The sequence below is a fragment of the Maylandia zebra genome, linkage group LG12, assembly GCF_041146795.1.
Source record: "Maylandia zebra isolate NMK-2024a linkage group LG12, Mzebra_GT3a, whole genome shotgun sequence".
Lineage (NCBI taxonomy): Eukaryota > Metazoa > Chordata > Actinopteri > Cichliformes > Cichlidae > Maylandia > Maylandia zebra.
In genome coordinates this window covers 32751107-32887334 of record NC_135178.1, presented here as the reverse complement: position 1 = coordinate 32887334, position 136228 = coordinate 32751107, and the positions used below count along the sequence as shown (strand labels likewise).

Sequence of the window (136228 nt, the reverse complement as noted above, 5' to 3'; positions counted from 1 at the left end):
TTTTGTGCTTCCCCTCCATTTCCTTACTTCCACTGCCTGTGGCGGGTCAATATCACAGATGCTGGAACCTGAGGGGAAGACAAAGATGGAAGAATGCAATCTCCTCACTAAGCCTCGACCCCCTCTGGAGCTTTGGACTTTATATTTCATCCAGTACTGTCAGCTTGCGCCTGTAGCTCCTGATCACCACCACCCTTCATTGCAGGCTCACTGTAGTACAGAAGCAATGTCTCTTCAGGTGGGTCGCTTAAGACCAGCATTGATTTGACAGGTGTTACTCATTGGTCAGCAAGTGGAGGTCAGCACTGTAACAAGCCAGGAGCTGATGGCCATGTCACTGAGTTCTATGATTTAGGCTTTGGACTGAAGCTCACTCTTCAGTAACAAAATGAGAGTTCATGTTTAATCCACATTTTTTTTAAGAGTGAAGACAGCGGCTGTCATAATTCTAATGTTCTCTGTGCTTTTGTTGCCCATTGCTCACTGTGAATGAGCCATTATGCTGTCAAATGTAAACACCATCTAAAATAAATTATGAATGATTAATTCATGAATATGGTAGTTCCATAACTTGTGATATAAATATCCAATGCATATGAAACATATTAAGGAAACAAGATTTTTTGGTGTGCTGTTTTGGCTTTTTAGCTTCAGCATGAAAACACTTGACAACTAATAACTGTTATACATAGCAAACGAGAACATGTATGGAAAAACTAAGTCAGGTAAGAAATAATTCATTCGGCAATAAAAAGAAAGAAATAAACCAAAGGGAAATATATCAAAATGTAAAAGTAAATCATAACCAGAGCAGCAGATGATGATGCAAGGTGCTGGGGAGGAGATGATGCAACTGACATGGATGATGTGACGAAGAAAGAATTTACACACAGCAGGGGGAGCAGGGTAATGAGGACCAGGTGAACATCATCAGGGCAGAGCATATGAGAACAAAGACACAAAGTTAAAGGATTGGAAATGCACAGGCAAAAGCAATTACTAACATAAAACAGGAGGTGGTTATAATGAAGACAAAGACAAGAAAACACACTGGTGAAAGTTTCATTTTATTTGGGCAATTTGTGGTTTTCAGACAGGGGAGTGAGAGAGTCAGTGTGTTTTTAGATAGACATCTTGTTTCAGGGAAACTTTCAAATCCAGTTTTCTTTCCATGTATTCTCAAAGTTTATCTGTGGGTGGTAATAACCTTTGACCCCTGCATAACTTACTTATGCTAGGGAACCGAATCTGCCACGGTAATTCAGAGTCAGTGCTCCCAGTAGCCAATTCAGAAAGCACAGCTGGGGGCAGCGCACACAGACATAATCAGTATATCTGAGGTGTGTTTGTTCAGCCGAGAACACCAGTATCATATTTCTGATAAGAATGAGGTTTAGTGTGGAAGTCCCAGTTTAATTTTGAAATGCTCATATTTGCAAAAACAAAAATGTCCTATGATAAAGTACATTCTTAACATAATATAGATATTATTACATATTGTATATAATAACTACAGTAATTAAAATTCAACCTTATTTTTTCAGAATCGGTACAAAGCAGGAAATAAAGACAAACACTGTGATGCATTAAGTCAAGCAGGAAAACAAGCAGAATTTCAGATTAGCTGAAATGGAATATAAATTATTTACATGAACAACATGACTAATATTACAGGAGAACTATTATACTTTTCCTTTTTTATGACATAAAAAGTTATGCCCGAAATAATCCCTCTCAGCCAAAAGCTCAGGCTTCAGACTGCAGTAAAGGCTCAGTTTCAGGCAATCTTTTCTTAAAGGCAGAGGAACCACTGTTGGTTCAGACTGTGGATACACTGTGTTGATGTACCACGGTTTACTAATCTGGATTATTTTGTGCTTTGAGTCATGCAATGCAGCTCTAGTAGAGTCCAAGAATAAAAATGTAGAGTTGGAAAATGAGGTCCTCTTTAAAATAAGAATTTTTTTTTTATTTAAATTTTCCCTTAATTCCCCATTTAAAGGGACTAAAGTTCATAAAAGCACAGCCTACGTCATGCTACAGAAATGATTTGTAAATGTAAAAGTTATCAGAATGAATGACTCAGATTGACTCAGACTGACAAATTACATTTTTTCAACTCAATTTTATCTATACAGCACCAAAACAAAACAGCAGTTACCTCAAAGTGCTTTATATTGTAAGGTAGACCCTACAATAATACATACAGAGAAAATATTCCATGTGAAAGACCAAGACAAAGTGGTGTACACGTGAGAAGTGGAACGAAAATCATACATGATTCCAGACATTTTTTACAAATAAATAACTGAATAGTGGGGCATGTGTAATTATTCAGCCCCCTTAGTCAATACTTTGTAGAACCACCTTTTGCTGCAATTACAGCTGCCAGTCTTTTAGGGTATGTCTCTACCAGCTTTGCACATCTAGAGACTGAAATCTTTGCCCATTCTTCTTTCAGTCAGATTAGATGGACAGCGTTTGTGAACAGCAGTTTTCAGATCTTGCCACAGATTCTCGATTGGATTTAGATCTGGACGTTGACTGGGCCATTCTAACACATGGATATGTTTTGTTTCAAACCATTCCATTGTTGCCCTGGCTTTATGTTTAGGGTCGTTGTCCTGCTGGAAGATGAACCTCCGCCCCAGTCTCAAGTCTTTTGCAGGCTCCAAGAGGTTTTCTTCCAAGATTGCCCTGTATTTGGCTCCATCCATCTTCCCATCAACTCTGACCAGCTTCCCTGTCCCTGCTGAAGAGAAGCACCCCCGGAGCATGATGCTGCCACCACCATATTTGACAGTGGGGATGGTGTGTTCAGAGTGATGTGCAGTGTTAGTTTTCCGCCACACATAGCGTTTTGCATTTTGGCCAAAAAGTTCCATTTTGGTCTCATCTGACCAGAGCACCTTCTTCCACATGTTTGCTGTGTCCCCCACATGGCTTGTGGCAAACTGCAAACGGGACTTCTTATGGTTTTCTGTTAACAGGCTTTCTTCTTGCCACTCTTCCATAAAGGCCAACTTTGTGCAGTGCACGACTAATAGTTGTCCTATGGACAGATTCCCCCACCTGAGCTGTAGATCTCTGCAGCTCGTCCAGAGTCACCATGGGCCTCTTGGCTGCATTTCTGATCAGCGCTCTCCTTGTTCGGCCTGTGAGTTTAGGTGGACGGCCTTGTCTTGGTAGGTTTACAGTTGTGCCATACTCCTTCCATTTCTGAATGATGGCTTGAACAGTCTGTGGGATGTTCAAGGCTTGGGAAATCTTTTTGTAGCCTAAGCCTGCTTTAAATTTCTCAATAACTTTATCCCTGACCTGTCTGGTGTGTTCTTTGGACTTCATGGTGTTGTTGCTCCCAGTATTCTCTTAGACAACCTCTGAGGCCGTCACAGAGCAGCTGTATTTGTACTGACATTAGATTACACACAGGTGCACTCTATTTAGTCATTAGCACTCATCAGGCAATGTCTATGGGCAACTGACTGCACTCAGACCAAAGGGGGCTGAATAATTACGCACACCCCACTTTTCAGTTATTTATTTGTAAAAAATGTTTGGAATCATGTATGATTTTCGTTCCACTTCTCACGTGTGCACCACTTTGTATTGGTCTTTCACGTGGAATTCCAATACAATTGATTCATGTTTGTGGCTGTAATGTGACAACATGTGGAAAAGTTCAAGGGGGCGAATACTTTTGCAAGCCACTGTAAATACCTCGTCGATCAATCATGTATAGTGCCTCCTCCAATGGTCAAAAATAGCCAGTGCAAAACCAATTGCACCCTTGCAGCATGCTCCAGTCAAGTCTTCTACTGAGGGCAAAATAAGTGTCTGAAAACATCAGCACAAGAGGCACAGCTCTTTAGCACAAGAGCAGCTGTAGTGGGAACAAATTCAAAACATGCCATTTCTCAAACGCTTACATTGGCGTCTGCATTCAAGTGGCGCCGTCCGTCACCCTGGCATTTTCACGCTCCGAGCCTTTATGACCACATCCATTCCCATGATCTCTCCTAACACATCAAACACAATATGAATTCTGTCTCTTTTTCTGCCTCTTTCCCTCCATGCGCCAAATGTTGCTGCCCCCGGTCACTCCAAGCTCATTTCATTATCGACAAGGCCATTTGTCTGCCAGGCAGATAGTCTGCTAGATTTGGATCTGTCAGATGTCAGGTAACAGCCTTCGAACAGGATCGCTGTTTTTTTTTTCCACAGGTCTCTCACCAGAAAGCAAAGCTGTGTTTTGGCAGTAGCAATAAGGCAGTGTCAGAAGAAATGCTTGTTGAAGCTGTAGAGTAAGGCTCTTTCTCGGTGGGTGAGTGAACACACACAAACACAAAAAACAGAGCTAGAAAAGAAATGATTTAAAATTTATAATCAGGAAATAAATTATGAATATTGGCTTATTTACTGCAGTTTCTGAAAAGGAATTCAGCAGATTCATTAAGTGCAGTCCTTGTTTACATGTCTTTATAAGCAGATGTGTGGACTTGAATTTTGACTCACCTAAGGCTACGTCCAAACTACAGTGGGGCAAAAAAGTATTTAGTCAGCCACCGATTGTGCAAGTTCCCCCACTTAAAATGATGACAGAGGTCAGTAATTTGCACCAGAGGTACACTTCAACTGTGAGAGACAGAATGTGAAAAAAAAATCCATGAATTCACATGGTAGGATTTGTAAAGAATGTATTCGTAAATTAGGGTGGAAAATAAGTATTTGGTCACCTCAAACAAGGAAAATCTCTGGCTCTCACAGACCTGTAACGTCTTCTGTAAGAAGCTTTTCTGTCCCCCACTCGTTACCTGTATGAATGGCACCTGTTTGAACTCATCATCTGTATAAAAGACACCTGTCCACAGCCTCAAACAGTCAGACTCCAAACTCCGCCATGGCCAAGACCAAAGAGCTTTGGAAGGACACCAGGAAAAGTATTGTAGACCTGCACCAGACTGGGAAGAGTGAATCTACAATAGGCAAGCAGCTTGGTGTGAAGAAATCAACTGTGGGAGCAATCATCAGAAAATGGAAGACATACAAGACCACTGATAATCTCCCTCCATCTGGGGCTCCACGCAAGATCTCATCCCGTGGGGTCAAAATGATCACGAGAACGGTGAGCAAAGATCCCAGAACCACACGGGGGGACCTGGTGAATGACCTGCAGAGAGCTGGGACCAAAGTAACAAAGGTCACTATCAGTAACACACTACAACGGCAGGGAATCAAATCCCGCAGTGCCAGACGTGTTCCGCTGCTGAAGCCAGTGCATGTCCAGGCCCGTCTGAAGTTTGCCAGAGAGCACATGGATGATACAGCAGAGGATTGGGAGAATGTCATGTGGTCAGATGAAACCATAGTAGAACTTTTTGGTATAAACTCAACTCGTCGTGTTTGGAGGAAGACGAATACTGAGTTGCATCCCAAGAACACCATACCTACTGTGAAGCATGGGGGTGGAAACATCATGCTATGGGGCTGTTTTTCTGCCAAGGGGACAGGACGACTGATCCGTGTTAAGGACAGAATGAATGGAGCCATGTATCGTGAGATTTTGAGCCAAAACCTCCTTCCATCAGTGAGAACTTTGAAGATGAAACGCGGCTGGGTCTTCCAACATGACAATGATCCACAACACACCGCCCGGGCAACAAAGGAGTGGCTCCGTAAGAAGCATTTGAAAGTCCTGGAGTGGCCTAGCCAGTCTCCAGACCTCAACCCCATAGAAAATCTGTGGCGGGAGTTGAAAGTCCGTGTTGCTCGGCGACAGCCCCAAAACATCACTGCTCTCGAGAAGATCTGCATGGAGGAATGGGCCAAAATACCAGCTACTGTGTGTGCAAACCTGGTAAAGACCTATAGTAAACATTTGACCTCTGTTATTGCCAACAAAGGTTATGTTACAAAGTATTGTGTTGTATTTTTGTTATTGACCAAATACTTATTTTCCACCCTGATTTACGAATAAATTCTTTACAAATCCTACCATGTGGATTCATGGATTTTTTTTTCACATTCTGTCTCTCACAGTTGAAGTGTACCTCTGGTGCAAATTACTGACCTCTGTCATCATTTTAGGTGGGGGAACTTGCACAATCGGTGGCTGACTAAATACTTTTTTGCCCCACTGTACGTCTGAAAACGATCCGTGTCCACACAATCGTTTTCAGTCGTTTTCACAGAGTTGTGCATCCACATTGAAACGACCGAAAACACTTACGTTTCAGTACTGCGCATGCGTTAAACGCAAGAAGATTCGACCTGCCTCATTTCTGTCTGCCGCTTATTTACTTTCCGGCTCTTTGAAACGTTGCGTCAGAATGTCGAGGAAAAGCACAGAGTTTTTTAAATGGACTAACATTGAGGTGGAGTTATTGCTGCGAGTAACACAAAAGTACAAAGTTGCAAAATTCAATTCAATTTTATTTATATAGCGCCAAATCACAACAGCAGTCGCCTCAAGGCGCTTTATATTGTACAGTAGATCGTACAATAATCGATACAGAGAAAAACCCAACAATCATATGAGCAAGCACTTTGGTGACAGTGGGAAGGAAAAACTCCCTTTTAACAGGAGCTACAGTGTGCTCTAATCCCGCTAATAGAATACTATGGTCAACAGTATCGAGCGCTGCACTGAGGTCTAGCAGGACAAGCACAGAGATGAGTCCACTGTCAGAGGCCATAAGAAGATCATTTGTAACCTTCACTAAAGCTGTTTCTGTGCTGTGATGAACTCTGAAGCCTGACTGAAACTCTTCAAATAAGCCATTCCTCTGCAGATGATCTGTTAGCTGTTTGACAACTACTCTTTCAAGGATTTTTGATATGAAAGGAAGGTTGGAGATTGGCCTATAATTAGCTAAGACTGCTGGGTCTAGAGATGGCTTTTTGAGTAAAGGTTTAACTACAGTCAGCTTGAAGGCCTGTGGTACATAGCCAATCATTAGAGATAGGTTGATCATACACTGAACAAAAATATAAACGCAACACTTTTGTTTTTGCTCCCATTCCCCATGGGATGGATGTAGAGACCTAAAATTCATTCCAGATACACAATATAACCATCCCTCCCAAACAGTGGTCACAAATCAGTCCAAATGTGTGGTAGTGGGCACATCTGCTATATTGAGATAATCCATCCCACCTCACAGGTGTGCCACATCAGGATGCTGAATGTTTCTTTTCCAAATATTTATTTATAAGTGACTTATGTATGTATGTATGTATATATATGTATATATTGTACTATTCTTAGTTAGCGTATTGTCTGTCTTGTCTTAATGTTGGTTTAAAATGGAGCACTGTAACAAAAAATAATTTCCCCCAGGGATCAATAAAGTATTCTGATTCTGATTCTGATTCTGATCTGACATCATGAGTAGTGCACAGGTGTACCTCAGACTGCCCACAACAAAAGGCCACCCTGGAATGTGCAGTTTTTTGCGCTATTGGGGGTCTGGGGACCCAGAACCGGTCAGTATCTGGTGTGACCACCTTTTGCCTCATGCAGTGCAACACATCGTCGCATGGAGTCTATCAGATTGTCAATTGTGGCCTGTGGAATGTTGGTCCACTCCACTTCAATGGCTGTGCGAGGTTGTTGGATAGTCGTGGGAACTGGTACATGCTGTCGTATACGCCGGTCAAGCACATCCCGAACATGCTCAATGGGTGACATGTCCGGTGAGTATGCTGGCCATGCAAGAACTGGGACATTCTCAGCTGCCATCTGCCCTGAACAATGTGAACAATGATTCATCCGTGAAGCGCACACCTCTCCAACGTGCCAGATGCCATCGAATGTGAGCATTTGCCCACACAAGTCTGTTACGGCGACGAGCTGGAGTCAGGTCAAGACCCCGATGAGGACGACGGGCATGCAGTTGAGCGTCCCTGAGACGGTTTCTGACAGTTTGTGCAGAAATTGTTTGGTTGTGCAAACCAATTGTTCCAGCAGTTGTCTGGGTGGCTGGTCTCAGACGATCTTGGAGGTGAACCTGCTGGATGTGGAGGTCCTGGGCTGGTGTGGTTACACGAGGTCTGCGGTTGTGAGGCCGGTTGGATGTGCTGACATATTCTCTGAAACGCCTGTGGAGACGGCTTATGGTTGAGAAATGAACATTCAATGCACGGGCGACAGATCTGGTTGACATTCCTGCTGTCAGCATGCCAATTGCACGCTCCCTCATTGCTTGTGGCATCTGTGGCATTTTGCTGTGAGACAAAACTGCACATTCCAGGGTGGCCTTTTGTTGTGGGCAGTCTGAGGTACACCTGTGCACTACTCATGATGTCAGATCAGCATCCTGATGTGGCACACCTGTGAGGTGGGATGGATTATCTCAATATAGCAGATGTGCCCACTACCACACATTTGGACTGATTTGTGACCACTGTTTGGGAGGGATGGTTATATTGTGTATCTGGAATGAATTTTAGGTCTCTACATCCATCCCATGGGGAATGGGAGCAAAAACAAAAGTGTTGCGTTTATATTTTTGTTCAGTGTATTTAAGATTGAAGCATTAATTAATGGCAGGACTTCTTTGAGCAGTTTTGTAGGAATGGGGTCTAAAAGACACGTTGATGGTTTGGAGGAAGTAATTATTCAAGTTAACTCAGAAAGATCAATTGGAGAAAAAGAGTCTAACTTAACATCAATGGTACTAAAAGTAGCTGTAGATAATATTACATCTGTGGGATGATTATTGGTAATTTTTTCTTTAATGATTAAAATTTTATTTGTGAAGAAGTTCATGAAGTCATTACTAGTTAACGTTAAAGGGATGGTTGGCTCAAAAGAGCTCTGACTTTTTGTCAGCCTGGCTACAGTGCTGAAGAGAAACCTGGGGTTGTTCTTATTTTCTTCAATCAGTGATGAGTATTAAGATGTTCTGGCTTTGCGGAGGGCTTTCTTATAAAGCAACAAACTATTTCTCCAGACTAAATGATGATCTAAATTTGTGACATGCCAAAAGCGAGTGAGAATTAAAGAATTTGAAGAAAATTCTTTCAAACGAAAACGCATTAGTGTGGATATTAGCCTTAATGTGAAGTGGGATTGATTACTGGTGTAAATACTTGTGACTTAGAGTTTGTGTCAAACAGAGAACTACATGAAATTTTAAAATAATAAATATAAAAAGAAATGCCTTTGAAAGAGATTGTTTATATGGCTTTCCAACCTCTTTGTGAACAGTCAGTTGTCTATTAATTATTCTTCTTATATGTAGACTTCTGACTTTGATATGCCACAAACAGCTCTGCTGTATTGTGCTTTGGAAATTATCTTAAGTGTTATTCTTTTTCCATACTGTCCTCCTGCAAGAATTACAAGAATACGTTCTTCTAATTCACTTGTAAACCACACTCAGTCCTCCAAGGTCTGTAGTTCTATAGGTCTGTAGGTCTTCACTACTGTTTCCACATTGTGAGTGAACCACCAACACATGTACAAGTCATTAACAGGGAGGTATAATGTGAGTTCTGCAAGACCATCCACTCAATTCATCCTAATTCCAACCTCACCTTCAGTGTCTTTGCCCTCAGAAATATCTGAGTGCTACTCAGCAGCTCTTGAAAAGTTGCCAGGGCACTGGCTGGACAAAATGTCCTCAGTAAGCAGAAATTTGGACTCATTTCCATGAACCTAGTAATGTTTTTATACATGGATTTGCTGGTGGGGTTAAGTAGAAACAGGAAGCTTACATTTATGCGAGAAGCCCGATCAGTCATTATAAATATCTTTAAAAAGCTTTTAAAGAAATATCTCTCAATTTGTGTAATTTAAACAGACGTCTGTGGAGCTTTATGCCAGAGGATGCTTCATGAGGCTGGTGGTCTAAAAAACACATTTTCTAAGTGGATTATATTTAAAGGGGACCTCTGCTTTTTCTTATAGTACATATTCCAGCAGTGGATGCTCACTATAAACGCGGCCAATATTTATAGTTTTACTCTTGCATCTTTATTATGTCAATGAGAAGCGGTATCCTTAATGATGTCATCTTAGGCACACAGCTCAGGTTGAGAACACAAGAGTCCAGCCAACTGCTGATCCGATCTTTGAAATGCAAGCAGCTACCAGTAAAGGAAGGGAGAAGGAAGCTTGAAAGGGCTCATTTCAAACAGAAAATGAACTCACCAGCTGCAAGAAGGCCGAGTACAAGTTCAAAAGCATTATTTTGAACTGTAAATTATGGCACAAAAGGTGACCTTTAAAACTGTCTATAAAACTCTTTGAAACTATTTTATATTAATATTTCCAATATTCTGTGCCGTGACTGCCGTCCAACATTCATGAACTGTTTATATGTCAGTATGATGGTATATTAAAAGTGCACATCCCATAATTCTTTCAGTGATTCTATACAGTATGATGAAAATTGATCCACAAGTATGAAAACTTCCAGCCTGTTATCCCATTATTGGGCCCAAAACTTGAGTGCACTTTTTTGTGTTTTGCCATTTAGTGATTGTCGGCCGCATTGCATTTGTCTTGACATAAATGCGATGCATACTGTACTTTTTTGTTCAAAATTTAGAACTTGTGAATTGCAGGTGGCACTACCATGAAATCCTCTCTAAGATCAAAAGCAGTGCAGAACGCTCACAGAGCAGAAGCCGCTAAGTGTTACTTTTGTGCACCCAACTTTTGTATGTGTCTCCTGTCAACCGACACCAGAATTTTTAACAAGGCACATTTGTCAGAGAAAACTTTTTCTGACACGTTTTTCACAAAGGTTAGCTTTGGTTCATGCGGCATCAAAAGAGTCCGCCTTATGAAAGAAATACAAAATGAAAGCATCAGGACTACCTGTCATTGTCAGGTGTTTTGCATTAAATATTCAACAATCTGCCTGTTTGTTTTTCTCCGTTTGATGTTTGCTGAAGTGTAGTAACACATCTGTTCAACAGGAATTGAATGAATGAACACTGACTGACAGAGGGTAGAATAAATGCAGTGATTCCTTAAAGCCCAATGCTTTTCAAACAGCCTCAACCTTTCCTTTACTGACAGACAGTATGTGGTGATTCTTATAAAAGAAACAGACAGCAGACAATATTGAAGTTACACCTAAGTACAGAAAGCCATTAAGAGTCTTAAACTGATCTTCTTAGCTCCAGCGAAATATGTATTTTTAGATAATTGTAACAAATTATTCATTTGTAAAAGTCAGAATTTAGTAAAAAGTTCCCATTGCTGTTTTCTTCACAACATTTTTTTTTTAAATTTCAACCTCCATTCAGTGGGGTTAAAGAGGGATGATCTGATATCCTCGTGTTGGTGTTGTTCCCAGACCATCATGAAAATGTTGTTCCAGGTTCAACATTGCAAGTGACCAATCACATTGTTGTGACGTTATTCTTTTGCGCACCAAGCCAATTTGTGCATTTATGAAATTCCAATGTTGCAAGGACAATATCAATTCTGCTTACTGTTTATTAAAGGGTTACGGTTAGGGTTAGGGTCAGGGTCCGTTGATCGGCGGACAGAAGCAGTTTCACGCAGCTTTAGTACAGTTTTTTGTTTTACGCCGGTTTTTCCCAAGTGGCAAAAGTATGACGTCACAACATTCTGATTGGTCACTTGCAATGTTGATCCTGGAACAACATTTAGTATGATGATCTGGGAACAACACCAACATGAGGATATCAGATCAACCGTTAAAGAGACAGCCTTTGTTGTTTGCCTTCATTCTTACTACATGCTCAGGTAAGAAACACAGTGGCACAAACTGTAAACAAACAACAGCAGGTAGTAGCATACTAAATCTTAAATACTGACATATTTAGCTTTTATAGTTCACCCTAGACACTGCATGTCGGTGACAGAGAACCCTTCCCATATGGTTTCAACTATCACGCCTGTATTTTAAACCTTCACAAAGAACATAATCATGTGACCCTGTCTTCAGTATCTTTGATAAGCGGCTAATTTCCTGGCAGCTCAGGTATGAGCAGAAAGGAACAACATGCAAAATAACCACCAAAATATTAAACCCTAAAAACTGGACAACTGCAAAATATGACAAAGTTTTAATTATTCAAACACGTCACTGACAATCAGAGATGCGCAGTAACGTGTTCAGAGAAATCCCCGGATCCTCCCACTGACATGACTGCTGCAGCACCGGGCAAACCTCCGCTGGCCCCACTCCTGCTAAACAGGTGAAAACAGACTTAAGAGCAATGGGACTTATAGGATAAAATGTTAAACAAATTTTTTCAAGTCAAAGACTGTTACATATAATTGATTGTTTTTCTTGATGCATAAAGTTAAAAGTTTAAAACTAATAAAACAAGTTTTAAAAAGAGACTTTTTCATTAGATTTAATTTTATATGATGGATTATGCAGCAAAAATAGAATTTGGCTGAAAGGTCTATTGCTGTATTACATATTCAGGGTGTGTATCATGTTTTTAAAAAGTAACTAAGTAATAGATTAACTAATTACTTTCACAATGGCTATTTAATAACTGGGCTGGCCTTATGAAAGTCCCATTATTTAATAGCCACACCTCATATACTGAAAGTGACAAGCTGAAGGGCAAAGCAATCTGAGCTGCTGTTTTCCAGCTGCTAGTGCTGAGACTATAGAGTGGATTTTTTATTGCTTCAGTCCAAAGCCAAAGATCATTCAGCTTGGAGATAACTATGTTATGTTGTGGTATGTAAATGTACCATACACTGTTGAATAGCAACCCTGAGTACCTTGACCACACAGGCTTCTTCAAAGGTAACAAGTTTAATAATCTTAAATGAAATGCATAGACTATATGCTGAACTGTAACCACCTCGGTGCTTGGCTGTCATTCCTGAACAACTGCCGGCAGAGATAAACTCCATCTTAGCTTTTAATAACATTTAAGGATGATGGCACTGGAATTTTTATTGCTATTTTTTTTTACATTATTGTTATTAATCATGTTATAACACATTATTTCTGTTTTCCAAAAACAAACCAATAAACAGACATATTTTTGAATGTACCAGTCTTCACTGAAATGTATATTTGTACTAAAATATACATCAATTAGACTCGGAATATGAGTGCATCATTAGGTATCCAATTATTCCAGAGGGACAACCTGCTAAATGCTATTTGGTAGCTAACAAGTCACTAACATTTTCTGTCTTATAGTTGATGCTGAGCAGATAGTGTAATCTCTCTAAGTTTAGCTTTTCACTGAAAACGATACTCAGTGATGCTGGAAAGATGGAAAATGTCCTCTCTCTCACTTTGCTATCAAAACCGGTTAATGTTGGCCAGAAACTTAGCACCACCTCTTTGGCCAAATGTGGTCACTGCTGCAAAAAACAAGGTGATGATGTAGTAAATATGTGAAGTCACAATGGCTATGTGCATCTTTTATACACAGTCTATAAATGAGACCTGCAAGAGTGTGCTAAAATCAGTTAAACTGTGGGCTTATAAAATATGGAAGATCTGGTGGTTGTAACTTAATGTGGGTGGTCTATATCATTACACAGAGGCACACAGGCATTTGCATCAGTGTTAATGGACAACATGAATTAGAGCAGCTTTACACCGGTGTAGGTGTGGGAAGGTGTAAAAGCTAGTTTTCCTTTAGAGTAAAATAACAATTTACAGTTTTATGCTTAACCAAGAAAAGACACTACAAGACAAAACAAAGGTTGTTACCTCACCTTCCTGAATTATTGTCTCTCTACTAAGAAGCATAGAGGTCACATCTCTGTGTTCTTTTTGTCGGCTGCTTCAGCTCTTCTTGATGTCTCTACCTTTTCTCTTTCTGCAGGATGTGGAATCTCTGGTCCTACTTAATTACAGATGCCAGTGCCTGCAAAGTAGAGGAACTCAGCCAAGAGTCATAAATACAGCGGGGCTCAGTCAGGGTGCTTTAATAATGATATATGTGGACAAACCACAAACATCAAGAATACACATTAATCTCCCGTCTTTTTCAGAGACGTAAAAATACCATCAAACCAAATGAGTTATGGTCAAAAGTCCTTGTATGCCATTAGAATAATTCTTCACAACATGCACACCTACACAAACACACTCAAAATCACACTGTAAATCATCCAAATCAGAGCGCTCCAAAACAGCAGGCAGGCACAAATGACAGCTAACTAGAGCATTATGAGGGAAACGTGTTATGTCTGGCCAGATTAATGACTTAATTATGGTTGTTTAGCTTCCAACCATAACCTTTCCTCAAATATTGTTTGCTTGTTTTTCCTCATACTGCACGCCTAATTACCTTTGTATTAATTCTACGGTGGAAAATTAAAAGACGTAGCATTGAAGCAACTGTTGAGGTGACTTTGCCAGAAGACCAACCGAGGTAGCATAGCGCCATGTTTCTTAATAATTTCACAAGAGTAGCTGGCTGTCTTGTGAGTGAAAGAGCCTTAGAAAAACAGGTCAGAGTGCAGGATGTGATGAAGCTTGTTATACTGAGCAAGAGTGGAGTCAAAGTAATATGTACTGTGTTGGCTGTGTTCGCCTTTGTTGCTGGAATCAACTGGATTTCAAAAGGACTATTACAGGGCTGCATGTGCTTTAAAATGAAATGAAAGCTCTGGTTTACTTCATATGGATGTTGTTGAACCACAGCAGTCAACAGAAGTTGAAATAAGACTGACTCTCAGATAGGCAGACATCAAAACAAAATGATAATATCCAGGAACATATAAGCAAGTCTAAAAAATACAATACCATTGATGCTTTCAGTGCAGCTGTGTCACGATGTATTGCATTTTGCACTAATTAGCAAACTGTATTACATTTAGCAAAGCAAATGAATAAATAAATTAAAACTATCTAACATTAGAAAAACTTCTGAATGTTATTCTCTCATTGCATCATATAAAGTGAGGCTCTTCAACATATGAAGATTCACTTCAACTTAGTTCAGTTCAGTTTGATTCATATGGCACTAAATCACAGCAACAGTTGCCTCATGGCACTTGTTGTTAGGTAAAGATCCCACAATAATACAGAGAGAAGGCCAACAGTCAGATTACCCTCTATCAACAAGCACTTGGCAACAGCGAGAAGAAAAACCCCCTCTTAACAGGAAGAATACTTGTGCAGAACCAGCCTCAAGCAATCTGCCGGGACCAGTTGGACGTGGTGTTGTTGGGGAATTTGGCTAATAAGCAAAATTGCTCAATTAAAGCATTGGGTCTCAAACTTTTTGAAGCATAACTTCACAAGCTGCAAAACATTCATGTGTTAACCCAGCACTATTTGTATTGTTCATTAATATGCATACATATATAATAACTAGACTTTGGACCACGAAGGCACCAAACTAGGGAATATCTTTATATAGAATGCCGTTCCATCCCTTCGGCAGAGTTCCAGACACTTGGAGAAACAATTTCCCATGTGCACTTAAGCTGTTTATAAATAAAGTGATGCATTACAAAGACACTTTATGTTAGTTTTTCCATTCATTTTTCTGTTGTCTGTTGCTATCGAGTCTATGAGTCTACTGCTCACACTGGTCTAAAAAATGCCAGAGCACGGTCAGTATATGCCCAGTGAACGGGAAAAAAATCTTATGTTGTTTATAAAAGCAAAGCATAACAATCTTTATAACATTCAAAGTAGTCCCCATCCTACTTCTGCAAAATGTTCAGGAATATAGATTTTTTTTTAATATTTAGAAACCAAACTTGTCCATAGAACCAGTTGCCAATAACTCAAATTAACAAGGCGTGAAAACCAGAGCTTCAGAGCTATGACCTTTTGACTTTTCATTATTCTGGTGAACTTTTCTTTCCAGGTGAACTATCGTTTTTTTCTTGTGAAACAGGTGAGAAGTGGCATAAACACCTACATACAGTGGGGCAAAAAAGTATTTAGTCAGCCACCGATTGTGCAAGTTCCCCCACTTAAAATGATGACAGAGGTCAGTAATTTGCACCAGAGGTACACTTCAACTGTGAGAGACAGAATGTGAAAAAAAAATCCATGAATCCACATGGTAGGATTTGTAAAGAATTTATTCGTAAATCAGGGTGGAAAATAAGTATTTGGTCAATAACAAAAATACAACTCAATACTTTGTAACATAACCTTTGTTGGCAATAACAGAGGTCAAATGTTTACTATAGGTCTTTACCAGGTTTGCACACACAGTAGCTGGTATTTTGGCCCATTCCTCCATGCAGATCTTCTCGAGAGCAGTGATGTTTTGGGGCTGTCGCCGAGCAACACGGACTTTCAACTCCCGCCACAGATTTTCTATGGGGTTGAGGTCTGGAGACTGGCTAGGCCACTCCAGGACTTTCAAATGCTTCTTACGGAGCCACTCCTTTGTTGCCCGGGCGGTGTGTTGTGGATCATTGTCATGTTGGAAGACCCAGCCTCGTTTCATCTTCAAAGTTCTCACTGATGGAAGGAGGTTTTGGCTCAAAATCTCACGATACATGGCCCCATTCATTCTGTCCTTAACACGGATCAGTCGTCCTGTCCCCTTGGCAGAAAAACAGCCCCATAGCATGATGTTTCCACCCCCATGCTTCACAGTAGGTATGGTGTTCTTGGGATGCAACTCAGTATTCTTCTTCCTCCAAACATGACGAGTTGAGTTTATACCAAAAAGTTCTACTTTGGTTTCATCTGACCACATGACATTCTCCCAATCCTCTGCTGTATCATCCATGTGCTCTCTGGCAAACTTCAGACGGGCCTGGACATGCACTGGCTTCAGCAGCGGAACACGTCTGGCACTGCGGGATTTGATTCCCTGCCGTTGTAGTGTGTTACTGATGGTGACCTTTGTTACTTTGGTCCCAGCTCTCTGCAGGTCATTCACCAGGTCCCCCCGTGTGGTTCTGGGATCTTTGCTCACCGTTCTCATGATCATTTTGACCCCACGGGATGAGATCTTGCGTGGAGCCCCAGATCGTGGGAGATTATCAGTGGTCTTGTATGTCTTCCATTTTCTGATGATTGCTCCCACAGTTGATTTTTTCACACCAAGCTGCTTGCCTATTGTAGATTCACTCTTCCCAGTCTGGTGCAGGTCTACAATACTTTTCCTGGTGTCCTTCCAAAGCTCTTTGGTCTTGGCCATGGCGGAGTTTGGAGTCTGACTGTTTGAGGCTGTGGACAGGTGTCTTTTATACAGATGATGAGTTCAAACAGGTGCCATTCATACAGGTAACGAGTGGGGGACAGAAAAGCTTCTTACAGAAGACGTTACAGGTCTGTGAGAGCCAGAGATTTTCCTTGTTTGAGGTGACCAAATACTTATTTTCCACCCTAATTTACGAATAAATTCTTTACAAATCCTACCATGTGAATTCATGGATTTTTTTTTCACATTCTGTCTCTCACAGTTGAAGTGTACCTCTGGTGCAAATTACTGACCTCTGTCATCATTTTAAGTGGGGGAACTTGCACAATCGGTGGCTGACTAAATACTTTTTTGCCCCACTGTATGTTCCAGCCCTCTGCTGTTCCACTTCTTATTTGTTATCTACTGAGCAGCTGGCTGGTAATATTTCACCCACAAGTGGAGCCAAGCACTTCAGCCTGGGAGGGGGCCACGGAGCACTTATGTTCCAGCATGCTAATTTGGCTCCGTTTGGTACACCAAGTGCACCAGTTTAGCTTCGAGGCATGTCTGCTCTATTTGCATACCACCACACCCCTGATATTACTTATTAATCTTCAGATGTGACATCTAAGTCCAAAATGCACCAGTCTTAATTAAAGTGTGTTTCTATCAGCATCGCTAATGACTCGTATCTTCAAATGTGCAAAAAGTTTTTCCCTAGAGTAGCTGCAGGCTGCTAAGAGTGTGGGAGGCGACTCAATGACCTTGCCTCAGACATGACTAATTTTGTTAGCTCTTTGTGCTTAAGTGACTCTTACTTTTGTTGAACTAATGTTTATTATTATTTATATTACTATTGGTTAATACTTTATAACTTTGAGGCAATTGGATGCCTTTATGCCTCTGTTTGATGCAAAACATACACAAATGCAACGATGCTGGATGTGCTTGAATCTACCACAAAAGCTGAACAACAATGTGCTGAAAGGAATGGGTGGTTAGCGAGGGGGGTGGCTGTGGGACAGAATAAAGCTGCAGAGTCAATGATGGCCTGCAGCATTTGGAGTGACAAGAAAATAAAAGGCATTGAAGCCAAGCAATGTATCATCAATACGCAAACACACAATGGAACTTGCGTTTGAAAGCTAAGAGGCTCTGAAGTGAAACCCCATTATGCCTTTTCTCATCAGCACCGTCTGGCTATCCTACCAGTCAATAACAAGCCAGTCTTCTTTGTGAAAGTGAATCATGACCACTAATCGGAAGCTGGCTTGAAAAGCTTACTAAAGATGAGAATTTTTGCAAGAAGTACTTGATAGGTGGATAAAAACTGACTGCAATGTAAAAACATAGACATTTGTGTTTAATGGTAGGGTAGTGGTGGTGGTAGTGGTTTTGGTAATGGTGGAGGGCGACAGTTTTTAGCCAATCAGATCATGAGTTGCATGGGTTGCAGCTTGTTGCCAGGCAACAAAAAAGAGATTTTCCAGTAGGTGAGGAATCTTTACAGTGATTAAACCAACTAAGATGTTATGGCTGTATTTTGAATTTACACATCACTTCTACTCTCAAACCACAAAGAATTCCCTAAGTGAATCCTTAATAAAATTAAAGGCGTCAACATGGTTAATTTTTGCAGGGTGTGATAGTAATTCCACTTTAACTGTATGACATAAACAAGCGCAAACACATTTCCTAAATCTTAAATCCCAATAATAAATGCAGCAGAAGAGTGCAACTTTGGCAGTGTTCTCCATCAACGACAGCGTGATGAGAAACAGAACTCGCAGTTGTGTTGACAAGACAGCGTGGGATGTTTCGCGTCAACATCACCAGAGAAAAATGGCAGACCGCGACAACACAAGCTGGTGCAGTCATAAATGACAGAGTAGCACTGCCAAGGGTAAGAGCCAAAACAATCTCATTAGGCTTTGTAGTGACTATTGAGACAAAACAGGAGGGAAAGATGAAACAAAACTGGACATTCACTGAGGCTTCGCAACAGATAATTTCATGGCACATTACTGTGAATCTGACAGAAGTGAGTAACTGCACATTCAGGGCATGGATGGGTTTGTGAAATGTCAGTAAATCGGTCTTAACATGCAACAAAAGTTAAAGGAAAACCATTTTAAGTGCACACAAAGTAAATCTGTGGTCAAGGAGCCAATCAATTGTCACATTTATGTCATAATTTCCACCTTGTCTTTTGAAATACGAACAAGCGATATTATTACAGCTGTGCCTGTTCTTTTGAGATTATATAAATAATGTGACAAATTCACGTCCTACAAATGAGGATTACTGCTACTTAAAATACACTGACATTATGTAATATTATTATTGCCTTTTCCTCACATTTGCTTCCTTTTTTCTGTCTTGTGCATTTTTTTTTATGTCTGACTGACAAAGCAAGCACACTGCATGCTTATAAAGTAGTGACTTGTCAATCCCGACGAAGGCCTGCCCTAAGGCGTGAAATGCTTTATCATCCTTTTTGACACTAATGGATTCCGTGGATTTAAAACTAGCAAGCGGTGCCATAAACTCATAAGAAAAATGTTTATTGAGTTTATATCTCAAGTGAATGGTAGAGTAATTTTTTCAATAGATTTCAATACAGTTTCACTTATTTAATGCAACCAGAGAAACGGCACCCCTCTGGCCTTTAGAAAGAATGAAGGTTTAAGGCACTTCAGTATAGGTTTCATTGTTCATCTTCCAGCCAAATCCATCTTTTATGTGGTTAAATGTAGAGCTGGACCCATAAGGTGGTTAGTATAGCTTTAGCATGAAGGAAACCTACAATAACTAAATTTTAGCTATATATTCTTTTAGTACTGTCAGCGTTAATCTTGTTAAAATGACGTTAACGCCATGACCGCTTTAACGCGGCAAATCTTCGTTAGCGAGTTAGCGCGGATCGCTCCGTGTATGGGACTGGACAGCGCTAACGCGTTAACGAGCTAAATGCGCTAACGCGTTGACGCCTTGCAGCCCCACGCACAGGGCGATCTGCGCTAACTTGCTAACGGAGATTTGCAGTGTTAATGCAGTTATGGCATTAACGTCATTTTAATGAGATTAAGGCTGACAGCACTAATATTTTTACATTTTATAGTTGCACAACTCACAGTATACAGCTTGAATAGCTTGGTCACTAGATCAAAAATAGGATGGCAACCTCCTTATGATTATGAAAAATTGGTGGTTCATGATTGCACTGACTTTTTCGCAGGGGTTGAGCATGCGACACCCTCAGTGCGATGCATCTTATTGTAATAAGGGGAACAACATCTGGGATCTCTGTCCAGAAGAGTGCAGTCCTAGGAACAGCTAGGATACTGCACAGCTCCTTTAAGCTCCCAGGCCTCTGATAGAGGATACAACCTTAAAGGATATATAATCCATTCTTTTGCATTGGACTGCAAGCAGAAATGTTATTGTCAGAAACATCAGCATGGTTAGACACCACTGGATGCAAGTAAGAAAATGTTTTGTGAGATGAGTGAACTAAATCTTTTAGTGTGTGTGCGATCTAGTGAAAGGTGATGATGTATATAGATGGTTATATTTTCCCATTATGATATGCAAAATACTTGAAAGACAGGCAGCAAGGTGTCGAAGGTTTCCATGCAGCTGTCTGAGCAGAAAATCAAATCCAGGCTGATTGAGTTTAGGAACTTCATGCAGGCTTGAAAAGCAGTGAGATGTATGAGTTTTCAGCCTGTGAACTGACAGAGAAAGAGCTGCCATTTGGCCTAAAAGCCATCACAGTCCCAAATCATTACTACTGTATTCACTTACAGGGATAAACAGCCACAATTCATCAGGGGGGTTAGTTTCTCCTGTGAAAATGGCAACCTTTCCCCATAACACCTGTATGAATAATTCAGCACTCTGAGCTCTATCAGAGGCTGTCAGAAATGTCAGCCGGTTGGAAGTACCCTTAGCTGCCCCGAGAGGATGTTGTCTCTACACCCTGTGGTGGGGTTAGGGGGTTGCACACTCACTAACCACACATACAGATGACCAAATGCCATAGCTTTTTCAGTGCCAGGATTCCACTGCCTGCAGGACACAGAAGTGCTGAAAGCTCAAGATACCTGCAGTGAGCAAACTGTTGTAGTTTTAAGGGTTTTTTGAGATATGATGCTGGTAGATGTGACCGTTTTTCCATAGGTGATACTGCATTCCTCAATTCCTTTGCTGAAAATAGGAGCTAGCAATTGTTATCTGCACTGCTGTCTTTGAGAAATAAACAAACTGGATTTTTTTCTGTCTTTGCTAAATACTTAAAGATGCTAATCTCACCTGACTTGGCCCAGATGCCTCCTCAGGGTAGCGATATCGACTTTGTTCCAGGCTGAGTACAACCAAATGACAAACTCTGAAAAAGAGGCTGTATAAAAAAGACACAAAAACAAAAGAAGTAACTATTATCAGTTTGCCTTCTGAGTCGAGAGCACTTCCTCAGTCATGAAAAACTCTGCAGCATCCTCATGTGACCTCTGTGGAGGCAAACTGGGCAGCAAGCTAGGAGCAAAAATTGAGATGACATTGCCTATTAAAATGACAATGGCAATTTGTCTTTACATAATTAACTTCAGTGAATAAAACTATAATGATTCTGCAAGATAAACCAATGTTTTCTACAGTATAAATTAAATAACAGGCTGTGAGAGGAGTATAAATGTGGCATATTCATTCAGCAGTCATACCTTACTTCCTCTTGTGGAATCTGGAGGGTTTCTGTTAATGGAATGACCGCCGGTCCTTGGTGGGTCATCTGTAGTCTCTTGTGAATACATCATACGTCATGGGCATATATGTACATATGCCCCTATTAATATGTGGTTAAAGATCCTTTGGCAAGTTACACCTTGACCCTGATATTTGACCACTCTTCTCAGCAGAATTGGTAAAGTGAATTTAAATTACTTGGTTTCCTGGCACGGACCCAATATTTAGCTCCTGAACACAATAACCAGTTTCCCTTCATCTGAGGGTGACGGATTCAGTCAACGTCCAGACAAAGAGGTGATACATCCAAATAACATACATGTATGTATAATTCTTTGAACTGATGATCCTGGAGTCACAAGCACTTGGAAATCAAATCTATAATTCTCATCCTTAGATCTTTCTCATCGTTCTGAGTATTAGTCAGTCCACTGAGTGCTGTCAAAAATCCTTTTTTAAAATCCAAAAGTAGTCAGTCATGATCACAAATAAGAAGTTAATGGTTCTTGGCATTATTGAATTGGCATTATTACTCAAATATTTAAACGAGTGTATATATGTATACTTTTGACCCATTACAGATCACATAAAATCTAAAATAAATTCAAAATTTGTTGTTAAAGATGTATGTTGATTAATCATACCACCCTGGAAAAAGAACAGCTCAAAGAAATTAATAATCACCCAAAACTACCATGACATGCATTCCCATGAGTGTATGTAAATTTCTGACCACTACTGTATCTTGGAATATGCTTGTAATATGTCTATATTTAACTTATAACTTGTATGTAATAAAATTTGGTTCAGATCATGTGACTGTGGAGCAATGCTGGTTCAGTATGTTTTGAGTTTTTAAATAAATCCACAACAGTGTCACCAGCAAAGGACCCCCACCATCACATCACCTCCTCCATGCTTCATTGATGATAACCATACATGTAGAGATCATCCATTCACCTTTTCTGCATCATACAAAGACACAGTGAGTGGAACCAAAGACATCAAATAGACCAAAGTACAGATTTCCACTGGTCTAATGCCCATTCCTTGTGTTGCTTACCCAAACAGATCTCTTCTGCTTGTTGCTTTTCCTTAGTAGTGGTTTCTTAGCAGCTATCCATCCATCCTCTTCCACTGTCTTAGAGTGAGAGGCATGGTACACTCTAGACAGGTCACCAGTCTGTCACAGAGCTAACACATAGACACAGACAACCATTCACACTCACATTCACACCTATGGGCAATTTATTGTTACCAATTCACCTATCCCCACAAACTGCATGTCCGTGCCACCGTGGTGCCGTTCTTAGCAGCTATTTGACTGTAAAGGCCTGATTCGCGCAGTCTCCTCTGACCAGTTGATGTAAAGATGTGTCTGCTACTAGAAGTCTGTGTGGCTCTAATCTGAGGTGATGTTAACTTGTGATTTTTGCACCTAGTGACTGGGATGAATTTATCTTCAGCAGCAGAGGTGACTCTTGGTCTTCCTTTCCTGGGGCGGTCCGCATGTGAGGCAGTTTTGTCGTACCACTTGATGGTTTTTGGGACTGCACTTGGGGACATGTTTAAAGTTTTAGCAATTTTCCGGACTGACTGACCTTCAGTTCTTAAAATAATGATAAACTGTCATTTCTCTTTACTTACCTGATTAGTTCTTGCCATATTATGAATTTTAACAGTTGTCAAATAGGACTGTCACTTGTGTACCAACCTGACTTCTGCACAACACAACTGATGGTCCCAACCCCATTAAGAAGGCAAGAAATTCCACAAATGAACCCTGACAAGACACACCTGTGAAAACCATTTCAGGTGACTATGACGGAAGGGCAAGGGTTTGCAGCTCTGTCAATAAAGCAAAGGGTGGCTAAAAACCCCTAAAATCTAAGCCATATTTAGAGTTATTTATCATTTTTTTCTTTGCTACATAATTCCATATATCTTGGTTCATATAATTGATGTCTTCAATATGTATCTACATTGTAGAAAACAAAGAAAAAAAATTATATGGTAACCACACACACACACACAAATATATAAATAATAGCTGGGCCGCACTGCAGTGCATGGACAATGCTGGACATTGGACATTTAGCCTCACTTGTGTGGCAGTCTTTTAGTGCAGTATCATTATATGGGCATCAAGGTTATGTTCAGCACCCTTTTAGCAGAATTCTTCCTGGAAACATTAATGTCAGCTGGAGTCCACTTTTTTCCAACAACTCAATGAGCTAATGTTTGCTTAATTATAGGGTTAGCTATCAAGAGCTGGGCACCAATTGTTAATTGTGAACCCTTCTATTGTCGGGGATACGTTGTTTCAAAAATAACCAAGAATTTGAAGAGTTAAATCTGATTTTCGAAGCTCTTTTGTGGCAAGAATGACACACAATAGAAATAATTACTAGGGAACTGGGGATAGATGTCTAGAAATTAACTTTAAATAACCACAAACACAAAGCGCCCCTTAATTTCAATAAAAAGTTCTGCATGTCTGTGAGAGTTTCTAAAATATTGTTAGGTTAAATGGAAGCCTTCAGTCAGTTTAATGTCCAACACAATGCTAATTCAACTTTAAAATTGCATTATTTACCCATGGGATGGTTTTCCTCCCCTCACAATGAGAGATGGCACAATGTTTTAATGGACGCATGATTCAAGCTTTCACCAAAAAGCAAGCCAAAGAACAAATCAGTCATCAGTCTACTTCATTTGCTCCTTCAAGGAGTCACTTTTACAGCTAAGATTGCTGCTTCAAATTATTTGTTGCTATATGGAGTGCATCCCTTGCACAAACCTTCTGTTTAACCACTTATGTTGCAGAGCAAAGCAAACCGACATCTTTTAAAAATGTTTTTAAAATGTTTCAGAAGTAAAGAATGAAAGAAACTTTTAAAACAACCTCTCAGATATTTTAGGTTTGAGTATTTAAGTCAGTGCAAATAAACATGAAATGCTGATTAAAGAAGACTATAGTACCCAGAGAGTGAATATTGATTTTTTTGTGATTAATAAAGAAAGAAATGCCAGTCCTTTACAATGCATTCCTGCTTAAATGTATGTGAAATATTGAGATGAACTGGACAAGAACCATGCTGAGCTCAAGACTTCAAACAGGACAAGAGAAGGTGCTAGAGGGTGTGGAAATGGCAAGTCCATCATATTTCACTTTGAGCCTTCACTACGAGCGGTCCTGTCTCTGTTCGGCCCCTGCCCAGCACCACCGTCTCTCTTCATCTTCCTCCTCACCCTCCTTCTCCTCATCATCCCCCTGTCCCCACGCGCTTCTGCTGATGGATGAGCTCATTTGCTGCAAATCTCTATCGAGTCAAACCGGGACACTGTTGTTGCCTCTCTGCTACATCAGTGGGCACCGAGGATTGAGATCTCAGCATATAAATACTGTATGTGCGCATAGGAACGCACACAGAAAACGCATGTTCCAGACAGTAAATATGTGTCTGAAGGTCTGTGAAGCGGTTCTTAGTCAGTGTATTTCTGGCAAGAGCCAAGACACACACACACACACACACACACACACACACACACACACACACACACACACACACACACACACACACACACACACACACCAATGCTGTTAGTATTGCATTTGTCTTAACAGCACCACTGAGAGCTGAATCAAAAGCATTGTAAATGCAATACTTTAGAGCCGGAAAGTGCAGAAGATGAGATTGCCTGTTTTTCTTCCTTGGTGATTTACACTGTATATGGCCGCCTTCTTGTTTGCTGTAGTAATAGAGACAATGGATTGGCAGCAGGCATGGTTGAACCAATTCAAAGAACAAATTTCTTTGAGCAGTAACATTTTTTCCATGTTCAAGCATTGCTCGATATTATTTCTGACTCCCTACTAGCTGCAATAACTTGTAAAACAGCTTTCCCAAAATATATTTCGATACATAAGTTACCCCATTGTAATGTGTCAGTTCTGATACAGACACGTATCATATTATTCACAGATTGCTGTTCACAGATTACTTCAGCTTTCTTTGTTTTTATCAGAGTTCATTATTTGGTTAAAGACCGCTTTAGGGAATCGCCACTCAGTTTTGTGATTATACTGGCTGTTTTGATCAAGACGTTTGAGAATATTTTATTAAATCAGCCCTCTGAATGAAATCACTCAACATTAATTAACCAGAATGTGGTTGGGAAATCAAAAGTAATTTTTCATCTAAGAACAATCAGGTGACTAACCTACCTTTTTATACCTTATAGCTTCCATATTGACAGTTCTTGAGTTTAACCTTGAATCTTAACATGCTGAATATAAAAGATTACGCTCTTCCCCTGAGTCCAATTATTTATTTCAGACATATACAAACAAAAAAAAAGGTTGGAAAACAGAGAAGACATGAACAGGAGCCACTTGAACCTCTGCCACTAATTAACAACCAGAGGAAGTGCAGAGGAGGAAGTAATCAGGAAAATTAGCTGCTGGTGTTTTGCTGAAACCTGCTTGGCTAGCAAGTGTTTCTGTACAGCTGCAAGCCCACATATTGGCTGATAATATATTTGTCCAAGAAAGAAAAAGAAAACCCTACACATGCACAAAAAAGGCAGATATACTATCACAAACAAAAAACCTCACAACTGAGAATATAATTTGATATTTTGCTGTTAAATGTTTTCTTTAAACTAACACAACGGAACCTCCATTAAATAACACCTACAAAAATATATATATATATATATAAAAATAATTCTAACAAGTCTTAAAAATTGTAGTCACCCTGCTTTGTTCTTTCCACATAACTGTTAAATTTCTTATCACTCCCACCCCAGCTAGTTTAACGAAGAGTACGAACACCCTATTGCACCATCAGTCTGTGTGTCCTTCTTTCAGCAGAGATGGAAATCTTTAATGATGTTTGAAACAAAGGAACCAATTTTTCAGGCAACTCCAGCAGCAGCAGGCAAGAATCCCAATTTAACCGCTCACAGCGTATCCTGCAGACAGAATCTGTGGGTGAGGCATCACACGAAGTGTCAGAAACATCTGTTCAATTTGCTTTGTGGTCCAGTGGACATTATGCCAAGATCTCAGGGCACACAGCTCTAAAAATGAAGCAGTGATGTGTCTGTCACACTTGATAAAAGCGGGAACAATGATAATCATTCTGAAAGTGGTGGGGAAAAGAAAAATGGAATGAAAAGGAGCTTTGTAAACTGGATACACACACATATGCCACTGAAACATTTAAAATAACAGCAAAAAGGAGCAATTTTGTCTTCTTCTGTCTTCTCACCGAGACAAACTGTTACCACTGCATGTCCTTCGAGGGTAAAAATTCAGGGGAGTTATGACTGGCTCATGACAAGACTGAGGAGTCCAGTCACTGCTGACAAAATAGAGTTCACAGGGATGTGAGAGGAACAGTCTTCAGGCGACACATGTAACATTTCAAACACAAGCCAGCCATAGCCTGCTTCTGCCTATTTGCCATCCTGCCTATAAAAGTTATAAATATAACTAATTAGTCTGCAGCCTTGTTCAGGCCAGCAAAAGGTAGCAGCCTCGTCTTCACACGCATCACCCCATGCCGATGCAGCCTTCTCATGGGATCACATGAGTGCTTAATAAGTGCTAAAATGGACAGGAGCACTATATAAACCCCCTCTGAGTTTTCTGTGTCTCATCACACTTTGCTTTTATCCTTCCCTTGTCCTTTAAGTAGATTTTAATTGCTGGAATTTCACTGATTTAGCCTCAGGAGTTCATAATTTACTGGCTAACTATCATCAGAAGAAATCTGCTGTGTCCTTTTTAAAATCTTCTTTCATTTCTCAAAATATGAGCGAACAGGTCAAAGCAGACACATCGTGTGGGGAGTACAGCAGGGGTGCCCCTTGGTACCCCTTGAGAAAGTGGTGGCATTTGAGCCAGCTTTTCAGTCAGGATGCTGGCCTGCCATCTTTCCTGGAGTCAGGGGATGCTCGCTGGATGGATGTGGACTGGTTGCAGAGGAGTTTGGCAGCCTGCTCCTGGCCAGGGTACATACCCGCTCCGCTGTTTGTGCCCTACATCTCTGGGTCGATGCATCATCCAAGCCAGACGATTAGTAAGTGGAGGGTCATCATGGATGTGGCTCACTTCACCCCCTCAGAGATTTCTCTCAGCATCAGAGATGGATTCCTGGAAGTCAGAGGTATAGAACATTGGCTTACATCTCTGTTAATTAAACAGCTTGAAGAGTTCACTTTATTAACATTGCTAATTACTTTTACACACAGGATAGTCTCGGGTCTTAATGAAGTATTAAAGATCTTATCTAGCTATCAAATATTATCTCAAAGAGTTATTTAAAAATACTTTTCTTATAGTTCACAGGGAAAAAAATCCTTAAAATGAAACACTGATGGAAAAAAGCTGAATGTAACAAAATTAGAAAGCTGCTTAAATAATGTGCTTGGGGAAATTAAAATCACTGCTCTGTGGCAGAAATTAATTTCCGTGTTGAGTGGTTTCTCTATGTTGCTTGATTCCTCTGTGTGTCCTCGCATTCTTCCCCATAAATGGTAATCCGTCCCCAGGGAAGCACGAGGAGAGGCCAGACGAGCATGGATTCATTGCCAGATGTTTTACAAGGAAGTACAGGTATGCAAAGTAAACACTGACAATAACCTGCAGATGATGAAATATGCAGTTTAAGCCATTTAAAACATTAGTCAGCAGCCAAGCATGCACCACTGATGGTATTTTTTCAACAGTACTCAATCTCTCAAATGTTTGCTGAACTGAACATTTAGATATTAGGTACATCTGTTTCAGTATTTACGCTTTGTATGTCATGCCACTGTAAACCTGTTTGTGTCATTATCAGGCTCCCAGTGGAGATGGATGCTACCAAAATCTCATCCACATTTTCTGTGGATGGTTTTCTGAACGTGGAAGCTCCAGTTCCCGAAACTTCTGTCCCTGCTACAATCCCCATTCCCATAAAGGTGCTGATAACTTTAAAGTTGGTTAAAGAAATACTCTATATTTTGATAACTTGCCAAGGGGTGGAAGAAAAGATCAGTACCACTGACATATTTGTCTGGCACATGTAATTCACAATGCTAGAGCGAGTGGGTGGCTTACTCAGATTAGGATGCAGACAGATGTGGAGAAATTCAACATTTCAGGAATTATCTGATGTACTATTTTTTTGTAGATGAGCCACAAAACATGACAACAGTACAATATTTACCACGCAGACATCAGAGAGGTATTGATCTTTTTGATTTGCTCCTAAGAAACGGTTCCTTTAAAATACAGATTTTTATAGACAGTTTCCTAACAATCTTTTCATATTATGTCCAGTTTAATAACTGTCTTGATTTTGCTGGTATTTAGTTTTAGTTTTAGTTTGTTTTTTTTAACATATTTATGCATAAATGCAGGTGATAGTAGAGGATAATGGAGAACCGGAGGTAAAAGATGAGAAAGAAGAAGAGAGCGGGAGAGCACCAGACCACCCAGAGTTTGCTTCCTCAGAGGATCACGGGGAAGGCTGTTCATTAGAAGTCCATAGAGATCAGGCCCAACCTGAAGGTGCCACAGTCGGGCTTCAGCAGCATGATGAGAGGATGAAAACAGAAGAGGAGACCCATGAAAAGCCAGCTGGAGATTCCCCCTCCTCAGTGCCTGAAGGTGACGAAAGCACAGACGGCCTTCAAGATTCTTCTACAAAGCCAGAAACAGTGGAAAGCCAAGAAGGCCCAGACACAGACACATCTAGCATAACTCAGCCTGGGGAACAGGTCCAGAGCCAGCAATTGGAAGCAGCAAATATACAGCAAGAGATCACTGAATAAAAACAATATAATGGTGATAAAGTAATGAAACAGCCAGCACTGCTTGCCTTGCTTAGTCTCACAGATGCATTGTAGTCATTAGATATAACAGCCTCGCTATGGGTGGAGCTCCAATAAAGCACTAGCATGTGAAAACAATAAATAATATGCTGTGTGTCATGTTATTAATGTCTTAATGGTTTTATGTTCTCACAATTATAAAATGCGTCGTTATGTGTGATTTTGAAACTGTTTATCAGCAACAAGGAATCACATTTGTAAGAATCATATTCACAATTACCTCTGAAACTATGTTATCAAGCTGTTTCAGCAAAGTGGTTTTGACACTAATCAGGTGCTATATGTTTGCACAGCTGTGCATTAGTCAATTCAACGTGAATTACTTGCTTAAGGGAAAAAAAAGAAAAACTGGTGTGACTCCAGTATTGCTGCTGCCATGGCAACAGCATAATTGAAGTCCATGATTATAATACCAATAAATGCAACACTTCATGTGAGCTTACACATCGCACACAGCGGTGACTTTGGAAAGCCGAAACAGTCCAAGCCTTTTGTTGTTTCCACCGCGTGACTCCAGATTGGAAACTTTTTCAATTCAAACCGATCATCCCTCTTGATTCCAATGCACAGGGAAGATTACATTATTTTGCATCACACAACGGGCAATGGAACGGCCCCAGTCTTTTTTTTTTTTTTTACACTCGCATTCAAAGGCTCTGGCAGGGCTGCCTCAATGAGTTCAGCCCATTCTGCAGCACACAGCGATGCCAGTCTCACCCAGCACTAAGCCCTCCGCTAATCTGCTGCCCAATTCCTTCTTTTATCCAACAATAACACCACAGGCTCTCTGGAGCCCTGGAACGGGTCCCTCGAGTGGCACAGTTCTCAATGTAAGACACAGATGTTAAGACACACTGGGCGATTGGCTGGACATGTTTATTGCATCAGTCAATACAAAGACATCAACAGAAAAGAAGGCAGTCTGTCCTCTCCAACAATCATGCAGCCATCATCCTTAATGCTCAAATAGAAAAGAAAATTTCAAACCATATTGCAAAATGCAGAACATTTCAGATTAAGATTTATAATGAATTGGCACTATTATATTTACAATACACTGTGAAATAATATTATATATTGTGTGCATTAATGCAGAAAATTAACCTTCTGGATACACAGAAATATAATATTACCTTTATTTCTTGTCAATTTCAATGACATCATGTTAAATAAAAAAACCTATAGAAACTGAAGGAAGGAAAGGCGAACGAAAGAACAAAAATATATGCTGGAAAGGCTGCTACACTTAAAACTTCACTTTTATATGATTTTCTTTGATTCTAAAGTTTTAAAAATTGAATTGAGCCCGACTGAAAGGAAATCAAAAAGCAGTCACATTTGGCCTTCTACAATTTTTATTAAAAACTCTGCCATGGGCAAATTGTTTACCTGAAAAGAAACAGCCAAATTATTTCATAATTACACCTGTTAATTACTTAAAAAAAGGGACTATTGGACTATTCTGGAAAATTCATAAGCATCTATTTGTTAATGGGAAAATGACACTTTTCATCATTGTCTGAGCTTGTAAAAATAGATTTTCCAACAGAAAAAACAAATGCCTGGTTTAACTTTAATCTGGACATCAAATACCTCCAGGTGTCAAACAACATGAGGCTAGAGGCAACACATTTCACATCAAACTGGTAACTGATTGTCCAGAATGATGTGTTTAGACCATAGGAGCCATCTGGGGCTTGGAGGCTTCCACCTCCTGCTTTTCACCACCTTGGGATCCCTCGTCGCTGAAAAGGTAATATGGAGGTGTCTGCCGAGCTTCGATGATGAGGACGCCCTCAGGAGACAAAGAGGCGAAGACTGTCAGGGGGTCCACGTCTGTGGGGATCCTGATGAGACAGAAGAGAAGAAAAAGTATAGTTTGATTGTTTTAATGTAATTGATTAGAAGAAGTTTACTTGGTCAGGATCATTTTTACGCTGTTGTGTGTTCAGTGTGTTTTTAAGTGTGCGTCGGAGAAAACTGAGAAGAGCAATGATGAGAAACAGCCTAGAGAAAGAGTTCACTTCCTACCTGGAGGTCATGCAAAACTCTAATGTGAGATTTCCTTGTGTAAGAACGAGTAGTGTTGAATGCTGGAGGTTTTTATTGATAACTAATCAAAACTCCTAAACAACCCTCAGTCGAATTATTTTGGCACTTTATATCTAGGTGAGACAAAAAAGGACTTGAAATGAGTCACCCTGTGCACCTTGGATAGCTTTTATTCTAACTCACAAAAAGAAACAGGAGAAATCTCCCTTCAAAAATAAGATATTCTTCAAAAATCCCCCATCTCTGTCACAGAGAGGAAAACAAACACACACACACTCGATCCAGGTGTAGCGTTCCCAGGAAACGAAGCTTCGATATCAGTTAATGAGACTGCCGTACTCGAGTCTGTCTGCAGAATTTTAACACCTGTAAATTTCTGACTGTGTATACTTTCCTAATCTGCAGCTCACATCCAGGTAACAGCTGATTTTGTGTCAAGCATTTTTTTTCTCCTGGCTGTTTGCTTTATTTTTTGACACCTCTCATACAGAAAATGTTAGATTTTCCAAAGTATAGTGGGATAATTGGTTTCCAAAACCTGCAGGAGGATAGAAAGTGTTGAGGGGAAAATAAGCCCGAGTTACTATGTGCAAGGATGTCATTGTTTAAAACTTCATATTCATATAGAATGATAGTATTCTCATCAGCTTAAAACAACATTCACACTTGGTAAGTAAGTTATTTAAATCCTATTGTAAAGAAAAAAGAAAATAGGCAGCTCATTTTTGACTGAAGGTACTCTGAAAACTGGGGGTTGGGGGAGATCTCTGTTCTTTGTCAGTGTGGCCAAATATGGTTATTGGAGGGTTTCTGTGCGGGCAGCCAAGTGTTTCAGGGAGTTAATATAAACACAAGACTGGTATGTTCAGAGGATGAGACTTGTGGCCCTCCCCTCCATTTAATTAGAGAGGACCCTCTACTGACTTACCACTCCACTGTGAAATACAAGTCAGAATACACTCAGGAACCTCACAGACGCACACAGGCTGAGAGGTCAAGTCACATCTATTAATATACGCAGCTCAGTGTGTCACTGAGCTTTAAAGTTACCTTTTAATAACAACTCTGAAGCTTGAGCTCACTAACCCATAAGTAGCAACACCAGAAAACCAAAAATGAGACCAGGCACAAAAACACAAAAATCCAGGGTTGCCAATAGAAAAACGGAACAGATGAATATAAGCAGACAATAACATGAATATCATAATACAGTATCCTGTGGTGGAATTATGCTAAATTCAATTTAGATTTAGAAGACAAACAATTGGTATAAAGAGATAAAAGTGCAAGGGGAAAGGGAACGTGGAGTCAGCTGGGACAGCAAACAGAGACTCAGAGTTTTAAAGACAAACAGAACTTATGTTGCATGCTGTGTGTGTACTGGATGATATCAACACTCATGTCAAACATTTTCATTCAGCATATTCTTAAAAAAAGTGGATCTTGGGCCTGTCAACTCCCTCTAATTCAGGTAATAATTCAAAAAGGATTTCAGAAAGGTTTGTGTAAGCCAGTATTAAGTGTGCAACCTTGAATAATTTTAATAATTTTAAATGTATCTTTGCCCCTTCTGACAAAGTCAAATAACTCAGTTGGTCCATTACGTGGGACTCCAGCAGAAACCTTATCTTTCCAGCTCGGGGAGTTTATTTAACTTTGGCAAGAGTACAGTTTATCTCAAGCATTGATTCTGTAAAGCTGCCAAAAAAACTAGGCAATATGCTTCCCCCCTGCAGAGATTCGGAGACACAGAGAAACGAGTGAGACCTGGCACAGTGAGCGTGGGTGTTCATGAGGTGTGTGTGTGTAGCACATATAACCCTTTCCTCCATCCCACACACTACACATTTCAGCTAAGTCAGCCTAGCAGTATTACCGGTATTTGTCTTTTGAGAATAGAAGCAAACAGAAAAAAAGAGATTACTGAATAACAAAACATTCACACTTTCACAGACAAACAGAGCAAGGTTGTTGTTTTGCAGCTGAGCTACATGACCTCAAAGTTATCTTTGTCCCCAGGGCTGATTTAACAACATTTTTAGTTAATAACTTACAAATTTCTCAGTTTGGAGAGCAGAAGAAGTCACCCTTGAGTTCTCAGTAAGCTTAAGCTAAGCCGTCTAGTCACTTATTTATCGAGAACATGTGCTATGCCCTATACTGTATTAACTTCTTGCATTTATTCACCGCAGTTGTCTCATGTAACATTTACTAGTTTTTTGTTTTGTTTCCAGTGTTTTGTGTCACAATTGAGGACCAAGAAGCAAAACTCCTGTAATCTTTGTATCTTTTCTTACTGTTACATCTGAATGCCGTTCTGTGCTCCTTCCTTCTTGTTTTTGTTTCACAAGCCCAAGCAACAAGCAACTGTTCCTCAGTGTCACCTGATAAGCATTAAAAAAAGCAAACCCTCCGACTATCTCAATTTCCCTCAGCCAGCAGACTCTGTGGGGGTTTTGTCTCCCCACACTGAAGTATCTGTTCCTACTAAATCCTTGTCTTAATAATTGTAAAACCTGGCTTAATTCATTTGTGTACATGTCGCTACATCCTGAGGGTTGAAACAATACGCATACCCTTCTTTTTTTCTTGCCATTGGACTCTAGCCCCTTGAATCAAAACTTGTGTAATGTGATTGAGACCAATCCTCTGTTTTTTGTCTGCATCTCAAACACTCCAACGCCATCAAAGTTAAAAGTGCATTTTTACAATTTCAAAAGAAGATGGAATTTTTTTTAAGCAAAAGAGTTCAAAGCACACTATGATGTAAATTTCTACCATACTTGACTTTCTGCCATTTTAATTTAATGGAAAATTCTTTTTTACAGGTCAAATTCTTTTCTCAAGCTTTGTCAAAACGGGCACATGTGGTCTTCAGAATAAGTCTCAGATGGAGTTAGATTTTTGGGGGGTATAGAAATTTGGGACAATAGAAATCAATGCCAAGTTTCTGCCAAACAGAAAGTGAGCCCATTGACATCTGGAATGTCTAGCCTTCCATGTATCCCGTCCATGTAGTCCAAACTGCATAAATTCATGGCAAAGTTTTAAGGTAGCCCCAAAATCTTTCTGTCAGCTGTATTATTATTATTTTGGGAGGAGCTAAACTGCTTCTTGGTGCAACTTCTTTGAAGTTATTATTATTATTATTATTATTATTACAAAAGACTTTAGGTATGAGATACCTTTTTCTCGTAACAAAGCAAGATTTAAAAAAAACAAACAAACGTTTTTTGCTCTGAATTTTTCATATTGGAGTGCAAACAGAAGCAGCAGGCAGATAAATATCTGCATTTTGTACCTTTATCTTACATTATACAGAAAGAAAGGTTTATTTACTACCTACTTTGCAGACAAGGATGTTAAATATAAAGAATAGTTACAATTGGCTTACCCGCTGTAAAATGCAGCATACAGGCTGCTGCAAATCATAATAATCCACACAAAACTTTAGTGCCACTAAACACAGCATATGTACGAGAAGAGCCAAAATAAGAAGGTTGTAGCACTTCAAGTGACATCAACAACCAATCAAATCTCGAGACAGAAGAATGTGTCTACCATGCTAACTCTCTCTCTTCCTCCTTTTCATTCTCATATAGCCCGTGTATTTGTGTATCGAGGACAGTTATTTATATTTGACCCATTGACACCACCAGTCACTCCTGTTCTCTGTATAGTCAGCCTGTCCCGTATATTCAGCTGAGGAGCCCAGGTGTGATCTGAAGGCATTCCAATTAAAAATATTGTGATATGAACAGTGAGGGGCTTGAGCACCTGCTTATTAATTAGCCAGTATGAAATTAGTAGAACTGGACTGACGTGCCAGTGAGATGGTGATTCGCACTGACGATTATCGCTTCCGTTTGAAGTCTTTCCACTGCCCAATTAAATGGGCAAAGGCTTAGAGGCAGGCAGCATGTGGAAACTATTGTGTTGCTCATTTGGGTTGGATTAGTTACCATATGAATAGTCTCTGTAAGAGACTCCTGCTTTGCACTGATGCTGCTTTGTCTATGTAAAACCTACTTTAGGATTCTAGTCATGTTTGGTGTTTTGACTGGAGAGTTCAACATAACATTTAAAACGAGGAATGCAGAATTCACCTTGACAGGTAAAACATTCAATTATACATGCAGGACGTTTTCATGTTGTTCAACAAGCGAATACTTCTGCATGTATCTACATACTCCTCCACTTATGAACTTCGTATAACATTGGTCGAGCATTTCTTCGGCTTATCTCCCTCCAATTAGTTCTCATTGATTAAAGGCATTTTTCTCCATGATTCTCAAACTACATGAAGATCTGTGCTGTAATGGACTATTTAATATGAAAACCATGCAAGCAAGCAAGCTAACTGTCATGTTCTCAACCATTTGTCCAATTTAGCTGTTATAGGCAGAGGCGGGGTACACTTAAGACATGTCGCCCATAACTTTACATACATACAGTGGTTCATTTTCAAATCTGTAATTAGAGAAAAGGTAGAAATAAAAGTGCAGAAGAGGGACAAAAGTACCAAAGAAGACAGAAAGTCGGGATAAAACTTTAGTACAAGCTAATATTTAATACTAAATTACCTTCTATCTTTTTTTTTCTCTATGAGCCAACTATGCGTTATCTTTCTGGCTGTAGTTTTGTGGTGTTTATAGAACAATGTTTCAATCCCAGTTAAACCTGGCACAGTCAAGTAATACTGAGGCGCTTTCCACAGATTTCTGAAGGAAAGGAGGCTTTATCTTTTTTCAGAAATCAGCATTAGGGAGCTTCAGGGTCAGAAATCTGATGGATAAGTAGCTTGTGGCTTTAAAGAGCACCAGTTCTGCTTTTCTTTATTTTTATGTTCTTCACACTGTTACAATCTGTTCTTATTAAATATATCCAAAGATGAAATCACAGGTAATCCCTAAGAAGAAAAAGCTCCAGCTCCTGCTGTAAAGTCCTGGCTCTATTTTATGCAACACAAAAGATATCTGTAATAAATATTTATCTGAGGAATGCAGCTCTGACTGTGAGCACAGAAGCCCCACTCACCTCCTGTTCAATCCTGCGGTAAATGAGGCGCAGCCAATCAGAAGAAAAATGGCTTAAAGGCAGGTTACTTTAAAGGGAAATGAACTTGTTTTAAACAGTAAACTGGGGGAGCGACACTTACACCCACTAAATGGTAAATATAAAATGTGGAGTTTCTGTTTAATTATTTCCTGTTTTATTTTGGAATCATTGATACTTGTCTCTTGCTGTCACTTTTGTTTTCTCTACGTAGTATCCCTCCTTGTGTTAGTGTCACCTGTGCTGTATTTGTTATTTCCTTTATATTTTGAAATTTCTGGTTGCCAGGTAGTTCCACTCCCATGCTTTCTTCTGTTTCACACCCTTTTTGTGCCACGCATGTGTTCAGCCAGTAAATAGTCTCATCAGTGTGCATAAATGCAGATGAAGTTGTCACATTGTTCCAGACAATAGGTCTTAATTTTTAGTGTCTTAGTCTTCCTGAGATTTTTCTTGTTTCTTTGTGCCCAGCCTTCTGTTTTTGGACTTTGACTTTTGACTGATCTACAATACTGTTTGTCTTGCTGCCTGCTCCATTTTGCATGATGCCTGTTTTTGGATTGAAGATTTGATTTTGACTTTGCATTATATCCTGGGCTTGGTTCTCCCTCGTGTGGAATTGGAAGTGAGCGTAACATTTCGTTTAAAACTATAAGATTTTTGTGCTTCCTTCTTGTGTTTGAGCTGTCAGTGGTTCATTCAAGGAGTGACTGTAATATGTAAATAAGTAAAAGCCAGAAAAAAATATTTTGTGTACGAGAGTTTTGTTCTATTATTTTGTCCACTGGTTACTGACCACCCTATCTTTGCAATTGATTTGTTGTGTAAGTTTCATTTCAAGCTTATTTACACAATGCCAATCCACAACAACAGCTATTTCTTACATTATAAAACAGAGAGCTTAATTTACACAGTAAATTGCAGAAAGGTACGAGTAAGTTTTTGCCAGTGCAAAAACATCACTATGCTAATAATTCTATTTGTCCAAAGTCATTAAAGAAAATTGTCCCATAATCATAACAGCTAACAACAAACAGCTTTGCTGTTAACATTGCACTGGGCTGTATTAGTAAGTATAATGTCTAAAATGCAATGCATTTCACTTTCACATATTCTATAGTCATTATTTGTTGTGAAATATTTCAAAATGCTTTTTATTTTCATTTAGATGATTCCAGTTTATAGCTCCTGAAAAGCAGAAATCCATATCTCAAATTATTAGAATTATTTCTAAGATAAAAATCTGGGGTTCAGGTCAGGAGAGTTCTCTGTATCATAACAATATTTACATTTTATGACATGCACTAGTATGTGGCCATATATAATGAAAACTGGAGCCTTTTTCCATCCATTATGAGCACCAGCACAGGAAAACAAAATGATAATGGTGCAGCTCAAGAATTATACTTACTGTATCTTCTTTGTGAAATTCTTTGTCACTATTCCACCTTCTTCCTGTTTCTCTTCGTGCTTTCCTGTTTGGGAAAAGGAGTGAACACAACTTCAGAAATGATGTAGTCTGACGTTGCGCAATGATTAGGCAAGGTCATGCATTATAAATGTCTCTGTCACCAGTTCAAATGGACACAGCTCATAAAGAGTCCACCCATCACCTTTGACTTCTTAGATCTTTAGTATGGTGTAAATAAAAAAAGGTGTTGATATAACTGAGCTCAAAGCTTGGCACACATCGTGCAGTTTTCCATTGCTCATTCCTTCCAGAATGTTTGCTTTGTGATTGCAATGAACTTGTTGACATGATTTCTCTTTCTTCCTCTTTAGCTGTTTCCTAAAATGATTCCCCAGCAGAGAGACTAATGTTAGAGAGAACATATAACCCTAAAAAGCACCTCTTCCATCTTCTTCTTCACTGTTTATGGCCAGTCTGTTTGTCAGCCTTAGCAAGCAGCTGCTCCTGGACTGCTAAATGTCAATGCCGCTGCCAGCAGCATGGCCTGCCCCACCCCTCGACCCCTTTGTATACCCGACAGGCTCGACTATGTCCTATTCTATACCCCCGCAGTGACGTTTCTAGCTGCTCAAAGTGCTGGACTCCAGAGATCGAGGCTAGAACATGTGATGCTCTGGAGAGAAGTGAGCTACGATCAGCAGTGATGTCATGGGATAATTATGAAAACTTCATCCTGACTTAAGAAGTACAATCGGTCCCCTGATTTAAGATTTATCAGAATCAGAATCAGAATACTTTATTGATCCCTGGGGGAAATTATTTTTTGTTACAGTGCTCCATTTTAAACCAACATTAAGACAAGACAGACAATACGCTAACTAAGAATAGTACAATATATACATATATATACATACATACATACATACATACATACATAAGTCACTTATAAATAAATATTTGGAAAAGAAACATGTGTAGCTGTAGCAGCAAACAGTGTGTTAAGTGGATGCGTTGTACAGGGAGATGGCCACAGGCAGGAATGATTTCCTGTGTCGTTCAGTGGTGCTTTTCGGTAATCTCAGTCTCTCACTGAACGAGCTCCTGTGACTGACCAACATGTCATGGAGTGGGTGGGAGGTGTTATCCAACATTGTCTTTATCTTGGACAGCATCTGCCTTAGTCAGGGGAGTAGTCCAACAAGGCCCTCATTTATGTGTTTCTTACGACAGAGATTATAGATTCCAGATGTGTAATACATCATGTTCTTGGAGGAGAGTGGTGTTTTTATGTAACAGATACAATTTTCTGTCAATACAAATATCAAGAGCTTGGGTGTAGTTTTCTTATTTGCAGATAGAGGATACAGCTTTTTGTGCTACTTATGAAGAAATTTTATGAAACATCTGATAGGATAAGATAATGACGTTATACTTTTCGAGCCATTACTCAGTGCCATAATTTAGTAACACTAGGAGAAATTAGGTAAACTTGACAGACACACAAAACGCAGTAATTTAGACTTTTCTATGAGCTGGTTGCAGGAATCGACTGTGCTGAGGTAATTTTATTGTGTCAAGGTCAATGCATATTGTATGTAGTTTAAGGTTGGCCAATCTAATCAAATGCAGATCAGACCACAGGTCACAGTACTAATTTAGAGCTCTATTTAACAATGTTTCTCACATTATTCATTTTAGTCTCGGTTCTTCAGTATGTTTAGTGTATTTCTTGTTTACTTACTATTAAGTATTATTGAGTATATACTCATATATTAATATTCCATTAGAGCAGATTTGATCAAAAAGACTTTTTCCGTGCCTTCCAAATCATGAAATATAAGCAAATGTCCTTTGCATGGGTGATTTAATTTACTGCTGTATAATCTGTAAAAGTTAGAGCTATGATTTCATAGCTCTTTGCAACATTAATTTTATTATACAGTAACTCACTCATTTAAATTGTAATGAGTCTTTTAGTTTGCAATATAAGAAGCACGGCCACTTTGACTGATAGGTGGATCCTAACAAAGGGAACTGTAGTTAGACGCTGCCTACAAGGCTCCAGCCAAGCCAATTCAAGCCTTTTGTAGCATTTTTTACATAAGTATCTGAAAAATGACAAGCCTTACTATGTGGCTACAGATGCTCTAAAAAGTCTGTTTTCCCATTTTAGTGTGTGACATTTTTTGTGTGTCACTACTTGCACTAATACAGCAAAGCATCCTGCTAACAAAAACAGGCAAATTAGCAGATAAAATAAAAAAAATTCTTATCTCAAATTGGGCAAAGCCTTTTAATAAGTTCTACATATTATGGATTAATTAATAATTATTAATATTAAGAATCTATTACCAACTTAGTCGTCCAATCTATCATATAAGTACGGTCACTTACTTATACGGCCACCAATAATAATCGTAAAATGCTAAAAATCTGGATTAAATTATGGGACTTCACAAGCCAATGTTCATCTCTTTTCTCTTGAACTTCTCTTGAGCAACCAACAACAAGGAGATATAAATAGAAACTAATTTTAGGCATTTGAACAAAACACATGTGCTGACATTTTCTTGCTGGGGACACGCGATCTCTCCCTTATGCGTTGCATTTCAGGTTTCAGTGAATCTGATGGACTGCAAAGTTGCTTGGAGTTACTTTACAGACCACCAGTGTGGGTCTCTAAGACCAGATATTCTAATTTAACTCAAATATAAAAAAACCCCCAAAGATCTGCGTTAAAATGCAGCTACACTGTACTTTTCCAGACAATATTTGTGTTCAGCTTGGCTTTCTTTTAATCTTTGCCTCCTCTTTCAGTAAACTTTGAACATGCTTACATGTTAAAAAGACTAGTTCATTCATGTACTGAACACCTCTAACTTGCTTGTATTACATTCACAGTCACACTTCTTGATCACGATGAGTCACCATGACAGACAGCCCCAACATGGCGCTGAGTGAATGACCCAACTGGCATACCAACAATGTGTTTAAAAAAAGCCTCGGAGCTGTGGGGCCGCTGTCCTCTGTGGCCTCCTCAGTCCTGGGTATCCCTGGAATTCAGCTGTCTCTTGAAACACTGAGTTAAGGAAGCAATTTGTAGAACTCACTCCAGTAATCAGTGACTGAGGAGGAACGTGACAACATCAGAGACACAACCTACCCGAGAACTGTGGGTAAAAGTGAGGCCCTATTTCCAGAACATTCTCTCTCTGCTGTTTAGTGACAGTGAGCAACTCTTCTTATTGTAAACAGAGACTGTTGTCATGGCCTTGCCTTAAATCTAAATTGAGCTCATGGATGGCTGTGGGAGTGATTCTCCAAGAATCCAAAACAGGTGTCTGAGCTTGAGGATCTGCCTGCCTTGAAGTCCCAGTCACCCAAATCTGTCCCACTCTTCCATATCGAGACTCATTAATTCTGAGGCCATATCATGCCACTGAGGCTTTTTCACTGTACTGTGTCAGTCATGGTGCTGAAGGGAAAGATCAGATATTTCATGACCAGATTACAAAAAGGAATTTCAGATATACTGTCTTTAAGTTTTCTTTAAACTGAATACTGATTTTCTCTTTGATTTGGTTGCATTGCTATGACTTTACATGATGCTTGGTCTTTACAAATAAAAACACTTTGCATAGTCTCATGAAACCCTGGAATGTTAAATTAGTAGATGAACAGGCATGCTTTTACTTCATTTTAAACATGCAAGAATGATTTGCTGTACTTCACCTGTAAGCATCTATACAACACAAGAAATGAAAGTTATAATGGAAAAAAAATAAAATAATTTCTCTTAAAGAAGACAGTATTACTTCAGGCTGCTAGTGGCAGGTGTACTTATGAAGATATGTGCTTTCACAAGTACATGGCACTCTATTTGTGATATTTATATTTAATAATAGGCTTTAAACATAACGTTTTGACCTGCTAATTCAGGTCTAAAGGAATTTAGAAGCATGTTATTAAATGTGTCATATAAATAGAACTGACTACCACAGTGATATACTGCATTTTGATATCAGCGTGTCATTGATGAGACATCAAATTTCCCCAGAAGGTTTTTTTTTTTTTTTTTTTTTTTTTTTTTTTTTTTTTAAATGATTCATTTAAAGCTGTTATCCTCATTGAACTTCTTCTTCCAGGAAAAGCGTCTAATTTTCATTTCTCCAATCATACTTCAACTCACCTGACACTTCTACAAATCCGTCTCTCGTTTTTACGTGCAACTCTTCTGGTTTGAAGCTGTGGACGTTCACGCAGACTTTCCAGGGTTCCCCACAAGTAGTGGTGGGTGAACTCCGGGAGGAGGGCTCGCCGTATCTGCTGGTATACAGCTGGGGGCCTCCCGTGGTCTGACGCGGGGGAAAACCCGTGCGTAAACTGCTGCTAAAGGGCGAGGAGCTGAGACGCGTGCTTAGCCGGCCCGGACGAGCCCACCCCGGCCAGTCCATCGACAGATCATCGGGGAAAGGTGGCATCCCAAATTCATCTTCCATAAACCGAGACGCTAACTGGTCTCTGAATGGAGACTGATCAATGAATGGCGATTCTCCAAATGGATCTCTGGGAAACCTCTGTCGGTTTCCCGTCGTGTAAAAGTCTCCCTCTGCCATATCCACTTGAGTTCAAATCCAGTAATGAAGTTCTGGTATTGGTGCAAAATGAAAAAAATAAAAATAAAAAGTGACTCTCTCTCTATGAGGAAAACTTTATATTGTTTGGGTTAGGCACATCACCATTACTCAATAAGACATTTGTTGATCCAAAAACAAACTTCGAAGTGGTCTCCGAGTTTCTTGAACTGATCTCATTTCTTCTGGCGCTTGATTTTATACCTCGTAGCAGATGAGTCTGCACTGAACAAGTGTCCGGAAAGTGCTGGGAGGATCTGGAGAAAGCGCGCTGTAAAAAATATCCATTAAAGTAGTAATACCAAATCTTAAAATCACAAGACAAAAACACTGTAACAAAACACAATGATTTTCTATTCGCAATATTTATGCTTTTTAGAATTTGTTTTAGCATTCACATACGCGTTCAGGCGTAAGTTAAGAAAAAATATGGCTTGTTGATGTGACGATTTTCTTTTACAGTGGGCGCGCAACAGCTGATCAAGGCCAAGCCTACTCTTTACCAAACTAAGTTGCAGAGGCCACATGTCACTCATGCAGTTTGAGCTCCCTGGTGACTCACAGACTTTTTAATAGAAAGTAACGCAGAGCTTCGCGTCAAACGCACTGATGTCACGGTACAGATAAAACAAAACAGCTAAGAGCTCGACTTGTGATTATGAAATCTGTTTACTGATCCGAGCGTATTGATTTTTTTTTTTCTTTTTGAACGTAAAACAAGACTGCAATCATCATCATTCAGAACACGATTTTATATAGCTTTTTCTGAACACAGTCAAAAGGAAATTTCATGGGGTCATAGAGGGGGCGATTCAATTTCAAGGTGACATTACAATGTAGAGTTCACACTGACGCAAGATAAAACGTGACAGTATGAAAAATATGCTTTTTCGGTATGCTCGTTCATGTGAAAAACGGGGAGAATATGCATAATTTTACAATAACATAGAATCACTATTGCTATATGAGCTTGTTATTGAAATTCTTAAAATAGCAAAATACATGATCAAAGGGACCTTAAGCACAAAGACAGCTAGAGTCTGTTGACTGATGCATATCGTCTTCTTTTTCCTCTTAAACTGGTTGATACATTTTATCTATAACATCCAAGGAGGCTCCAATCACATTCTCTAAACAAAATAGTCACACCCTTCGTATAATTTATACAATGCAGATGCATATTTACACCACATATACAAAATAATTTTGCACAAGAACTGATGTAAACTTTACATTGACAAAGGGGGGGGGGGGGGACATTGCCCTGGGTGCCCATCTAGAAAAATCTGTCAACTTGACTGCACAAATCTTCCCATGGCTCCTAGTCAACACTGCTTGTCACGAGTCATCATCAGTTTATAGTTTATGAATGAGTTCTGTGCCAAGTTCCTTCCTCTTCCTGCCTCATATTTCCCTCATTCCTCCAATTTAGATGACATTCAGGGAAATAAGCTGAGAGTATTGAGTGCATAGAGAGCAGTCTGTCAGGCCTGGAGCAGTTACGCAGACAGGATGATGGATTTGAAATGATTGAGAAATATAACTCTTAATCATAAGCCAAGGCAGCTTCAAACTTTTTTTTTGCAGATTGAAACTATGGAGTTGGATCACCCTCAAAATTAACTTTGAAGAAATCTTTTGATACCTTAGGAGATGCAAACGCGAAATGAGAACATTGCCACGCTCATGTCTGTGACATAGTGATCAGCTGCTGGTTAGCAGGAAATAGGTATGTGATTCTATCCAAAGGCAACACATTCAACCTACTACAAGCTTTAATACCCACTAATTAACAGTTTTCTTTGTTTTGCAGTAACCTTGGAGTGCATAGCTTTACTTCAGTCAGGCCACAGACTCAAGCTCAGACACAATCCCAGCAAATGCACTGATCTCTTTGCCAGCCCACATCAGCCTTATCTGACACCTTTCAACACATCCAATTAGCTTACAGAATGTTTAACTTGTTTTAGTCTGTGCACATTTGCTGCATACCTGCAAGCTACTTTGCAACCCACCCTAGCTCCTCCTCTCATGCTGTTTCTGACTAATCAGTGTCACCCCTAATGTGAACCCTGTTGTGTGCTTCTGGTCTCATCTTTTTCTGTTTTGACACAAAAAGACAGCGAGTTCCCAGAACAGAGTCGTGCCTAGAAATATAAATTACTGCAGATGGAAAGTTTTCTTTTGATCATTTGCTAGTTTTTAAAAATGTGAATTACTGTATAAAATGTAAGTTGGTAATTAGCAGGCTTCAACTATGGTGAAAAATTTGTTACCTTTGGTTAGTTTGGCTTTCCAGTGTTTTTAATAAGTTAGGCTCTATCTTCTAGCTGTGGTGTTATATTTAGGAAACAGACTTGAGCGTGGTATTGATCTTTAAACTCTTGACAAGAAAGCAGATGAGCATATTTTACAAGAATGTCATATTTGTGCTTTAAAAATACACAAAAGATAAAAAGCTTAGACAGTGAGGATAATATTCCACCATTTCATCCAGTCTGTGTTGAACAATATGTATGAGCCGGATTATAATTTACAACAAAATCAGTTACAGCAGTGTCATAAAAACTACAAAGTGACAGTGTTGCATAGAAAGACTGACTACTACTGGGAGTTACAATGAAACAATAAATATTAGACAAGTAATAAATATGTATAGTGCTGCACAACTCAAAACTAGACCTTCTGTTGAGTAACAACTCAAAAATATAATGGTTTATGGGTTTATTCCAGTGGTGCAGCAAGAACACAATTTTCCAAATAAATTGGGAATGTGTGCTGTTTGCAAATTTAGACTAATTTTCAGCAAAGTACAGCTTTTCTCTGTGCCTAATTAAAAAAAACGACCTAGCAAATAAAGTCAGAGACTATTCCCTACATGAACATAGCTACAAATGTGATCTGCTTTGGAGCACAAAAAAAGTTCATCATCTTATATTTAAAACATCCTTTTCTCAAAACAAATTCATCAGATGTTTTGTCAAAAGAATCTCCCCTTGTTTCGATCGCTCTCTGTTATACTACATGGACTGACATTTCAATTGTTTTCCACTTGATCAGAGGATGAATTAATTTGACATTTGAGCTGACAGCCAGTTTGCGTGCTGTCAGGAGGCGGAAACATGTTTGTCCTCCACCTTGTGAAGTGTTGAGATCAGAGCGACAAACCCTCTCTTTATTCCTGATAACAATCCCTGTGAAATCATTTGTAAGTGGATCAAACGGCTCAAATGTTACCTCTATGCTTCATCTATTAGTGCAAAAACTAGGACACAGGTATGCTAAATGCTTGATGTCATGTTAAACATTAGTTACATGTTAACCATATGCACTGTGCACTTGCATATGGCTAAAACATATATTGCAATTCAAAATCAAAATGGGAATGAGGTAATTTCAGTGCTTGTTGAACCCATTACTAAGCTGCATTATGTGCCATAAATTATGAAATAAATAACAGCCTGTTAAAGCATTTGCAAAAATAAATTAAAGTGAAATGTACAGACATCTGGAAAGAAATATATAGAACAGGGATGTTAGGTGACTAAATTCATTAATAATGTTTCTTATATGCAGCTTGCATTGTAAATATCTAGGAGATGAACAGTCTCAGGCCATTGTGAGTGCAGATGCAAAGGATGCAATACAAAAACAAAAGAGACAAAAAGACATTCAGTCTCCTAGCTGTCTGTGGGCAGAGTGAACAAGACTGCTTCAATGGTGGTTGGCCCACTGCTAGGACATTTCCACTCAAGTATCAAAGCTGAGCACTGAGACACACACAGTTGATTGCACTGACAGCCTCTGTCCTCGTTCTCAACGGGAACCACAACTGCAGATTTGGTCTCCTAATGTTGAGAAACCTAGTGCCTGGTTTTGTTCCGTTTGTTCAACGAACCGCGGCTCCGGCTGCGACTGCGGCTCCCAAAGACTGAGTTCCACGATGAACTGCGGCTGTAGCTCCGGTAGGAGGAGTAGCTGTGGCTCTGGCTCCTGCTCCTGCTGCGGCTGATGCTGTACAGAGGGCTGCGGCTGCGGCTGCGAGTGAAGAGGCTGCTCCAGGATGACACGCTGGTGCACCGACTGCTAGAGGATGGGCTTGGTCGGAAGTAAGGAATGGGTCGCTTCCTGGCACTAATGAGAGCCAAAAATATAAGTGATGTAACAAGGTAAACAAAACATTGTGTCTCTTTAATCTCCCAACTTCACTAACCCCCATCTGAGACATTCAGACTTCAACGGAAAGCCAGTATCATCATCAAGGACCCATTGCACCCTGGACACTCGCTTCCCCCCCATTCCCTTTGGTAAATGCTACAGCTCCATCAGGTCAAAGACAAACAGACTCAATAGGAGCGTCTACCCATGCTTCTACCCAACATGCCCTACCTCCACCCTGATTGAAAGTTAACTGTGCTGTCAACACTCATGGACACTTGCACTCTACTTATCTATATACAGTATTCATTACAGCATTTATTTATTAACAGTACTCATTACAGTATAATACAATCAACATTCCTACCTCTATTTATATAACTGTACAGTAGCAGCCAGCATTCCTACCCCTGTGCAATACCACCAATCACATCGCACCTTATACTGCACTGATCCTACTCCTTACACTGTAGATATATTCATATGTTTTGTTTCTGTATATAATGTGTGCATTACCTCTTAAGCTTATTTTTATCTTTATTTATCTCATTCTCCTATCCAAATAATGTGGAATGTAAAAACCTACAGCTGCAAATGAAGAGATGCCAAACTGTGTTTCATTGTTCTGGTAACAGTGACAATGAAGATCTAAATTATCTTATGTCATCTTAATAACCCAGAAGATAATTTGTAATTGTTGTGTATACAGTTTGATGTGTTGCCCCTAGTGGCCAAAAGCTAACATGCTTAAGGTCAGCAGAATGACTGAAACCCAAGATAACTGGGTCTTCATTATTTATTGTCCCACTATGTTCACATGGTACTCAAGCATGGACTAACCTAGACTTGATAAAGTGATGTAGAGACAAGACATAACCGAACCATAACTTTATTCATAATTTAAAAAACAAACAAACATTTATTTGTATTGGCAGCCCACCATGTGCCTCCACCTAGACTCAGTCACCCTGTAGGCACTGTATCCACATCATTTTCCAGTGCTGACCAAACCCTTATAATCCTTTGGTTATAGCATTTGTTATGTGTTCAGACCATAATAACAGTCTCTCGTTGATTTCTACATGGGCACACTTTTAAAAATTTTAATTAAAATCTTCAAAAATATGGAAATCTTATATGATCGTCACCAACTCATTCACTGCAGGGATAGGAGCATCCAAAACATTCATAGCCTTTAAAACAATGAAACGATAGCTAAACACTATTAACATTTAGTTATAATAATTACATTGTGCTATTTCTGTGGCTGTTTCTGAGTGTCTTTTTTCTCCAAGTAAAAGAAGTGTCATGTTAAAGTCATGGTCAACTTTCTCCTTTCTTTTAAATTTCAGATTTCCTTCTGTCACCATCTGTTTCTTTAGCCCCTGTGGTGGCTTCTGAGCCAACACTTGTCTCATCCTCAGGCTAAATGCCATTTCAAGGTACATAGCTCATCAACACGGGTGAAAGATTTCAGGTTGGGAACTTGTCCAACCGAGGGGGTGGAGGGTGGGACCAGCAGTACATTTTTGCTGCCTTTAGGCATAAAACTGTACATTGTACTATAAATAACCAGGCCAGTAGAGCTGTACCTTGTGATTCGCCGTGCTTCCAGATGGCTTGGTGAGTCTCTCCTCCTTTTCTTCATAGGAGAGTAGGATTTGCGTCTTCGCCTTTTCCCACTAACTTTATGTGTATGCTTCGCATCTGTCTCTCTGGAGCTAGCTGTTCTTTTTCTGTCTCGCAGTCTGGGAAGCAGACATAACATAGTGAAAATTTAATTAACAACAATGTCAATATATGTTTATTCCCATGCATTGCAAATGAGGACTCATTAGTATTTGAAACATGTAGTGAAGTTCACCTGTCGGGACTGTATCTCGAGTAGCTTCCTCTTCGCCTCAGATCAGCTGAATTACTCATTGAGCGTGAATATGAGCTACAGTGACAAAATGAGGAAACATTCTATTGAAGATTACTGACATTTCTGCAAAATAAAATAACAAGTGACGTACTATGGAAACATAAAACCTGCAAGATGAAAGCGAGGGGCTTCGAGAGTAGCGTCCAGAGTATCTGGAACTCCCTGAGGATCTGCTCCTGCTCCTGCTGCTAGATGACCGGGTTTTTGGTCGCCCTTGAGACAAGTCGCTCCTCCTCTCTGAGCAGCTTGATGTCTTTGGGGATCTCACAACCTCTAGCCGACACCCCAAGGTTATCTGCTCTCTTTAAAAGAAATACATTAAGATGTTTCACAACTTTGAGTGAAGAAACCAACTGTGTATCCAAGGTTGGGTTTAAATAAATGCTTCCCTTTATTCTCCACTCATCAGATTAAAGATTCAAAGGAGGAAACAGAGCATATAAACAGCAGCTAAACAAGCTTGAATTCATTCAGATGGATGATTTATTGAGAACAAAAAAAATTACCTCTTGCCATTTCCACTGAAAAGGGTTGCAGACAAACCGTCTTCCCCGTAAGGTTTGCACAAGGAAGCATAGCTGGTCACAGAGTTTCCTGAATCAGAGACATTGTCTCTCTCAGTGAACTTTAGCTTCCCTGGCGAGGCCACACGTTGACAGCTGTTGCTCTTGTTGTCAAGAGTGACACTCCCCTGAGAAACACCAGTTTTGCTCGATGGCGGCGAAGATGTGTCATTCCCAGAATCGTAATCATGTGGACCTACAGTCTGGCTCGTTAAATGCTGAGACCCATTTCCATGTAAAATCTCACTTGCAGGTTTTGACGACAAAGTCTGCAAAGAGACAAACAGGCTGCAGCTTAAAGCCAGGTGTGAACTGATACATGAAACCTGCTACCTGCTTTGATGCACTGTGAATACTCTAGTACAAAGGCACATATTCCCTTGAAAACACACAGTGAAGAGATTTCTTTCTTTTTTCTTGGGACAGAAAGCTTTGAAAGATAAAGACATGCAAATTTGAAGCATGCGATTAACCTCGAAAGAAAGTCTGAACCCAACTAAAGTCAAAGAAATCAACAAGAAAACAGTTTTTAAGGAAAGTCTAAACTAAAACAATTATATGAAAGGAACAACAAAAAGCAGAAAAGAAAGAGAAAAACTATGTGTGAAAAGATCTACTGGCTCTACCTCGAGTAAAGAGAAGAAGAGTAAATAATAGACCCCATTGAAAAGCCTCATTTAAAGAACACTGAACAAACATCACAAAAATGGGTATTATGTAGAAATGAAAAGGATTGCAGACAAAGAGGGATCCCATCAGTCTAACTAAGAAAGCCCTCAGAAAAGGACAGATGACTGTGCTCTTTCTCCTGTAAGAAGTAAATAATTAGCCTGCACCGACCTACAAGTAAATCCCTAAATCTGCTGATAACATCCACTTACCAATCAAGATTTCCTCCTTAAGTAGGTAAGGTGTAAAAAAAAAAGGGAAGAGCGGGCAACATAAGTGCATCATTAGAGTCGTAAATTGCAAGAAAAAGACAATAACCCTCTCTTCAAAACCCAGAGCTAGTTAGCCTTATATCGGCACTTTTTTTTGTTTCTTCAGTGTTGTTTTAAAGTTTTGGAGAGCGAAACTAGTTACCTTTTTGATTAACTGACCTCTCAATTTCAAATTTTAGTTTTTCCTTAATTGCAAAAAGTCCACAGATGGATAAAAGTAGTGACCTCTTAACAGTGACAGTTAACTAAGCTTTGATTCTGACTCCAAAACACGTGTAAGAGGTTAAGCCAGCCTCTTCTCCCAAAGGTTTCCCATTATCAAGTCTACAGTCAACACAGCAGACTGACCCTGAGGGAAATTTAAGCAAATCTTTGTCCATCTACAATCCTCTTTAACATTTGCAGTGGCACATAATCTGTGTATACTCAGGGGTAAAAGATTTCACTTACAGAAGTACATATTTAAACAAACACATTCTTCATGGCACCTCAAGATATTCTGACAAGGCTGACGTCAAGTAAACATTTAATCTCACATTCTGGCATAAAGTTCTTTTGTGCTTTTCTTTCAGGTTGGTGCCTCAAACACACTACACACTTTCAAAATATAAAACCAATTCACCACATGAACATATGGTGACATATTTTAAAATCAACCACACTCTTTTTTTTTATCCACTCATACCTACCTGTCCCTTTATGGATTGCTTTTTTGGGGGGGAAGAAATAATAAGCAAAGATCATTCTGCATTACCTTTTGGATTATGTGCCTTTATTCACAAGATCAAACTCCATAAATAAACCTTATGCAAACACTTTAAAGCAAGGCTACCCCCTCAGCGACCAACTGTAAAGTCCTTCTGAGAGACTGTGGGAAATTGAATGCCAGGCATAATTCGATATATGGATTAATTTATTGAATTTCAATTAAAACCCTGTGGTGTTTAATTAAAAACATCCATCTGTGCAATTAGCATAATTTAATGATTGCTGGAGAGAAATTAAATATATTTTATGCTCCAATAAAACAGAGACAATGGGGTTTTAGGACATAGCTGCATGTATGAGGCTGCTGGAAGAAACAAAAGAACAACAAAAAAACAAAAGAGGAAACTCAAATTTTAAAATTGAAAATCTGCCTTCTAAAAAATGCTTTAAGGATGTGTTTTTTGTTGGTTTGACACTAGAACCACTGAAATGATTTGCTCGAAATAAAAAAAATGTAGTTTTCTGCAGAGGGTTGATGGGAACAAAAGCTGTCATCTTAATTTAAACTCCCGAATAAATGTAACTAGTGAGAGGTCATAGACCAAATTGTAAACACACACCTGCAACTGAATCTTATTCAACCCTTAAAACATTTATGGTTTGCACACAATCCCTTTGTTGGATGTCAATGCAGGAAGCAGGTTGCCCCTAGCTAATGAGTAATATCCCCTCTTACACTGTCCCTAACCCTTAAGTGCTATGTGCTAACTCGAAAAAGCTGCACTCTCATGCATTTTTGATGCCATTAGACCAGAAACAATTGCACGCTGCTTTCAGATAATGGTTTAAGGCAATGTCAGTAACTTCTGTTCATTTGGAACAAAAAACACATCATTATTATCCTGTGCAGCACGTCAGTGTTACTCCTCTTGTTTGTCAGCGAAAAAGTAAAAACACACAGCTTTAAGGTAGGAGACTGGTTATTATTTTTTTACATCACTGAATTTAGCCTGTTATCAAAGTTCAGCCCATTCTCAATCCCAAAAAAACAACACTTTTATCAAAGCCCCTCAGAGATACACAAAAGGTGTCCTCTGGCACTATGCTAATAGTGAGAGATCTCTCACTCCCACCTTATATATGAATGCTTACAGACCTCTTAACAATACATTTAAATGCAGTAATTGGTATTTTTAAATGTGCCAGTAAGATTTAAAGCCAAACCATAGTGTTTTTCCCAGTCAGCTTCAAATCAGTGTTTACAACTAACCAGTGAGAGAAATAAACCTAATGAGCAAGTGAAAACGAGGAAAACAGACTCTATACCTAAACTTCCTGAACAGGACACAAACTGCAGTCCCCTGGCTAACCATCCTGTGACTTACTACTCGACTTTACTTTTAAAGAAGACTCATCTCTGGGCATCTAATTACCACAATTCACGCATCGAAAGACACCAATAGCATTTAACACAACGGCAGTATTTGACACACCGGGATGAGAAAGCTTTTCAAGTGTCTGCTTACTGATGCTGCAGGCCAGAGGGGAATAAGAATTTGCAGTTACAGTGTCAGTTTATTCCGATATTTACGGTAGTATATTGACTGTAGCATGATTTCTCAACAGAAGGAGAAATAAGCCTTAAAATACCCAAATCACACTGTTTATCCAACGTGTTTTGCCAACTGTAATGTAGCGGGGACTCTACCGCCCAGTAATCATATCAGTTTTTAAAGCAGAGAAACAAGAGCTGACAAAATCGCTGAAAAAGAAGAAACCACTAACCACTAACTAAGATTTAGGCCATGTAATGTTTTGTTCAATTTGGTAAATGTTGACGCCTTTGAGGATTGTGAAGAGGGTTTAGCTGAATAAAATATGCTGTGTTTCAACTGGATATAGATGTAAGATTTTGTTCTAAAAATACAGACGTGCTGTTTTTTAATGGCCTATGTAAAAATACTTTCAGAATTGAAAGTAAATTGCCAAACGCAGCCGTCTCACTGTAGGCATTTCAGGTTGCCTGAAAATAAGCCATTTGACATGGCAATAACTGAGAAATGAAACTGAACCAGTGGCAGCACTATGAGAGTCCTAAAGAGTACTTACGGTGCCAGCAGAGAGGATGGAGCGATATTTTGGAGCCATTTTACACACTGATTTGGTTGTAGGTCTCCACTTCATGTCTGTGTAGTTGAGCACTGCATTGGTTTCCTGTCCTACAGCTGCCAGGTCTCCAAATGCTTGATGAACCACAGATTTTTGCAGATGGTGTCTGTGAGAAAATGCTGCATTTAGTTTTCATCATGACAGAGATGATTGTGTTATATTAGAGCCAATTTTGCACTTCAGAGAATGGGATAAAAGGTAACGTCGGAAAAATATCAGACTTTATTTCAGCTACGTTTTGTGCCATTTAGTAATCATAGAGCATCTGTTACAAAATGAATTCTTGAATGTTTTTCCACGTGAAAGATTAAATGATTCATTGGATGAAAATGTTGGAAGAATGTATAATAAAGCCACATAATTCTCATTGTTTGAGTAACCTAAACGGTTTGGACAGATCAGTCAGTTTGAATTCTGGGCTTTGATTGGAGTTAAAACTTCTCAGGGATAAAGGTTCAGTCATCGAACTGTACACGCCTACATATATATATATATATATATATATATATATATATATATATATATATATATATATATATATATATATATATATATATATATATATATATATATATATATATATATATATATATATATATATATATATATATATACATATATATATATATACATATATATACATATATATATATATTTATATATGTATATATTTATATATTTATATATGTATATTCTCAGTGATAAATGACTGAAATGATTAATTTATATCAGAAAGTATCCAGATATGCTTCTAGCTTTTAGAAATCTTTATGCAGTCAGCCCAGTATGACCCATAAAAGACATCTTTCATAGTATCACACAACCAGAAATTTGCTATATGTCATTATAATTGAGTGTATTGATCTCTAGAGTGCATTTGCAGCCATTTTCTGTGCAGCTGTGATAAGGCCCGGTTGTGCCTGAGTCTGAGGAAGTCACCTCCACCTTATCAGTCATCTCTGCGATGTGACCAAGAATTCGGCAGACACCTCAGACTGATAAGATTAACCAAGGGAGCGGGCTGGGGGTGGGGTGGAAGTGGGGGCGCTGGGCCTACCTGTCCTCTGTTGAAGATTGGCAGGAAGAAGTCTCTGACTCTGACCTCCGATACCGCCGTCTCCGACGTGAGTGAGTCCGAGAACTGAAACAAAACAAAGAAAAAAAAAAAAAACACGTAGAGAAGAAGCTAATATTATGATTAGTTTTTTTCACAAAAAACTCCACTAAAGTAGCTTTACATAATCCCTGTCTTCTTGGGCTTGACTTTGGTTTAGCTGTTCAAAACATATCTTTTTGCGCTCTCTTCCCCCTCCCTTTAAGACAACCATTTTATCTGATCGGTGGGCCATTGCAAACACAAGGTCTCTACAGCCTGGTGTTAGGACTTCTGTGTTGATTGGCAGGAAGAACAGTCAGAGCTGTGTGATATATTAAGAATATTTTCTTTTTGTAACACCATTCAAAGAGCAGGAAAAGAGGAGTAAAGCGTTTTAATCATAGCGATTACCAAGACTGACTTAATTATTTGAAACTTTGGCAGTTTTTGCAATTGTATTATTATTAGTATTGTAACTAAATAAATAAATGCATTATTTATTCCATCAATTAAACATACATTGTACAGGATTTACAACAAATTTTACTAATGTCCCAGCTACACATGAGACCTATCAAGCCAAACATGCAAGCAAATAGCATAGCTGCACTTCTCCAAAGATCAGCAGTACAAGAAAACCATTATGCAAACCATTTAGTTTTGAGAGAAACTTGAATTTCTGTTATATGTGTGCCTCTACAGTAAGACCAAAAAAAAGGATTACGAATTTATTAAAACTTTTTTGGGCACCTTTCTTTTGTCTTCCAAAGTCTGGCTAACCTGGAGGGCCAGAGAGTTATCCAGAAATCACACTTTCCAAAGTTTATGTTCATAGTACAGGACAGTTTGCCATGACCTGCGTATGTCATTCTCAAACAGAAGCCTCCTCTGCTATTACATGAAGCAACGCAGAATTGCTAACTGGCAAACAAATCCACACTGACTCCCAACAACTTTACAAATTTACAGCCAAAATAAATATATTTAGAGCCTGGTCTACCCCCTCTTTATGATAAATATGAACGAATACATGTGATGAAGAATAAAAATCGAACTTTTAAATTGTTGTTCTTTGTTCTTTTGCCTTCCTTCAGCTGCTCCCATAAGGGTCGCTACAGTGGATCACCTACCTCACCCTGGCACCTTCCTCTGTCACACCAACCCTCTGCATGTCCTCCTTTACTACACCAATGAATGTTCTCTGTGTTCTTCCTCTTTTTCTCCTGCCTGGAAACTCCATCTTTAATGTCCTCTGTCCAATATATCCATGATCCCTTTGTGCAGTTCCAAACCATCTCAGCCCTTCTTATCTAACTTTGTCTGCAGTCCGCTCAACCCGAGCTGTCCATCTGATATACTGATTTCTACTTCTGGTCATCCTGGTCACTCAAGAAAATATGAACATCTTCAGTTCTGCCACCTCCAACTACACATCCTGTCTTTTTGTAAGTGGCACTCAGTAGTAATGATCTCACTACCATCCTGTAAACCTTCCCTTTCATCCTTTTGTGCCTTCTTTCACGAATCACTCCTGACTCTTGTCTCTGCTTTAAATGTGCATATAATGTACATCGCCACTTGGAGTGACAGGTTGATGTTATGTTCTGTTCTCTATTCATTTGCACTAAAATACATTAAAACATTATCTCTTTAGTTTTTCTAGTAAGTTCATTGTGGTGGCTATTTAGCTTCTTTTACAAAGCAGAGGACTGCCATATACACATTTAATTGACATGTGCTATTTGTCCAATTATCTGCAATTCAGCAGAGGCAAAAATGGCCTCACTAGTAGTCCTTTAGTTTGGATAAATGCAAGAAAACAAACTCAAACCACAATACTCCACATCTGCATGCTTTCACATTGTTTATGTTGGACAGCCAAACATTTCTAATTGGTAGCAGCTATAGTTTTTCTCCTTTCCCCACATTTTTAAACAAGAGTAGTGCTAATGCAAAAAAGTGTCTTGTAGCCTACTGGTGGCCAGAAGTTTAAAGATGAACAGACCAAAAATGGCCCCTGCATACGTTTTGTCTTGAGAAAGATGTTCACAAAACAGAATTAGATTCTCATTTAATATCACACTGAATTATGGATGCTCCTCTTTAATTGAAAGCTGGTGACTAGACAGTTCTGATTTTGCCATCCAAAAAAAACTGTCTTGGAAAAAGGTGAGGCTTTAAAATGGTAGTCAAGCCAGTCTGTTATGGTGCCTACATCTATATTTTATGTGCAGTCTGTGGCCTTTCTCCACCTTGAATTTTCAGCTATCAATGTAAGTGTTTACAGTGGAGTGACTACTTTTCAATTTAATATTCTGTTTACTGTTAAAACAACACTGAAGACATTAAGGCTGTCAAATTTTAGTCATATACTGTATCGCCAAATCACAACAACAGTTACCTCAAGGTAGTTCATATTGTAAGCTAAAGACTGTACAATAATACAGAGAACACCTCAACAATCAGATGATACCAGCAACCTCTGTGTGACAGTGGGAAGTTAAAACTCTGTTTTAACAGGAAGAAACCAAGAACCAAGGCTAGATGGATCCATGCTTTCATGTGGTTTATGCCAAATCCTGTCCCTATCATCTGAACATCAGCGCAGAAATCAAGACTCATCAGACCAGGCAACATATTTTCAGTCTTCTGTGTTCCACTTTTGGTGGGCTTATTCAAAATGTAGCCTCAGCTTTGTGTTATTAGCAGACAGGAGTCATTTGACACCAAGTGTGGTATCCTGTTGCTGCAGCTCGTCTGCTTGGAGGTTCGATGTCTTGTGTGTTCAGAGATGCTCTTCTGCATTCCTTGGTTGTAATACGTGGTTATTTGAGTTACTGTAGTGCTCATATCAGCTCATAGCAGTCTGGCCCTACTCCTGTGAACCCTGACAACAACAACAAGGTCGACAAGCTGGATCTGTAAACCCTAGAGATTGTGGTGTTGAAAATTTCAGCAGCCTGACCGGCACCAACTACCAAAGTCTAGGGATGGGTACCGGTATCCGGTGCCATGATGACATAACGGTAGTAACCAGACCGAAAAACAGCGCACATTTCGGTGTTTTATTTCGGTGCTTTTTTTTCCTGAGCTGTGATACACTTTGATTTCTAGCCAATCATTTTACGTTTCCGAGGATAGTAGGCGGGTCCAGGTACGTACGTTCTTTTAGAGCAGAGCTACAGATTAAAAATGCCCAAGGCGAAGCGGTCAAAAGTCTGGCTGTACTTCACAGCAAAATATGTAAACTCAGCAGCCTGCAACAAGTGCTTTAAGGTGATACTGTGATACTGCGCAAAGGAGGTAACACCTCGAATCCAATGAAACACCTGGCGACGCATAGCGTTTTTTTTTTTAAAGCCGAAAAATGCGCCGTATTTGATAGTTTGCTGCCAGACCTCACACCGAGCACATCTACTGCGGGTGGGTTGCCTGTTATCGGACCCAGAGTTAGCAACATCCCCCAAAAACACGAAGAGGAGAGTCCTGGCCCCTAGCCCTGCCAGTGTAGCAGAAATGATGAGGATGATGATGCAGCAGCAGCCGTTCTTCTCTGTGTGAGTAGCTTAATGTTGTTCGTGTGTAATTTACGTTGAGTAGGCTAACCACGTTATTACATTAATGTATGTAAGGTGAACTAGCAAACATCATCATAGCTACATGCGGCTGTCTTCTTGTTTGATGGCAGATGCTCCCTTCACCCTGGCCAAAAAGGCTAAAATGACCAAAGAAAAAGTGGAGAACAGCTAAACATGAGAGGTTTTTGGAAAAAGTTTGTGTTTTTTCCATTGTTTAAGCATTGCTTCCAGCCAAGAGTGATACCATATATGCCCCATAGCTGCAGAAAAAGCTAACATTGTTATCTTTTTACAAAAAAAAAAACAGCTGAACATGAGAGGTTTAAGGATCAATTTTATGTTCTCCATTCTTTAGGCACTGATTTGAGCACCGTTTAAGCACCGGCACCGTTTCAAAAGTACCGGTTTGGCACCGGTATCGGCTAAAACCTAAACGATACCCATCCCTACCAAAGTCTCTTAAGTCAGTGGCCCCCAACCCCCGGGCCGTTTATAGCTCCATGAGCCATTTGGTACCGGACTGTGAGAGTTGAGGCTCGAGTGTGAAATTTATGGTTTTCAGAGTTTTTATCAGTTTTTATCGTTACTTTCTTTAATCGTTTTTATCGTTAACTTGTTTTCTCTGGGTCTTTTCCTGTGTGTTATGAATAAATCTTCTTTTTTTTGGTACTGGTACTGGTTTTATTTTGTAGTATTTATCCACGGCAACTTTTTTTTTTTTTTTTTTCACAGCATATGTGATTTATTCTTAATAAATTACATTTTCCATTGAACCACATCATATAACAGTTTACATCCTGAGCTGATATCAACATATCAGTTAGAACGAAATTTGATGATTGAACATCAACTTTAAAAAAGCACCAGTCAGGAAGGGCACAGTGTGAGAATAACACAAGCATTATTGAATTTCATCCTTACTTTGATTTATTCTTTTTTTGTGCTTATTGCTCCAGCTGCACATGGAGTCCACACCTTTCTCACTGACGTGAGTGGTTTCGATAAAGGCACAGGGACACTTGCCTCTCTCAGTAAAACCTCAGAATTTTCACTCAGATTAAGGATTTGTTTTTCAAGTCACATTAAGAAAAGCATCCTTAAAGATTGTAACTACTTTTTCCAAGTGCTCTCAACAAGTAAAGGCTCAGTAGTAAGACAGCGTGCAGTAATAAGTAATATCTAAAGTTAAAACAGTTATATCTTTTGTTGACTTTGTTGATATATCCACGGCAACTTAAAGGCTGGTCCGTGAAAATATTGTCAGACATAAACCGGTCCGTGGCGCAAAAAAAGGTTGGGGACCGCTGCCTTAAGTCACCTTTCTCCCAAATTCTGAGGTCAGGATCAGAATCAGGAAGAAAGGTCAAATACAGGCATTAGTGAGGTGCTGCCATGTGATTGGCTTATTAAATATTTGTGTTAACGAGCAGTTGAATGGGAGTGCCTGATAAACAGGCCAGCTTTTATTTATTTAACGTCAAAATTGCATATGTCACATCATCTCCTTATGTTTCTTTATTGGCTACTCTGAGTGACAGGTCACATTAGCGAAGGGAAGAGTATAACAGAATGACAAAGTCATGAACGAGTGAAGTGATCTGAATAAAAGAAAAGAGAATAAAGAGTTGTAGTCAGCTGGAAAGCAATGGTTTCCGTTCAAGTCAGCAGCTACTGAACATGGCTCTGTGCTTACAAACAACAATCCAAAGTCAAATTATAAAATGTTGCAAGATCACAGCATGAAATTGGTTTCTCTTACCCTCTTTCACCCATTTTTCTCTCTTTGTGGCTCAAGTGTTCAATCAGTTTTTCTGTTTGCAAAGGTTCTTTCACGCTTAGCTCAAGAAATATAAAAGCGGTACGTTTCTGTATTCACCTATCTTGCCCTTACAGGATAGTATTTTGCAGTATCCTCTCTTTTTCCTCCTCGACAGTGGATATTCTGAAAATACTGGATGGACTACCATTGCTGGAAGAAGAGGAGGTTGTGAGGGGGAAAAAATAGTGTAGGACCTGGAGAGTACATTCTGATGCAACAGTCACACACTGACCTTTTCTTGTGCTTGCGTTCATCCTTCCTCTTATGTTTTAAACTTGAAGAGCTGTTAGGATGAAAGAGAATAATATCATGAGAGAGCGGTATTGATACTGACGAAGCCTGCACAGACAGCTTGCATACTTGCTGATACTAAAAGAGAATTGCGTTTCAGGTGGAAATCCAGTAATCTTGCTGAAAGCAGGCACCAACTGTTACACAGGAACTCATCCTGTTATGAACCGTCTTTCTTTTAGAAATGAGATGTGCACAGTGCAAGCAGACATGCAGAGGTTATAGAAGAAAAAAATCATATATGTACCTGTGTTTTGACTTCTTGGAGGTATACCTGAAAAGGGAAACAAGATGATTTAAGTCATAAATATAAAACTCGTGCAACTGTTTTTGTATATTGATTTAACATTTACTGTACTTACCTGTGCCGCTTGCTTTTCTTGGAGCTCTTCTTCTTCTTCTTTTTCTTCTTCCTCGGTGGTGACAGGCTGTAAGAAGGAGACCTAAATAAGGAAAAATTTTAAAATAAATATGAATTTAAAGCATTCCTCTGCACAAACCTTGGTTTATTTATTTCCACACCAACACACATCACACTGCAGTGTCATCTAATTTTGGAAACTGACCTTTTCCTCTTCCTCTTCCGCTCAGACTTCCTCTTCTTCTTCTTCCTCTTTGGCCGAGGGGAAGGTTCCTCATCAAAGGACAGACTGTGAGCAAATTCAGAGCAGAGGGGACACGTTTGTTATCTTTTTGGGATCCAATGAATGATACACAGTCTTACATTCAAGAATTTCACAGCGATTTTTGATCTACTGAATCGAAAATATTCTGACTTATATTCTTTCAAGATTACTCAATGCAGAAGCCTTTACACCTATAAAGAAATGTAAATGAATTTCTAATAGCTCAATATCCCTAAGAATTATGCTGTACAGTTTTAAAGCTTGGACCAGCTGTTTGTTTAACCCTCCGGGGTCCAGAGTATAATTGGCTGTTGTTGACTACTTTTGATTATACCTCTATATTTTACCTTGCCTTGTTTGGTATCATTCTTTTCAGCAATGGTACCACATGTCTGAATTTAAAGGTTTTTTTCTTCTCATTTTCACATACTCTATTAACACATTAAATCTAAAATCAGATGCGAATGCAAATATAAATTGTAAATTTAATATACATACATATATACATACATATATATATATATATATATATATATATATATATATATATATATATATATATATATATATATATATATATATATATATATATATATGTACACACATATGTTTTTGTTTTTGTTTTTTTAAATAAACATTTAAAACTATTTACATAATAATCAGGTGTCCATCAAATAGGATGCCACACAAATTATTTTTGCCACTCCAAAAAATAGTTTCTGTCCACTATAAGACAGAGGAGCACATCACAAGCCTGGTACCTCCAGGCCTGACAGCAGGAGGTGTATCACTCCTCCTGTTTGCCACCTGGAGTCAAACTCTACATTGCAATCTGCCTTTGGTGGTTTTTTAGCAACTGTGACATTCAGCCATTGCCCCGTTGTTTTGACAAACAAAACAAAACAGACGACTTAACTACACACTAAATAAACAAGACAAAACACTAAACGTCACAAATCTCTCAAAACTCACTTTCTTTTTCTCTCACTCTCACTGCTATCACTCCTAAAACTTCCCCCTCTTCCTAAATAACCAAATGTCACATGTTGCCATCTAATATTTGGATTGCTCAACATGGTACATTTGTCCACCAATAGGAAAGGAATGTTTTTTCATGTATTTTTAAGTGCTTGCAGGACTTGAAAAAATGCAGTTTTTACCCATTTTTTTCTTCCAGCAGACAGGAAAAAATATCATGGCCTATCAATACAATTTAAAAATTGGTATATAGTTGGAAGCACTTTTAACACAAGCTGAAATGGATTCTCAGGGAGACTACATCTTGCTGCTATGCCATCTTAAATTGATCATGTGATTTGGGTCCGTCGACCCCAGAGGTTTAATTATTGACTGGTTTACGCTTTACTCCTAAGCTTATGTGGTTAACTTAGTAGTTTCCTATTTTCACACCCAGTATTTACACCACAGTTGTTATTTGCAGCTGTATTTGTATCAAACTGATGAATCAAATTCCTGCAGCCACTGTTTTTTTGTTCTGCTTTTTTTTAACCACACCCTGAAGGAAAAACATAGCTTTACTGCCCAAAATGCTTCACTATGTTCAAAAGCTCTGTAGCCAAATATATAAAGTGTAACTGGTGCCAAGTATTGTTTACTGGAATATCAAAGCTTTTTTTTTTTTTTTTTTTTTTTGCTGAAAAGCAGCCTTCTACAGGCCAGAGGCAGAAGTTTGCCTTTTGCCAAAAAGCATTTTCAGGTTGGCAGAAACCTTTAGGAAGTTAGGAAAAGTCAAACAATAGAAGTGGTATAGGGTTGAGGTGGATGAATAAATGTTGCGGATGAAAGCACTGGACTGTCATCCAGAAGAGTGTGGTTTGTAAATGGTAAAAATAAATGGCCTGTATTTATATAGCTCTTTACTAGTCCCTAAGGACCCCAAAGCGCTTTACATATCCAGTCATCCACACATTCACACACACATTCACACACTGGTGATAGCAGCTTCATTGTAGCCACAGCCACCCTGGGGCGCACTGACAGAGGCGAGGCTGCCGGACACTGGCGCCACCGGGCCCTCTGACCACCACCAGTAGGCAACGGGTGAAGTGTCTTGCCCAAGGACACAACGACCGAGACTGTCCAAGCCGGGGCTCGAACCGGCAACCTTCCGATTACAAGGTGAACTTCCAACTCTTGAGCCACGATCGCCACGATTTGTCTTCCATTTGCTATCAATTCTACTAAGTTACTAAGTTATTCATTGTATTATTTGTATGGCTAAAATACACCTAGTGTAACATCTCCCAACTAATTAGGCATTTACTTTCATCAATTCATGGAAGATAGTTTGGCGGTGTAATACTATTTTTCAGGATACACACACACACACACATAAACACACACACACACACGAGTATGTGCAAAATCTGCACAATCTACAGTTCACAAATCCGTGGTGGAAAATTTGTCTAAGGTGTCAGGAACATGAAAAACACTGCTAATTAAAAAAGTTTGTTTTTGTGCCATAAATGCAAATTAAAATGTTACTGAGGATATAAATATATAGTATATAAAGATCCAGAAAACAGTCCAAGTTAAACTGCTCTGTGGTCTAGTGAATCAAAATCTTTTTTTAAAAAAAAATCATTGCACTAACATTGTGTGGGGTAAAGGGAAGCAGGACCAGCCTGGTTGTACTTCTTTGGTCCTTCACACAGACAGCTTTGCAAACCGCTGTCTAAAATTTGTAGCATTTACTGTGACAAGGGGGCAGTTTAGGCGAACCGCCACAGCCACTGTACTAGTACACACTGCCTGATAACTTGTACATCTGTGAAGGCACCATAAATGCTGCATAATATACAGATTTTGGAGCAACATGGGCTGCCTTCCTTTTTCCGAGAAGTCCTTGTCTTTCTGAACAGCAAAATACCAAAACAACATTCTGCATGTATTGCAACAGCATGACTCAACAGCGAAACAGTCCGGGTGCTGTAACTAATCTGCCTGCAGGAAGCAAAGAACATTTGGCACACTATGAAATGGAAAATATGTCAAAGGAGGCACTGGATGGTTGAGCAGCTGAAATCCTATATCAAGCATGGGAAAACATTTGGCTTTCAAATCTACAGTAATTGCTCTCCACAGTCCCCAAACATTTTTGCTGTTAAAAGACGACTTGGAGCAAAAAACAAAACAAAACATATATATATATATATATATATATATATATATATATATATATATATATATATATATATATATATATATATATATATATATATATATATATATATATATATATATATATATATATATATATCCAATGATCTACAAATGATTTGTAGATCATTGGATTGTGATTTTATTCACAGCGTCAAAGTCTTTTTTTTCTTCTTTTTTTTGGAAACTGATTGATATATTCTTTGGGAATTTGCTGTATTGCTTTCCTCCCTAAAAGTATTTACAGATAAATAACCATGACAGAATGGGTGGGGTAAAATAATCCACATGACTCATCACTGGCAGCACATAACTGCACATAAATGCATCCTGATTCTCTCTCACAACAATCATAAGCAAGATTATCTGTGATCCAAATGTCCCATACGAGATAATCTCGTGACAAAAGGATGAAAAATCCTTTCCAAACTGGTATAGACATAAAACAAATAACATGCCAGCGAACGTCACTATACTTTACTCAGAGGGAGGATCACAGATTTGATCTTGAACTTAAAATACAGACCTTCACTTTTTGAGCTGCAGGGCCTGCTGAGCAATTTTATGATTTCGATTGGGAGATGATAATTTATTTCTGAATTTAACAGGGATAAAGCATAATACTTTAATGTACCATAGCCGAAAGGTAAATTTCATCTCCAGTCCCTGCACAGAGGCATCTAGCGATATACATCTTGAAGAAGCAATGAGGTACACTCAGTTTTGGTTTCCAAATAATTTAAAGACAGATATTTTACCCTGGCCACCGCTCTGTAATGGTGCCAAAAATGCAGGTGACTGTGAGAATGTGTTGGAATCTCTCCATGTAGCTCATGGATCCTTTATTTCTGCACACATTGTTCTGCGTATAGCCACATTCTCATTATAGTGTGAGATATTCTTGTTATCCATCCTTTCTTCTCTTGAAGTGTGAATTCATCATTATACTGGAAAGAAAATGGTCGTATTCCATCTGCTGACCAGCTTGGTTGCTGTCCAGTGGTCCACTTCATTACTCTTTTAAAATGACTGATGTGGAAAAGAAGATGAAGGTCTTTTGAAGCACCACAGCCCCCCTGAATGGGCCTTTCAAGTGCAGAAGAGACTGAAATTCATAGCAAGGAAATACATGAGAGAGTGACTGACCATATCTGGGTGATACAGAACAACAAAAAAAAGTAGTTATCATAATGGGTATAAACTTGTGGATATTTTCTGGAAATTTACAGACTAAGTGGTGTAGTGGTTAACACATTTGCTTGGCAAGCAAATGTGACCTTTTGTTTGCCAAGTCAGAGACACAAATTCCCTTTGGGGATGCATTAGGAAAGGAACAGGAGCCAAATCAAACATGTGGAAATACTTGCTGTGGCAAGGGAGCAAGTAGCTTACGGACTAAAAGATTAATTGTAAAAGTTACTGAATATTTGTGAAAACCGAAGCTGCATTTGAAGCATATATATGTGTGTTTTTCTGCCTAACATTAGCCCTGCATGTTCAAATGCTCCAGTTGTTTCAATCTTTTGCCAAATAAAACAGCCATTAACAAAGGCTTTAATAGACACGCACAGTGCTATTTTTGAGTTAAGGCATTTAATGCATTGTTCACTTGTCCACAAACAACGGTGATGTAAAAAGACACTGATAATTGAGAATTAAACCTTGGAAAACATCTGGCATGTCTTAAGAGTGACATAAAGACATGGGGGATTTGAAATAAAGCTTAAGGATTATGCAAATTACCTTTACTGTACAAGAGCAACAATAAGTTGCACTTGATTCTCTAATGTAATAGAAGTACATAGCAGCTATGGAACAATATAAAAGAAGGAAAAAAACCCTAATTGTCGTGATCAAGGTTTCCAATTCTCTACAGTATAAATTTAATTGCATAAGTGTCAGTGCAAAGTGTGAGCCTCCCACTTTGAATGTGAATGTGCATATGTGTGTGTGTGTGTGTGTGAGTGTGTGTGCATATATATATATATATTCACACACATATTTCAAAGTGAATGAAACTTGTCATTAAAAAGAGAAACCTTTAAAAAAAAAATAAAAATAGAATAATGTTACTAATATTCAGGTGTTATTTTCATTGCTCAGCATTTGACTTAAGCTATCAAAATGCCTGCAGATGCAACTATGTACGATATATTTGGAATCATTTTTATGCTTACAGGAGGGTAATTGTTGCCATTTATGTGTCCAATTTAATGTACCTCCCTGTTACACAAACAGAGGTCATGCACATAGTTGAGTGTGATCAGGACTGATCCAGACAGTGACAAACTGCACTCCCCCTTGATATATACGACCACAGAGCTCTGGAGAGTATGTGCCTGTTTCATCGGATGCAGAAGAGTGTCCTGCTATAATAAATGGCCCTGCTTGGAGTAGTCGGCAGTTTGGGAGCATTAGGAACTGAAATGCATTAGGACTGATTAGACAGTCCAAGCCCAAGTACCCTCTCCTGGTAATGAGAATGCTTTGTCACTCATTAACACCTCTACCATTCTGGCCTTGTAGAAAGAGAGCACAAGACAAGCATTTGCATTTCTTCTTGCCAGCAGAAACACTTTCTTTTGATGAAGTTGAGAGAATGAAAAGGAGAATGAGAAAGCAGTCAATTGCCAGCTGCACTAGGAGTGGTGATTTTGTGAAACAATGGTGTATGAAAGGGAGCTTTTGGGGAACTTTTGATGAAAATATATTCAATTCAACTTTTTTTTTTTTTAAAGAATTGATGTTTTAATCTGAGCCATGATTATGCATGAAGACCATACATGTATGTGACTACATCCTAGATGTCATTACCTATATTATTATAAAGAACAAAACATGTCTCTCTCCCATGAAGCACTGAAGTACGTTTATTTCAGCTGTAACCAGACACACTTCTATGTTTCAAGTGAAGTTCAGACTGTTTTCATTCGATACCCAATTCACTGGAAATAAATCTAAATAGTTTACTTCTGCATTTTGCTCTTTTTGTTATTTGACAACAACTACTCTCAAAAACCTACTCATTACATCAACTTACTATTTCTAGATGGAATCCAGTGTCAGCGGCTTATGGCCTCATGTTATAATTAACTTTTTTTTCTCTGCCAAATTGCTGCAGGCCAATTAGCAAGATAACAATCCACAGAACAAATGTCCTTCTCAACAAAAGAGATTTTTCTCAGGCAATGCTTTGTAAGTGATGCAAAGTATTTGGAAATGGATCTAGCTCGTTAGCCATTTTAATAAAAGGCAATGAAAAAACACATGCATCTAACCTTGATGGCTTGTGGAGGATATATCATGTAATCACATAGCTTTTTTGTGTGTTTTTAAGGCTTTATGGTATGTTATGTTTCCTCTTTTTAGTTGACCTTGCGGTCAAAACAGCGTGCATGGGTTTCTCTTCCTTGTTTTTTGTCTTTTAATATAAATATAATTTGATAGAATTTACCAGCTTGACCTTTATGAAGTACAATCTCTACATACACAGCAATGCTGCAGGTTTTTGATTTATTAATTGTAATGGCTCTACAGTGAATTTCAAATTGAAGAAAGTATCAAGTATCAAGGCCTTTACTGCAGCCGCCCTCAGTTGCTGCTCATTTCAGGGTCTCCCTTCCTTCTGTTTTGTCTTCAGTAACTGAAAAGCAGCTCTGCTGGGTTGAGATCAGATGACTGTCTAGGTCACTGAAGAATATCCAATTCTTTGCCTTGGAAAACTCTTGGGTTGATTTTGCAGTATACTTTGGGTCATTTTCCATTTGCTATGTGAAGTGTCATCTGATCAGTTTTGTTACATTTGGCTGAATCTGAGCAGTAAGCAGAACTCTGTACTCTTCAGAGATCACCCTGCTACTTCAGTAGCCACATCTTCGAAAAACACCAGTGACCCAGCTCCACTGGCAGCCATACATGCCCTATGCCACAGTGTTGCCTCCACCATGTTTAACTGCTTGTTTGCTTCTGATCATGAACTATTACCTCTCTATACTTTTTTTCTTCTGATCATTGTTCTAAGAATTTCATCTATTCAAAGATATTTTTTCATAGCTGTCATGGTCTAGACTTTGATCATGATACAACTACCTCCTTGAGACTGTTCTCGACTCGGATAAACATTCTGAAGGGATTTTTCTTAACTTATAGAGGAATGAATTCTTTGACCAGTCACTTTAGTTGAAGTCTGTCATCTTTCATGTCTTTCTTTGGTGTTGCTGAGCTGGCCAGTGAATTTTCCTTTGCATCAGATTGTTGATTTTGCCACTCTTAAAGTTTTCCTTATCTCTCTTCTAGCATTATTTGGAATTTTCCAATAATGACATCCTTCATGTGCATCAACATCTCTCTGGACCTCATACTGAGAATTACAAAGACCAGATACCAAATGTAAACTCAAGACTTGGAATCAACTCTAGATGTTTTATATACTTGTCACATGATAAGAGGAGGAGGAATGAAGGAAGAGCCGTACACCCATATGAGGAAATATCCTGTGGAAGAACAGTGTCCCAGAGCTCACACAATGCCAAGGTGCACTGAACTTGCTTTGGTATCTTAGTATATTTCTGTTAATGATTCTGTGAATGAATCTTTAATTCCAATATTCCTAGTATTTGCAAAGGTGTCGTTCACAGTCCACGTCTATATACGTCTAATACAAATCATCTTGAGGAGAAGTTGGTTTTGGAAATACAAAACAATAGTCTTTGACCCCAGAGATCAGGGTTAGCCTCCAAGCATGATTTGTGCTTCGATTTAGAAAGTAAAATTGTTTGATTAAGGTTAGGTAAAAGATTTCGGTGTTGCCAAACATTGTGTGTTATGATAGAACCAAATCGGCAGTGATATATGCACTATGGATCTATGTATGTCTATGTATCTATGGCTCCACAAGATTTGCCAGGAGACATCAAATGTAAGCAAAAGAGTGGATATTATAGATAAACAAACCTAAGAATTTGTTGCTAAGTAAAATTAAGCAAAATAAATTCCTGCAGTTATGCATTTTAGAAAGCAGCAGCAATGCCATGTCATCTTGCATGCCACTGTATTATCAATCACATACATAGTCCAAATTAACAATGTGTGGACACATTGTTGCAGTCTTTACAAGGTAGATTTACTTCAAACCTTAAACAAGTACAGAGTCCTCACACTGGACACAAAATTCATTTATGTGAAATATAAGGGCGACATAACAAACAGCAAAAACACAGATAAGTAAGTATGAAAGAATAAAATCAAATCTAACACTGGGCAGCTTAAAGGACAGTAGAGTAGACATGCTATAAATACATCGTCTCCTTGATTACAAACAGAGCTCTGGTTTTCTTGGAGTTCGTTCCACATATGTGCTGCATAAAAACTGAGTGATGATTAATCCTGTTTATTTTTCAATACGGGAACAGGAACCAGGCTTGTGCCAAAACAGCTGAGAGGTCTGGCTTGTTCATTATGGCCTCTAACAAACGTGTTTTTAATCACCTTTAGCTGTAATCGTACAGTACTTTACTGGTGATACAATTTTTAAAATTCATTTCTTTATTTTTTTGATATAGCATGAGGTTTTGAGCGTTTGACTTAGTTTAGTATCTCATTAAAATTAATGGATGCTTTACTCAAAGTGGACTTCCTTTCATCGTCTCAGCTAGAACTTGTAGCAGTATTCTCTCTAACCTCCTGCAGCTTCTAGCATTGCTGTGCTTTTTGGTCTGAATGCAGCCGTGTTGTGCAAGATTTGACACTGAAAATGCATTCATTTTATTGCTCTAAACCTCATATAGTAAGACCTACAGTTTCACAATAAGATCCCTGCATGAAGTCAAGATCATCTCTGCTACTGTCTGATGAAATGGATACGCTGCAGAGCTGCTGTATAAGAAAGGGTAAAGTCATCATTTAAGAGGTTTACCAAACCAAATGATGAAAAGACTGTGGTTCAGCAATGGTAGAGCTTTAGTGTACGTTCTATGTGCACTATGTACACTCAGCACACTGAGAACTACTCTGATTTCTTAGTATTTAAATTTTAAAACGCTGTAACTTGGAGCTGCTGGTGAGAAGGGTGTCTCACAGAAAAGCCCCAGTTCCAAAGATAATAATGCTATAAATCTCTCTCACCGTGCTTTCTTCTATCAGATGTCTTTTCTTGCACGCATAAACCAGAAAAATGATTATCAGAAGCCTGCATGCCAGCGTGTTCTCTGCGCTTGCTGTTAAATTCAAAAACAAAGAGAAGCAGCCGCCGGGTAAAGTTCATCCAAAGAGAAGAGATTCATGTTTATGATCCGCTCTTACACTTCAGATGCTGCTTGAGTCATGTTTTACATATCACTGCCTGCTTCCCTGCTGTGTAACTGCAACGGCTTTGAAGGTGTCAGATTAATTAAAAAGGTTTCTTTCCAAAAAAAGAAAAAAAGAAAGAAAGAACCAACTCTGCCTGGATTGATTTCTCCAACTCTGAATAAAAAGCCTAAAAACTGTTCTTCTCTGCATGTGAAGAAGACTCTTGCATCTGAATGACACAGCGTGGAATTCCTTACACCATTTGTATTTCCTACCCCGATAAGAGTGTTTGCTTTTCCTGCACCGGAATATAGAGATTAGCTTGGGTTTCTTGTTGAGAATCAGGCCCTGAAGGTGTGTTGGTTTTGCTGTTAAAAAGGCTTTATCATCTACAGACGCAACCAAAACAAACTTTAATCACAAAACTCAACTGATCAACAATCGTACATGTTTAAAGCCCATTCTTTTCTCAACCTTCTCATCTCTTCACAAGCACTTGTTTTCTTTTAGTTCAGAAAACCCTCCTGATGATTTTGAAGGATTGCTACTTGGCATGTGTGAAAACACAAAGGCTAACTCACCTCCTGGCCCTGCGATGGCTGCGGTGTTTGCGTCTGTTTCCTTTGATGCAGCCATATCTGTCCCTTGTGTCCACAGCTTTCCTCTCATCAGGCTTGAGCTGCTGGCAGGTTGTAGTTTCTGAGCTGTGGGGGAAGAGAAAAAAGGACAAATAAGATTCAGTTTTTGCTCTCGAGCCTTCAGTGAGAACTTCAAGTGATTTTTGCAGTTGTCCACACAGCTAATGCTTCCATCGCACAATAGTGAGGGGGCATTTAACATGCTTGGTTAGCCTTATTCCCTTTGGTCGACTGGGTATGTGTTTTATTCCCCTCCATTTCTTTCCTCCAGCCACTCTCTAGGAAAATTGGAGGTCAGCCATTTACCATTCAAATCAATGTGTCAATTGAAATACAGTTATTTACATGCCTCAGCTGGCCTGCCATTTTGTGAAATGGTGCTTTCTGCCTTGTGCTGGAACAGTTCTTAAAGTTTTGTCCTTATCTATGACCTAGATATATTTAATAAGACGTAAATGCAAAATCAAACCAGACACTCAGATTTTCTGTTTTGTTTTGGGGTTTTTTTTTTCAAAAGTGAGGAAAATTATTTCTGGCTCCCAAATAATTTTTCCATAAGTCAGGTGTTCGGGTAATTCAACCACTTTTCATCTACAGTGAAATACGGCATAGAATGAATGATTAAATAAACTGAATGATTTGATGTGAGCACACAGTTCTAGCCCTGCTTATTATTCTCTGTTTTAGTCATGGGAGATTTGAGCGTAATTACACATTCTCCTCTTCGTCGAGTGGCTCCCGTCTGATTGTAATGAGAAGATAATCAGAGCCAGAGATTAGGACGTCAACGCCGCCTCCTCCTCTTCCCCCAGCGACGAGCAGGCAGGGCCCGTCGCTTTCTATCTTCCTCACCTTCATTCTCCTTAGCCTCTCAGCATTAGAGGGAGTGCCCCTGACAGGGAACTAATAATGTAAAATGGCAGACTGGGTGCTGCAACATGACCAAGTGTCTGAAAGGTGATAGGGGAGATAAAGACAACCACCGGAAGGATGATTAGTCTGATAAGGAAGGCTGATGGAAAGGAACCTTTAAATAACCTGGTGATTTGGCTAATTTTCTCCTTGCTGATGTAGAGCTGAATAAATGTCAGACCACACTGTTGCCTGGTATTAAGGATGCCTAATCAAATACACTGAATTTCACTGAAGAAAAAAATAGTAAAGTAAAGAATAACATGCCATCGCAATCTCAGCATTTCTTAATGGGGGCCTGTATTATATTCTGATATGGATGCTAAGACTCAAAACATCTACAATTCTACACAAAACTCAAACTCATACTCAAAGATGTATGATTTGTTGCTATAACACAGCAACTAATAGATTTTGTTGAGACATTGTTTTCTAAACTGATTTTTTTTTTTAGTTTTGGTATATTGATCAAACAAAAACAAGCACAAAAGATGCAGCGTTTTCTACATACCACAAGCCGACATTATAAACAGCATAAGCTGTTATTCACTCATGTAGCAAAGGGAAATGTCAGCGGTGAAACAACTTCAGTAACAGTTCATTAACTGATTTTCAGTATAAAATACAAACGCAGAGTAGAAATGATTTATGAGTCATGTGTTTTCCATACAATTTGTATCCACTTGCAAAATATCCCAACCAGAATCAAAACACATAATATCAACTGAATGATGGCCGTTCATCTTAATCTGGTGATTATAATGAAGAAAAGGGGAAAAAAAAAAACCCTATTATGAATCCTTATAAAATACAAAAGAGTCAAGTAGTGGATGCTAACTTTCCCAAAAGATCATTACAAAAATGTACAAAAACACCATTGGTCTCAAAAGGCCAGTCATTACAGACACACACATACACACACACACGCACTGAATCACTGTATCATAACTCCACTGTTTTTGTGAGCAATGTATCCTGATAGTGCTGTATTATATGTAACTATGTTGCTATCTGTAAGTATTTTAACAATATACACAATTCGCTTTAGATACAAGCACGAGCTGAAAACTGCTCTGCCCTGTTGAACTCTCCACTTTATGTCCCTGAACAAAGAGCAATTTTCTTTTACTGGCCCCATTTTGGCTTCTTTGTTATTTGCTGTCACTCTAAAAGCAGCAGTTGATGACTTTTAAATGAAATCAATTTTGCTATCACAAATGCACGTTCCCTTGATCTGGCCCTGCAATTTATGGCTAGAATTTTACAATAAGCACCTGGATTTATTGCAAGCTGCTTGTATCTGTCAAACCAAACCTTGTGCTTATTCTCTTTTCCATGTTCACATGAAGTCCTTTATTCTAATTTATAACCAGACATCAGTTGAAAGTATTTAAAGGGAGACTTCCAAGTACCAAAACTACAAAAAGCAAATCAAAAGAAATACTGTGCATCTTAAGTTAAGGTGCTTGGTGACAAAGTATTACATTAACTGGGGATCTGTTTACCATAAAAATAGGTGAAAGAATCACAGGAGAAGCTCAATTTTCACCCAGAAAACTTAAGTTTCAGACTTTTTTTGGGGGGCTGTTTCTTGTCGTTTAGGTCATTTTATGTACTAAAACAACCTGATAATGGCTTAGTCACCATAACTACTCAGCTAAGCATAAAGAATACCCTTTAACAATGTAAAACACAGAGTTGGTCCCTACAATTTGGGTAACTTTCTGTTTATTACACATTATAGCCTGGTACAGTGCCAACGAGCCATATCTGCAGGAGGGATCACAACAGACTTAGCGGGCTGATAAAATTCAAAGTGAGGGTAGCATCCCACTTTTTGACTTTTTGAACTCTTTCTTTTATTATGTGCGTCAAGTTGAACGTGTGTGCTGCAGAACATCTCCTTTGGCTGTGTTTCGGGAGGGAGCGAGAAGTGACCATGCTGTGATCAACTCTTGTTCCAGTCTTTGTCACAGAGGGAGAGTCTATCTCCTCTCAACATGAGGCTCCCTTGCTCCATCGTTCACCACTGATGCTGACACGGACAGATGGTACACAAAAACATGCTGCAAACAAGATGACAGTGCTTTTTTTTTAAGGCCCAGTGGCTGTGATTTCCCCCTGTGCACAATTCCAAATTTGAATGGGGGACTGTGTGTGGTCAACAGATGCAGAAGTAGCTATATCAACATATCAAGCAAGAGGTAATTGGCTGAAATAAATTATTATCAAATTTCTGTATTAATATTAAAATATCTAATGCCATGATGGTGCAGGGCAGGGAAAGACGGGCTCCTCCCTAAAGCAGGACCTGTATGGTTTTAACAGAGGACATCATTCCATCTGTTTAACTTTCAGTTAGAGATGGGTGGTCTGATATCATATCATATAATTATAATTCAAAATATAAGTATGCTGCTTTATTTTGGGATATCATCTGCTTTTTGATCCTCATCAACTCATAAAAAGGTCCCAGGCGAATGTGACAAAATATGTTCACAGAAGGCAGCATGGTGAATGAAAACACTGTGGTGAGAAGACCAACACTGTAAGATGAGTTCAACTAAATGTGTGAGGAGAATTGTTATTTGCGGCGTAGATTATAAGTTTCCCATAGAGTAAAATCTTTTGGCAAGTTTTCCTACTTCTACTTTCAGCTGTGTGCTGAGATAATCATAAAACATCACAGACAGCTAGAGTCACAGAAGGATCGTCATAGTTTGTGTACAGTTTCATTGTCCACACCCCATTTACGATGTAAAATTGAGATAAACTGCTACAATGTCTGCCAGGAGCTAGACAGTAATCTGCCAGCTGCTTTACACACCGCCAGCACACAGTTGGGGGTCTCAAACTCATAACATCGGCTGACACTGTACAGGTGTGCGAGAAGCATGCAGCCAACCATTAAACCCATGCACCTGCAAAACACCGCTGCACAGCTCTGATGTTTGCATTTCAAATGTGTCAAACGTCTCTCTGACGATTAATACAGATCGCATTCTCGGCTGACGCAATTAAATTCTGCTAGATGTTTTCGTGTTTTCATCCGAACTCTGCTATTTCAAATCAAGTTTTTACTCAACGCGTGTGATTAAAACTGCTGCTTGACAATTCAGCAAAGCTTCTGTGGCAGCTTCAGAGCGCTCAGAGCCGTGTCAGTTTAGAGCTTCTTTGGGGACACAACAAAACACACATCACTTGAATGCAACCTTTTCCTTCTAAACCTTATGTGTATAGATACCCCACTGTGACAGAATGAGATCTTACAAAATAGCGCTAAGAGACACCCAAGGGGAATTTGTGCATTTTCTATTCTGTGATCTCCTGAAAGCACAAACAGATAAATGCACTCCCTCGCTGCTGTGTTATGGTCTATCAGCATAAATGATTGTACCCTGACAGCCTCTGCTGCTAGCGTAATTAACCTTTAATTACACATATTTGCAAGTATATTGTACAAGTAGTATCCATGTGTACTTTTGAATTTACAAAAAAAGAGCAAACAAAGAAGGTGCGCTTCATTATGAGCTCTTGCTAACTGGGGAGATATTAACAGTTTTACAGGAATAGTTCAACTATTTGCTTTTACTCCTGCAAGCAGATAGTTAGCCTTTTTTAATATCCCCATATGACAAATTTCATAACTATATTTTGTCTTAAGCAGCAACAAGCAGCAACAAACCAGTACCAGTATGGAACCTTAATACAATCTAGGATCCAGCATTCAAAAATCCATATTGGCTGACTTTCCTCTCATTTTGGTTGCCATGCCATCCTCACAGGTGCACCGTCTTGCTGAGTGAGTGAGCCAAGAAGACTCATGTCTAATGGAGCAAGTGAATAACAAACTGCGCCAAGCAAGTTAAGGGATACGTGGAAAGATCAATACTGCTAATGCTAAAGCAACAACAGGAAAACAACATCTGGCGCTCGATGGTTGATATGTCACTTTGTGACACAAAGGAAGAGGATTTAAGGCTGAAGAAGATTACTGTTAAGCATTTCCCCCCATCAAGTTAATTGTTAACACCAAGTAAAGTGCTCATAAAAAATCTTTACTTCAGCAGCACATGTATTGGTATAAACAATCCCTCCCTATACAGTGAAGTAGCCCTTAGTCCAACAGCCCAAATACCCTGATTATTCAGAGTGGAGGGTTTCCCCTCTAACTCACTAGCTTATAGACATGTCAAGAAAAGTGTAAAAGATAACAAAGAATGAGGGAGGACTTGTGTGACCTTCACCCTGAGAAAAAGAATCAGAAAAAGACTGACAACAGTGCAGAAGTGATGCTTTTATTTTTTCTGTTTCCGTAAATGATTTAAGAGTTTCCAACTACTCATGTGAGATTCAGGGTAGCTAATAAACTTTTCATTATCCCTGTCACAGTGACTGGGAGCAATTGATTATCATTATTACAGGAGTGATGATAGTTGAGATAATTACTAGAGAAAGAGGTGATCTACTACCACAATTAAAATCCCAACACTGTGGTCCCAAGTCACTTTGCTTTAATTTATACTGAGAGTGTTTATCTATGTTTTAGACTCAAGTGGAGAGCAACTTTATCACCATCCAAAGGACAGAAGCGAGCAATTAAATCCCCACAAAGTGAATGAAACACATCTCTCACGTGGTTAAGTCTTAAGGCACACACGACCTGCTAAAACTGTTCAATGAAAAGTTAAAGTGGATACTTTTAGGTCAAGTGTTATAGATTAAATGTCAAGAGATTTTTGAGGCAATCATTCAGCTGAAGAAACACACAAACAGGCCTGCAATTAACTAGTTATAAACAATTAGCCACATGAGCCCCAACCACTTCATTAACACTGCAGAAAGTTGCTGGTTTGAGCACTAGAAGTTTCACAATCAGGAAATGGCATAAAATTATGAAGTACTGATTTAAATGAGCTTCTAAATATGAGCATATATTTTGCAAAGTGAAATAACCCCCATATGTTGCTGTGACAGTCCAGTTTCCATGGCCTCTATTGTGAAAGCATGCTCTCTAAAACATGTCAGCCCACGTTAAAATGTGGTTTCATTTCTTTCAGCTACCAAAATCACCTAATGTTTTCACTCCACAGGGGAGGCAATTTTTCTCCTAAATGTGCGCAGATGGGTAATAGATTTTTGGTGACATTTCTCCTACCAGCTAAATTGCAGCTTTGGATGCAAATCCTTTTGGGGGATTGAGATCAGCCCTAAATTGGCCGCCTCTTCTTCCATACTACGCATGAAGGGAAGGCAGAATGATAGAAGTGAATATCAAAGATGTAAGCCCCAGCTATGAGGTATCAGTGGCTCCAGGCAATTTTCCGTCTTTGCTAGTTTGCTCCAAGTCTAACATTAAATTTCAGCATAAAGCTTTGACAGCACCTTAGGCTGCTATCATGTAATGATGAGAGTAAGTTTTCTCTTTTCTTTTTAATTTTAAGGACCATGATTTATCTACAAATACACGTTTTTTATTATTGAAAAGCTTCCTACAGAGTGCATTAAAAAGTAATTCATTTAAGCAACTTGTAAACTGTTTTTATGCACTGGTATTTAGAATTATCATATTTTTTAGTCAAAAGCACCTGATGAGCATAAAAACTGCATCACAGAAGATGAAACCAGTGGCTTTTATAAAAGATAGATTTCCCTGTAAACCTCTAAAGTCAAAAGAGGTTAAATTAGTCAGTGTTTCACAATAAATTTAAGAATTCTCTTTCCCAAAGATACCTGGACTCCAACTGAACTCAGGCCATCACATTTAAATGCACTAAGTGATATTTTTCACTCACCAGGCTGAAGAGGCATGTTTTAAACCAAACCACAGTCTTTCCCCAAACCCAACCAAGTAGTTTTTGGTGCCTAAAACTAACCAGTGAGTGAAAAGAAAAGTCAAAAATTGTGTGCAAAAACAAAATTAATAGGCAAGTGAAGTCTTAAATAAAAGTCGACTAACTACCAGACCTGTGACTTAATCCAATATTTGTCAGTGTCCTGTATTACTGAGGCTTGTATGTCAAGACACTGATGCCAAAGTACATTGGGTGCATTTACAACACCAGCAGTGCTGGGTACAAGACATTACAAAGTAAGTTACAAAGTAATATGTTACTGTAATCAGATTGCATTTTTCAGTAACGCAGTAATGTTACATTTCACTATACTAAATTACTTCCAGGACAGAAACAATTGCTTTGTTCTGCTAACACAACTTTGGCTTTTTGCAACCCTCTGCACAGACAGCATGCTAACGCAATGCTTGCACACAACCATTAGGTGTTGTTGTGTTGATATGTGGGACAGTAGCATATAGGTTTATATTGTTACCTGGTAATTACATGATAATAAGTGTAAGGTCAATTTCATCATAATTCATTGTAATGAATTATTTTATTCCAACAAGTAATTAAGTAACATACTGCAGTACTTTTAAGAAATGTAATGCATAATACATAGAAGTTTCTTGAGCTATGAATGTAACACTGAACACCAGCAGAACAGTAGTCATGGAATGAGAGGAGGACACAGAAAGTAAAAAGTAAAAAGAGGGAATGTTACTTGTGCATCGGTATAACAAATACATTAAATGCCATTAAGTTGTATGCCACTGAAACATGATCTTATTGTTAATGCATATTTACTTAATGTTACCCGCTGATATTTTCGGTACAAGTACTTTTTTTTTTCTACCATGGTCCATGCACTCCCTGATTTTTGCTCAAAACAAATGGGATCATTTAGTTGCATGGACTATGCAAAGTTCGCAACATGGCTTTGTAGTTAAATTAAAAGAACTGATTCTGATTAGTCCAATTAAAATGTCTACATCATTTGTGAATATGAAATACACTCATCATCTTTGCCTCACTATCAGCCAATCAAGAATAGCGAGGCCTTTACCCTTGCAGCGGGTGAGTACCATGCGTGCCAGAGTGACTTTGAAGACAAGTGAGGTTGTTTTATTCAATTATTGTGTCCTGATGATAAAATGGGAGCAACATAATGGCTTGATTAATTTCCTTATCACGGTGAGCACAAAGAGTAATTACAACCAAATCCACCGCTTGGTGAACCACACATCAATCAAATTAAAGCAGTCTCCACTCGGCAGCAATCACTTTCAAACAGAACAAATGAGTCGATTGGCTCAGACCCCCGCCTCCGGCCAGAGAAATGTTTACCTAAGAACTGTAACTCCAAGCAAAGGTTACTTAGGTTGATTAGAAATCTCTGAATATGTCAGAAATTTTAATAGAAATTGTGTATGCACAATTATAATGTCGGTATGAGCGAGGTTGTGTAGAACCTGAGTGGTGTTATGTGCCCAAAGCAATCATTATAGCTCATGACAATCTCGACAACTGGCAGCTACAACCTAGCAGGAAAGAGGTTTAGAAAAGCAATCAAATGTCAGCTTATAATAACGTTGGGGCAACTCCATTACCATTGCCCATACAAAGTAGTCATGGTCCTTATTGACTAGCAATTCCTATAAAATTTAGCCTTTACAACATGTAAAGAGGCATGTTGGCATTTCTTATAATTAATGGGGCCTGGTTTAAAGAGATCAGCTGAATCTCTTGGCATGTGAGGTCAATGCAGAAGGAAAACTGAACTCTGACCTCGGCATTCTGTGATAACATGACTGCTCATTAGGACCATGGCGTGGGGAGCTCAATCCACCAGTGTCATTTTTTCTCTTTTTTTAAAAGCCTTATTGAATTGGAAAAAAAAATCTTCCCAAGTTAAAGTTACAGGATGTTGAGTAAAGTAAGTAAGTTGACAGTAAATACTGCAAGGCACAGAGTTACTCTTCACTATAAATATCAGTCAAGTCAGTCATCAAACCACAACCAAATACTGGTGATAAAGCAAATAAACCAATGTCTTTCCCTCAAACTTTGCTTATTTTGCATCTGACAGTGTATTTCATCTTTAAGAGAAAACTGAAAAACATATTTTCATAGACTTGCTTAATAAAGTAGCCAAACAAATAAAAAAAGACCAAATGAAATTAAATGTAAACAAAAATGAAATAATGCTTAGTTTGAAAAGGTAACAATTTAGAACATAAGACAGAACATTTTACTTTCAAATATCAGGGTATCTGTAAAATCATACCATGCTGTCCCTGAAGCTAAAGCTACCAAAGACCAGCTCATTGAAATTAAAATATCTCTGGATGTTCCTCTCCAGAGATATGTAAATGAAAACTGGAACATCAACTGGAGGAGGAACCCTTTTGGAAAATAAATTCATGTTTTTAGCCAGTAAATTAAAGCCTAAGGGCTTTACTTGACTTGGGTAAACCTACTGCATTTCATTTGCAGCTCTTTCTATTTGCCCTCTCTCAGTAGGGCTAAAAATCAAATCAAAGCACAGTATTAGCGCTCAGATTCACAAGAGCTGCTGGAGCTGTGGTTCATTATCGGAGCCACTACAGACGGAGAAGAGAGGAGAACTTGTAGGAAGGCATACTGGGGTATCTTAACAATTGGATAACATCTTAATATGACATGCTGTGACTGCTCAGAGTGTATGATTTCAGCATAAAATGTCTAATTGGAAAGTGACATGTGAAATATAGCTGCAGCAATTCTAAATTGGAAGCTACACCTCGAGGTTCCAAAATGATGGCACCATTCCCTGCTGCTGCTACTGCTGCTGCTATACATTTAATTCTTGTTGAATGTCAGAGAATGAAAGGCTACATTTATGGCAGTATGGTGCATGGAGACAAAGCCATTGGGGTAATTGGCAGCAGTTGACTTCCAATAGCAAAACATTTTAACACAGGCAATAAAAACTGCTCAACAGCAAATAGATAAATCCAACTGATTAGCCCATAACTGTCCACGAATGCCAACATTTTGCTTCCGACATGGCCAAACGCAACAATACTTTACATACTTTAGAGGCAGTAGAATTTTAGCAGTAGAATAGCTCCAGAATCAGATGGTCGGTCCTCACTGCAAATATTGTTAACATCTAAACTGGTAGTGTTTCTCATCTTTCACGCATCATCACGTGTGCATCAATTACTTGCTTCTAAATTGAGTTAGAAGTGATTAGAGGGTTCGTTGTGCAAAGGCGGAGAGAGGGAAGTAGGCATAGTTTGGTTTAATTAGCAGCTTGTGAGCTCCACTTCCTCATTGCGCTTCTTCCTGTGTGAAGGAGATTACTGAAGAGCCTTCTGCAGATGCTAATGTACGTGGAGAGCACTGAGGAAGAATCATTGTGAATCCCATGTTTAATTAGCACAACCATGTCACCAGAGATGGAGGAAGCTGCTGAATACTGAGCCTCTGGATGACTGACAGGCGGCGTTCCTGAGTTCGACCAAAGAACAAGACAAAGAAGTTGAATCTTTTAGAAAAGTTGGATGATGGAAACTGTCCTGTTGTGAAAAGGAACTCATTTTGCCAACAAAGTCTAATTTCACCAGTCAAACAGGCAGCTGACAGATGTTTTGGGGATTGGACATCTCTGTTGCTCCATTTTTCAATGTAGGCCAGAGAGATGGAACTGTGTTTCTGTGAGAGCACATTTGTGAGAGCACATTTCTCCCAGTTAATTAAGAGAGTGGAGTAGAAAATAAAACTACCACCTGGCTCAAACTTTATCAGCCAATTACACAAGTAAAATTTACCAGCAGCAGCAAAGGAAACCATAAATAACTATTTCCATGACACTAAAGCTAATTTAAAACCCGATTTGACAGACCAGCAGCCATAGCTGTCTGCGTTAAGGACCTTCTGAGCCGCCTTTCCCCACTTGAGTCTCCAATTATCCACCATCACATTTCCTTGTAGTTGCTCCATGGGAATAATTCTTAGCATTAACTTAATAGTTTCTCTGCACACCTGTCTGCATGCACAGACCTCAATGAGCAAACAAATTATGACCCTAGAATTTGGTATTTCAGTCCCTCCCCTACTTCTGCCTTAATGAGCTGCTGGCTTTCCAAACTAATTCGAGTCAGAGGCGTATGAGGTATGCAGCCATCATGACAAGATGAAACTCAATGGGACAGTTGACACCTGGGTGTGGAAAGAAGAGTGGGAAAACCCCTGACAAGATCTCGATCTATGCTAGTAATTAGAAAATGGGTTGAGAGTAGACAAACATGTTCCATTGCTTTTGATTACCGTCTCTCTGTATTTCTTCACCTTCAGCTCTGAATGCTTTTACAATGCAAAATAGCCATATAAATAATTCATGAAGCCCAGCTTATGACCACGTTTGAGAAGATCTGTTCCCTCATTAGGTAATCAAGTGGCCCAGAATTTTCTCTGTTTCTTTCTGTAAATAGATTTTACCTCCTATTGTAGAAAGAGTGTGCAATCATTGGGAAGGGTGAAGCTTAAGAATGAAGAAACCTCTGGATTCCTTTTCATTCTCTCATGTCAGTATCCCTACTTTTATACGCTGAAGAAAGACTGCTTGTCATACTTTACGAAGAAGAGGATTTAAATCATCTGCACCTGTCTCTTCCCCCTCACCTGTTCTCATTATAGTTTTCACATTATCCACTCAGTTCTATCATGCCGAGTCTGGCATTGAGACATGGACAGGTGAGCAATCCCCATGATCCCTCCTCATGTTCTCATCACTGCGCCATCCTGTGCCACCTACCAGGTGTGGTGCACAGGCAGATGGAGGCACAGCATCCGACAAATCCAGCAGATCTACCATCGTTTTGATGCTATAAATGTGCCTCATTGAATGGCATCACATGCAACCCGCAGCCAACAAACTCCCCACGCTTTTCATATGCTTGTATAAAACCTCCAGGCTTGTTCGACTTTGTTTCTGTGCTCCTTTAACCTTCTGTCTCTGTCTATTTGAGTCTCATCCAAAAAAGTGGCAAATTCCAGAGTCCCATAGCACCTACTGTCTGTGGTGTATCGGAATCAGGACCTTCTCCCACGATTGCTGCTGTACATCCTTAGTGTAATCTCTCTTTTGCCAACTCTCTTTGCTTTTTTACTCGTTTTTTCCTTTTCTATTCCTCACATTGTCTGTCTCTCTCTCTCTAGTTTACCTTCAGTCATATTTCTCTCCAACTCTGTTAAAGAAGCAATTTTAAACATTGTCTGCAGCATGAACATTGCAGGCGCTATACATCATCTCAGTCTACCATGTTTACTACTCACACACAGGGAGTGAGCCTTACTTCCCCGGATGACAGTGATTTGTGGCGCATGTATAAAAGAAACTCATTGTCTACCTACTCTACATGACTGTGCTTGTATATACAGTTTATGCATAAACAGAAGTGTGTACTGCCGCTGGTTAGAAGTGGTACATATCAAGTTTGGCCCTCAGGGAGACTTATATTAGCTACATGCAACCTACCATTCACATCTAAAATAATCAAAAAAAATTGGAGCCGGGCATTCAAAATGTGGCGACTACAGAGAGCAATCAAGACACCCGCTGAGTTTCCCTTCCTCCACCCACTTCTCCCCCTTGATGCTAATCAGCGAGGGAGCTGCTGGCTGTCTGGTAGAGCTGATCTGATTTGAGACAGAAATGCCGTTAGCTAGTGGGAAGAAAAGGCAGAGTAGCCTACACAATATACCATAATCAGAGGAGGCACGCTGATCCAGTGATGGAGTATGAATACCTATGTGCTTGCCATGTATTCTCCTAGAGATAGTTTGGTCAGTATTACACATTCTTTAAAAGTCAAATACAGGGATACATTTTGTCAGTGTCTGAAGTGTATAAATATGGAAAATGTCAAAATAAAAAGACGAAGATACTAAAAGTACATTAATATGGCTATGAATTAGTTTGTTAATTTGCTCAAATATATGATCAAATAAATTTAGAATTATCTTTTTACATTTTTCACATTTCTTATTACTAAAATTTACATTTTTAACTAATCCAAGTTTTTTAAAAAGTGAATTATTTCATGTATAATATATAGGTTTCATACTTAGATAGATCTGGTACTTTAACACTGTGCAAAGAGATACTTTGCAGTTTAGTCAGTTATGTATTTTTTATGGTGTAAACCCGTATTTCAGAGGTCTCAAACTTGAGGCCCGTGTCACCTCTACTTGCTTGACCATATTGACGTGAAGAAATATAATGCAATTTGGCCCTTGAAGTTACTTTTATTGTTGGGGAGGATTTGTTTGTTCTTGAGTGCAATGTTAAAGTAAGTTCTTTAAAAAGAAAAAATAATTTAATATGAAGCTAATATCAGTAGAGAGCACAAAGATGTTGAGGAATTGGCTGTATTAGTTCAGTGAGAGAGTCATTTGTAAAGAAAACAATTTTCACTGGAAGTCAAAAACTAATGTCTGCATGTATTTTGTTAAAAATGAACTAAATTACAGCAGAAGTGCTCCACGTGTCTGGCCAGAAAGAGAGTACCAATTTGTTTATTTGGTAGTTCAATCAAAAGTTTCAGTTAGTTAAGAGTGAGAAAAAGAAATTGCGTTCACATTTGCAGTTTTGTCTTATTGTACAGTTTTTGACATTTAAAAAAACCAAAAAAACGCAACATTTTGAGTAATGAAAATGAGATCACGCTGCCAGCAGCGGTCCACAGCTCATTTAAGTTTGAGACTCCTGCCATATATGAAATAATATTTAAGTTTTCTTTTGAAATCAACATTAAAAAAAAATCATTGACAATGACAATCACTATTTTTCAAGAAAAACTGTCAACAATTCGTCGTTTTTGACCTTTTCATTGTAAAGATTTGCTGTTTTGTTTTCTGAGACATGACAAACCAAGTCACCATCTGGGCTCCTGCAGACAGGGACTAGTTTGTACTATTTCATGACAATTTATAGACCTGGCAAATTCTCTGATTAACTGACAATTGAATGAAGTAATCAGCACAATCACAAATTTCTCATCTTTCACACATAAAACAGCAAAATAGATTTTTTTCTCCCCACTTGAAGCTGGACGGGCCAGATGGAAACTTTATTACCTGTCTGGCCTCTCAATTAATTTGTCGATTTATGTTGCAGCTCAGTATCATGATTTAGGGTGGCAAGACTGACACTGAATAACAAACATATTCAGTGCAGGTTTCAGTTTAGTAGTCCACCACAAAAGAGACGAAAACTTGCCTACTGCACACTAAACTGACCAGATCTGCATGAAGCATTTGTATCAAGAACTGGATTCTACTTTAATGATATAAAAAGATCACAATAGTTACACTGCTTGTTAGCTGCTTATTTTAATTAGCAATATTTGTAATTTGGCCAACAAATATTTTATGCAACAAAATTTACAATGATTTTCTCAAATTAAAGCCAACCTAAAAATAAATTTTTAAAAAGTGTAATTGTGACAATTTCAAAAACCTACACATTATTGTAAAATTAAACTAATTCAGTGAAAAATGCCACCTTCAGTTTATACTCCACAAGTCTACATCCCTACTGGAGGGTGTCTAACCTGCTCGTGGTGATGGTTGGAGGTGACCTTAGTCCATGTTGGTACACATAATTATCATTTCCCTAAGGGGGGACCTATGATCAATGAGAGAGTGACCTCACCCTCTGTACGCACCCCCTTGAAAGTCAGATAATAAATTGGTTCATCTCACCTCCCCTACCATCCCTGTTATTTAGAGGGCTATCCAAAGGAGTCCATTACCTTTTTATGGAAAGGAGGTTCATTCAATTTGCTGGCGACCCAATAAGAACTTTTGTATGGATGCATGGCAAGGGGGCTCAAGGGCAAGTGAATTATTCCATTATGCTTAATGTGTAGGAAGGCAAATGCAGTCAAGGCCATGAGGGGATTTATTTAGCCATGTAACCTCTGTTCCTCAGGAAGAAACAATAACTAACTGAACAGGTAAATTCCACACAGCATCTGTCTGCATCCCTCTTGAATATTTATAATTGATAATATTTATTTAGATTAAAAAAGATTAAAACGTGTTAAATATAAAGCGACAGAGAGGTGTACTTGGCTTTGTTAAGCTGTCCAGCTGCAGATGGAAAAAAAAAACCCATGCCATTATGGTTTGGTACTGCTGGACTGTATGAAGATGTAAAACTTCCAAGCGTTCTGTCCAGACATTCAATTCTTATTTGGAGTTTAAAGTGACAAGTGAATTGAAAAGCATCACAGCCACACCGCCTGAAATTACTGGCTTAATGAAAGAGTTGTCTTATATTTGGCTTAAACCCCATTAAAGGATAATCCTACTAAAAGTCAAAGGTTTTGTTTAAAGGATTCACCATGCAGCATTACCAGCATGTACGGTGCTAATGTCGAAATAATAAGCGGCATCAACTGTAAAGCGACATACACATATGGTCTTGGATTGATTAGAGGTAATCTGTATATAAACTCAATAAAGTGAATGTAATTCACAGGGTTCACAGTTGTATGGCCATTAAAGCTGATAAACTAATTTCATGCATCGCGGGAAGATTCTATGAAAAAAATATTGTTCAATATATTCAATAATAGCATACCTGTCCTTTAAAGAAACCCAATATTTAACTTTTGTGTGTGTGTGTGCGGCCCATGTATGTGTTTCTCAAGATATATTTAGACACCTACTAGTTCAATTAGTGGGTTATGCATTGGACAAGCTCTTGCTCATCAGTGCTTTTGTCAAGAACTAGTTTTCTACCTGAACTCTTTCTCAAAATATCTGAGTATTGTGTGAATAGCCAAGAATATGTGCACCAAAAAACAAAACAGACAGACACATACGCATAATTCACACAATTAGTTAGCTCTAGCCAGTTATTTTCTTTGAGTTTTGAGTCAGTGTGAAAACAGGAGCCATCAGTAACCATATTTAATGTGTAGGCATACAGAGCATACAGATTTATGCACTATTTTAAGTGCATTATGAAAAGCATTGTTGCTTCATAACATAGCCACACATAGCCAGTAAATATACAATACAAATTACATCTTTCATATTGTTTTCCACTGTACACGACGTATTGGGAAATAAGATATGTTCCAAAATAACCCCGTAAGGAAAAGCCTGTCACATGCTTCAAACATTATTTTGACAGCATATTTTTTGTCACCTTGCTGGCAAACATAGATGTACCCTGAGTGAACTGAAGTACCACCATCACTGAGAAGTGTGCATAGAAATAAACTTGAACCTCTCTTCCTTTTTTGTCACAGAAATCCTATAAGTACATTTTCCAGAGTGGAAATAACAGCGAGGGAAAGGCGAACTAAAAGTGACTCAGGAGTTGAGAGTCCACTCTGTGTTCTCAGGGGAACTAAAGGTTCTGGGGTTTAAAGGAAGGTGAGTCTGATCCTGCAGTATTTTGAGCGGGAGCAGATTATAAAAAACATCAGCAGGTGGATGAAAAGTGACATAAGCTGTATTCATAAAGGGCCATTTTTGCACAGTATGGTCAGGAACCGCACACAATTAATACATAACCTTGTCAACGTCAATATGCCTGACTACAGCGAAGATAACTTATGTTATTGATATGAGCCATTGTGATGCACACCAGTAAGTAAATTATTATGAAAAGATTTATCACAGCAGGAAATGTCTGTGGTTACTGCAGTTGGTTAGCAATCAGAAGTGAATTTTGAATCAAAGCTGCCATTTGAAACCACTTTCAGATTTAGTTTGCTTTTGGATTATTGAATTGGATTTGAACTGTATGGATGCAGGTAAGTTTAAGGCACCAAAAAAACATTCTGCTTTTAGTTCAGTGTTCATATTTCATGCAACAAGGCTGAAAGAGATAACTTCCCATGTTATAGAGCTGGTTTAGGAGATGCCTAGTTTTATATATATGGATTGCTTTCTCCTAAAATTAATGGAACGAGAGCAAAAATCTCAGCAGCAATGCAGCTTTTCAGAAAACATGCCCAGTTTATTTAAAAACCTTCAAAAGGTTTAGTAGACTTCAAAGTCCAGTTTTGAGTAGATTATTGTTATCAGGAGACCTCTAGCTTCATCTAAATACAATCAGAAAATTGCCCAGATGTGTTTACTTTACAATTAAAAAAAAAAAATTAGATGTCATTGCAAAACCTTCTCACGTTCCCAAGCAATATTGGACCCCAGGGCATGTGGAATGGGGCTTTAGGGCAGGATCAAAATTGATAGCATAGATTATGACCTGGAGGCGAAGATGGTATATTGCTAAACGGGTATTTAAAAACGACTCCTCCAATCTGACATACCCTCACCTTGGTGGCTGTCAGTCAAACAGTAAGACAGTCTATCAGTCAAGCTGGAAGACTGTCCTTTCGCTTCAAAGTTTATGAGAAAAGATAGGGTGTCTGTGAGATTATTTGTCCTTTCCTATACAGTATTAGCCCCTAATCTCCTGCCTCTCTCGGCCCATTCTCAACAGGATGAGGTGCTGTTAAGGGCACTGACAGATGGAGAGAGGGATAGTGGAGGACTTTGGCAGAGAAGGAGTAAATATGTCAATCACCTGAAGCACTGAGGAGTTTTTCTTGGAGAGGAAAAGAGAAAAGTCAACAAGCCCAAGTTCATTTTCAACATCTATCCATTAAAGGCCTTCGGATTAATACACCAGAACACATGACCCCTGGATATTTATTATGCAGTGTGAGTTTAAATAAAATGTTTTCCTTATCAGCACACGTAGTGGTTTGAAATCACGCGCACCACCTGTATCTAAAAAGCTCTGCATTTCAAAAACATTTTTCATCAAACTGAATAGCGAGGCAAACGTGCAGGAAATCAAGGACTCAGATAAGTGGATTAAAAATAGAAACTATTCTGCTTTTTGACTTTGACGTTGATATCTACATGCATTAAGTTTGCCCTTTGGCCATCATGACAAGGATTATGCCACCAGTCAGGTTCTATTTATTTACTCAAATCATCTTTTGATAGGCCAACCCCCCCACCTTGGATGAATATATCAAACAGAATGAGGGCGTCCTGTTGTTAAATTGTAGCTGACAGCCTAAGGTTCATCACAACATCTAATGTACTGTGCTGTATTCCATTGCAGTAAGTTCTGAAACAATATTCAAATATAGACAATGTAGGTTAATGTGGAAGCTGATTGGATTAGGCAGATGTGCTTTAACTCCAGTCCTTTGGGACATCATGATTATTGCAAACATGGTTCAGAGTTTTTTCTATTTTAAACCTTTGGATTCTTTGCCAAATGCTCCCTTGGTGCATTGCAAGAAAAGCAAAATAAAAGAGTCAAACTTCTAGAACAGTCTTAATAATTTAGCAGTCTTCCTCAGAACTAGGAACTCATTTAGCTGAGCACAAAAGGCACTGGTGCATCGCCCTGGTCGGATCAAAGGCAAAGCATTAATTCGTGGCTTCTCGTTGTAGTCAGATCTGGTGTTTTATTGCAACTAGATTTCTTTAAACTGTCTTCAGACTCAAAGAGAGTGCTGAGACAAAGCAATTCTATTTCTCCTGCAAGGGCACCGCTGAGCCCAAGTTTAAATTGAATGCCCCAAAATAACTGTTTAATTATGTGGCTATCTGAGAGGCTTTCATGTTTTCCAAATGAATCAGGGGGAGTGTGATAACCGATTCTTTCATCGATGTAAAACTGGAAAAAAAAATGTCTCTCAGCTTCTATCAAAAGTGATAGGAAGCCACTGAAATGAGCTCTTGTGCCAGAGACATTAATTAGATTTCTTATAATTAGGTAGACTATCCTCACATCACCCCGATCTGTGCCAGATAAATTTAATTATTGGGCAAATTCTACTCTACCCGCTCTGTCCATATTTTTACAAGGCAGTTCTTCTGAGGATAATAGATGTCTTCGTTTATATTGGTTTACTTTCAAGGTGTTTTCAAAGGCAAATTTCCATCACAGCAGGTAATGAATCTGTTTGTGCTGGAGAGATTTCATCTGAATGTTGATAATGACCAGTTCTTTCTGAAGACCTGTTTAAAGTAAGTGAACCGAAAATGGATCAACAAGGGGCATATTTTAGCTTTTGTGACCATGATTACATATAAAAATTTATTTTGTTAAATAATATTCAAATATTGACAGCTCTCCAAGATGCTTCTCGGTTACTTAACCTATACTTGAAATGTGTTTGTCAGCAGACAACTGAGATTACGGGTGTATGGGAACTGTAGTTTTCCATGTATTTTGCACAAACTACTACAGGAAATGAATTTATATTTTTATTTGCATACACAAAGGAAGGCGATCGTGGCTCAAGAGTTGGGAGTTCGCCTTGTAATCGGAAGGTTGCCGGTTCGAGCCCCGGCTTGGACAGTCTCGGTCGTTGTGTCCTTGGGCGAGACACTTCACCCGTTGCCTACTGGTGGTGGTCAGAGAGCCCGGTGGCGCCAGTGTCTGACAGCCTCGCCTCTGTCAGTGCGCCCCAGGGTGGCTGTGGCTACAATGTAGCTTGCCGTCACCAGTGTGTGAATGGGTGGATGACTGGATATGTAAAGCGCTTTGGGGTCCTTAGGGACTAGTAAAGCGCTATATAAATACAGATCATTTAGATATTGGATTCTTAGGGGTACAGCTAACAAATCATTAACTTAAAACCATAATGGTGAGCCCTATGGTGGAACAGATGGGGATCACCAAAGTAATTAGGACTAACTATCTGACAATTACAAATGCACAAGATTTCGCATGATTTTAGAGTCTTTATTCAGAGCAATGTTTGTATGATTAAAATCTCTGTCATCACACCAGCATTGCCCAAACATATTTAATTAGATGCAATGTGAGTAACAAACATTGAACAGACAGTGAAAACAGCAAAACGATAAAAACTGTGTTTTAGTCAGAAGGTTATTTCCTTCTGCAGAAATTGTTCTGGCCCCTCCCTGGCCTTGTATGTGCATAGATGGTAACCCTGAGGCATGGAGAGCAGCAGCAAACCCCCCTGTACAGAATGAAGCACGAGGCAACGGCAACACAAAGGACATTGATTAAGTTAGTGGAAAAAGAGCGGCTGAAGTGGAGGTGGTTTGCAAATCAGCATGCAGAAATATAGCAAGAGCAGCTGCACCACTACAGCTTAAATAGCATGTCCAATACACAAGATCGGCCAAAAAGATATGCAGACTGGTATCGGCTGAGCTATCAGCTGACGTGGGCTGGCACTGCAATGAGCTGATCTTCCAAGATCTCCCAAACTAATGTTAGGCTCACTTTTAAGATTTCTATTAATATCCTGCAAAGTACCATCTCATCAAGTCTTAAATCTACTCAAACAAACTGAGTCACTGACTGAATGAGTCAGCATTGCATTTGCTAAATGGCATCTGCAAAGTAATTTCTGCACTCATGGTATCCAGAGCCACAGATTCTCTTACACTGACCACATTTAACAAATGTCCAATGACTGAGCATTTAACAAGGCTATTACTAAACTTAATTAAGGAAATAAATGAGCCATTCCCAAGAACCCGAGTGACTCAAATACCAATCTCATGGTGTCTGGGTAGTTTGCTGATGTCATGTAAAAATAATAACTTTCCCGAGTTATCTTCTATAGTCTGAAAATAGAAAGTTGCACGACTGACTCACCATTTGCTGAAATCATTTCAGATTGAAAGATCATTCAGTTGACGTGTGAACGAGAAAGCCAGATAAGATCTCTCTTTGTTTATGCTTGTTTTTTTGTTTGTTTTTAACTTTGCGTTGTCATTTGAAGAAATGATTAGAAGATGATGTTTTTATTCCAGAAAACAAAACTGAACTATTAAATAGTCTAAAAAAAGACGAAGGTATCCATCTATCTTTTCATCTTCCCATTTCTTTGTGAAAGACGAAGATTTTGACTCCACTCTCTTGCATGTCTCTCTTACTTCGGGAACAGCGACAAACCTGTCAGCTCCATTTGTCCTAATCAGTTCTCAGTAAGATGAGCTGGTTACTGCAATGTCAGTCAGAATAACACTCACAATAGGAAGTAGCACACTGGCAAGATAGGTTTTTGAACAAGCCCCCTCTGCACGACTTTCTACTCAGCTTCACTGTCACTCTTTGACCTTGTTACTGACCTTGACATAGTTTCTACTGCTCTGAATCAGCCTCTTGCTTTAGTATTCCTGATCTATACTTGTTCAATATGTCATTAGAGACTGTGTGCCTCTGAAATCTGCCTTGAATCTCTATAGAGCAGCTTCACACAGTGCAATGTAAAACATGCCATGAGAGCTAAAAGCCAAATGTACACTGTAACTAGCCTAGTTTGAATTTAAAACAACCAAACAACCAAACAAAAACAGCAGCAGTTTTGAATATTTGGTATATTTGATGGCTCCAGTTATTTCATTTGACGGCCTCGCTCCTTTTGAAGAGATAAACACATTTAAAAAAATATAATAATTACTAGTAGAAAGCTAAAGGGTGACACTTATGTCAATTTGAAGCATAGTAGTATTTTTTATTAACTGTAGATGTCTTGATGCATGCTCAATCATCCAGTTAAGTACATATCCAAAAGTTGATTCTGTTCATCTCAACGTAGCGCTTTCAGTGGGAGAAACGTTTCATCACTCATCCAAGTGACTTCTTCAGTCTCAACTGACTGCAGGTTTCCTCAAGCTTATAAACAGTACGTTTGCATAATGACTGAAACTAGCACCACTGAAGGAACAATGGGCTGGGAGGTCAGTTAGCTGAGACTGAAGAAGTCACTTGGATGAGTGATGAAACGTTTCTCCCACTAAAAACGTTACATCCAGATGAACAGAATCAACTTTTGGATATTAACTGTAGATGTTCCTGTAGCTATTCTATAGCTAATTTAACTTTGTAAAAACTTATTGTAGATGGGTGAATGGCACCCCTACCATGACCAGTTAACTTTATGATTGCTTGCTTTCTGTTAAAAAGCTCTTAAGTTTGACCCATACAGTCCTATGTAGAGGCAACTCTCCTTTGTTGGGTACTCTGACAGTGGAGGAAGGTTAAGTTAAGAAAAGGTTAAGATAACGGATAATGCGGATAATTCTCATACCTTCTATCTGTGACAGTGCTAACCTCTGAAGGGTGCTTCATTGTCTGTGACACTGTGTCCTTACACTACATTAAAATCTTCCCTAGAGGAGCTATAACTGCACTAATGACTAGCTGTTATACACTAGGAGTGTCTTAAAATCGGGAAACACTGCTATTGATCAACAATCTGGTCAATCCTGACATAAAATACAGTAATTTTACTGCTTAAAGGTGTTAAAAAATAAATTACTACTTAAAAAGAAAGCAAGCAGCAAAAATGAATCCTAGCTAATCGGCACAAAAGACTACCTTGTTTTAAAAAAAATATTATTAGTATTTTGTTATTATGGTTATATATTGAACCGTTCAATAGCATAATGAGGCTAAAGGGCTGAGAATAATAACCTGGAATCATGAGAAGTTTAGTTGTATCTTATCTTAAGGCAGACGTATTTGCTGTTTGAAAAGGTCATGTGCAAAAGCAGCTAAAAACAAACATTTCAGATGTGATGCAACTTCACAGGAATGTTTCTGAAAATGATCTACGTATAAAGCAACCCTGTCTTTCACCTTGCTGAGAAGTTTCATAGTTTTTAAACCTCTTGTCATTTTTCAAGTCACGGGGTGACACCAAAGGTGAGAGCAAGGCCGTGTGAAGGAAATAATGTGGCGAGCCAATTAATTCCTGCGCTACCATCTCTGATTGCATTTGTGACATCAACACTGCCGCAGTTTGCACCCTTAACCCTGCATCAGTTATGCAAATGGTGGCAATTTCACATGACTGGCAGACCATCTTACTGAAATGAGGATGGGCAAGCAGCAAAAATGAAAAATGGAGGAGGAGGCTGAGACATGGGAGCCACTCAGCCTTGAAATGATTTAAGTGATGAGAAGTTGACTTTGATAAGTTCGCATTTTAATAATGAATACAATGACTGCTTCGGGGCTCCAGTTACAAAGAAGTAGCGCACTCGGCACAAAAAGAAAAAGACCAACGACGCTGATGGTCAGTCCATGTGAGACGAACCTTGAGTTTGTTTCTGAATGCCTTTTGTGTGAATCTGTGTAGATCTACAGTAAATAAGAGACTCCTGGGATGTTTTTAACACCAGAGTTAAAATTGCTTCTAGAATAAAAGGGAGCTTTGGCCTGTTATCCAGGATTTTTCAGATTTTCCAAAATGGCAACTCTGGCATATGCATACACATTTAATGAGGCTTTTGCTTCAGTGCGATTTTAGAGAGAGAGCGATTTCTGCCTACCGTCATTATGAGTGATTGCACTACCTAATGGCATGTTCCAGTTGGATGTGGTAATAATCTGTCTACCCCTGAAGCACCACTGATGTTATTATGATCAGCTGTTGTATATTCAGAACCTGTCACATTATATCATTTAGACTGAGGGTCTTGGAGTTGTGCTAAAACTGACAATTTTTTCATTATTGATCACCCTGGCCTGTGTCTGCAAATAATGTTTAAAAAAAGGGATAGAGTTGCAGTAATATTCACAGACAAATGTATTTTATTCTATTTTGTCTTTTTTCTTTGACGTGATATATTTGAGAAGCTGCAAAAAACTAATTATTCATTTTAAAATAGTTACCAGTTGATCAACTAATCAGTTGATTGACTAAATGCCTGAGCTGTGGTTTAGGGTTTGCTAATATCAGAGTATATTTAGAAAAAACACTCCATTTCCTTTCAGGTAAATTTTGGCAATAGTGAGACTTCAACAAGAATTCTCTGGTATACTGGTGTGCATCCATGCACATCACTTGTGAATTATTTGATTAATACTAAGACGGTTTCTGGTCACACGTTTTTTGCCAGTGGTACAACTTTTTAAAAGAAAGATGTAAATAAAATACCAAAATCAGATTTAACCTCCTAGGACCTGGTGTCCACACATATGGACATCACATTTTGGGTTGTATAGACAAAAATATTACATTTTGCTCTACAAGGGCCTGATATCCACTTACGAGGACGTTATACTGCCACTGTTCTATCCAAATTTAAAGTGAATGTCCTCATATTTGGATCTCCTTTTTCTCAGAAACAAAAATTAGGTAAAAAAAAAAAAAAAAAATCTGGTAATTCTTTGTTTTTACATTCATCAGGTCGCAATCAGCCCAAATAGCAAAGAGAAATTAAAAATGCATGCCATGAAAGAGTTTGGGTCTTACGAGGTTTATGCACTTCCATCATAAAATATCATACATTAAATGACTAACCACTTCAAAAATAATACACCATGTGCATGGATCTATAATATGCAGACCATGTGAGCAAGCAGTTTGTGACAAACAATAGAGAGAACACTAAATACCAAATTATCACAGGATATTACAGTCACTGGGAATTCATTGTTTTCCATTTCAACTCCACTGAGTAATTACGTATTTTTAAAAAAACTGCACATGACAATAGCACTTTCACATATATTGCATTAGTAAGCCTTTGCTCACTTACACTTTACATCTGTTTTTGTTTCTCTTTATTCTGTTTGCTGCGGGCAAAGTGATTAGCAGTTAAAGTTGAAAGTTGACTCATACCTTTTACATGTCCAGGGAAATCTCTGGTTTGTGAAGATCTAATAGGCTGTAATGAGCAAGCCGTCCCTCTCTCAGTACCACGCTCATTGGTAATGAATTGCTCAAAGGAATAGGTCATCTCTTACTGTCTGTAAGATTTACTACTGTCCATTTCAACTTGAGCCAGTAGAGGACAAAGGAGCGTTTCACCCCCCTCTCTCATCGTCTATTATGAGTTTATTCAATGCTGTACATTATGTGCCTACATATAATTCAATTCCCTTTGGCCACAACTCAAGAAAGGATTTCTATTCATGGGCTGGAATATGATATTCAGTAAAATGTAATAACCTTTGCTGCTCCAGTGTCCTGAAATGGACAATCTCAAAATGTCACTCACAGAGTCTGCACTTTTATTTTCTTCCTTCTCGCAGTCTTTCTTTTGTCCTTCCCTTTCCTGCTTTTTTTCTGTTCCACCAGAAAGTCATTATATCCTTGCTTCACGCTACTGTTATATTGATTTCTATCACCTTTATTATTACAAATAATAACCATTTCTCCTTTTCATTTCTCATTTTACCCCCTTGCCTCGCTCCATCTTTCTTTCTTTTACAAACAAGTCAATTACACAAAGTGGCTGCATTCAGTGACTCTACACGGCATGTGCTTTTCACATAATGCCGTATACGTTTCGGTAATGTAAGAAACTAGAAGTTAATTTTTGCCCTATACAGCTTGATTTGCTTTGACGCTGTTGTGTACTTGCTCCTCAATGTCAACAAAGGATACAGCATCTTCTCTGAAAGCCTTTGAAACAAAGCTCAAAGTAAGTTGAGTCAAAACTTTTCTGTTTTTGTTACCACCTCAAATAGATTCAAGAGGCCAGAACATTACTGAGCCATAGATAAAGATAAGGAACATCTAATTAACTTATTAACTTTTTGTTCTTAAAAAAAAGAGCAAAAAAGCAAAAATACAAACAAAATAAAAACACATGTGATCAGACTCAAAGTAGACGTATCAACCAAAGCACTGAAAAATAATTTGCTTTTTTTAAAGGAGAATTTACAGATTTTACATTTCAGACATTTTTGTGCATTGCTTATCATTTCCCGCCTTTATGTTTCCATCTGCTACATTTATTCTTGCAGAGCCTGCACTCGGCAAACTGACAAAATCACAAGCACATACTCCAACACACATCTTGTGAACAAGCGACACAATTTACTATGTTAATGGACTTAAATGCCATGAGTCTTTCTAAATGTCAGTGCACTCGATTTTAACATAAAGTAAGTGAGGCAGGTGCAGAATGGATCCATATTACTCCAGCTCAGTGTATTTTGTGCTCGTAAGCAGTCAAATTTCTAATCAGCAAGACAGAAACTTTCAGATTTGTTTTTTTGTCTGTTATCATTATGGAATTAAATCAATTCAAGCATAAAAACTTGGGCTCAAACAAAATCAGTTCCCCCTTCTGTGCTGTTGGAGCAGCAAATTTCCCTTTACAGCATGACAGATTACAGTCTTGCCTTATGTTTTACCCATGCTTATTGAACTTCTACATCTTTGCATAGCCTTAATGAAATATCTATTGTTGTCGTTTTGTCAGCCCTGAGAGTGGGAAAGTAGGCTCTTACAATTACTTTAGAACAATTTAGAAGATGAGTGCAAACATTTTGTGTGGCTTCTGTTGCATCTTATCATTCATTCATTCATTTGGATCCACAAAATTTTAACTTAACTCTACCTTTTTTAGTATTTAGCACCATTTACAAGTAAAAATGCACTCTTGAATGTTTTATTATTGGAACAAAGATACAAATTTTTTCCTCAACAAGTATAAACACACAGGGATAACTACCCCAAAAAAAATCAATTCTAAGTATTCGTAATTAAAGAGTATTTCTGTGTCTTGTGTTGTTAAGTTTCTATTCACAGGAGTTTGCCACAATGGACAAATCTGCATATTTGATTTGACAGATTGTGATTTGTGTCTCCTGTGACTCTTAAACCAGGGATCTTGTATGTTGGTGATGAACAGATTTAAATTAAATATGTAATTTTAAAAAAACATGCTCTATGTCATCTTTTCTATGCTGTGGTGTGCTGGGGGAGCAGCACAGCAAAGAAGGACTCATCCAGGCTGGAGAAACTGATCAGGAGGGCTAGCTCTGTGGTCGGCATGAAGCTGGACACTCTGGTGACAGTGGCAGAGAAAAGGACATTAAAGAAACTGATGGACATTATGGACAATGCCAGGCATCCTCTGCACACGGCCATAAACAACCAGAAGAGTCTGTTCAGTGACAGGTTGCTTCTCCCAAAGACAAGAACTAACAGACTTAAAAACTCCTTTGTCCCACACGCCATCAGACTGTTTAACTCCTCTCTGGAGGGGAGAGGGAGGGGAAACAGGAGGACAAAGGAGGGGGGAACAACTAAGCTGTAGTGCCTCTTCACCTCACTGTGCAATACCTTTTGTGCAATACTTTTGTAAATAGTCAACGGTGCAATAGACTCAATACTTGAAATGTGCAATTCACTTGTATTTTTATTTTTATTCCTATTTATTCTATTTATCCCCTTCGTATATTTTATTTATATTGTCTCTGTATTTATATATATGTGTGTGTGTATAACTCTGTAACTTCTGTCGGTGCTGTGCTTTTTTGGAAATCGAATTTCCCAGAGGAACCCACCCGAGGGATTAATAAAGTTCTATCTTATCTTATTTACTGGTGAACCAGTCATTTTAGCACAAAAAAAACACTTGAATTTTGCCTTTCTAACTAAACATTTATTCCCTGAAAAACTAGAAAAACAATTCTCGACTGCATCAAATCACAATCATAAAAATGCACAATTCAGGATATGACACAGTAGCCAGCAGCTACAGGAGGGAGGGGTGTGGGTGGCATTTTCCAAGCAGAGGAGTTGCCACAGTGGGCGAACTGTGATCCCTAAAGGGAAAATTTCACAGCATCTCTGAGATGATGTAAAGGGTTAACACTCGGCTCTTTGCTTTCATCTTAAAAATGATGCTGTTGCTGTTCAGCTTTGAAGGACTTATCATGTCACTCCCCCTCCTCCCCGTGTTATATGTCAACCTCAATATGTTCTCTCATTATATACCTACATGTGTTTTCATGTGTGTGGGCACCTGGACATGCGAGTTTATTTTTTTTGAATGTTTTGTACTAATGAGGAAAGAATATATAAACACAAGTGGAAGGCCGATCAGAAATACATTTGTACTTTCTCAAGGTTGTTACGTTTCGGTGTGTCAGTGTTTTGTTTTTGCATGACTTATGTATTTCCTGCTTTACTTTGAAAGTCTGTGTTATTTTAGTGTGTTCAGTTTACGTTTTCCCTGTCTCGTCAGTTCTAATTTGCCCCAGCTGTGTTTCCCTCTTGTTGTCCATTTTCCTGATTGCCCCTTCTATGTATTTAAGCCTTGTGTTTCAGTGTGTCATGGTCGCGATCTCCCCCGTGTTGTAAATAGTTTGGTGTTTTTGTTGTAAATAAATAGTCTGTTGTAAATAGCTGTGAATGGGTTTGTTAATATTTTCGTTTGAGACACCTTCGTTTTGGGATTTTGGTGGAGAGCTTTAGTTTTTTTCTCGTGTGTTTTTTTTTTCTTATTTCTATTTTCATACGTTGCACGCCGGTTGCCTAGGCCGGGGTGTAACATATGGGGGCTCGTCCGGGATCGCTGGAGGGTCCGAAGGAGGGACAGCTTCGGCCTTCTGTCTTCGCTGGAGGGTCCGAGGACCGCTTCAGCCTTCATCCGCCTTCGCTGGAGGATCCGAGGGACCGCTCCAGCCTTCTGCAGCTGGTGGGCTGCGTGTCCGTGTGTGCAGCTGGTGGGCTGCGTGTCCGTGTGTGCAGCTGGTGGGCTGCGTGTCCGTGTGTGCAGCTGGTGGGCTGCTCATCCGCCTTCGCTGGAGCGTCCGAGGGACCGCTCCAGCCTTCATCCGCCTCTGCTGGAGGGTCCGGGGGACCGCACCAGCCTTCGTCGTCTGCTGGAGGGTCCGTGGGACCGCTCCAGCCTCCATCAGCTTCGTCTGCCTTCATCCGCCTTCGCTGGCTGGAGGGTCCGTGGGACCGCCCCAGCCTTTGTCGTCGCTGGAGGGTCCGTGGGACCGCTCCAGCCTTCATCCGCCTTCGCTGGAGGGTCCGAGGGACCGCTCCAGCCTTCGTCGTCTGCTGGAGGGTCAGTGGGACCGCTCCAGCCTCCATCAGCTTCGTCTGCCTTCGTTTCAGCCTTCGTTTGTCTGAATCAAACTTTTCACTTGGGGTTACATGTTTGATTTTTGGGTAGGGGGAAATGTTACGTTTCGGTGTGTCAGTGTTTTGTTTTTGCATGACTTATGTATTTCCTGCTTTACTTTGAAAGTCTGTGTTATTTTAGTGTGTTCAGTTTACGTTTTCCCTGTCTCGTCAGTTCTAATTTGCCCCAGCTGTGTTTCCCTCTTGTTGTCCATTTTCCTGATTGCCCCTTCTATGTATTTAAGCCTTGTGTTTCAGTGTGTCATGGTCGCGATCTCCCCCGTGTTGTAAATAGTTTGGTGTTTTTGTTGTAAATAAATAGTCTGTTGTAAATAGCTGTGAATGGGTTTGTTAATATTTTCGTTTGAGACACCTTCGTTTTGGGATTTTGGTGGAGAGCTTTAGTTTTTTTCTCGTGTGTTTTTTTTTCTTATTTCTATTTTCATACGTTGCACGCCGGTTGCCTAGGCCGGGGTGTAACAAGGTTTAAAGCAACTGTTAAGGTGCCGCCAAATCCTTGGCACGCCTGAACAGACCAAAGGGCCAAATCGAAACTAAATTGTCCTTCCTTGTGTTCACGGTCTTTATAACCGCTAGTTCAAGATTTCATAATCAATTCTTTAAAATTGAACTTCCTTGCTGAACAAACTTCCCGCATTCACACATTTATCTAAACTGTCTGCATCACTCTGTCACCGCTGCTGTTGCTCTTTTCAGTTTTATGTTATTTCTGTTCATGTTACAGCCACCTCTTTTATTATCTTCATGTCGCCTGTCAGGCATGGGGAGCAAGACAAAGAACAAGATGAAACAGCAATAATAACACCATATACTGATTCTGTTTAGGTATGTTCCTTTTCACTGCTAGGCTCTTGATGCCTTTGGGGGTTTGATGAACTCACTCACTACATACAATAATAATAAAAAGGCATGCGTGCATACAGTACATGTGTGTGTGTGTGCATGGACACAGTGCCTTGAAGGGTTCTCAGTAGCTTGATCCCCTGATTCATAAACTCGAATAAACACACAGTCTTACATCATTTCATGGAGTGTGTCTATGGGGACAAAAAATGACACATTTCCTGGACTCAAATATCAAAGGGTCTTTTGAGCTCTCTGTTCAAAGTGCTGCTTTCAACCTTTATCTCTATCATGCTTACACGATATTAAACATCTATCACAAGTTAGCACACGAGTCCAGCTGTAGTCAGGCACAATCCTATCGATTGTGCCTGACTACATTATAGCTAAACTCATTTCTCACCGCTGCGCTGTGCCTTTAAGTTGCCGAGATGAGGATGAAATTTGGAAATGTCAAAGTGAGCTTTAAAAGCCAGAAATATCACCTTTGAAGTAATTGTTGGGTCATTGGCATTCATCAATAACACCTTCAGACTCCCCAGTGATATATTACAGCCATTTTTTGCTGTAGGCCAGTGAATATATGTCTCATTCGACTTTTAAGGTGGCACTGTTCTGAATGCCAGTTTTTTGGGGGCCTGTTGATAAAGTGAGCAAATTCTTTCATTCCTTCAGCTTACACTCAATCCTTCACATTTACTATTAAAACAAAATATGATCTTGAAGCTTTACATTTTTTAACTCCAGACTGTACCCCGGGAGACACTCTGAAGCTTTCAGCCCAGGCTCCCTTCCTCCAATCAGGGGAGGGGATTGCGGTGAGGAACTATTCCTCGACACCAACTGAGGTGTTTTGGTGAGGTGAGGGGTGCATGACCGAAAACCTGACCTCAACCAGAATGTATCCAGCCTCAGGCCACGTCATGCCTGGAGAAGACCCTGGACAAACTAGCATGGATGGATGAATGGATGGATAGTGCAGCAGTACGTTTAAGGGATTAGACCTCTGTGGGTTATTTCCACTATGGATTTCTTATGGCCACTTAATGTAAAAATTATATCAGTAAATATTCTGTATAACTCACTACCTCCAGAAAATGCATGTGGAGGTGTATCCCTTTAAGAACTGGTGCAATTTTTTTTTAGATCCTTCTTACTTCAGAGCTACATATCTCATGATGCATCCAGGTCCAGAAGGAGAATTGCACAAAGTGGCAAGGAACTACAAACAGAAGTTGGCACTAATGCAGCTAGAAACTGTTTGCCAACCAACACTACACAAAAAAACAAGAACGCAGTGCTAACTACTCAGTGTTGATGTGGTACCTGTGTGGTGCAATAGCATTAGATGCTGCAGTACAAACAGGAGAAACATGCAGAGCTCAGTCGTCAAAAATTCGGCTTGGAACTCGTTGATAAATAAATAAACAAATAAATAAATAAAAATGAGATGAAGTCCAAACTCCAAGCCAGGAAACTCTAGAGTAAGACATCTCAACTATACAGAACTTGTATAGTTGTTGAATATTTGTTGAATATTTCCTAGTGAATAACATTGTGGTTAAATAGCAAACAGGCTTATCTATATATCTTAGGAAGGGCAGTGAGTGACTTTTTTTTAACTTCTCTCCACCTTTAACAGTGTTTATCTTTTTTCTTTTGTTTTATTATCATCTAGTTATTGTCACTCATGGCCATAGTGGCTGCTGTTAAGCTTCAATTTTAATGGGCCTCAAAATGTCCTCCTTCCTGCAACTATTCTGTACTTCTCCCTCCCTAGCCCAACTCCTGCAGGCTGTTATTTTCTCACAAAAGGTAACTGCATTGACACAAATCCTTTCTGAAACATTCTGTATTCCTTGAGTGAAAATAGGATGCAATAAGGCTTTCGATATGCTTTTTTCTTTTTGGTGACCTCAACTAAACAGTGCATCAGTTTATGTGGTTCAAATGGTTATTTAATTTGCTTATTCACATGAGAGATTTTTAATTCCTCTGGAATTCTTTTGATGCTTTCTAAATAGTTCAGCACTACTTGGGAAAAAGGGGAAGTTCTGTACATTTTAGTATTTATGAAACCCTTTTTAAATTCCATTGGGCAAACTCAAAAAGGCTTCTTCCTGAAGACCTCATGTTTTCATGAGATTTCTTCACCCTTTTTCATAGCGAACGCAAAGCAATTCATCTGCCAGTAACACGGCCAGCACCTCCTGTCTTAAACATGAAGGTGTTATTTCTTTCCAGTCTACGGTTTTGATTTTAGAGACAGATATTTAAAAAATAGTTAATTACAGAACCGGAGAGACAATAAATCTATCATACATGCCTCTATTTATTTAAAGTTAAAACTTGCAGAATTGTAACAAATGTTCCAGCCATCTATTAAAAAGCTAAGAAGGTAGACTTTTTAGATTTGGTAACTTTTTACAGTTTTCTCACACATTTATATTTGTCATATTTTTTTTTATTTTCCCCTTGTATTTGAATCGATTAAAAATCCAATTTACCAATGAACCTTTCTGCTTTTTTTTCTCAGCCCATGACGTAAAAAGAGGCGAGAAACGCGCTGGAATAGTGCATCAAGTGTGAAGCTGCAGAAGGTAGATTGGTTCAAATGGATTTTGGAATCAGTATCAAATGGGAATCCATTTTGGTGATAAGTCCGATTCCTGCCTGGGGAGCTGGCATCATCTCCCGCTCTCTTGTCAGCATGCTTCAGCAGCCGCATCCTGTGCTCTGAGTAATATGACACAGACACGGAGAGACCGAGTTAACACACACTGAAAAGATACTAGGAGAGGCAAGGACAGAGATACTGATGCGAGGAGAGGAAGACAAGTCGGGTAAACTCTGCAATGAGGAGAGCGGAAGAACAGACACAGATGTACAACGGCAGACAAACCCCTCGTCCGTCACTAAATCATGTTTGTCATTCTCACAGAGAGAAGAAGAAAGAGAGTGATGCCTCGTCCCAAGGGGAGCTGTGACTGTTACTCCTTGATGTTTTCCAGACTCTACAGTATATCCTGTATTTATTCATGCTCCCTCTCTGAGCATTATTATTCCTGTATTTGCTTAAATGGGCGTGGATGCTGTAAGCATTCTTGCCATAGCAATTTAAATCTAAGACATTTTCTTTAGCAAATTGTGCAATTCCAACAGCCAGGAGGTGGACACGCAAACATGAAAAACTCTGAGAGGCTACAAGCCGTCAGACAATCACATGCTATGAACAAACCGCCACTTAATCAAAACAATTTTGAAGAGAAAACAATGACAAACAATATAATTATAACCCGAACTGCCACTTTATTACAGACAACAGAACGAGCCCACATACTTTAACTCTGCATGTGAACTAGACCGGTGAATCTGTTGAACGAATATCAATTGTTATCTTGTAAATATGCCTGTATCAATCAGGTGTGCAAGAAATTACAGTGCTGGAATTACAAGCATATAAGTTTGTAAACTGCAGTCAGTTTGGTCTAATGATCACATCCAGCCACAGACCAACTTTTCATTTTGCAGTTAAATTGCAGTCCACACAATGGCAGAGGTAGACTTATCATATTTCACCAAATCTGGAAATGCAACCTATTGACAATGAGAAAATGTGCATTTTGTTTAAGGATTTGTATTACATTTAAGTGTTAAGTATAATAAAACTGACCAGCAATGACACATTTTCTATTTTATGTGTTTTCCAGCTTCTTAAATTCATGGTATGGTTGTGTCATGACCAATCTGAGAGGTCAAAACCCAAGGATATGTAAATGCTACTGTTTTTCTGTCACTCAGAAACTACTGTTTCAGCCTTAGATGTAGATTTCAGACCACACCCGACCCCAGTATTAATGGCATAATAAAAACAAAACAAAACAAAAACACATTAAAGAAGCAGAAGAATTATTGAAGTATTTTAAAATCCAATATTTTGAGTTGTATTCAAACTTAAACTAAAGTTTTGAGGCTGCAGTTAGCTTGCATTGCATTCTGTTTAAAGGTGTTCCTGTTATTTTGTCCATCCTGCTGTACGTTCCCACCGGTGCTGTCAGAGTACAAGCCCCTCCAAACACCCTTTCTCTCTCTTTCTCGTTAAACCAGCATCTGCTGAGGTAAGAGGCCTGAAACCCCCAACCACACACGCATACACACAGACCCACACATACTCACACTTCACCCCCTCCCTTTCTTTGCAGTCTCTCAAGCTTGCCATCTGCCACAGAGTTGGACAAGACCCCACTAATATGGCAGCCACACGCACACACATACACACACATTACGAGCTTCCACCCTTATTTCAAATCCTCACAACCGCTGAAAAAAACTGCAGGGACACACATGATCGCACACGTATACACACACTCGTGGTCACACGCTATACAACATTAAGTTAGGCATGCTGCATTTTTAATCAGAAGCCCCCACGAGCAACACAGCTTGCAGGGTCATAATGGTTTTGAGACAAACCCTACCCCACTGCATAGAGCTGGTGAACTCCTCCCCTCTTCTGTGTGACTGGCCTGGAGAAGAGGATAGAGGGAGGACAGAGGGACAACAGTGGACTCTAATTACTCCTCTGTGGCTATCTGGCTCCTCCAGCATTTTATTTCAGGAGTTACGGGAGACAGTGAGAGAGAAAGAGGCGAACAGAGAGGAAAGACTAGGATGCCACGAACAGACAGAGACTCGTGCCGATTGAACATGAGGCATCACCCTGTGGCTCTCCCTCAGTCTCTTCTCTTCTTTCCATCTCTGCTTGTTGTACATAATGCCCTCTCGTACTCACTGCAATTGTTCATCACCCCTCAGTTATCCACAGTGAATAATAATGTCTCCTCTTGGAGAGAAAGAGGCAGAGGAGCAAGCCTAAGGCAATGCATTCTGATGGTCTAAGCGTTCCCCAGTCACCCTGGGCAAAATCAACAGTGCGGTAGGAAGGGAGCTAGGATGTCCTGCATCCATATTCTCTGGGTGTTGCATTTGTTTGTTTTGTTTTTCTCATTATTTACAATCTGTATCACCCAAGCCAAACTGTAAATATACACAGAGACAGGGCGAGAGACAAACTCTGGACAACGGGGACGCTGCCGTTGTCTTTCACAAATAGACCCAGGCGAATTAGCAACATTATGTCTTCTCTGTGGGGACATTTGCTCTCGCCTGCCCCTGCCATGCTGCCATCATCATCACTGTCACCCGGACGGAGCCCGTGGAGGGGCAGAGCCACTTGAGGAAAGCTTCTTTCCTGGTGAAGCTAAAGTTGAATAGACAGCTGGGCCCCGCTCCAGAGTCTCCAGCTATTTCAAAAAGGCTGCTCAGTTCACAGCAGCCAGCCACAATACATTTCTTTCTTTCTTTCTTTTTATGAGAGCCCATTCAGTTTGCTTCTAATTTATTTTGCCAGGTTCCCCAAATAGACTTGAATCTGTCATCTGCACCAGGCTATGGTTGACTGACAGAAAAATTGTGACTACAATTATTTGGTTAGATTGCGGAGCTGGGGCACAGCGGAACAAATGCATATTTGATCACTTTCTTATAATAAAAAGTCTTTTTTTATCCATATCCTACAAGCCAATAAAATCTTTTATAACCAAGCCATATGCAGTATTACGGTCCTGCTGTAATAGAAGCCATTAAGGACACATTATTTGATTCACTGTGTCTTTCGCTTGCCTGTGCCAATGTAGGATGAAATGGGCCATTCTAATCCTCATTAACATAGCTAATTTCACATAAGAGAAAGTTGATAGTGGGTGTCAAAACCATTCAAAGGTCACCCAAGCAAGCTACACCATTTGACAGATAAGTATATCCATGTGCCCGTGGCTCTCTGTATGTATGTTTGAACATTTATTCCATTTGTACGTGCCGTTTCAGTTGAAGCAGGGTAACCTCCTCTGATACATTTGAGAAATAGGCAAAGCAGACAGAACAGTGCCTGATAACATGGATAAAACTGTCAAAGCTAGCAGATGATGGTTGATCATGCAGACAGGAGCAAGGATGGGACAAAAACAAGAGAGCAGAGATATGCAGGAAAAGGGCATCAGACATTCATCCTCCCCTGAAGGCCTTAAGTGCTACAGCTAACCTTTGGTCGAAGGGATGAAAAGGGGGAAGAAAATGTCTAACATGTTGCTCCTTTAACGGAGGCTCTGGCACAGCGCCATGTCACAGGGGGACGAAAGGACAAGTCTGACATTAAAAGCACAAAAAGTGCATTCACGTGACCTTTAAAGGGGTCAGATAATTGAACATCAAACTCTTCAGGCCAGCTGTGTTTGGCTGCGTGACACATGTGTCTGCATACATTAGTGGAGAAAGATCATCCAGATGGCTGGGTGATAAATCAATAACAAAGGCATGTTTGAGCTAGGCTCTTACACGACCTCTTTATTTGCTGATTTGCTGATGTACGGATCAAAAAAATGTCTTGGCAGGTGTAATTTCGCACACATGTTGATTACACAGCTTTTTCAGCTTTCTGTATTACACATTTATCTGTATCCTTACAACAAAAATAAATCCAGGTGCCAGGCGATTAATTAAATGTCTTTGACTTTTATATTTTTAAGGCATGCTCTTCTAGAGGAAACTGTATGAACTGGCACTTCTTGTATTTAGAAAAATATGTATATAAAATTAAAGGAAAGTGTGCATCAACTATATCAGCAATAGCTCCACAACCATGTGCTTACAAAGTTTAGGGTTAAAGAAAAATGAGAAGTTTGAGCAAGCGTCCACGTAAGCTGCTGAAGTAATATAGAAGTAAATACTGCAAACCGTAGATACTTACTCAGTCACTCTCCTACTGGCGGTGATGCTAGCCACAATGACACTCTCTGGTCTTGGGGTGGCCACAGCCTTGAAAGTCCCTTTCCAAAACTTCTCAAAGAGCTGCTTCTCTTCCAGCTGGAAGGTGGTAGTGCTTCCCTGAGATCCCAGGGACAGCGAGGCGCCACAGGGACCAAGCTGGAGTGAACGTGGGGGCTGCATTTCTGCTTCTTCGCTCCAAACTGAATCACCTTCAGTCACTCACCCGACAATCTCCCTTCACTCTCATACAAACGTGCGCACACACGATACTGGTTGTTGCTCAGGAACTGTCCAAGTACTGAATCAAACCGAGCAGAGTGCAGCAGATGCTTTGCTCCGTCTTCTCTTCTCACAGCAGCAGGTCAATGTGTCAGCGCGTCTGTCTGCTCTTCACTCTTGAGCGGGAGCGTGCGGAGAAGGACAAAAGCTGACCCTCTCCAACTAGAGACCGGGTATTGTTCTCCCAGATGAGGAGGGGTAATGGAGATTGTGTTTCTCTCTCCGCCTCTCCTCTTCTGTCACATCTGCTGCTCTTTGGGATGGGGTCTGGGTTGGGTTTGGAAGCCAGAGCGCTCCTTTTTTTCCCTTTCGGCAGCTTCACACAAAATTAGGCATTCCTTGACAATAGATGGAGCATGCTTCAGTCGTGAGAAGTGAGAGACCTTGTGCTTTTCTTGCTGCTAGAGTGCAGCGTTTTAGTGTAGAGATAATTGTGCGCCCACGCGCACAGGCTGAGAGTTGAGCGGGTGTCGAGGCAAGTGTTGCGGCGTGTCTGAGGGCAGGCGTATCTGTAAGTTGGAGAGTGGGTATGCCAGAGTGTGTGAGTGAAAATCGAGTGAGAAGCTCAGCTGAGAGTGGGTTGTTTTGTGTCTCTCAGCATGTGACGTCAAAATTGGGGGCTGGACACTGAGTAAAGGGGACATCCTCCGTCATCCTCTCTCACTCCCTCGCTGTGGTACTCTCACTCTTCTAAACCCTTGATTAGATTCACTTTTCATTTTTTTTCTCTCTCGCTCCGTTTCTTTTAATCTTTCTGTCTCTCTGCTTGTATTTCTCCTTTCCTCTCTGTCTTCCCTCCATCTTCCTTTTCCCTGTGATTTCTATTAAATACATTTTGGGGGGTTTTAAACCTACAAGAACTAATCAGTTAGACCATAAACAGAAAATAAATCCAAAATTGTTCGTAAATAATTAAAAATGAATTATTAAGCTCATTTAGTATAGTTTTAGTCTTGGACTCCACCAGAGTAACTTTACAAATAATCCTAACGTATTTTATACTGAGCCTTGCTGTAGCCCCTGAGTTTACCCACTGTCAGCATTTGGTAAATGGCAAATGGACTGATATAAATATATAGAACAATTTTCTGTTCTAACTGAGCACTTAAAGCACTTTTTACCAAAAGCATGAATGTGTTTCTATAATCTTTTGTATTTTGAATATGTAATTACTGATATATCTACTAGTTTTTATTATGTTGCAAACAGTGTAAGTCTGTCTTTCTTATCCTCTTCCTTTGTGGGACACACACACACACACACACACACACACACACACACACACACACACACACACAGACAATTGTCTCGTCAGTATCTTGGACAAAAGGCCGAGGTAATCAACATAATAAAAGGCCTGGCTCAGTGAGGACCAGCCAGAGCATGTGGCTGACACAAACTTCCCCTCGGGGGTTTAAGCTTTTTCCCTACCGTCACTTACCTCCTCCTCTCCTCTTTAGTCTACTTCTACACGACACAGAGCACAGAGGCACAACTCAACAACCCCCTCCCCAGCTCTCCCTTCTTTCTTCGCTCTTCTCTTCTCCACTCTGTCTCTAATGCTGCATATCATCTGCTGGTTGCCATTGCTGAGGACTCTGGAAATCTTCGAGGGGATTACAGACTACTACAGGGATGCCACCCTGTTTATGCTACAACAGAAAACTCAGTGTAATACTTTAAAGGATATATCCTATTTATAGACTTTTGGAATTGCTTGCAGACTTTAATGTGATAGAGCAAAGCTCACTCATGCACCAACAGCTTTTATGTACACAAATTTAACTTTTATTACTATGCTTTTTCCTCAATATTTTGAAATATTTTGTAGCAGTATATATATATCCAAGGAATTTAAGATGGTGTTTACAACATTACTAAGATGTTTCATTTGAGCACATTAGACAAGGACTGATGGGGTTGTATAGTGGTAAGCAAGAGGGTCCTGGTTTGCACCTGCTGGCAATCTCGGGCTTTTTTGTGTGTTCCTTCTGTGTCTATGTGGGGTCACTTTGGGTTCTCTAGTTTCCTCTTCTAGTCCGAAGACATGCATGTTAGGTTAAGTGGTGATTATAAATTTCGTTTGGGTGTGAATGTGAGTGTGTATGGTTGTCCATCTCTCTGCATCAGCCATGTGAGCCTGGTTCTGCCGGAAGTTTCTTCCTGTTAAAAGGAAGTTTTTACTTCTCACACACCATCCGCTCCGAGCTCCCTGACCTGCACTCAATCTACAGCAGGCGGTGCTGGACCAAGGCCAGGAAGATCGTGAAGGACCTCAGCCATCCCAACAACAGACTGTTCTCTCTGTTGAGGTCAGGAAAGCGATTCCGCTCCCTGAAGACCAACACAGAGAGACTGAGGAGGAGCTTCTTCCCGCAGGCGATACGGTCTCTCAATCACACCACCACACAGTACTGACCCACACATATGGTTCTTACACACACACTGGACTTTCTGGACTTTGTTTTTGCACAACACTGGTCACTATATTCTTCATTTCCAGTTAATACTTGTACAGCTGCTGTTATTGTGTATATATTTATTTATATTTAGATTTCTTCATACATTCTTATATAGTTCTATATTGTGTATTTTGTTGTACAGTTATTTTATTTTCAACTTTAATTTATATATTTTATCTTATTCTTCCCAGTTAAATTTACCCTTCATTCTAATTTGTGTTGTACAGTTATTTCATTTTTAACCTTAATTTATATTCTATTCCTTCCTAGTTAAATTTACCCTTTTTAATTTTTCATATTTATTTCCTATCTTATTCATAGCCTTTTCCTTTTTTGTTTTCTTTAGGTCACGAGCAGTTGTCCAAGCATTTCACTACATATCGTACTGTGTATGACTGTGTACGTGACAAATAAAATTTGAATTTGAATTTGAATTTTGAATTGAGAGACTGCCATCCTACTGATCTATCCCTGTTATGACTGGTGGGATAGGCCCCAAACATCCTAAAATGAATAAGTGCTTATATATACGCAAATTGTAAATAAATTGTACAGTTCTTATTCCATGATGCATGACAAAACTGAAATAAATACAGAAAAATAGCCCTTTTGTGTTCCCTTTTGAACTTTACTGTGGAAGATTTTATATTTATAATATAAAGAATTTGGTAAGGTTTCTTTGCAGACAGGCTTAATTGTCCAAAGTTAACTTTGCATTTTAGAGTTTCAATAGTTCACTAGATATCTATTTACTCTTCTCTTTGGATACCACTTCATTTGAAAATCTAGGTGTCAAATCCATTCACACAGCTGATTTCAGATTCCAAATGAATCTGCTCTGCTTGCCTCTAACAAGGTGTTTCGCTCTAAGCTGTGAACAAGATGTCATAAACACAAGTTTTGTCTCGCTGTGCTGACTACATTGTCGTGTGAGCCTTCCATCTTTTCTCTGATCAAGAGTTGTAGGCATAGGTGGGAAATAATATCCCTGCCTCCTAATAGGTATGCACAAAGACACGGTGCTGTACCTCGTCTGGATTAATAATGCATATATTAGCTGATAACACAAAACCTTGATGTATAACAACGTCAGAGACTTAATGATAAGTGGCTGCTTCATCAGTGTGCTTTGCATAACGATGGAGCAGAGGCACTCTCAAATCAAACCAGAGGGCACAGACAAGCAGGTACAGCAAAACATAGAATATGTTTCATTTATGGTCGGGAATATCAAACAGCTGTTTCTGCCGTAAGATGATGTTAAGGTTATATTGGAGGGCTGTGCCGAGGGCAGAAGGTTGGGTTTCCTCCTGCAGAGTGTTTTTATGAAGTGCTTTTGCTAGCAGTGGTTTTATATGAAAAGCTCAGCTGAAGGACACTAAGCTGTTGCAGAAAAAGTCATTAATTTGTGTAAAGACAATAATTTCATGCTTTAGCCTTGATGTTATAAAGGAATGAAGTGATAATAATTGATTTTAAAATGTTACATGACATCGCATACATCTAAGAGACTTTGTACAATGCTGTGCTTAGTGCATTTATGCTCAACCATCAACATAACATCAAAAATGAAATAATTACAATTATTTAGCTTTTCTTTGCATCTAGCTTTTCAACAACATCTAGCTTCTTGTCATCTCTTTAAGCCTTTTAAAAAAGGCAGCTGAACAATCATCTGTAATTTTCTGGGTTAGTTGATACACAACCGGAGCTAAACAAAAAGTGAATCCACTCAAAGTGAAGCACATACTATTTGAGTTTTTCAAAAGAAGCCGAGGGAATACTTGAAAACTTATTGGTGAGGCTGAATGGTTTTCAGATTTCAAGCTGACAGTAATTGCAGTTGTTAGAATAGATGAATTCATCTTTTTTAAGTCAAAAAGAAACAGGCACGACAAATTGCTCGCAAATGCAACATTACTTTTTCTTTATCAATAACAATCAAGCTTTCTTTTTGTGGCACTTCTGCATAAAGTGAAAAAAAACAGAAGCAAAGATTCACCTTTTATTTCAAAGCCTCGGCCATATTTTCTTTTCACAGCATTGTTCTGTTTCTCCATCTTCAATTTCAGCATGCACACCTCCACATTACTTCAAGAGAAATCAAGTACTGGTATTATCTGGGGATGGGCTGTCACCACAGCACTCAGAACAGAGCCTACTTTTAAAAAAAAAAGGTTTTCAGGAGACATCACTGTATTGCATTTTTCATTTACTGTCACTGCTTTAATTTGCTTTGGTTTTAGTCACACAGACCTAGAGGCATGTCAGAAACCTACTGGCAACTACCAGTCACTAGGGAAAAATGTGCATTCCCTCACTGGTTGACAAGTGTTGGCAGTTGCTTGGTTAAAATGGTCGCAGGGAAGTATGAGGGATGTCAGAACAGGGTTTGTTATTAAAAGTAAATTGAACACTCATTGGTCTAAAATAAAACTAAATGACTAAACAATCCGTGAACATACAACTGAGAAACCTACCAATTGCTAATGGGACAGTAACAGAAATTTTCATTAAATTTATCAAATAGAAATCAAAATTGTATTATATGTATTCATCTTTGGTTATAATTTAAAAAAAAAAAATCTTTACCATAGACATCATATAAACTAAATGCCCTAAGACTAAGTGTAAGTGCACACCGAATAACTCGTTTGTAACATCTTTCTGAACTTATATTTAAAAAAGCATTATAGTTGTAGATGGAAGTTTGAACACAGGCAGCCTGACAACTTACAAGGGCTGTTGCACAGCGATAGCATTTTTACATTGGTGCAGTGGTTTCAACATGGGGATCAGGTTCACAGTGCAGCCACTTCAGGTGGGAAAGGGACAACCAGGTGAAGAACAGTCTGATCGAAAAAGTCCAACAAAGACTGTTCTTCCTAAGGAAGTTGAAGCAAGCACAGTTCTGCCAGAAACTGCTGCTGAACTTTTACAGGACCACCTGAAGGAGCTGAAGGATCTACATCTAGTTTAAGAATACACGATGTGTGCATTAGGCTTGGAGCTCCCACACCTAGAGGATTTCTACAACAACCATCTAATGAAGATGAAATCATTTCACACACCTCACACCCTTTCACCTTCTATTTGAACTGTTTTCATCAGGCAAGAGATACAGACCCATGACATCCCACACAAACAATCTGAGGAAAAGCTTTTTCTACCAAGCTGTTGCCTCCATAACCCCTCACCCAAACTCCCCCATACACTATAATCATGGGCAGTGATGAAGGTCTCAGGACTCTCATTCCACACCAGTAGTTTGCCGATACTGTTGTGTGATAATTGGCACCTTTATTCTATATAAAATTCATCATAGATCATTTTTTATTGTTACTGAAAGATTAAAAATTGTGCATGGACCTTTTTATTCTGCTTCTAAAATGGGGCCAGAAAAATTTTGAGAGCCACTGTGTTACTGTGAAGGTTAAGTGCACCATGGCCTTCCTTGCTTGAAGATGTGATAAAAAAAAAAATTACTGGCTTTAGATATTATATATTTTAATTAACTTTATGTCTTAGATTTTGATGTTCTAGATAAGCTACACATATTAATAAATGTTAAAGTTTACTGAGCAAGTTCATTTTACTTTGTTAGATATAACCCCAAAAAGATATGTAAAACACGGTTACCTCATTATGTCAGATATATGTTTTTTCAACCTGCAGAACTTGTCACGTGCTCTTTATTGCTTGCTGTTTCAAATGTTTCTAAATTTTGGAAAGTACCAATTCATTATTATTTATTAAATTCACATATATATTAGTTTTTTTTAGTTTGTTCATTTTAAAAAGTATTTTGATAACAGTATTAATAGTTTTAGCTTTGAGTTCCATATTTTTTAAACGTGTAGATGTAGTGTGGCCTAAATTTTTGTTACAGGTTTCTTATCTTGATGTTTTCCTTAAATTCATAGAATTCATTTTTTTTTCTTAATAGACTTTAACTTTATTTAGTTAGTCTGTGGACACCACGCAAAGCTGCCAGTTTAATAAATGATTGAGTACCTCATAGCTTCAAATTTAATGGTGGCTCAGCTTGTAGACTATCCAGTGGCAAAATTATATTTAATTTTTAATTTTGTCAGCAAGCTAAATTAAGCATATAGCTAAATTTGTGACGCTATGCTAACTATGGCCCTGTGAAAATGAATGGAGTAATATGTGTAATGGGGCAGCTGTATCTTTCTGTATGTCTCTGTATTTCTCACTGCTCTATACAGCCAGTCCACTGGCCACTGCGCTAATGATAAGAGGTGTCTAATGCGGCTAATGGGTAATAGTTACATAACTAATGTTAATGTGTGCACCGGACGAGTTAACATTTATGATAACAATTGGATATGTCAATGTTGACATGAGGGAGCTTTACTCACCTGTGAGATTCCTCCTAAAGTGTTGTTCAGTGTCATGATTGTTAACTATTTCAGAAAACAAATTGGTAGAAAAGGAGGAAACCCCAGCCTGCTCCAAATACCATAGTAGTTCACACCTAATCATGTACCTACAAGGCTTCCTCACCTACAGCTCCCTCAATGAACGCTGAGGCGTGTGAGAGGAAAACAATTAAGTTGCAAAATGTATAAAATCATGAACCTCATTGTGCTCTACACAAGCTCTTTTCAAAGGCATGCGAGCGCTTGAAAGGACAGGGGAGTTGAGATGCAGAGAGAAACTGAAGTGTACTTTGGCCCAAACTGTTAACCACAGTGAATGTTGAAGCTCTTTGGATGTGAGTACACTCAAAATGTTTGTCCTTGGAAACTATTTTGAAAAGTGAACAGAGTTTCAAAAATACACTTGCCAAGTGATTGGATGAACAATCAGCCTATCACTGTTTCATGGACAAACTTTAAAGTGTTACAGTGGCAGCAGCAGAAAGCAACAGGACTTCCAAAATAAAAAATAAAAAATGATGCAATTTCAGAGCAAAAGGCAAATATTCAAATGCATATAGAGAGAAAAACAGTAGGAGACTGTGGGAGATGTGCTAGAAAGACACTGCAGAGGAGAAACGAGCGCAGGTAGGTTTACAATTAAGTAAAGTGTAAAAACAGAAAGATCAAAAAGGGCCATCAATACACAATAATTTAATAATAACAAACTGGTTAAACTAATTAGTGTTTGGAAAGCAGTCATAAAGTGGTGAAGGAGAAATGGAAGTAGAATAGCAAATGTAGCACAAGCAAAGGATTTTACCAAAATAAAACAGGAAATAACTATGACTGAAATCTAAAAAGCACACATAATACTAATAATAATAATTCTATTTGCATTTTTGTTGACGTCACCTTAGAACACAAAACAAAAAGATGAGAATAATAAGAATGCAAAAATATTGAGTATCTTAAACAGGATGGTTATAGCTCATATGCAAATGGTTTAAGCATTTTGATTTGAACTGTGTTGATCTGACCAAGGTGTAGTGGTAATGAGTTCCAAAGACAAGGTGAAGCACAGGAGTAGTCAGGAGAGAAGCTGAAGGCGAGCAGAGGGCACATGAAGCGGTGTGAGGCTGAAGGGTGACATAGACCAACAGACGGAGACCAAATTACACGAAACAGTGAAAGAGGTAAACATTCAGTGACAAAACAAAAACATGATCAGAAACCTTTTGAAATTGCTCTTTTAAAATCCATGCTATGTCAGGTTACACAATGAGGAATATGCAGTATATATACAGTAGTTACTTATTTGAAAATATATTTTTTAAAGCCATGCAGTATGCCACTGTTTTTCCTGTGCTAGGCAACTCAATAACTTTGTGTCTGTTCATTGAAGTGTGTTTATATGAAAACATGCAATTTTTATGATATAACTCAGATGTGACTTTTCATCCCATAGTAATAAAACAGAGGAATAAAAACAAGGATAATAACCAACTGCTTTTACTGCCCAGGCTCATTACACAACTAACATGCAGACTCTAGAATATTTCATATTTCCTATTTCATTTTCAGTTCACAGTGTAATCAAGCAAGGCAGGTGAATAGGCGGTCAGGGATGGCTGCGTGAAGATCCAGCTGCATGGGGCAAGGGTAAGAGGACACCATCTTGGCAAATTAAATCAGCAGTCTCCATCAGGGTAAACAAACTGCAGGCTTCGAGGACGACATAGCAGATCTGCTTTGCCTGGGCCCAGAGGATACAGAATAGCGCTCATCTGTGGTAAGTGTCACGCTGGGCCGTGAAATATTACGCAGAGCCCCTAAAGATGAGCTAAGGGTCACCTCATAAGCTGTCATTGGAGAGGACAGCAGTCATGTTTGAGGCTCACCCAGAATATAAGGACTTTTGGCACAAAAGGAGAAAATAAGCTGTGTCTTTATAAGGTAAAAACTGCACTTTTTTGGAAATGTAGCAGTTGCTTTAACAGAAGTTTGCTGGATTTTTCTCCTCATGTTCTTTTTGAGCTACTAATAACAAACTATAAAAACTAAATTACTGAGGTGTCAGTGAATAACGCTTTTGGTGTTTTGTTTTTTCCCCTCTGTTTACACAAGCTATTCATAAAAAAGCCAGATGGCAAAGATCCAGTTGATGCAATTGTTGCTTTATTCAACTTGCAGTGCTCCAGCCCCTGAAGGCTGAATCCTTTATCTATAAATACACTTGGCAATTAAGAGAAGGTGGAAGGCATTGCCATATGTCGGATGTTCATTTGCTGAGCGAGACTTTCTGCTAATCCAAGAGGCCCTGCTGAGACACTGGCCAAAGCTCTTTCACTCTTGGTGTAGACATTTCTATTATGCACTGCAGAAAAGGGGAACGCTTCAAAACCTAAAGTTTTTTTGCAAACAAAAAATAAAATTTAATGAGCAGTTCTTCTGTTTGAACTAGTGTAGAGTCTATTCAGTATCATTTTACCTCTGATCAATATCATTGGCCATTTACTAATAACCAAACATTGTCTGGATTAGTCGGTTAACCTTCAGATATTAGTATTTCTTAATTGATATGACCATTAACACAAATATAATGATCAAAATTGACCTTATTAATATTTTAATTAATGTGTTAAATCACCTAATCATCAAATGTCAAACTACATCACCGCAGTGTTAAACATCAAATCAACTAGTCTTAATCTCTTACTCTCTCTTATCATGATATGACTGTTGTTTGCACAGCACAATAGAATTCATGATTCTATTTACCCTTTACCTGTGTGTTTTAGTAAGTGAAACACAGCCATTTCACATGCCTGATAGACTTATCAAATATTTATTGCAGCAGTTGTGCAGCACAGAGGCAGCTGGGCTGCAGGAAGTGCTTCATTTCTGTGCTTGGGCACATTTAGCAATCACACCAGACCTGAAATGTGACAGAGTCCAATTGAACCGTGCCCGTGACTGTTTCTTCATTTGAGCCAGAGAGCTGTATGCTGAACCGGGCCAGAGCCATCTTTGTGCTGATGCAGTCTTGACAAAGTGCTCTGGGATGCTTTCATTTCAAGTGCTCAAAAATCACTAGTAGTGGTGTGATAAGCCAGTTCCAATCTGCAGTCCTTACAGAGCACTGCGTTGCTGGGTTTCTGTGTAAAGTACTCCCACAATTTAGATGATTGTGGGCAAGTTGGGTTTTTTTTTCTTTTCTTTTCTTAGGAGCAGCTGGGACATCTGTGGCTTGGGAGGTATGAGCATGTAAATGTTTGATATATAATACAAACTGCTATGTGCATAGAAAACTGTATGAATAGGTGTATGAATGTGGCTTGTTTTGTAAAAGTGCATTGAGTGGTCAATAAAACTAGAATGGTGCTAAATAAATGCCAGTCTATCCACCATTTAGCTTGTTGTCAGGGAAAATCAATGCCTCGACTGGACGGGGCCAGTTCTGCGATGCACCGTTGGCATAATCAATAACATAAATTACATTGATAAGGCATCCCAATAGTAATGTAGTCAATGATGGGGTTTTTTAGTTTCTGCTCATACTGTCTACTTGAAACTTAGCAACACACTTCTTTGATTTGCCAGCAATACAGTTGTCACTCTGTAGTGACAGTTCCCTCAGTCCCCAAGTTGTGGACTGGGGGAACTGTAAGGTTAGAAAAGTGTGCACAGATATTCATACACATTATAGACAATATACAGATTTACAATACCAGTCAAAAGATTTAGAACACCCCAGTGTTTCCAGTTATTTATCGCAATTCAAGTCGTTCAAATCAGGTAAATAGCTTGAAATGGTACAAAGGTAAGTGTTGAACTGCCAGAGGTTTAAAAAAAAAAAAAAGGTAAGGTTACCCAAAACTGAAAAATAATGTACAATTTAGAATTATTAAAAAAGACCTTTTTCAGATATAAAAAAAAAATGGGATAACAACTTAAATCTGTTCTGCAGCAATGCAGGTTGATCAAGCTTTGAAAGCCGGTTCTACTAATTTCTACAGGTGTTCCAACTTCTCTGGATTACTTACAATGCTCTGTCAGCCTAAAATCAGTGTTGGAAAACACTGTGGTACCATACCCCCATGAGCATCAGTTGAATAGTACTGTGCTGCAGAAAGTAGTGTGTTGCTACAAAAATGGCGAGAAAAGGGCAGTTAACAATGTAAGAGAGACTTGCCATCATAACACTTAAAAATTAAGGTCTTTCCTACAGAGAGGTTGCAAAGAAAGTCAAGGTGTTAGTGAGTACAGTTTCGTTCACCATCAAAATGCACTGAAAAACTGGAGAAAACTCTTACATGAAGAGGTCTGGCAGACCCAAAGCCAAACTGAATCAGAGGACAAGTTACTGAGAGTTAAGAACTTGCGCAATAGGCAGCTCACAGAACAACAGCTTCAAGCCCGGCTTAATAATGGTCGTAGTAAGCAAGTCTCAGTTTCAACTGTGAAGAGAAGAGTTTGAGCTGCAGGTTTGACAGGATGAAAGCAAGAAAGCCATTGTTAAGACGTCAGAATAGGACAAAGAGGCTTGGCTGGGTCATGAAACACCACCATTGGCCTACTGAAGACTGGAAGAAGATATTATGGACTCATGAATCAAAATTTGGAATCTTCATTTCATCATGCAGGACATTGAGTGCTGCTGAGTAAGCAAAAGGATGGTTTCACAGTGTGTGACCCAAAACATAAGTCCAAGCTATGCCAGAACTACCTCAGGAAAAAAGAACAAGATTTTTGTACAGGTAAGCCAGAAAACATGGAGTCAGGCCAGCACAGTCTCCAGACTTAAACCCCATCGAGCTGGTTTGGAATGAAAAGGACAGAAGAGTGAAAGCAAAGCACACATTTATGGGAACTTCTGCAGCAGATATGGGAAGAACTTTCTGAAGAGTACTTGATTTCTATTGTAGGAAGAATGCCACGGGTGTACCCAGCTGTTATATCTGCCAAAGCTGGCTATTTGAAGAGTCAAAAAGTTTCTTTTTTTAACTCCAACTCCTTGTTTGTACTATGCTATCAAAGTACAATCAGACATTAAACTGCATAATTTTCAATAAAAAAACTGGAAAAATTGGGGTGTTCTTAAACTTGACTCGTAGTGTATATCAGATTATCAGTCAAATGGAAGAAAGAAATACTAGAGATGTCACTGATACCTATTGGAAACTAATACAGAAGTCAGGGAGATGGCTACTTTCAGTGTGTTTTTGCATGTGACACAGTCTTCTCCTGCTAGCTTACTGCCTTTCATAGTTAGACTTAAAGGAAATGTTGGGACCACAGGTTCACTGGTGTTCTACAGCTACAGTGCATGAGCTTTCTTAGTAAAATTCACATTAACATAATTAATTAACATACCTCGTATGTGGTATAAAGTGTGTCATTTACTGCATATAACTCTCAGAAATTCACATAAATGAAACAAGCACGTGTGCCATAAAAACACTCAGAGTTCTTTTACGAAAAAAAAATGTAATGGGTTTTAGCCATAAATAAATAATCCCTATTCTGCAGCGTGCAATCCATTTAATTGCATTACTTATCAACTTGTCAGAGAAATCTTTAGCTAGATGTCAGGGAATATCCCACAAAAAACATTGTCTCTAATGGAGCGGTTCTGTAGTAGCTGTTTTATATACTTTTTATTATTCTTGTTTATCTTATCTGAACTTATTTATCCATGTAGTACAAAATATGTGGGAGATGAATAGACAAACAAGTGTTGGTGAAAATACTGTGAGAGGCAGAGAGAGTGAAATGCATTTAAGGTAAACAGAGTGGCAGACAAAGACAGGGGAAAAGAGAAATACCTCCAGGCCATGCCTGTTTCGAGTCACTCGTTTTGGCATTCAGAGTCTGCCCTGTTTGCCACTGTCTTTATAAACAGAAAAATCAATATGGCTGCTGCTCTGACCCCGGAGCTAGAGGAGCCCATCAGTGGATTCACTTACAAAACAGGTTGTTGAGGAAGGGCACTGCTCAGTGCAGGACACAGACAGTTTTCAAAGGGGATACAGTTTGGTTTAGAGCTCCAAGAAAAGTAATGCACTCTATGTTCAGACCCAGTATATTGGTCTTACTGTCAACCATCACTATTGCATAATAGGTTACTAAAGTGTTCAATAAAGCCATGCAGTCAAACACAAGTGGTTCTCGTAGCTGTTCTCCATTCCTTTCTTTTCTTTTCAGACTCTAGAGTATCACTTCCATATGTGAGGAGATATTGCGATCATAAACTCCCCCCAAAGACACAGTTTTTAAATTTTACCTTTGTGATGCCCTAACTGTTGGACAGAAAGAGATCACCTGTTGCTCCCTTCTTTTGTGTCAGGACAAGCACTTCTTCATTTGGTATTTTTCCTTAAGAGAGCAGAGAATCAAGTTTTACTACTAACTAGATTTGCTTTTTAGTGCCAAAAATAAGAAGATCAAGCTGAAAGAATTTACTGTGGCATGGAAAAGTTGGAAATGAGTGTTTTTGTCTTTTTTTGAGTATTAAGTGTTACACAGAGTTTTTATTTGTTGTTGTATACCAACCAAAAATAACAGGTCAGGGGTCCATTAAGACCAGGAGATCATTAAGCTCATTAGGCTTCATACTCTGTCATAAAGGAAAAAATAAAGAAAGGAAAAAGAAAATGCACCTCAATTCTAAGGTTTTACATATTGGCAAAGAATGTTTTTTGTTTGTTTTGTTTTTTGTAAAACACTGGAATTCATACAGGATGTATTTTTTCTTTTCGTATCCTTCATAAAAAGCTTTGATGCCGAGCGCTGATGTAGAGGAACTCTACCTGTAGGTAATTTGGTAAAGTTAAACTTTGAGTGTCTCAGCTCTTCAAATGTTAACAGCCAGTGGCTATAATTTTTTTAAACTGATGCCAAAACAGTACTTGACACTAGTGTTTGATTTTATTGGTTTGAGGTTGTTGAGGTAGGTGAAGCAATATAACATCTTGAGATTTCCCCCAGAAAATTGAGTACTATGATGTGAAATTTTACTTCTCAGTGATAAGTTTGATAAATCAAAAACAAATAATTGAACATCTAGAAGTAATGATTCACATTCCTTGTTGTAATGACGTCTGTCAGATAGCATGCTGATATTTTGCAGAATAAACCATTTTTACATGAAAAAGGATCTTTAGTTGTTACCTTAATGTTTTAGATAAAGTGGGCCTTCATTTCAGTGGAAATAAGCCACCTTCTGAGTTTGATCAGATTCTAATGGTTCCTTTTATTTGAAATAATTTAATATTAATATTTTTTAGATTTCAAGCATTTCATAACTTTTTTCACATTTTCCTTTAAACTTTCTCGGGCAAGTTCAAAGTTAAAGGTGTAGCATCAAAAGCAGGTTCTAGATTCTAGTTTGAGGAACCCTGCAACACTGTGCAGCTCCAGGAATGAGTGAGGAGGTGAGTTGGAGTTAAACACTGCAGGTAAATGAATAATGAGACACAAATGTACCTGTAGAAGCCACACCTAATTTGGGAGGAGGCAAGCACAGTTAATGTGACCCAAACACACGATAAATGGAGTCAAGTAGACCAGCACCTGCAAGAGAAGATGGACTGTGACACACACTCACTGAACAGGGAGAGAGTGAAAGAGGCTGATGTACAGTAATGTTAAACTATTCTTTGCAGAACAGCGAGGAGAGAGGACAGAAAGCAACAGAAAGGATGTCTGTGAGAGAAGGGCCAAAAATAAAAAAGTAAAAATACAATCAGTCATCAGAGGAGAAGATGAGAGGAGGTTTAGCTCAGTGTAGGGAGACAGTCAAGAAAGGACAGAAAGCAAATGTAAAAGTGTGAAATATCATTATATGTTGCATTAGATCATCCACTTTTACACTGTTTTATTAATAAAGTAAAATAATTCTGAAATTAATTAAAATGATTTGATCAGAAATGTCTCCTTTTCACTTAAGACATGTAAAATAGGTTGCTCTAACAGCATGATGTTGGTTCTGAAATTCATAATACAAAATAAAGTATCTTCCTTAACTGTCTCAGTATTTTTTGTCGTTATTGTTGAAGTATAGTATATGCCCCTGAAACATCAATACAACAGGCTAATCTTGAATAACTAAAAACCACATCACCTTCCAATAACCTTTGGATGCACATCAAAGTAGTTCAAAAGCTTGTGAACAGTAAACACACCTGACTCAAAGACAGCTGTGTGATGGTGGAAGTGTGTGTGTGTGTGTGTGTGTGTGTGTGTGTGTGTGTGTGTGTGTGTGTGTGTGTGTGTGTGTGTGTGTGTGTTACACATGCACTGAGTCAAACATCTTCCTGAGATGACATCTGACAGTACAAGGTAAATGTAACTCCCTGATGAGCACAGCAGTCTTTGTCATCAGGACAGTGAACAGCAGAGTTACAAAGCAAAACTGAAACCAGCAGACAAACAGATTCTGATGGCTTGAGCATCATTCTGCCAATCATTGCTCCCTAAAATACACTTTTGATTTTCACACCTTCTCCGCTTGACATAAGCAAGATTCACTCCCAAAACCCCGATGGAATCTGGGATTTATTTTTGCTTACATGCTTATAAAATAGACTCTTATGCAAGTGTTCCAGATTTGAAGTGCTCAAAGGGGTAGCGAGTCCATATTGTGCTAGTTCTGTGCACTGAGGGAGAAAAAAAGAAAAGGGGAGTATGATGATAACTTGACTGAACCCACTATAATTGATGGGTCCCGAGGCCCGAGGCATAAGTGCATTTGAATGTGTGTGTGCGTGTGTGTGTGTGTGTGTGTGCGTGCGCGCGCACATGTATACTTGTTCAAGAGTACCCTTGCTCTGTTCAGACTAAATCATTGTAATGGAGCTTTTATGCCAGAAGAACACAATAGGAGAGGACACTCACAGGAGATGGCCTCGTAAGAAAAATCATTTGAAGGCAAATTGTTTTTATGTGTAGTTTCTCATTGAAATGCATCATGAGCAATGGTGTGTTTTGTTCCCTTACGCTCAAATGGCCTTTACCCGCTAGACATCACTAATCGCTGGACAGCTTGACAGGAAGTAACGGTTTGTTCATCACTGTTGAAAAAAATATGATTTGGGAGCCTGCTGGTCTTCTCCAGCCGTTTAGTGTGTTTCCAGCTTAATAATTTTTGATGGAAGATGTCTTTTATTTTGCTCCAAGCAGTACTTAAAAAGCAGGATTTATTACCTCGTGTATTGATGTGGATTTTACCTCACTCAGCTATACACATAGGGATGTGAACATTTAAGAATGTTTTTTTTTATTTTCAACTGCTCAAGTTTAACTGTTGAGTAATGGAAGAAACTCATCTGTCACATGGCAGCAACTCAGTACATTTAGGCGTTTAGAAATAGTCAAGACCTGCTACTAAAGTCCAAAAGTGGAAGAAAGGTGATTTTAGTGACTTTGAGCATGGCGAGCTTTTAGGTTGTTCTGAGGATTTTCAGAAACTGCTGATCCACTGGGATTTTCCCCACGCAACCATCTCTGGTATGGGTCACTGAACCTAAAAAACAACCTTGAATGACCTTTCTCACCTGTACAAGATAAGGACCTTGAAGAAGTCTCAGTCTATCCTGGCTGATCCTAGCCACCTCTAATTGAAGAAGGTTAAGGTGCTTCTGTCTGGCTGCAGATACTTATATGCCAATGTGGAGGACAAATGCACTCAGAAATGAATTTGTCCCATCTTCCACTGATCTTTTGAACAATTCACAATGTTTTCAGTCCTGTTTTTCGTGTATTTACTGCTTATTTATTGTATTTTATTTGATGGTTTTGTGAATTTAGCCCACTGTACGACAAATTGTCCCTTGGGGATAATAAAGATATATTTGATCCTTGAACTATCTCCAGGGTTTATAGAGCATGACCTGAAAAAGAGAAAATATCCAGTGATTGCCAGTTCTATGGGTGAAAATGCCTTGTTGATGCCCAAGGTCAGAGAAGAACTGCTAGAGTGTTTCAAGCTGATATAATAAGAATACAATGGCAACTTGGACAACCATTCGGTGCAACCAAGGTACACACAAGAGCATCCCTAAATGCACAATATATTAAAACCTTTAAGCAGATGGGCTGTAGCAGCAGAAGACAAAACCATGTGCCACTGCTGCAGAAAATCGAGGCGCACCGCAACTGGACAATAGAAGATTAGAAAAAACATCACCTGGTCTGATGAGTCCCAATTTCTGCTGCAACATTCAGCAAGTGGAGTCAGATTTTGCCCATACACAACGTCTTGATGCATGCTCAATCATCCAGGTAAGCAAATCCTAAAATGGTTACTTCTGTTCATCTGGATGTAGCTTCATAAAGCTAAGTCAAAGTGAACAGAATCAACCTTTTGGGGGCTCATAGTCAACATTAAAGCAATGTTCCCTTTGGGGTCTCTTAGTACCAACTGAGCATTGTTTACTAGAGTATTGTTGCTGTCACAAAACTCAAATAATCTCAAACTGGTTTCAGCCAGCAAATCTTTTTTATCCATGATGGAAGTGCAGCTGACAAATTGGCAGCAACTGCACGATGCTATTATATCAATATGGACCAAAATCTCTGAGGAACATTTCCAGCACCATGTTGAATTTGTATTACAAATAATTCAGACAGCCCTGAAAGGAAAAGGTCGTCCAACCTAGTGCAACAGTGTGTACCTAAAGGTTATGCAGTGAGTGTACATCAATATTAAATAAGTTCCTAAAATATAGAAGAAGTTGTACAACCTCCAATGTCACAAAACACTACTAGTACTGCTATTTTTGTATAGTTAGGGTAAGACTGCTATCTTTCCACGTTGTACAACTTGAAAGTCTATTGACCATTCAGCTCTTTATGTATCTTAAGTTTATTATTCATGAATCTTATAGTTTTATTCAAGCCTAGAACTTTGTGTAGAAGACACCCTCACAGGGTAACTTTAAAATACAAATGTGCTACATAATTTATAGCAGTGCTACATGCTTTGAGTTATGCCTTCCAGTGAGACACTTTCCCTCAAATTTGACATAAAAAAAGGAGCCAATTATAATACTTTTGTTTTATTTGCCTTTAAATATATTTCTTACATTTGGAGCACTTTTGTTAACTTTTAAATGAATGACTTTTGGCAGTTTAAAAAAATGGAGGGGCTGTAGTGGGAGAATAGCACACACCTTGACACAGATGCAAATTGTTTTTTGAATATATACCTGGACAAATGTTTAAAAACAGTAACCATGCCTGACAATTTTCACGACTGCCCTATTACAGATGCTGGTGTTTATATAGCTCTGTGCAGTTTTTGCATACATTTGTTCAGGAATTAGAAAAGTCATTCCAATCACTGGATATATTGTGAGATGAGGAGAAGAACATGTGTTCATTCATAGAGTACAATTAATTCACAGAGCTCAGTTGCTGTAGTTGTAAACAGACCTAGAGGCAGTTATTATGCTAGGCTTTGTCCTCTGAGGTTTGAGTCATCGCTGCTTTAGCCATTTTTTCATGAGCTTTAAAAACATCTTTCATGCAAAGGTTTTGTGCCTTTGTAGACCAGCTGTGATCTGTAAATCTTTCAGACTGTAAAATAAAGATAACGATAGTTGATGTAGTGAATTTATAAAAGTTGAGATGTATTGTCATATCTCATTATTCTGTAAATAGAAATGTGGGGAGCACTTTTTAAATGATTTTATGGCAATAAGCATTATTAAGCGATTAGTAAGGTACTATCAGTGTTTAATTCATCATTTATTTACCATAACTCTTCCTTAGTATGCTATATATGAATACAGTTAGATTATTATAACATTGATTATGATTATTACTAACAATTACAAATTACTAATTACACACTAATACACACACACACATATATATATATATATATATATATATATATATATATATATATATATATATATATATATATATATATATATATATATATATATATATATATATATATATATATGGGAATACTAAGGAGGAGTAATAATATATAAATGACTAGAAAGCGAAAATTTCTGAAGAAATTTTAAGTGTGCCTATGCCGCCGCTAATCAGTATAGTTTGCCATTCAAACGGCTACAGAGAGCAAAACTCACTGGAGCAGCCATTCTCCACCATGAACTATGGTAAAACCAAACACCGCTCGCGCCTCACAGATGACAGCTTACAGTTTTGTGTAAAGATGAGGTGACTTCGTACAGCCCCAATTTGTAGACGCTGTGCGCAGAGGTTCATAAGCAGACCCGACAATGTTTGCATGAACACACTTTGAAGCATTACGTTATGGACCACTTTTCACACATAGTTGTTGTACCCACACAGCCGGCTGTAGCTTTTCATCTCATAGCCCGACACATACACAAAAAAAAAAAAACCAAAAAAAAAAACCAAAAGCAGAGAGAGCACAGACTTTACACCTGAGAGGCGTGATTGCAGATGCCGCTGAGGTGGGTCCACCTCCCCTGCAGCGGCACTGCAGACCACGCCCTGCCACACACATCAAACACGTAAAATAAATATTTATGCACTTTTCATTCACTTTTTGTTTTTTGTTATTTTTACACAGTGTTCTGAATGATTAACAATGGTCTACAGCCAATCTTGTGTATTATTATACAAACTTTGGTTGTAAGATTCAGATAACTATTTAATAAAAGCTAAATATTTTATATGAGAGTAAGAAAGAAAAGTATATCTTTGTCTCATACTCTCATCAGACAATACATGAACCTCTCAATAAACAAAATATTTGCTCGGCTTAAATGACAAACCGCTATTTTACACAGTGGAACACTTATTTTTAAACAAAACCAATGCAGTTCGCCACTGACAGTGCTTACCTTTGCACATCACAGTAAACACTGAACCAAGATGGCGCCCACGCGAACGCGAAATCTGAACTACGGTGTCCTGCAGAGGACAAATGGTCAAAATTGCTAAAATTTACAACATATATGCAGCTCAACAGCGACACCTTGTGACTTATTCCAGTCACTACCTTACATATACATAACGTCTTACCTGACATTCAGTTCACCGGACACTCATACTGAATCACCAGCCCATATAAATGAAAAATAAGTCCAGCAGCCAACCAAGAGTCATCACGAAAGACTAGGGGTGACACGACAGCGTGAGCGGGCCTGGGTGTCAGCCAGCCCAGCCTGGGTGTCAGCCAGCCCAGCCTGGGTGTCAGCCAGCCCAGCCTGGGTGTCAGCCAGCCCAGCCTGGGTGGCAGCCAGCCCAGCCTGGGTGGCAGCCAAGCCGCGCTAGCCAGCTAGCCGCCATGCGGCGGTGAAACGAGAGCGTGAGCCGGCCTGGGTATCAGTCAGCCCGGCCTAGGTGTCAGCCAAGCCGCCCTAGCCAGCTAGCTGCCGTGCGGCGCTAGCAGTAACATCGTGAGAGATATGGGACTTCTTGATAAAATATGGGACTTCTTGATAAAACGAGCAGATATTTGAAGTTTACACCCCTACATTCTCGCCTGAAAATAGGGGAGGCTGTCATAAAGTTCAAAATCAGTAACTTAGCGCGCACAGCTGTATAGAAACTCCGTCGTGCTAGCTAGCACGCAGTACAGTTATTGTAACTGTCAGCACAACGAAAATAAACTACACCTAAACTCTGTTTATATCTGACCCAAATAGAGTGCAGTTAATAACGTCTTACCTGAAATTCAGTTCACCAGCCGCCTGCTTCTCCTGCATTGGGTTTCCCTTATCCACGATTGAGCTCCGCGTTAGCCACCACCGGTCGATCGGTGTTTCTTTCCCGCATACGAGGGGAAGAGACATATACCGGTGGCTAACGCGGAGCTAGCTAGCCACCGGTATATGAACAACTCAGTTATTTTTTCCACATCGACCAGCATCATCGGCCCATATAAACGAAAAATAAGTCCAGCTAAGACAAAGACTGTTTGCGGAGCGATCGGGGGTGAAAGGAGTTAGAGACGCCTCACTGAAAGCCAAGCCTGGGTGCTTTTGAGCGAAGCGGCGCTAGCTAGCCGGCTAGCCGGCCGGCCAAACTAGCTAGCCGGCTAGCAGCAACATCGTGAGAAATCTGTTGCTAATATGGGATGTTTTGACAAAACGAGCAGATATTTGACGTTTACACACCTACATTCTCACCTGAAAACCGGTCGATCGGCGGCCGCCTCACATGTTTCTTTCCCCACATATGAGGGGAAAGAGACACATACCGGTGGCTAGCTAGCTCCGCGTTAGCCACCACCAAACAACTCAGTTAGTTTTTCCTCATCGACCAGCATCATCGGCCCATATAAACGAAAAATAAGTCCAGTGTGAAACAGTCGCTTGGCGAGCGATCGGGTGGTTTAGCGAGTGCCAGCCTCTTAAGTTTAAGACAAGCCCGGCTGCTTTTTAAGCGACGCGGCGTCAGTACACAGGAACTACTTCCGGTAGTTATACAAAATAAAAGCGTCCACAGGGACACAGCGGCCGCCTCGCATTACTCCCGACATACCACTAGAGTGAGCCAGCACACCACAAATGAAGTTTTCTTGTTCTCCATTCATTTCAATGGGAAAAAACTTGCATTAAAATATTCATATTTAAAAAACTATAGAAGTAATAAACACCAAAAGTCATAGCAACTCATTCCAGCTCCAGCCGCACACAATGATATATCATATGTGAACCTTGTCTCAAAACTGTGGGGCGAGTTAAGGTCCAAAATTTCAGGCGGAAAAAGAATAATAATAATAATAAATCCGAGCAATAGTAATAAGTGTGCCTTCGCATAGGCACACTTAATAAATCAAGCATTTGCTATTACCTTACTTACACCTAATAGAGTGATTTTATTATAAAGTGCTACCGAAATGTGATTTTTTTTTATTTTATTTAGTATTCAGACTGAAAACAAAATGTGTTAGAAAAAAACAAAGGTCAGCTCCACCTAAGATCAAATTGGACTGTAGGTGGACCCACAAAAAAAAACAGGAATTCTTAATGGTATGATAGTCCAACACAAAGCTGGAACTTTAATAAAAAAAAATTTAATGAACATGTTCATTATGGCTTTTTTGGTCTGGATGCATAATTTTTTTGTGTATTCATTTCTTGTTGTTTTTTCAAAGAACAATATGTAAACCTGCATGATTTTCAACAGTCACCCTCGTATCCAAGCAACATTGTTTTATTTTTAAGGTTTATTAGCCTCAAGAAGGAAGTAGTGAGATTGAAAAGCAGATTAAGAACCCTGAAAATGTTTCTGTTATTAAAGTAAAAATATGTAAGAAACTTAATGTAACACATTAAGTCTTAAAAATATTGATTGTGGAATGCAACATATTGCAGAGTTTTTCAAACTGCACAGTTCTCCACACTGAACATTTGGTTACTGTCATCATTCAGTAATATTTGTGTGTGTGTGTGTGTGTGTGTGTGTGTGTGTGTGTGTGTGTGTGTGTGTGTGTGTGTGTGTGTGTGTAACTACATGCATGCGAATGTTTCCATGTGTTTTGTTGTACAAAACTTGTGATGTGAATAATCTTCAAGGTGTCTTTCTGTGGCCATCAGTACTTACCTTGTCCACATGTAACATTATCATAAGACTATAGCTTCAGAAATTACCAACAAGCAAAGCCTCGTTTGCTCTCACACATGAGGTTCCTGCCAGCTGGAGGAGATCATCATATACAATGTGATCAGGAATTTGGACTGGTGGTCAGTGATGGGTTTATATTTTATTATTGTCATTTGTATTAAGAAACATGTAATCATTTGTGTTTAGAAGTATATAGTTGATGGCAAGGTTCAAGGTTCAAGGTTCTTTATTATTTGTCACATGCATAGTTATACAAGTATAACACACAGTGAAATGTAGCATATTGAAAGAATGTCTCATCCTAGGAGGTCTGTAACAACTCTGTGTAGCATGAAGAGGGGAGTGTGCTCACTCCGCTTCAGAGTGTTCTGGCATAGATCACACACCTCCTAGGAGAGGTGTATCTTCTCTTGCTGGTATATGGTATAGCAAACACACGTATATCTGGTTAAGTACAAGAGCCTTTTGTTTAGATGGACCGCTAGACTCCTGGCACCAGCTTTGGGGAGTCTTCACGGGGTCACATCTTGACCCCCCCCCCCCCACACACACACACACACACTTACACAGTATTCTTTGTCCACATGTGTGCCTATATGAAACGTCATATGTTAATGAACCTATGCATATTCATGTCACCACAATAAAAAGAGTGCTATGGGGAACCTGGCTGAGAGTCTGACGGAGGTCAAGTGGGTGGAATGACACTTGGCTCCAGGCAGGCCTCCCTCATGCATGAGGAACACCAAGAAGTTTGCCTACTTGCGTCTTGATTTTGCTGTGTAGTAAATTGTCCTGAACGTTCCAGCGAATAGGTTTAATCTACAAACCTATCAGTCAGTATCAGCAGAGAACAGCTATAGTATCAGAACAGGCAAAAGGTGTATGGGGTCATCTTCTCCACATCAGATACAGTGGGCAAAGCAATTATTAAATCCTCTGCTGAATTTGTAAGTTTGCTCACTTAAAAAGAAACGTCTTTACTTTTATGGTAGTTTCATTTTAATAGAGAGAAAAAAAATATCAGCAAAGAAATCCGGAAAAATGCATTACTTAAAAGAGACTCAAAAATTTGACTCCAGGATAAATTAAAACAACAAATAACACGTCAGAATATCACAGCACTGACAATATTACTGCTGTTAGCTGTTCTTTATCATTTTGTGTATGTAAAATTCATCAATACCGAGAATCTTATGTTGACGACTTTGCTAATTAGCTTCTACTGAGTGGGGTTTTTATAGGTGCGTGAATTTTGGTGAAATCTTTACACAGTGCACATGAAGATTATGCTGTGAAAATGGAAAAATGCCCATTAAAAAAAAACCAAATGTGACTTTGACTTTTTTGCACAGTTGTGAATGGACAGATGGCCACCTCGTATACGTGGTTCATCTGTTTGACAGAAGAATTGGGAATTTATTCTCTGAACACATGGATCAACAAACTGAGCTAATCGCTAGTGTATCGACACAGAGAGATCGCCTCTGAATCCCAGAGGAGGAGCGGCTGGCAGACGTTTTGTGTCAATTACAGCGTAAATTCTACATACAGGAATAATATAGGACAAACAGTAAGATGGACCCTAGTTTCAAAGTCTTGTTTTTTCCATCATATACAAGTTGAAGCCTTTGCACCCTCACTCACTACTTCATGGGTGCAGGTTGCATCAATTACAGTCTGAAGGTGTAGGTACCATACCAATTATTATACTTCTTTGTCACTACTGCCAAACAAATATCCAATACTTTTTAAATATGCAAAACCTTTCATATAATACCAATGTGCAGAAATAACTGCTATCTTTTTTGACAGGCTAATCTTCTGCTTGATCTGCTCATTTTTATCTTCATGGATAATTAAACATTTGAAGTCTAAATACAGATACAGAAAGCTTGCAGGGTGCCTGTTCTTCACATATGTGAGAATAGTGTGCATATAAGTAAATAGTCTTGTCTCAGACTCTCAGCATGGATCTCAGAAAGTGGACACAGTTAGTCCAGTTACTAAAAATCGTGTTAGTAGCATAATGCAATGTTTTTGTCCTGGGTTCAGTTTGCACTTTTCTATAAAGCTCTTGTCCTTTGTGAAATAAAAAAGTAAGTCCATATCCGCGCTGTAAACTGCCTTATTATTGTTGATTATATAGGTGACTGTAGCGCAAGTGCAAGAATTGATGAGCGGGATTGACAGGCAAGCAGACTAGCGATTCCAAGGAATTTGACTACTAGAAATCAGTTCATGTATAGAAAAGGTTCTCAGTTCCCATCCCTAATTATAAAGTGCTCTAATTGCCTGGTGTTCAAATATTCAACATTCATACTATATCATTACTCTCAGAGATGCAGCTTTTGTTTAAGTGTGTGTTCATTTCTTGAAAAGTAAGATAATTATTCCAGTCCCCCACTTACTGTAAAATGACAGCTAGTTTTAGCATGTAGCATAAATGTATTCAGTTCCTTAATTCTTGGTTTGGTCCTATTTAATATATGAAATGCTAATAGCTGGCTTGCATTTATAGATTTAAGTTAAGTATGTTGTCAAGTGGCATTTCATTGATAAATAACTGCTTCCATCAGAGACTGCTTAAGAGACAAATAAACAAAGAAAACATAATGCTTCAGAGCAAAACAGCAGAGGCTGTTTATTTAGGTTGTAGACAAAATAATGCAAGGGTGACAAAACTAGATAAGAAACTAAATTAGAAATTTAAACTGGAAAACTAAACAGTAGAAACCTGGAACACTAGAAAGATGTGGACACAGGGGTAGGTGAACAAACGCTCCGACAAGGGACAAAGGGGAACTGACACAACATATAAATATGAGCATGATCAGGGAAAGTAGAGATACATGGGAACACAGCTGGAGCAAACTAGACATAAAGACAAGGACTACTCAAGTAAAACAGGAAACACAGCACAAAGACAGAGTCAAGGATGCAAAACGCACAAACTTGGCACAGGAAGAGAATACCAAGCACACAATAGCCAGACATGACCAAGTGCCGGGGAGCTGGAGACACAAGAGACAGAGGGAGAGAATAAACAGAGACATGACTGAGGATACAGATAAATAACTAGAGGGCATGACTAACTCTCATCATGGACAAGACAAAGATACAAAAGGAACCTAAGAGACAAAAACAACCCCCCCCCCCCAAAAAAAAGAAATACAAATATACTCAGAGACAATAAAGGAGCTGAATTCATGACTAGACCGTACAAAAGTTGAACTTAAAATATCTTCGTCATGTAAGGGAAGAATAAACTAAAAAGAAAAAAAAAAAAAAAAAGAAAAAAATTTGCACCATGACAGTCTCTCTCTGTCTGATAAATTTCCACTTTTTCAGAGTACACTGCATTTTCTCAGGTGGTAGAGGGCATCGTCCACTACTCATTAAAAATTGGCAGTTGAATCCTGTGGTCCACATGCCAAAGCCCTAAGCTGCTCCCAACAGCCAAAAAAGGCAAGAATTTTGCATGATGGTCACCAGGGTGTCTGTGAGAAACAGGTAAACATTCAAAATCCACTTATCAACCACTAAGATAAAAAGGCAAGATGTACAAGATGAACATAACTTACATTTAATAATAATTCTCTTTTTATAATTAGATTATATAATTATAAAATTATTATTATTATTATTAGTGATAAAAAAAACTTGTTATTCACTCAATTCAAATTCATTTATGTAGCTCCAAATCACAACAACAGTGTCAAATCACAACCTCAAGGTGCTGCAATAATAGAACTATGATAATATTTATCTCATGTTCTATAGGAATATATCCAAGTAATTATTAAAAATAAAAATGCATCAAAATCAGCATTGCTTCTGATCACTGACCTAATAAAAATAATAATCAATTTGCTGTTTTCTAGTTCTAGTTTTGTCACAGCGAAGCAGTCTGAACAACGGGAATGGACTGAATAGCAGACCCAAGACAGAGGCACAGAATAGTGAAACATGATATTTATTTACAGTGAAGGTGAACAGTGATATGCACAGGACTTAACACAATTGAACCAAGAGCTACTGAACTATAACTGTGGCAGACAGTGACTATATACAGATGGTAAGACATGAACTGCGAGACGTCAAAAGAACTATAAGGTTAAACACACGAGATCATAGGAACATGAACTGTGGAAGGTGAAATCCATGGAGGTAACTGGAGATGCGGGAGTACAAGTTAAACGCACAACAATTGTTTTGGTTTATTTGTTTTACTAACAAGCGCATGGTGTGACCTGGATATGTTAGTACACAGTTACATGCATATATACAATTGCATTATTTTTACAGATGTAAGACATATTTTAGCAGGTGCTTCTTAAAAAACGAACTCATTACACCACTCTTATTTCAGTTGGGAGTGAGAGCAAACAAAGGTTTCTGTAGAGAAACACTGCAATGTTGCAGATCTCGAACAAAATCAGAAACACAGACTGCAGCTACGAAGCCAGCAAGCTGGTGATGTGCTTCTTTTTTTCTCCTTCTATTTGGCCAGTGAGCCAGTGATGTGAAAGACAGTGTATCTTCTTTATTGCAAACCCTAATGGTCTCTGTATTATGTGTAGTGCAGGTAGCAGTATATAGTCCTCCTCCAAGCGAACCCCCAACTGTGGTGAACAAAATGGCTTTGAAGTGTTCTGTTCCCAGTAATTGTCCTGGCTTCACGCAGAGAAGAAAAGCAAACATTTTTAAGGTGATACATTTGTCCCTTGAAAAGAGTTTTTTAAGATCATGAATGTAATCATTTGCCTGGAGCCTACGGCCTTGTCTTTGAGGCCACCAATACATGGATTATCTCACGTAGTGTGCAATTTTACAGGATACCATGCTGCATTATCTACTATTCATTAAACACTTTGTTTATGATGGGAGTTCCTGGCTCTGTCTGTTCTTGCACAACAAGGCAGAAATTAATGCTTCAGACCGTTTAATCTAGCGTCAATCGTCTAAGAGACATGCTGAAAGTCAATTATATGAAAATATGACCATGTTTATGTGTGTGTGTGTGTGTGTGTGTGTGTGTGTGTTTAATTGAAAACTATCAAGGTATCCTCAATAGTGACTAAAAGCAAAGTAAAATGACAGTGGTGGAATTACACACCTATTTGTGTATATTGTTGATGTTTTCTTCTTTCTTTAGCTTTCTTCTTTAACTGATGCTGGAAACATTTTATTTATTTATTTATTTATTTATTCATTTATTAGTTTTTATTGGGCTGCATCTTCAAGCAGCAATGGAATGGCTATATTTTTTCCATATTATGATATTTCTACATTGTGAGTTTAGCTTTGTGACTTGCTGACTGCAGAGAAAAATGTGTACCCTTTATATCAAGCAGTAGATAAATCTACCTGCATTAACCAACCCAGTCATCATGATTTATTTCTTGTTCTTTTGGCTTTCCCTTTTCTTATGAAAGTTTAATGAATTTTCTTTGGTACCATTTTTTACCATTTTTCTTATCATTTAAATCTCTCACAGTTTTTCAGTCACTGCTCTAGTTTTCTAGAATTATTTTGCATGAATGAACACCTAACGTACATACTGTATATAAGCCACACAAGAATGACTGTTTCATTTGTTTTGTGAACCAAATCAACCAGTTTTGTTTTGTTTGCAAGATTGTAATCATGGGACAAATTTAGCTGATATGTTGGGATGTGTTGGCCTGCTTGCTATTCTGGTAAATGCATAACAAATTGTTCTGAAAATACTTACATTAATATAATCTATGTTGATTAACTAAAGTTCCTTGATTTGCAATTCAGGTGCATTGTTTTTGACTAGTCCATTTATTTGGTTTGTTTGTTCTCTAACATAGCTATATGCATTCTGCAAACATAAAAGTCATTTTTATGAATGAGTAACATTACTTATGTTTTGTTTTAAGGCCACAAACTCACCAGAAGGCTAAATATCTGAACCAAATGTTACCAACCTGTATGTGCAATGCTTAAAATAATGTGTGATGACTTTCTGGATCATCTTATAAACAGCCCACTTAACTGTTTACTATGTTCTGCCAACTTTGCATTGCTTATAACTTCTCAGAAACAAGGTTATTCATGTTTTGAAATCCTCTCATTTGGTTGTGCCTTGAACCATCACCGTGACATTTTCTTGGCTTGGGGCTCATTGAATTGGCAGCGGCACTTCATTGTTGTCCCAGTGTAAATCCCAGATAATGGAAAATAAGCATTTCCCAGTTTGCTATGCAGCGCTTCCTTCGGTCACGTGTTTGAGGAAGCAGGGTGGACAGGTGGCAAATGACTCTGGAGCCTGATTATTTAACATTTTATGAACTACGCTGTTTCAGGTTCAACT

At 39.0% G+C, this 136228-nt stretch overlaps 3 protein-coding genes across 5 annotated transcripts; 1 reads left to right on the top strand and 2 right to left on the bottom strand.

The window, feature by feature from the left end:
* The first annotated feature begins 27440 nt into the window (after nucleotides 1–27440).
* On the top strand, nucleotides 27441–29776 carry LOC101480920 (heat shock protein beta-1). Its single transcript, XM_004566675.4, has 4 exons — nucleotides 27441–27995; nucleotides 28381–28444; nucleotides 28671–28791; nucleotides 29233–29776. The coding sequence occupies exons 1-4, from the start codon at nucleotides 27641–27643 to the stop codon at nucleotides 29644–29646; spliced, it is 954 nt and encodes a 317-aa protein (XP_004566732.1). The 5' UTR covers nucleotides 27441–27640; the 3' UTR covers nucleotides 29647–29776.
* Nucleotides 29777–30564: 788 nt separating this feature from the next.
* hspb8 (heat shock protein b8) lies at nucleotides 30565–43130 on the bottom strand. The gene is made up of 3 exons (XM_004566676.6): nucleotides 42414–43130; nucleotides 38225–38288; nucleotides 30565–31553 (listed from the first exon to the last, which is right to left on the bottom strand). The coding sequence occupies exons 1-3, from the start codon at nucleotides 42838–42840 to the stop codon at nucleotides 31379–31381; spliced, it is 666 nt and encodes a 221-aa protein (XP_004566733.2). The 5' UTR covers nucleotides 42841–43130; the 3' UTR covers nucleotides 30565–31378.
* A 378-nt stretch (nucleotides 43131–43508) lies between these two features.
* On the bottom strand, nucleotides 43509–108012 carry srrm4 (serine/arginine repetitive matrix 4). 3 transcript variants are annotated; one of them, XM_004566677.3, is made up of 14 exons: nucleotides 107161–108012; nucleotides 104834–104881; nucleotides 70784–70906; nucleotides 60672–60755; nucleotides 60468–60548; nucleotides 60353–60379; nucleotides 60047–60097; nucleotides 54379–54462; nucleotides 53262–53427; nucleotides 49447–49772; nucleotides 49048–49242; nucleotides 48881–48955; nucleotides 48609–48764; nucleotides 43509–46992 (listed from the first exon to the last, which is right to left on the bottom strand). In XM_004566677.3, exons 1-14 carry the CDS (start codon nucleotides 107358–107360, stop codon nucleotides 46722–46724), a joined length of 1887 nt encoding a protein of 628 aa, XP_004566734.2. In that variant the 5' UTR covers nucleotides 107361–108012; the 3' UTR covers nucleotides 43509–46721. The 3 variants fall into 3 exon arrangements, with proteins under 3 accessions (XP_004566734.2, XP_076747243.1, XP_004566735.2); XM_076891128.1 differs by having other exon boundaries at nucleotides 60468–60533; XM_004566678.3 differs by lacking the exon at nucleotides 104834–104881.
* Between the last annotated feature and the right edge of the window lie 28216 nt (nucleotides 108013–136228).

What these genes read in the sequence shown, in the direction of transcription:
- srrm4 (XM_004566677.3), bottom strand. Translation starts at nt 107,360, where the DNA reads ATGCAGCCCCCACGTTCACTCCAGCTTGGTCCCTGTGGCGCCTCGCTG. An exon ending in CACCAGCTCTATGCAGTGGG is followed by an intron (nt 70,907 to 104,833) that starts GTAGGGTTTGTC and finishes CTTCCCCCACAG; the next exon opens with CTCAGAAACTACAACCTGCC. An exon ending in CCCTCGCTTTCATCTTGCAG is followed by an intron (nt 48,956 to 49,047) that starts GTTTTATGTTTC and finishes TTGTCACTGTAG; the next exon opens with CTCATATTCACGCTCAATGA.
- hspb8 (XM_004566676.6), bottom strand. Translation starts at nt 42,840, where the DNA reads ATGGCAGAGGGAGACTTTTACACGACGGGAAACCGACAGAGGTTTCCC. An exon ending in CGGATTTGTAGAAGTGTCAG is followed by an intron (nt 38,289 to 42,413) that starts GTGAGTTGAAGT and finishes TTTCCCAAACAG; the next exon opens with GAAAGCACGAAGAGAAACAG. An exon ending in AATTTCACAAAGAAGATACA is followed by an intron (nt 31,554 to 38,224) that starts GTAAGTATAATT and finishes CTGTCTCATCAG; the next exon opens with GATCCCCACAGACGTGGACC.
- LOC101480920 (XM_004566675.4), top strand. Translation starts at nt 27,641, where the DNA reads ATGAGCGAACAGGTCAAAGCAGACACATCGTGTGGGGAGTACAGCAGG. An exon ending in TGGATTCCTGGAAGTCAGAG is followed by an intron (nt 27,996 to 28,380) that starts GTATAGAACATT and finishes ATCCGTCCCCAG; the next exon opens with GGAAGCACGAGGAGAGGCCA. An exon ending in TGTTTTACAAGGAAGTACAG is followed by an intron (nt 28,445 to 28,670) that starts GTATGCAAAGTA and finishes TGTCATTATCAG; the next exon opens with GCTCCCAGTGGAGATGGATG.